At 40.2% G+C, this 144,179-nt stretch overlaps 1 protein-coding gene, 1 non-coding gene and 3 pseudogenes across 2 annotated transcripts; 3 read left to right on the top strand and 2 right to left on the bottom strand.

Annotated features, from left to right (window-relative positions):
* Positions 1-37,584: 37,584 nt before the first annotated feature.
* Positions 37,585-141,460, bottom strand: Dnajc15 (DnaJ heat shock protein family (Hsp40) member C15). The gene is made up of 6 exons (XM_004650994.2): positions 141,016-141,460; positions 93,782-93,833; positions 88,125-88,198; positions 70,752-70,828; positions 61,183-61,253; positions 37,585-37,886 (listed from the first exon to the last, which is right to left on the bottom strand). The coding sequence occupies exons 1-6, from the start codon at positions 141,118-141,120 to the stop codon at positions 37,816-37,818; spliced, it is 450 nt and encodes a 149-aa protein (XP_004651051.1). The 5' UTR covers positions 141,121-141,460; the 3' UTR covers positions 37,585-37,815.
* On the top strand, positions 90,308-90,659 carry LOC105944424 (annotated as a pseudogene).
* Positions 92,518-92,743, top strand: LOC101607774 (annotated as a pseudogene).
* LOC123459691 lies at positions 114,598-114,700 on the bottom strand. The gene has a single exon (XR_006636449.1). It is a non-coding gene; the product is annotated as a U6 spliceosomal RNA (small nuclear RNA).
* On the top strand, positions 125,069-131,748 carry LOC105944425 (annotated as a pseudogene).
* Positions 141,461-144,179: the final 2,719 nt, after the last annotated feature.

The following is a 144,179-nucleotide window of genomic DNA, read 5'->3' as shown; positions in this document are numbered from 1 at the left end:
TCTGCCTCCCAAGTGCTGGGATTAAAGGCATGCCCCACCAGGCCCAGCAGTATATCTGCTTTTTAGATTATGCTAAGTGTGGGTGGTGCTAGTCCATGGTCCAGGGTGCTGGACTGTATGAAAAGGAGCAAGATAGCTGAGTACCAGGAGGTATATCTATCTGCATCCTGACCATGTGGCACTGTGATCAGCTGGTTTCCTGCTCTTCTGCCATGACTTTTGGCCACAATGGACTGTGCCCCCTTACCAGAGTAAACCCTTTCAGCACTAAGAAAGTAACTAATCCATAGAGGTTTTTGTTTGAAAGGGAGCAAAAAGAAGATGCAGGATCTTAGGTATAGATCCAGCTTAGGTGCTTAGGGAGAAGGATCTGCTTTTGACATGACAGCTTCTCTGCTCTGCTGAGGGTGTGGTGGTGATCATGCAGCCACACTCCTCGTTACTATGGCCTGCTCACCAGACCACAGCCCCTCAAAGGGCTTAGAAACTTCTTTTTTTGTAAGAATCTTTATTTATGGATTTAAAAAATATTCTGCTTATTTTTTTTTACTTATTTGAGAGAGGAAAAAAAAGAGAGAGAGAGAGAAAGAGAGAGAATGGGCACACTAGGGCCTTCAGCCACTGCAAATGAACTCCAGATGTATGTGCCACCTTGTGCATCTAGAATATGTGAGTCATCTCTCCCGCCCATATTAATAGATTTTTTTTATTTTTTATTTTTTTAAATTTTTTATTTATTTGAGAGCGACAGACACAGAGAGAAAGACAGATAGAGGGAGAGAGAGAATGGGCGCGCCAGGGCTTCCAGCCTCTGCAAACGAACTCCAGACGCGTGCGCCCCCTTGTGCATCTGGCTAACGTGGGACCTGGGGAACCGAGCCTCGAACCGGGGTCCTTAGGCTTCACAGGCAAGCGCTTAACCACTAAGCCATTTCTCCAGCCCCAGGATTTTTATGCCACCATAATTAACAAGAGATACCTATTTTTTTATTTTTGGAACAATATTTTCTAGAACCTATTTTGGCTTTCTACTAACCAAAAACCTGCTCATTTTAGCAACTGTTTCTGTTTGTGCTCAAACTTGTATACTGTCCACCATGAGGTTAGATAGTCCTTTGCCTCCAGTGTTTTCTTATGTCTACAGGGTAGTGTTAGCAGAGGGAATATCTTCTAATCTTGCCATGCTTTAAATTTGAGCTTTGTAAGGTCTTTTTTTTTTTTTTTTTTCCTCAGTATTACTGAAGAGCTTTAGTTTTTCTCTTAATAATCCTGGAATGTCTCTGGGTCCTATCACATCTTCCATGACATCATACTTTTCTTATAGAAACCAAGGGCCTCTTAGGAAGAAGGCATTACTGTAAAGCTGTGTTTGCATCCAATATTTTTTTTTTCACAAAAAGTAGGCTAGCTAGGTGTGGTGGCACACACCCTTACTCTCAGCACTTGGGAGGCAGAAATAGGAGGATTGCCATGAATTCTAGGCCACCCTACAACTACATAGTGAATTGCAGATCAGTCTGGGCTGGAGAAAGCCCCTACCTAAAGACCCCTCCCCCAAGAAAAAAGTAAGCTATAACATATACCAATAATATTATAAGAAAAACCTATCACATATACTACAATTCAGAAAATAAATATATGATAGAAGACTATTTTGCAATATAGTTTAAAATTATAGGCTAAAAATATTTAAGGAACACAAACAATCAATAAGAGGCAAAGAATAGAGGAACAAAAAACTTCACAAAATGATAAAGAAAGAGAAACATAGATGCAGACAGGGAGATCTGATAAAACAAAAGTAGCCAGTTGTCAAGAGATAGGAAAATGATAGGGATAAAGATGAAGGGGAGGAGAGAGAAATCTCAAACACTTTATCACTCATACTATGCAAGAGATGAAGAAGGAGAGAATGAGATTCAGAACAAAAAAAGGAGTATCACAGGAAGAAATGCAGAAAACAGCAAGACAGAATGGGGAAGGGGAGGAAAACGAGGAATGGATAACTGCTCCCACAGTGCATAAACCACAACATGGGGAATATCTGCAACCTCATTGAGGTATGTCCCCAAGGGGTAGGGACAGGGATGAAGGAAAAGAGGATACCAACACATGATGCATCTATATGAAATATGTTGTTAACAATAATAATAAACATTAAAAAAAAGAGAGAAATCCATTGCAGAAGAGGTGGCAGAAAGAATATAATAGCCAAACGAAGGGTAAGACTCCTTACAATGTGCTTCTCAGACACAAAATGGCCTGGATATCTATGACTTCACAGTGCCTGACACTACCTACACAAGACCATCATAATAGGAAGAAAAGATCATGACATCAAAATAAGAAAGACAGATGGAGAGGGGGAGGGGATATGATGGAGAGTGGAGTTTCAAAGGGGAAAGTGGGGGAGGGAGGGAATTACCATGGGATATTACAATTATGGAAGTTGTCAATAAAAATAAAATAAAGAGAGAGAGAGAGAGAGGAGGCTCTAGGTCTTGAGTCCTCCCAGGAAGCTGACCAAGGATCTCATTAGCTGTTGGAGGCTTGAATCCCAAGGAAGGCAAGGAAGCATCAGAAAAAGAACTGGAGAGGGTCCCTGTTCTGTGAAAATCTGCTTCAAAGGCATCTGCACATATGACAAACCTGGAATTAAAGTACCAAAAAAAAAAAAAAAAATCCTTCTAAATCCCCATGGCTTAAAGCAAGCGTGAAAAGGTAGAGATGGCTGGCAGTGTACCCTGGCTGGGAGCTGGCAGGAGAGACTTGGCCTGGCTGCCCTGTAGGCAGAATGTGGGCTACAGAACCCAGAATCCTGTCCCAGGGCACAAAGCCTTCTCATTCTCACCCACAGGGGTTGAGTGGCTGCCACAGCATGGCAAGAATGCCCAGTCCTGTCCTTTTGCCCTCAGAGTTGCCAGTGCTACTTCGTACCTAGCACTCCTCCTCTGTAAAGATTGTTACATGCTCCTTGCACCTTATCTCATCTGTTCCCCACAAAACCCAGCCGAGGTCTTCTTCCCATTATAAAGGCAGTCTGAGTCTGTCTGCACATATTCCCAACTTCTCTGATAATGGCTAAAAACAATATCTTAGGAATGTGCAAAGAAAAATATTCTCTCCTGTAACCTACTTTTAAATAATTCTATTTATAATAAATATATAACATACCAAATACAGAGCTCTATATTTTGATTCTTTTCATTGTCACACCATTGTCCTCATTAATCATAATTCTTACAGCATTTCCTTCCTTCCCTTGAGCTGGAAGGAAGACATTTGTCATGGAAACTATCTGACCACTGTACATCAGGTGCTTTGGGAATTTTTGTTAGATCCATGCTGTAGCAGACAACTTCAAGTTCGCTGAGATGAACTTCCAGATCAGGCACAGTTATGGAGGAAGGGACTTATTGAAGCTGACAGATCCAGGGGAAGTTCCATAAATGGCAGAAGAAGCTGCCTGCTTTCACAGGACCAAACACACAGAGACAAGCCAAAAGCCACCCTACATAGCACACTTCAGGAACCCTAGCTAGACACACTTTGCATATCTTTGGTTTGGACTTTCACACCCAGCACCACACCTTAGGGTTGGACCCTGAGATCCACCCAGTGACAGTGCCTGCAGCCAGGTGGCTGCAGATCCAAACTGCAAGCAAATAAAACACTGAATATATTGGGGTCCCATGTATCCAAACTACCACATGTGCCAACCCGACAAATGTTTGCTGAATGCTTTGATGGGCCAGTCATAGTGCTAGGCTTTTGCACAAAGCTCCTGCTCCACCTGAAGAGAGAGGCAGGCGAATATAAGGATTTCCTCAGAGCCTGGTTTGAATACCTTCTAAAACTTCTGTGGAAAACCCATCCCCAAACTCATGTGTTGATGATATTTAGAAATGGTACCTTGGGAAGTAATTGGAATTGGATAAGATCACCAGACACTATAAGAAGAGGGAGAAGCTGGGCATGGTGGCACATGCCACAGGTGGGAGAATTGCCATGAACTCAAGCCCAGCCTGGAGCTACAGAGTGTACAGAGTGTGCTCTATGCCAGCCTGGGCTAGAGTGAGACCATAGCTTAAAAAAAAAAAAAAAAAAAAAAAAAAGAGCCAGGCGTGGTGGCGCACGCCTTTAATCCCAGCACTCAGGAGGCAGAGGTAGGAGGATCACCATGAGTTTAAGGCCACCGTGAGAATCCAGAGTGAATTTCAGGTCAGCCTGGGCTAGAGTGAGACCCTACCTCGAAAAACCAAAACCAAAACAAAACAAAAAGGAGGAAGAAAAAGATTTGGATTAGCAAATGCTTATTCAGTATTACCATGTGATGGCCTCTGCCATTGGATTGTGATCAGAAAGAAGGCTTTCATCAGATGCCAGGCAGATATGGTCCATGCTCTTGAACTTTTAGCCAGTGTTGCAGGCAGGTTCACATTGCTGGTAGAAATCACCCTATTAAGAGCAGCTTGTGGGAAAAAGACGCTTATTTTGGCTTATAGGCTTGAGGAGGAAGCTCCATGATGGCAGGGGGAAACAATGGCATGAGCAGAGGGCAGACATCACCTACTGACCAATGTAAAGTGGACAATAGAAACAGGAGAGTGTGCCAAACACTAGCAAGAGGAAATAGGCTATAACACCCATAAACCTGCCCCCAACAATAGACTGCCTCCAGGAGGTTTCAATTTCTGATTGCCATCAGCTGGGGAACCTAGCATCCAGAACACCTAAGTTTATGGGGGTCACCTAATCAAATCACCACATTCTGCCCCTAGCTCCCATAAACTGATATCCATACAGGATGTAAAATACAATGCATTCAGTCTGACTTTAAAAGTCCCCATAGTTTTTATCAGTTCCAATGATGTTCATACACCCCCATGATCTAAGGTCTTTTTACAGTCATAATACCAAAAAAAAAAAAAAAAACAACCTTAAAAACCCATAATAGCACAGAATAAACATTCACACTACAAAAGATGGCATTGGGCATAGCAAAGAAACATTTAGCCAATACAAGCTTTAAAACAACTAGGAAAAGCATCAAACTTTATAACTTCCAAGTCCAACAACTCTAGCCAGTGACAAATCTTCAAGTCCAATAATTCTAGCCAGCAACAAGTTTCTGACATTCCAGTTCTGCTACTCCAGCTAGGCTACTTACAGTCCTGGAAAGCTTCATCGGAGCCAGCAGCTTTCCTTAGCAGCCATCTCATGGTCCCGGCAGCTCTACTGGGTCTCCACTGCAATCCACGGTTCATTCTCGTGGCCCCATGGGGTCTCCATGCAGGCATCCAGGAAACCTGCTTCACACTGCCCATGGCCATTTCCAAAACACAAGACTGTGTTGCAAACTCAATGACCCCCTTTCCAGCATTTCTTATACTCCACGATACCAGGTAGGGTGCCAATTTGTTGATCCAGGGGGGAATAAAGCAGACTTTGAAGAACAGGACACTCCTTGAGCACCCAGTCCCCTTCAAAAGAGTCTACATTCTTTTGTTGTCTGAGTACAGGTCAGCTAGCCCAGTCTCAAAGGTTGTAATCTCTCAATTGCAGCTGAACAGGCAGCAGTTCACCCAAAGATTTTTCTTTCTGTGCCATATCCCTCTACTCACACCAATTCATTTATATGCAAAGCAACCCTGCATGACTTTTCAGGACATGGGCATAACAGCAAGCCTCACACAAAGTGCTAGCCCAGTCCAAGCAAAGCTCTTTCTTACCCTCATAAGCCAAACCTTACAGTCCATAGTTCTTACTGCATTCAGGTCTTTCAACTCTGACTGGAATAGTCCATCAAGCTGTACTTACAACACTGCAAGGAATCTCTTAAGCCAAGGTTTCAAATCCTTTCACATTCTTCTTGAAAATCCACTGCAAAAGGCCAAAGCCACAGAGTCAGGTGTCTAGCAGCAATCCTACTCCTCGGTACCACTTCACTGTTGCAGTCAGGTTTGCATTGCTGAGAAAAAGAGACACCTAAGTGTATAGGGGACACCTGAATCAAGCCACCACAGCCAGATAACATCTTTTCTTTATAAAATTCTTAGGCTCTCTTATTTGGTTCTAGCAACAGAAAATGGACTAAGATACCCATACACTGAGTGTCTACATTAACTGGGCCTACAGACCCAGAGCTGATGACCATAGTGGTGAGGACTCCATTCATTGTTGCCTTTACTTTTCTTCCCTTAAAGAAGCTAGCCACAGAAATGGGAAAGATATAAGAAGACTCTGTGCCAGGATTTTTTTGGGCTTACCATGCCTCTGCCTTTTCGTTCAGGCACATCCAGTGTGTAGTAATCCTTACCGATGGTTTAGAATTAAGATCTACTAGAAGACAGGAGGGTAGGACTGCTGACTGTGCTTCTGCACTCCTGGCTCTGTCAGCTACTGCAAGCTCTGGCTAATCCCCACAAAGCAGCAATTCCACCACTCTGCCTGAAGTTTCAAGGTTCTAGGAACAAAGATGGAAATGTTCTTCTACATCCATACTTGCAAAATTATAGCCATGGGACATGGGCAGATATATCAGTGGGTGCCTTGTGTGGTGGTTTGAATGTAAAATGTCCTCTGTAGCCTCATGCATTTGTGATTAAGTCTCATACCTAGACCCCAGCTGGTGGATACTTTGGGAGGTAGAGCCTTTCTGGAGGAGTTGTGTTGTGGAGGGCACGCTTTAGAATTTTGTAGTCTATTCCCCACTTTGGCAGTGCTAGGAGCTCACTCTTGCTGCTGCTTCCTCCCTGTTGATGTGACAAGATGTGATGCCTATCTATCTATCTATCTAGCTATCTACTCATGCCAAGCCTTCTGTACCATGATGAAACTTCCCCTTGAAACTGCCAAAATAAAGCTTTTCCTTCCATAAGCTACTTCTGGTCAGGTAATTTTTCCCAGCAACAAGAAGACACAAAAATGCCAACACATGAACATGTATACACACAATGCATCAAACACACACATACACACACACACGTTAGATGCATGTAGCTATTATGGCCAGTATACCTAGGAAATTATTTTTAAACTATAAAATTATCTTTAATGTTAACTAAATTAAATATCCACCTCCGACCACTGGCTTCTATATTGGATAGCATGACTTCAGACTTTGTATTCCAAAAGGGCCAGATCTAAGACATGTTTCTTTTTCTAAGCCTATATTACAGGGCTTCTGTCTCTGCCTCCTAGGGACTCTGTGGGCAAGCCTGGCTTGTGTCCCTACATATTTATGCATCCTTGGTTTTCACAGCAGTTTGACTTTCCTATGCCCTGTATGTAGAAGAGTGGTAAGCAGAGGGGAAAAAGCTGAATGCACCAGGCACATTCTCTTCTGCCAATGGTGCAAACTCAAGCTGATTTAAGCAGAAAATGAACTCATTAGAAGGCTATTGAGAGATAGATGCTATTGAGAGATAGATCCTTTTTATGAGAAACCATGGGAGATTTTGGTCTCAGTTCTCAGTAACTAGAAGCACTGTGTCTCACCTAACCAAGTAGGAACAGTGTGAATCAAGGAAGCAACAGACGGGCATTGTCTTCAGGAAGCTGCTAGGCTAAAAGCTGCCATCCACCTGAAGGCCAGGAGACCCCAGAGTATATTTCACACTTAAACACTGTGTATTTTCTTGCTTTTCCTTTTGTAGGTGCCAGGGGTCAAAGCTAGGACCTCACACATACAAAGCAGACACTTTACTTCTGTAGTAGACAGATTTAGGTTTGCTGAGATGAACTTTAAGACCAGGCGCAGTTATGGAGAAAGGGAGTTATTGAAACTTACAGATCCAGGGGAAGTTCCATAAATGTCAGGAGGAGCTGGCTTGCCTTCACAGGTCCAAGCAGAGAGAGAAGCACAAGCCAAAAGCCAGAAGCCACACAACACAGCACACTTTGCATATCTTTAGATTGAAATCTCAAACCCACCACCACATCTTAAGATCTACCAAGAAACTGCCTCTATCCAGGTGGCTACAGATGCAAACTACAAGGTAATAAAACACTGAATATATTGGGGGCCATCCAAACTACCACAGCTACTGAGCTACATCTCCAGCTTTCCTTAACTTTTTTAACCCCTAAATTCTTTTGACTTGAGTTTGTCGCCCAGTTTAATGTATGTGGGTGCTATGTTTGAATGTAAAATGTCCCTCATAGGCTCATGTGTATGAATACTTGGTCCCCAGCTGGTGGCATTCTTTGGGAAGGTGGTAGAACCTTCTAGAGGTAGAGCTTTTGGAGGAAATGGGTCACTAGGAATAGGCCTGGAAGTTTTTATATATTTGATCCACTTCCTATTCATTCTCTGCTTCCTGATTATGGCTGCAATTTGACTCGCCGACCTCCTGCTCCTGCTGCCATGTCTTCCCCATCATGATTGACTGTATCCATCCCATAGGAAAGGTAAGCATGAATATACCTTTCCTTCCTTAAGTTGTTTCTGGTCAGATATTTGTTCACAGAGTAAGAAAGTAATAAGTGAGTTATTTTACCTTTTATTTATATATTTGTGATCTACCTTACCTCCTTTTGGGGCCAGGTCAAAATAAAAATATATAATAATATGGACCCATAATTGTGCCAAGAGATTATTCTAATATGCCAAGGATACAAGGAAGACAGTGTCTTTGCCCAGTAGTGGCCAGCCAGGCAGAGCTGTTGATAGATCCTTCAAAGGTCAGTGAAGGGATTTTCCATTTGTGGGCAGGTCAAGGCAAGGATGACTCTTCCAGGAGGCTTAAGCAAGATCAATATTTGGTTTTTATCCCCCTTTATCTCTCCCTCTCTCTCTCTCTCTCTCTCTCTCTCTCTCTCTTGTTTGTTTTCTTGAGGTAGGGTAGCCCAACCTGACCTGGAATTTACTGTGTAGTCTCAGGTTGGCCTCAAACTCACAGAAATCCCCCTACCTCTGCCTCCCGAGAGCTGGGATTAAAAGCATGTGCCACCACACCTGGCAGTTTTCAGCTCTTGCTCTAAATTCATTGCCACAGTCTAGAGGTGAGTCTGATGCACAGGTTCCTGGATGGCTTCCTTTGTGCCTTCCAGGCAGAAGGGCAAGGACTCTGGAGCTAGATTAAGGGGCTCTCTGCTGGGCCTGCTCTCATTGCTTGTGCTGCTTCGACTCTGTCTCAACAGGTGGGCCTGGCAAGGTGTCTCAGGCCTTAAAGTTCATTGTGGGTTCGAAGGTCTATTTATTCACTTTGAAAAGAAATACCATAAACCCACCTTGTTCACTGTATTTAGTCGGTAAAGTAGCTTTCTGGAGAGCAAATGGTGCCAGACCAGTTTCATTTCCTTGTTTGATGGAAAGGAAGAGTGCACAGATAAGGAAATAAGCAATAGATGCAATCTGCTGGACTGCAGGGCAGCTTTCCTCGCTGCTCCGCTGACGGCCTCATCAGCCGAGCAGAATGACAGGTCAGAGTGGAGTGAAATATGAAGAGGGTCAAGTGGTCCTCCTTGGTCTCAGTGCTGAGAACTAAGTGGAGCCCAGGCTCTGTGGCCAAGAATTGAGCGAGATTCTTTCAAAGATTCTGCTGAATCTGGAAGGTTTTACATTTAAGGATTTTCTTATCTTTCCGTGGGCCCAAACAGGGTGCAGAGAAACCTCTCAGATGAGAGGCTAGTGTGGTGGCAGGAACCCTTCTTTGGGTGGTAGGCTGCAGAGTGGAGACTCTTGTTCTCTGGGCCTAGCCCTGTCAGTAGAAGGTAGTACTTTCTGCTTTAAAGAGCCCAGCTTTGAGTTTTATGGATGTGACAGATACCTGGATTTAAATGCCAGTTTCAATCTTTCTAGTTTGGGTGAGCTCAGGAAATTCACTTACTTTGGTTTTATAGGCACAACTATATTTACTTTCATACTGAGCATTAAGAAGGCAAAATGAATGTAACATGCACAAGACCTGGTACTCAGTGGGCACTCAAATGCCATTGATTTTCCTTCCCAACCCCAGGATTTCCAGTGTTTCATAAATTGAGTATAACACAAGGATACTTGGTGCATTAGTCCAGATATACCACTGAAAAGAGCATGAAGGAAAACAAGTACCTGAGGTCACTCAGACATACTCAAACAAAAAGTAAAACATACAAAAAAAGAAAGAAAGGAAAAAAGCAAGAGCTGGAGAGATGACTTAGCTGTTAAGATGCTCACCTACAAAGCCAAAGGACCTAGGTTTGATTCCCCAGGACGTACATAAAGCCAAATGCACAAGGTGGTGCATGCATCTGGAGTTCACTTACAGCAGCTGGAGGTTCTGTTGCACCCATTCTCTCTCAAATAAGTAAATAAAAAAAATAAAAAATAAATAAAAAAAAAGTAAATAAAAAAAATAAGTAAATAAAAAATAATAAAAAAACAAATAAGTAAATAAAAAAAATTAAATTAAATTTAAAAAAAAACAATAGAAAGCAAGACCACAGGTAAACTTAGCCAGCTAGACTTTGTATTAGTCAGTGATCTTCAGAGAGTTAAAATCAATAGGATGTGAGGATATAGAGAGAAGGGGGCTATTATTTTAAGGATTTCCTTATAGAATTATGGAGCCTGGCAAATCCAAGCTCTGCAAAGTGTCTGGAAGTCAGAGTTAAAGCTTGAAGGCAGACTCTTGGCAGAATTCCCTCTTTCTTAGAGACAAGACTCAGTTCTAGTAATGTCTTCAACTGATTGAATGTGGCCCATTCACATGATAGATGGCAATCTACACTATTTAAAATGCTAGAAGCTGGATGTGGTGGCACACTCCTGTGCTCCGAGTGCATGGGAGGCTGAGTGAAGAGTAGCATCATAGGTTTGAGGCCATCCTCCAGCATACAGTGATTTCAAGATGAGCTTGGGCTATGTAGAGAGATCCTGTCCCCATAAATCAAATAACTAACTACATAAATAAGATAATCTCATCAAACAAATAAGCAAACAATGACAACATAAACCACTGTCAAGAAGCCAGGCATGGTGACACATGCCTTTAATTCCAACACTCAGGAGGCAGAGGTAGGAGGATCGTAGTAAGTTCAAGGCTACCCTGAGACTCTATAGTAAATTCCAGGTCAGCCTGGGTTAGCGCGAGACCCTACCTTGGGAAAGATAAACAAACTGTCATGGATGCAGACATGGCTCAATGATTAAACACATTGCTTACTAAGCCTGGTAGTTGGAGTTTGATTCCTCAGAAACCATGTGAAACCAGATACATAAAGTGACACATGCATCTGGAATTCATTTACAGTGCCAAGAGGCCTTGGTGTGTCCATTCTTTCTCTCTCTTCTTGCAAGTAAATAAAAATATATTTTTAAAAACATCACTGTCAGAGTTACTCAACAGTGGACACTGCAAGCCTTAAATTTGGCCAGCCAGGCCAAATGAGCCAACAGGTGCAACAGTGGCATGTTTGTTATGAGGTAAATCAACCACTCTATAATTTGACTGCAGGCCCGCTCCATGGGAGGGAATACCTCCTTGATACTGAAAACCTATAACAGAAGTCATGAGCCCTAGGGGTGTAATGTCTGCTGGTATCTGCCTAAGTGTATATACTATGTTCACCCAACTTCCCAATAAGCATTTCTCTTAATGTTCATACCCATATATTAATGTTACTCTCACATTTTGTTAGAGAAGCTTCTCTTTACATATGGCAGTGACTTTGGGATGACTCAGAAGGCACCATGGTGCTGAGAAGTGACAGAGGAGTGCTCAGCACTGCAATATCTCTTGTCATATATTCCAAGGCTCAGGGTCCATTGTGAAAGAGGTTGTAGAAAGAATGTAGGAGCCAAAATATGGGTAGGACTCTTTACATCATGCTCCTCCAGACAGAAAATGGCCTGGATATCTATGACTTCACAATGCTTGACACTACCTACACAAGACCATCATAATAGAAGGAAAAGAACATGTCATCAAAACAAAAGTGAGACTGATTGAGAGGGGAAGGGGATATGATGGAGAGTGGAGTTTCAAAGGGGAAAGTGAGGGGAGGGAGGGAATTACCATGGGATATTGTTTACAATTATGGAAGCTATCAATAAAAATTTTTCTAACCCACTGTCACAGGATCATCTAGAATATTTGATCAAAGATCTTAGCACTGTAGCCCAAATTAACTGCCAGGACTTTACACTATATCCAAGTGTTCAAGCAACCTTTATTCTACTTGCTACCTCCTGTCTTGGGCTAAGGTCTATCTTCTGTGCTCCCAGGGGACACAGGGTCTTCTGGGAAGCAGAGATTATGACTAACCCAGCTGAGTACCCTAGTCACTGTTGTAGGGGCTGCCAGACATACAAGTATTTAATACATGCTGTAATAGGTGAGAACTGAGAGACTATAGATGCTCAGTGATTCTGCATTCACCTCTTGAACTAGGTATATTCAGATCCATACATGGTTAGGTGGATGTCAAATGTCAGTTCCCTCAGTAATAACTATGGAATTCTTGACATATTCCTAGGGCTAGGGTATAGCTCAGTGGTAGAGTACTATTTCAGCTTATATGGATCCCTAAGCTGGATCCCAGCACTGCTAAATACTGGACAGCTTCCTTTCCTGCTATGGCTATGCAAGCATTCAAACAACTCTCATTCAATAAAACCAGAATTAACTCAGAAATGCCTGCAGAAAAGGTCATTAATTACACATTGTACATTATGTCCCACCTCCCACCCTTAAGAAAGCCTAGACGACCCTTTGGTCTTAGCTCAGACAAGGCAAGGTCTGACGATGTAGAGGACAATCAGGACATTGCTCTTGAATCTCAGCCAAGTTTCAGGCACATCTGATCCACCATTTAATCATCATAACCACTTACAAGGCAGAGAGAGAGTTCTTATGTTTTTTGATGCTGAGTCTATTGATCCTTTTTCAGAATAATGTTTTCAAATGAATACTCAAAATAACAATAATTATAAAGGAAACCAATTAGTTTAAAAAACAATTTTCATAAAATTAAAAAACCTTCATGTGCCTCATTATTAATGCATTAAATATCAAGGCCTAGCAGTGAGTCTAGAACTGAGTGTAATTTTGAAGCAGATGAATACAAATGATACTTGGAGTTCTCTGCAACAATTGTAATATGTTTGTGAGTTTTCTGGGTGACAAAGTCACAGGCTGCCAACAAATGTTGCTTATGTTCACAATCAAGTAAGATGCTAAATTTCAGTTAGACTAGTGAAAATAAAAACAAATGATTCTTTTTCTTTCTCTCTATTCCATCCACAATGTCCTTTGGAGGCCCATTATCAACATAAATCTTTTTGTCTTTAAGTTACAGTTGAGGAAGTATTCAGAGAGGTTAAATAATCTTTCAAAGATCACACAGTGACAGGGCAGGGTTGAGACTCAGAAGCACCGTTTGCACACTCGGCTTGCTCTACTTTCACATTCACACTGCTTACCTTCTGTTGTTGTTGTTTTCAAATGAACATGCCAATCTCTTGGAAATATGTTATAGTGCATAAGCCAGGCACTCAGTAGGCATTTGGTAGGTGTGTGGCTCTGAATTTCTGACCAGTGTAAGGGTCCGAGAATTGCTGAAGAAAGACCCCAGACTCAAATAGCATGTAAAAGCAAAGAGCGTTTATTCTGCGGAGTCAGCCAGCATGCGGGGGTTGACCATTCATGCAAAATGGTGACCCTGAGAGGAGCTCGCAGGCTCCCTTTAAGCACAGATAGAGGAATTTTGGTGAGCTTAGGTAATTTTAAAAAAAAAAAATTTGGCTAGGGAAGCAGTAATTACAGTTGTGCATTTCTGATTGGTTGGGGCAGGAGGGTTGCAAAAAGGCATGAAAGGGACATGTCTCCAGGAACTGACTCAGCCCCTGGGTGCTTATCTTTTTGGCCACAGGATCACAGTTTATTAGCAGCCCGCCCTTTCTCAGAAGTCTTGATTGCCTCTAAGGGAAGCTGGAACTTAGGCCTAGGTAGGGTGGCACCTTACTGGAGCCTGTCATGCTGTCAGTTTGGTCCCTTCATTTGCCCCTTGAGTATGGTGCCATGTCAAATCCTTGAGATGTATCTAAAGGTTGGTGTTGTTTCAGAACCACTAGTTGTACTGTGGCTGTGCAGTCCTTAACAAATTTGACCAAAGCATTAATGATACAAGGTCCACAGGTGAGGGCAAGCAGTAAATGGATGAGGGAACAGGTTAGGGCAGAAATTAAAGTCATTAACCAGAGGGACCAATTGAACATGGACTCATACCATCCTTGAGATTGTTCTTTTTCTAGTTTTCTTTCATGTAGTATTTTCCTAAGTATGGCCATGGATTCTTTTATAACACCAGAGTGGTTAACAAAGAAACAACATTCTTCCTTTAAGGCAGCGCAGAGACCACCTTGTTGGAGGAATAGGAGGTCTAGTCCCTGTCTATTCTGCAGTACTACCTCAGCTAGGGAGGAGAGAGAGGCCTGTAAGTGGGTGATTGATTTTTCTAATTGTTCTAAATCTGCATCAATGACTGACCTTAGGTATTTATAGTTTTTGTCTGGAAGCACCAGAGCGAAGGTGCCAGTGCCTATTGCCCCAGCTAAACCAAGGCCTAGAAGAGAAGACAATAAAACAGCAGTAGGGCTGGAGAGATATCTTAGTGGTTAAGCATTTGCCTGTGAAGCCTAAGGACCTTGGTTTGAGGCTCCATTTCCCAGGACCCACGTTAGCCAGATGCACAAGGGGGCACATGCGTCTGGAGTTCGTTTGCAGTGGCTGGAGGCCCTGGCACACCCATTCTTTCTCTCCCTCTGTCCCTCTCTCTCTCTCTGTCTGTTGCTCTCAAATAAATAAATAAACAAATAAAACAGCAGTAACAATTTCTTGTTTTTCTTGTCTCCTTGGCTCTAATTGTGAAGGAACGTCTTGGTCGGGGTAGTAGACTATCCTGAGGATCAGCTCTACTAACACACAGAAGTTGTTTGTGTGGTTGAGGACCTGGGCATGGACACAGAGAGTTAATCCTGCAGTAGAAGCCCACCATCTATCTTCTGGGGGAATTAAGTACCTGGAGGCAGATGGAAATTGGGTTTGGTTACATAGATGAGAGTAGGCTTGGGGAATCTGATCTCCAGTGCAGAGTCCCTTTCCTGTCACTGACTTGAAGGTTATTTTTCCTTTCCCTGATTGTTGCTAATGGTAGGCCATTGGGTCTGCAGCCATGGAATAATTTTCTGGTATTGCTATGCCTTCATAGCAAGCAGGTTGTGGGTTGAGACACAACCATCAAGCTTAGTAAGTTCAGGCCTAGAGGAGTTGAGGACCTTATAAGTTGCCTCCAATAGTTCCAGTGGCCCAGTGTTGAGTAGAGGGATGACAAGAGTCACTGGCTCAGTGTTGGGGGGTGGGGATGGGGATCTTGAAGTTTGAGTGATTAGGGAGGGGCCTGTGGTTCTTTGAGGTGGCCTTTGAGGCAGAGCCAACACTTTGTTGGGCCTTAGGAGTTGGGGGCACCCATTAGATCAACTTGCAGTCTAATAGTGAATAGAGCACCAGGATCTGTCCCCATTATGTTTAGTTTGAGTCCCCATGTCCTACCATAGGTCCAATTTCAAGTCCTTTTTCCTTTCTCTGTAAATCTGATGGTTAGGGGGCTGCATTGTTTTTTCTAACATGCCCCGTTTATAAGGTGTTCTCCTGTATTCTTCCCCCCTGTGGCCCTCTGTAGTGTCATTAAATCTGTGACTTTGTTGGCAGATGCCCATGTAAAGGTGCCAGTTGTTTCACATCCCCAGGAGGCACAGTAGTACTGCCTAGGGCCCTGCATATTGGTTTTTGTTCCCTTGTCAGGCTATGCCTGGGACAAACATCGATAGTTAAGGCTTGATTTTGTTTTCTCCTAGCCGGGTAAGTGCACCCAAAAGGGGGAAAGGGTTGTTGGTCACTGGGTTCTCACTCCCCTTCAAAAATATCACATAAGTCTATCGTGAGTTCTAGCCATCAGGTATATGGTGGGGCCAGCCAGGAGATAGAGTTAAGAATAGTCCCAGTGGTGGGGTTAGAGATTATACAGGAGAGATTATAAGGCTCAGGTGGGTTGTGGTGATGGGGGAGGGGGTTGAGGGAGGGCAAGGTATATGGGGGATGCCCAAAGTTCTGAACAGCAAGCAAGCATAGTAAGAAACATAACCATAAACATCCCTAGCATCATTGTTGAGTCTCTAGCTTATGAATCCCCAGTTTGAGGAAATCCTGTGGGTGTGCAATGGCTCGCCACAGTCTTGGCTTTTCTTTAAGTGCATAGTCATCTGATGCATGTGTGGGTCAACAGGCTTCACATGGGAGTAATGTATCTAAGCCAGGATGCCATCCACCTTAACAGCAATTGGGGTGGTCAGAATCACGGTGATGGGTCCCTTTCAACCAGGTTCGAGAGTCAATTTTTGGTGTCTTTTTTATGAGCACTGGGTCTCCCGGCCTGTATTCATGGGGTGTAGGTGGAGATGCCTTCTCATAGATGGCCGACAGCTTAGGCCAGGGATATTCTTGCACCTGAAATAAAGCTTGTAGGGAGGAGAGGAATCTTTAGTCATCAGATTCAGTTAACATTTCTGCTTTTATATTGGGCAGCATGGGGGCCTTACATACATGATTTTAAAAGGGGTTAGCCCCATGATATATGGGGAGTTTCAAACTCAGAAGAAGGCAAAGGGAAAGAGAGACACCCAGTCACCACCAGTTTCAAGCGTTAATTAGTTAGAGTTTCCTTTAGGGTCCGATTCATCCTTTCTACCTGTCCTGAACTCTGAGGATGATACACACAATGAAGTTTTCAATTTGTCCCCACAATTTTAACTATAGCCTGGGTTACCTGTGAGATGAAGGCTGATCACTGACCCCAAAAGAACAGGTAAACCATACCTTGGAATGATGTCATCTAACAGATTCTTGCCCACAGCTGTGGCAGTCTCATTCTTAGTTGGAAAAGCCTCAGTCCATCCTGAAAAAGTGTCTATAAATACTAGTAAATACCTGTATCCATATAAACCAGGTTTTATCTCTGTAAAGTCAATTTACCAATTTACTCCTGGTTGGGTTTCTCTTTCCCCAATTCCTGCCTGAGAAACTCTGCTTTTTGCATTTACCAGGCAGCAGGCATGGCATCGAGCTATGGCTTTTGCTGCCTTTTGCCTCAAGTCAAAAACTTTAAGGTGGGCCCATCTAAGTAAGTCCTCAATCTTCTGTTGTCCTAGATGAGTACTCTGGTGTATTTGTCTGATGAGCTGGCTAGTAAAGTCCTTTGGGAGGATGATCCTTCCATCAGGAGTCTTATACCATCCTTGTTCCTTATAGGCTGCCGTGCAGGTCTTAATCCTCCATAGTTCTGAATCAGTGTAGTTTGGTGTCTCTGGCAAGGTTGGTGCCACCATTGGAGGCAATTTTGCCTTCAGGGTAGTAACAACCTGGAGGGCTGCCTCTTGTGTCACCTTGTCAGCCCTGTTGTTCTCTTTAGAAATAAGATCCTCCCCTTTCTGGTGACCAGGGCAGTGCACAATTGCTATCTCTTTGGGGAGCCATACAGCCTGCAGGAGCCAGAAATTTCTGTTTATTTTTAATGGTTTTTTTCCTTCTGCTGTCAATAGTACCCTTTCTTTATAAATGGCTCCATGAACATGTACCATTGCAAAAGCATAACAGCTATCCATCTAGATATTTATTTATTTATTATTAATTAGTTTTGTACTCAGCGAATACAGTCAATTTGGTACCATTGTTAGGCTCATCCATGACCTACCCCCTCCCCCTGGCCCCTCTTTGTTGAGGTATATGGGTTATGCATTGTGAAGTTAGCCCACAGTTATGGATAAGATAAATGTCTCTGCATATCATGACCCAACATCTGGCTCTGACATTCTTTCTGCACCCTCTTCCACAAAATTTCTCTGAGCCATGTTGGATTCATTTTTTGTCTGCTTCAGTGATGAGGTGTTGGGGGCCTCTGGGGCTCTGGCTCTCTGATTTGGTAGGAGTTGATTTTTCTCTGTGTTGATCTCCTTCACCCTTGTGCTGGTACCCAGTTCTCCAAGAAAACAGCACCCTTGCTTGTTTCACCAATTATTCTTAGTTTTAGCCAGGGCCCTTTTGAGGTATGATGGGGTGGCTCTCTCCTTAGGATCTACATCTATCTGCAAAAGAGAAGCAGATTCTCCCATGGATAGACAAATGAGATAACCCTTACTTTTTAATAGAGAATTAAATAAGTGTAGGCCCTCTTGTAGCCCACAATTGGTGGTAGCTTGATAATGGAGATTGGGCTTAATTTGGATATGGTTCTGACTTGTTTCCCAGCTCCAGCAATGGGTCCCATAGTGCTGAAGGGATCAGTTAGCCGAATCAAGAGCAGTTGGTTTCCACCATGTGTGCCAGTATTGCATTTGTGAGAGCATCATGACAGGTTATTTGCTGCTAAGTAGGTTAGCCCATGAGTTGCTTGGACAGATATTGGTCATTTTCCTCCAGTTGCCCATGTAGCACTTTCTGGCACTAGATGCACTGACTGTCTGGGGACTGACTCTCCCAGCTTCCAGCCATGCCATTTCATTTCACGTGTCAACTGCATAAGGTGTCTTCAGCAGTAGAGTCTTACCAGTAACCTTTGGTGGGTCATCAAGTATTCTGACCGAAATCTGTCTTTCTTTTAGGAAACCTTGTAGGTGTCTCTGATCTAAAGCTCATTGAGGATGATAGCCACATGCTGGTACCGGGAGTTACAGGCCAGTGCCCAATAAGAAAAAGAAGAAAAAGATAACTAATATACAAGAGTTTGAGAGAAGATAGAGAGAGAGAAGCTGTAGAAAATCAAGGTCAGTCTTCATCATACCCTCTCCAGTGTCTTGTGGCTCAGGTGTTCCCTCCAAGGGCCTGGTGAAGATTCAGCCATTTGGCCTGCCTTTTAGGATGAAGAATTTTATGATACCGTTGCTGTTTGGGTCTAGATTTCTTTTAAGTCTCTTTCCTTGGCCTAGTTGCAAGGCCTTGGTCAGGGCTATCAATTCAGCTTTCTGGGCAGACATATCTGGAGGGAGGGCTTCTGACCATACAGTTGTCTCTTCTGTTGTCACTGTAGCTCCTGCATACCAGAAACCATCCATAAGGAAGCTGCTTCCATCTGTATAGCAGGTCAGCTCTGCTGCTTTAAGGGGAACGTCCTTAAGATCTGGTCCGGACAAGTCAGAACCATATCCAAACATAAGCCCATTCTCTAATATCAAGCTACCACCAATCATGGGCTACAAGAGGGTCTACACCTATTAAATTCTCTATTAAAAAAAAAGTAAGGGTTATCTCATTTGTCCTGGTGCTAACCTACTCTCCATTGGAGAATCTGCTTCTCTTTTTCAGATAGATGTAGATCCTAATGAGAGAGCCACCCCATCATATCTCAATAGGGCCCCGGCTGAAACTAAGAAAAATTGGCGAAACAAGCAAGAACGCTGTTTTCCTGATGAACCAGATGCCAACACAAGGGTGAAGGAGATCAACACAGAGAAAAATCAATTGCTACCAAATCAGAGAGCCAGAACCCCAGAGGCCCCCAACACCTCATCACTGAAGCAGACCAAAAATGAACCCAATGTGGCTCAGGAAAATTTTATGGAAAAGAGGGCAGAAAGAATGTCAGAGCCACATGTTCGGTCATGATATGCAGAGACATTTATCTTACTCATAACTGTGGGATAACTTCAACAAGGAGGGGCCAAGAGAAGGAGGTAGGTCACAGATGAGCCTAATAATGATACCAAACTGACTGTATTTACTGAATACAAAACTATTTAATTTAAAAAAAAAAAAAGATCTGGTCTGGTGCTCAAGATCTCTGAGAAGTCATGTATGGGACTGTCTAGATCTGGATCAGATAGCAGCGTTGTGGGATTAAGGGCCTAACTGGTGGCAAATTGAACCTGTGGGGAATTGAGATGAGCCTGATAATGAGTCAGTCTGGCATTGGTCAGCCACCTGTCAGGGCACTGTTTTAGCACTCCTTCAATGGCCTGAGGAGTAGTCACTCTCAAGATTTGGCCCAAAGTCAGTTTCTCTGAGTCTTTGACCAATAAGGTGGTGGCTGCTATTATTCGGAGACATGGGGGTCATCCCATTGCCACTGGGTCTAACTTCTTTGATAGGTAAGCAATTGTCCTCTTCCAAGGGACTAAAGTTTGAGTCAGCACCCCTTTAGCTGTGCCTTTGTTTTCATCAACGTAAAGGTGGAAAGGTTTGTGGATGTCTGACAGAGCTAATGCTGGGGCTTCAAGGTGGGCCTTTTTCAAATGGAGGAAGGCCTTTTCCCCTTCTGGGGTCCATTCAAGGGAATTTTCCTGTCCCCTCGTGGCCTCATAGAGAGGCTTAGCAATCTTTGTGAATCTGGGTATCCAGAGTCTACAAAACCCAGCTGATCCCAAGAACTCATGTACCTGTTGCCAGGTTCTGAGGTGGGGAGTGTTGAGCATTGTCTCTTTGTGGGCTTGAAACAACAGGCATTGACCCCCCTGAGTAGGTATGCAAGGTCCGTTACTTCCCTCTGGCAGAGCTGTGCCTTTCTGGCTGAAACTCGGTAACCCAATTGGTCCAGTTCTCTCAGCACGGCCTCTGTGGCTGAGCAGCAGGCTTTTTCATCTGAGGCTGCTATAAGAAGTTCATCTACATACTCCAGGAGGGTTATTTGGGGATGGGCCTGGTGGTACTCAACCAGATCCTCATGGAGTGCCTCATCAAAGATGGTGGGTGAGTTTTTAAATCCTTGCAGCAGTCTGGTCCAAGTCAACTGTCCGTTGAATCCATGTTCTGGTTCTCTCCATTCAAAGGCAAACAGAGGTAGACTGGCTGGGGCCAGTGGCAGACTGAAGCATGCATCCTTGAGGTCCAGCACCATGTACACATTGCGCTCAGGTGACAGAGTGCTTAGCCAAGTGTCTGGGTTCAGCACTGTGGGTGGATGTCTTCCACCCATTTATTAATTTCCCTCAGATCCTACACAGGCCAGTAGTCATTGGAGTGGGTCTTCTTTACTGGCAGGAGAGGAGTATTCCAGGGAGACTGACAAGGGAAAAATATTCCTTGTTCCCAAAGTTGGTTTATGTGAGGTGTTATTCTCAGTTTGGGCTCTTGAGGCATAGGGTATTGGCAGACTTGGATTGGGCTGGCATTAGCCCTCATTTGAACCATGATCAGGGCCCAATGCTTAGCCAGCCCAGTCTGATTTCTGGCACATACACCTGGAATCCTTTCCTATAGTTCCTTCAGATATGGGCTTTCAGGGGTGGCTTGGGAGAGAGAGATACAGAGCTTATATTCTAACTCCAGTGACACAGTTAACACGTGTACAGGACCATTCTGATTGAGAACCTGTACTCCCTTGGGGCTGAAATGGATTTGTGCCCCCATTTTAGTCAAGAGTTCTTGCCCCAAGAGTGGATATGGGCACCCAGGGATGACCGTGAACGAGTGGGTTACCCATCCCATTCCTAAGTCCACTTCTATTTGGGTAGTTCATGAATATTGATTTGTCCTAGTGTCGACTAGAAAGTCTACTGGTTTCCCCTCTGCCTTCAAGGTTACCCAGGGCTCATGGAGGGGACATGAGCTCTGACGCCCTCAGTCACTAAGTTCTCCTATCTCCAGGATTTTAGGATTTTTGTACCTTTGTCTTTGTGGGCATTCATTTTTCCAGTGTCCCATCTCTTTGCAATAAGCACATTGGTCTTTTGGAGATGGGGCCAGTGTTGTCTTTCTCCTCTCAATTGTGGGTTTATTTGCCCCTGTTTCTCCAATAAGCCAAGTTTTTTTATTCCCTTGGGTCAGATTTTCCTGTGACAGCCAGTAGTATTTTGGCCAGGCCTCTAAGTTTATCTTCTGGAGTCTCTCTATTATTTTAAACTCTTTCTGCTATTGCTACAAGTTCTGACATCTGCTTACCCACAAAACCATCCAGTTGTTGGAGTTTTCTGTGGATGTCTGATGCTGTCTGGTTGACAAAAGCCATGTTCACGGCAGACTGGTTTTCTCTTGCTTCCAGGTCCAGAGGTGTATAGGTCCTGTTGGCTTCTAGTAGCCTCTCTAAAAAGGCCCCTGGACTTTCCTCCTTACCTTGTATAACCTGCCCTACCTTAGATAAATTTGTGGGCTTCTTAGCAGCCCCTTGGGGACCTCCCATCAGAATCTGGCAGTAGGCTTTGAGTCTGTCCTTACCTTCAGGGCTGTTGGGATCCAAGTCAGGGCGGGCTAAGGGGCTGAGTCAGTTTTTGGAAACGTGTCCCTTTTGCACCATGACAACCTGTACAATCATGGGTTGGCCATTAGGTCCAGGTACTAGCTTAAAGGTGTGGCTAGAATCTGTTCCCTTTCCTTTGTTGTAAAGAGAACCTGCAAAAGCTGCAGACAGTCATCCCAAGTGGGCTGGTGAGTTATCATTATAGAATCTAACAAGTCTAGGAGGGCTGAGGGTTTTTCTGAAAACCTTGGATTCTGCATTTTCCAATTATACAAGTCATGAGTGGAGAAAGGGATATGGGCCATTAACTGTTGGCCATCCTGATCAGGAGGGCCTGTTGCTCACAAGGGCAATGCAACTGCAGTGGGGTCTGCCTGTCTCACAGTCCGAGCTCGTGTATGTAAGGACTGATCATTTTCCTCCCTGTTCCCTGGGGCCCTGTTCTGCAGCTACTGCTTGTGGTACAGGTTCTGGTGCAGGAACAGGTACGTAGGGAGATGGGTGGAATTGGTTGTCCGACCCATAGTACCTTTCAGTAAAACTTTCAAGAAACCAGAAAAGGACAAACAATATGCAGACACACAGACATGAAAACAAATTTCCTGGGAAGTGAAAAAGAAACCAAAACACTGAAGACGACAGCCTATCTTGTTACTGGGCTCTGTCAGATGGACAAGACCCATCAGTGTTTACCAAAACCAGAGTCAGACTGGAGCTCTCTGGCTCCAACAAATTGGAGCCTTCTGGCCCCACCAGATGATGCCCTATCCTGTGAATGTGCTCTGCCAATTTGGAACACCAGATGGGGGTCCAGAGTGTCCTTGGAACCCCCTGGCTCCTAGGTAATTACTGGCTTTTCAGCCTTACCACCATGGGCCTCCAGATTGCGCCCAGATGCCAGATTTACCAAAAAGGAAATAAAGAACAGAGCAGACCAAAGACACATAGTACAGAGGGGTGCCCTGACTCATCGATTGGTGGAGAACCAAAAGCTCTCCTGGAAACACTCCACTATTGAATTGGGGGGGGGCAGCAATACCAGATGAGCCCCCAAATGTAAGGGTCTGAGAATTACTTTAAAAAGGCCCCAGACTCAAATAGTATGTAAAAGCAAAGAGCATTTATTCTGCAGTCAGCCAGCATGGTGGGAGGGTCAACCATTCATGCAAAATGGTGACCCTGAAAGGAGCTTCCAGGCTCCCTTTAAACACAACTAGAGGAATTTTGGTGGCCATAGGTAATTTTTAAAATGATTGGCTAGGCAAGCAGTCTTTGTTGTGCATTTCTGATTGGTTGGAGCAGGAGGGTTGCAAAAAGATGCAAAAGGGACATGTTTCCAAGAACTGACTCAGCCCCTGGGCAGTTATCTTTTCAGCCACATTTTAGGATCACTGCTGATTAACAGCCCACCCTTTCTTAGAAGTATTGTTTGCCTCTCCAGGAAACTGGAACTTAGGCCTAGTTAGAGCGGCACCTTACTGAAGCCTGTCATGGCGTTAGTTTGATCCCTTCAATCAGCTCTCTAGTGATCCTGTGCTTCTGGGCAGGGGTCACACACCTTCTCCCTAGAATAATGTGGGGAGCCTGCATTCAAGCCAATGAGCCCTCTAGTCCCTCTCTCTTGCTCACTTTGGGCACATTGTACTGAGTCAGGCTGTCTTCATGGACTGACCTAACCTATGCTAACCTACAGCTGCTGGCTGCTTCTTTCCTTCTCTTCTGGATGCCTCTTCCTTCCCTTCTTTACCTAATAGTATTTTAGGCTGGTCTTACTTGGCAGAAAGACTGCAATGGGAGCAGGGGTGAGGTGGCCTGGGGATGCTCAGATTTTCAGGCTCAGGTGACAGCCTTGCTCACAGTTGCTGGATAAAGCCTCAGCTTCCTCCCACCCTCTTCAACTCCAAGTCCAGTTACCTTCAAATCTGTCTAGTCCAGGGGTGCTTGACTTTGGCTGGAAGGAAATGATAAAGGAGCTTTGAGCGATATTGTTCCACTCAAGAAAGCTGGACAGTCTGCCTGGGCATCAGGATGTAAGAAAGCAAAGTAGAGACTCAGTCTTTAGTGAGGGAGAGGCCGCTGTACCTACGGCTGAGTGCCCTGCAGGCCACAGTGCAGGACTGGCTTCATCAGTACAGCAGTGCTGAGCAGAGCATCTTATCCCTTCTTTACAGATAAGAAAGCCAAGCTCACAGAGGCTAAGAAACGTGTTCAAAACCTCAGGACAAGCAATGCATGACCCAGAATTTAAATCTACAGTAGTCTGGCTCTAAAGCCCAAAGTCTTAGAATTGTGCCATTTCTCAAAAAAGATGACATTGAAGTAGCAGTATTCCTTTGCCCTGAGATCTGATATTTTTCTTTAAAATTTATAGTGTTAATCATCTGTGAGGTGATCAAGTGCTTAAAAAATGCCATGGGCCAGGAAAGGCACTGTCCATGCTTATATAAAGCTTGAAGATCCATACAGCCTTTTCCAGTTCTAGCCCAGGTTTCCTGTCATAAAGGTGTCCACTGTTTGTCTCACTGGATGCCTATTCTGGTGTCGTAAATGTAACATGATAGGTGAAAAATGCTATGAGCATTAAGAAGGTGCTTGAGCTGTGATCATGTTAGAATGAATGACTACCCCATGGAGGCTTAATAAATTACTCAGTATCCAATTTACCCTGCGAGCCAAGTTTTCAGAAATTTGGCTAAAAATGATAGGGGCAAATTTGGTTCTTACCTGTGTGGTGGTTAACATGACTTGTCACTCATGGCTACATATGTTTTGAATAATTGGTTCACAGCTAGTGGCAAGTTGGGAGAGTTGTGGGGCCTTTGGGAGGTCGCGCTTGGCTGTGTATTGTTAGGGGAAGTCTTTGGTGTGTTATAGCTTAGCCCGCTCGTGCCAGTGCCAACTACCTTCAGTTTCTGTGGCGAGATGTGGTGTTGTCCTTGCTCTACCATAATGAAGCCCCCCTCAGAACTGTAAGCCTGAAATAAGCCCGTTCCTTTTTTTAATAAAAAAAAATATTTTTCACAAAGAGAGACGGGCAGAAAGAGGGAGGGAGGGAGAGACAGAGAGAGAGAGAACAGGCACATCAGGGCCTCTTGACATTGCAGATGAATTCCAGACACATGTACCTTTGTATGTGTATCTGGCTTTATGTGGGTACTGGGGAATTTAGTCTGGGCCATCAGGGTTTGCAAGGAAGGCCTTTTAACCACTGAGTCATCTCTTGAGACCCAATACCATTTTGTTATAAGCCATTCTTATTTGGTTGTTTTGTCCCAGCAATGAGAAGGTAACTATAACACCCTGGGAAACAGAGAGAGACTTGGGTTTGATGATCAGGGAACAGATCCCACCCTCCCCATTCTGCTTGTTTGGTTTTGTGAAACATAGTTGGACTCTTGAGCCCCATTTCACGTAAAGTGGAGATTTAAGATAGCTCACTGGCTTGTTAGGATAAAAGATGTAATATAATCCGGGTGTGGTGGCACATGCCTTTAATCCCAGACTTGGGAGGCAGTTAGGAGGACCGCTGTGAGTTCAAGGCCACCCTGAAAATAGAGTGAATTCCAGGTCAGCCTGGGCTAGAGTGAGACCCTACCTCAGAAAATTAAAAAAAAAAAAAAACCCAAGAAGGATAAAGTAGAAGAATGACACCAACATTAGGCACTCAATGACTATCAGCTGTGAAAATCACCTTATCTTACTCTCTTATAAATCTGCTCTTGGTTTTTAGCTGTTAAACAGGCATTACCACTTTGGCCACAGAGCTGGTGATCATTGAAGATGTTTATTTTATTGTAGTGTCATTATAACATATGATGAGAGTCTAGCTTCAGATCTGCCTATTTGTCTAAAGGGAAATAGAACCCAATATGAAAATGCTTTGGAAGCTCCCTCAGAAAAATAAGAAAATATTTGGGGAAAGAATGTTGAAATTATTGACAATTTATTATTGTTTAAAAAATCTACTTACTGGTGTTGTATTATTTGAACAGTAACTGAAATTTTAAAACCAAACAAAAACAAACAAACAAACAAAATGAGCCAAGTATGGTGGCACATAGGAGTGCAGAGTTAGGAAGATTGCTGGGAATTCCAGGCCAGCCTGAGAATACATAGTGAATTCCAAGTCAGCCTGCGCTAGAGTGAGACCCTACCTCAAAAAAACCAAACCAACCAGACAAAAACCAATGAAATCAGAAAGATCAGTAGTAAATGGAAATGTTTTTGGAAAAGTTACAATGTAGAGCACTGAGCAGGCACCTCGGCTGGAACTCTCTAAACACTGAGAAATATACTATTACGTCAGGGATCCAAAATATACTTCCCAAAGACTGCTATTAATATAGAGTGGATTAGAGATTCAAACATAGGTCCATGTGACTCAGAAAAAGGTGCTTCATCTAAAGCTTGTCTGCTAGTGAGCACCTAATTCAAAAGGCTCAAAGAAGGCTGTCTCCTGCCCAAAGTTACATACCACATCAGCTGCAGAGGCAGGCGACCAGAATCCAAGTCATCAGTACTTGATTTTATAGGGGCTCAGGTATATTCTTTGAGAAAAACTACCATTTTCACATTATTTAAAAACTGAAACATGGGCTGGAGTGATGGCTTGGTGGTTAAAGTGTTTGCCTGTGAATCCTAACGACTCCTGTTCACCTCTCCAGGTCCCATGTAAGCCAGATGCCCAGTGATGGAAGCAAGGTCACACATGCGCACAAGGGTGCGCCGTGTCTGTCTGACAGCAGTAGCTGGAGGCCCTGATATGCCAATTCTCTCTCTCTGCATTAAAAAAAAAAAGGCCAGGGCTAGAGAGATGGCTTAGCGGTTAAGCGCTTGCCTGTGAAGCCTAAGGACCCGGGTTTGAGGCTCGGTTCCCCAGGTCCCATGTTAGCCAGATGCACAAGGGGGCGCACGTGTCTGGAGTTCGTTTGCAGAGGCTGGAAGCCCTGGCACGCCCATTCTCTCTCTCTCTCTTCCTCTATCTGTCTTCTCTCTGTGTCTGTCGCTCTCAAATAAATAAATAAATAAATAAATAAATAAATAAATAAAAAGGCCAGCCTGGGCCTGGAGATATGGCTTAGCAGTTAAGTGCTTGCTTGTGAAGGCTAAGGACCAGTTTGAAACTCAATTCCCCAGCACCCATGTAAGCAGATGCACAGGTGGTGCATGCATCTGGAGTTCATTTGCAGTGGGTGGAGGCCCTGGTGCGCCCATTCTTTCTCTCTCTCTGTCGCTCTCAAATAAATAAGTAAATAATTTAATTAATTAAATTAAAGACCAGTCTTTTGGGCTTGCCTCAAAGTAAATAAATAAAACACAAAATCTTTTTTGGGTAGTGTGTGTGTGTGTGTATGCACATAGTGGTGTGGTATGTGTGATGCATTCAATTGTATGTGCTGATGCAGTGCCCCATGAACTCACTTGTAGCACCCCATGGGCTTACATGCAGCAGGTAGGGGAGAACATGGAGGTAGCCCCCTTATCACTCATTGCTTTTGGAACTTACTGTTTGCAAGTTCCAGTAATTCTCCAGTCTCCCCTTCCCACAGCACCAGACTGGTGTGGCCATGCCCAGCTGTTTGCATGGCTTCTGGAAATTTGAGAGAGAGTGAGAGTGAGAGAGAATGAGAATTAGCATGCCAGGGTCTCATCCACTGCAATTGAACTAGTGTTCGTGTGACCTTGCACTTACTTGCATCACCTTTGTGTATCTATCTTAGGTGGAATGTGGAGAGAGAGAGAGAACCTGGGTCCTTAGGCTTTGTAGGCAAGGAACTTAACCACTAAGACATCTCTCCAGCCCCACCTCAGGCTTTCATGTTTGCTTAGTTAGTGTACTTACGTAACTGCTGAGCTATCTCTTCAGCTTTGTTAGGTAGTTTAAGTTAGACACACAATATTAATCAGAAAATGCCTGAACACTAATACATAACGATCTCTTGCCACTCTCCCTTCTTTCACAAAACACTTTGGATGGGTGAGCAGTTTCCCAAAGGATGTTTTCATGAATATTAGCATTATGAACAGCAAGACTAGATACCATCCTCCCTGAGGGGATCAGATGGGTGGCATTAAGGGCATGTCTGCCTCACAGAGTGTGGGGTGAACAAGAACAAAGACGACTATCAATTGAGAAGCATCCCATAGAGCTGAACATGTGCAGATGCCACCAGAGTAACCCATATCACCTGCAGATGTTACCTGGCAGCTTCCACCAGGTTCTCCAAAACATGCTAATTGGCTTTGATCTGATTGGCTGAGTTGCAAAGAAAAAATTCATTCCACCTGTATGGAAGCTTTATAGTATGCAGCCAACAGACAGCATTCTTTGCATCACCGCAAACATATTTGATATGGCCAAACTCTTATAAGGAGCTCCAAGTAAAAAAAGTGATGTGGTATTAGCCAGAGTGGATTTAACCAAACAGATTTCTCAGCCACCAGCAAAATAGAGCAAAGATTCAAGCCTGGAGCTAGAAATAAAAAGCAGAACTAAACTAAACCTGATAAAAAAAAAACCAAACAGGAGGCTGGGAGTGAAGTCAGTTCAGGAGGTCTTGCACGGTGGGGTGTGCCTGTAATGCCAGTACTCAAGAAGCTGAGGCAGAAAGATCAAGTTCACAGCCAGTTTAGGCTACAGTTCCATACACAGCAAGAGTGTGAGAGATAGAATGGTTCTACATTAGTGACTGAAAATGCAGATATTTGTCAGCTGAAACATCACTTCTGCTATGCCTCATAAAGATATAAACAGTACCTTGAACAAACACCCTCTTCTAGGGATCTAGAATATGCCCCACACCATGACTCCTTGCTCCCCATACCTTCCTTGCTGGTCTCTGCTTCACTCTGAGCAGAGGTGGGTGGTATTCCAGGAGACGAGACAAGGCAGCTTGAGAAGCTGGGCTGACAGGAAACATCACCCTCCCACCCACGTATGCTGTGGGTATCTAGCTTACACACCCACAGGTGCCATGGGTATCTAGTTTCCACTGGTATAATTGATAAACAGGATAAAAGGCCACAAGGAGAGGACAGAGATAGAGGGCTTCTTAGGGAGAAAGTTTCTGCCCAGGTGGATTTATTATGGGCAAGACCACGCACATACCTCCTTACAGTAAGTAGCCCCGGGATGAGAAATGGCTGCCGCTGGGGTTGGGAGACACAAAAGCTAAGGAAAGTAAAAGCTTTGCATTGCATCATTTAGTCCAGAAAGTCAGAACCCTTGTCAGTAACCAGAACACTAAACATCATTAAACCTCTTTTGGCTGATCAATTTGTCCCCTGAAGCCAATTTATGCCCCAGCAATTCCCATCGCTGCTGGTGAATGAGGCAGGGACAATTACCACCTGACCTGCAGCTGACCTCCACTAACTAGGTGTTCACAGGGCTTGATATTTCGGGTCAATTTAGACCTGGGGCAAATTTGTCAGCCAAATTGTGCTTCTTTCTCCAGGAGTAACTGCCCACCAGGCTGTGAAGGAAAATCTCCTGCTCCCATGACATTGTTAACTACAAGAGGCCCTTGGACCTGCTGACACCAGAGACTACTCAGAGCCCTAGAATATAAAAAATGCTGGAATGAGACAAGAGCTGAGCTTCACACCAGGCTCGAGGACATGTCCTCTAGCAATTTTTGCCATATTAAAAAAAAAAAAAAAACACTCCAGAATGAAGACAGTACCACATTAAAACATTTCCGGTCCAGTTCTACAGTGTTTGCAGGGAATAGTTGCTTCACATATATTTTGAGCAAAGACCAATTTTGCCAGTTGTATCTGTTTTCAAATTTTCTCTGATTTTCATGAAATTTCTTAACATTTAATGTCCAGCACATTCTTGCATGATTTCATATCATGGTAACGTACCCAATTATGTCTGCACAGAAAACTGATGTTCTTTACATAAATCCCCAAACAGAGTCAAATCCAACATGCTCACAGCTTGGTTCTGTATTTTGTTCTTAATTCACCAGACTGCTGTTGAATTCAAACTCCCATTTCACGGCAAGTAGACCGTCTGTCACGTTAGCCCAACAATGCCAGGAAGGATTCCTCTCCTATGGATTTGAACACACATTGCACGATGGCACACCCTGATACTGTGCCCGCTGAGTGTCTATCTGGCTGAGGTAGCTAGATTTGTTAAAATGTGTTTCGCGGGGGCAAGCTATGCACATATGCATGTTTCCATTAATATGTGGAAATAGATTCCTATGTCTACTTTTTTTGTTGAGAACTGAGCAGTGGTCTTATTCTTCCCTTCTTGTTATTATGAAATCCAGGTTCTTGTGTAGACACCTTCATGAATACATTCCAAGGTGACAGCTCAGTTGGGTCAGCATTTATGTTACCACAAACCCTGTGTGCGAAATTCTTTATGCACTAAAAAATGCTGATGGGAAGCAATTGATATGAAGATACCTGGGGCAACAAATAAGTAAACAGACCAAGGAATCAGGCACATTTCTTTGGCTGTATTACAAGATAGTTGGGAAACTCAGTTGTTAAAGCGTCGTTGGACTAGCTTCTATTTTTCCTCTTATTTTCATATGAAAAGTAAAAACCCAAGTTTCAATAATGGCTTCTGAGGAAACTTATATGTTTATGATGTGGGGATTTCTTTTTAATAGCCTAGCTATGTAGCTCAGACTCCCCATCTTCTTGTCTCAGTCTCAGTGTGGGAATTACAGGAGTACAACATCATGCCTGGCTTTAGCAGAAAGGAAAATGCTGCCTTTAGGAATGAAGTCAGTCAATATTTTGTCCTAAGGGACTACTACTATAAGCATCTCATGAAGAAATACAGGGTGGTTAAAGTAGATAAAAGACTCACAAAGCCTTTTAATAAAGAACTCACAATATAGATGAAATTATATAATACACAAGGTATTCTTCAGAGTTCTACAACAGGAAAATCTAATGTAAATTAAATTTTGGCAAGTCAGAATTCATTTTAACTGTATTGGGAAAACTATATAGATAGATGCATCTTATAGTTTATTCTGTATGATTTTAAAGCACAGCAAACACAAGAGCATCTCATTTCTTCAAAGTTTAATATAGTAACATTTTCACATATTAGCTTGAAAAAGATAATCCACATTGATATGAAAAAAAAAATCCCAAACAGGAATATAGTATTTAAATGAGTACAGAGTATAGAGCAGAATTGAACAGCAAATGCAGGGAAGCCAAGGAACAAGCACAATTCAGATCCAAGTGGGGCTAATTAGGAAAGCTATGTATGTGTGTACACGCTGCTCTCTCTGCAACAGTGCACTGCACAGCATCCTGGGACAGCCCAAGAGAAGCCGACTATGCTAACAGAGGCTGCCACCTTACCCCAGAGGACAAGCAGTATTAGGCCATCTCATTCTACTCCACAGACACGAAGACCAAAGCACCGCTTCCAAATTCATCCCTCAGACATCCTCATGTTCAGAATTAATGGGCAAAGGCACCAATAACCCTGGAGTAACTGACAAGGTCACCAAAGTGATTTTAGAATACACCTCTTTTTAACTGTAGGTATAGCTAATGTTCAAGGAGCTCACTGCCTGCCATGGATGGTAATGTGGAGTCAGAAACCTTTTCACCATCTGATTACAACTGCAGGAAAGCATTAAGTGATTCTCTTCATGGCACATTCTTAATCAGTGGCTCAAATTCTACTGTTTCCACTGGACAACCTTATAGCTGTGCAAATACAGTTCTGAATTTGGAATTAAAGAATGACATGAACAAATGACCTGATTCATTTTACAATGAATTCACAATTGGTACTGGAAAATATTTTTTATGACTGTGCTTTATCGGAGCTGTGTGTAATGTTACTCTAGGATGTTTTCTTTCCAGATGATGATGGGGAAGCTTAAAAAAACAAAAACAAAGCCGGGCGTAGTGGTGCACGCCTTTAATCCCAACACTCGGGATCCCTATGAGTTCCAGGCCACCCTGAGACTCCATAGTGAATTCCAGGTCAACCTGGGCTAGCGTGAGACAGTACCTCGAAAAACCAAAAAAATAAAAATAAAAATAAAATAAATAAATAACTGGTGCCAGGTACCATAACAGTAACAGAACTTGGCTGTTTTCTGGGGTTTTGTTTTTTACATTTTTTTTTTTTAATAAGCATGCCAGATGACTCTACAGTTTTGTCAGACAACTGCAGAACCTGGAAAAGGTGTTGCTGCTATTGACACATAACATACTGCTATTATTGGTCTTTTTACATAAATATAAATATATATACATATATATAATTTGAATTTTTGGAAACTTTAGCTGTGCTGTCAACTTTGGAAAAAAAATCCCTGCTTACCATGTTGAGTTGTACAGAAATTAACAGCCATATTGGTCTAGAAATGATAAACTTTATTTTTTCCCATTTGTACAGGAGTAACACACAATATTAAATATATAAGGTCTTATCTACGTGGGTTTGGTTACAGAAGCTAATAAAGTAGTCTCCAAATAAAAATATTTTTAAATCATTTTTGTTTTGCTTTTTGTAGTGCTAGGGATTAAACTCAAAACCTTGCACATGGTAGGATTCTACTACTGAGCTACATGCTCAGCTGGATACAACTTTTTAAAATGCTACAAAAGCAATGCAACTCCTTTTCAGTTGCTGCATGCGGTCTTCTCTTGTTTCAGTTGTCAGTTCTGAACCCATTTTTCTCACTGTCTCTCCACTCTTTGACTAAATTCAGTCTGCTTGTTCTCATTACTACTATTCATTTCTCACCAAATGAGTGATTTTCTAGATGTTGCTTAGACATCCTCCTTGAATGCTCTTACCACAAATATTTCAAATGAAATCTTATCTGACCTTCCTCTAGTCCCTTTGGGTCAGAGAAATCCACACTGTTAAACTGTACAGCTGGGATTGTGCTATGAGCAATTAGACGCACACGACAAGCCATCAGGGCAGAATGAAAGGCATTAGTTGCCTGTTGTTCAGATGCACAATGACACTGTCACATGTAAGTCTACTTTCATCCTCATGATCCAAGGTCACCAGTAACACAGAATGAGCCAGAAGTCTTTCAAAGTCCTTCATTCCACTGCTTCCCACATACTTGGCAAAATAAAATACAAGCTACAGAGCACATGCTTCATAGTCAAGTGAATTTGGATCCTCCTCTTTTTTTGTTCTTTCAAGGTAGGGTCTCGCTCTAGCCCAGGCTGACCTGGAATTCACTATGTAGTCTCAGGCTGGCCTCAAACTCAGAGCAATCCTTCTACCTTTGCCGCCCAAGCGCTGGGATTAAAGGTGTGCATCACCACTCCTGGCTTCCCTCTATTTTAAAAAAAGTTGTGATCTTGGAAGCTTCTAAACTCCTCTCAGCCAGTTTCTTCACCTGCAAAATAGGAACAACTATCCTATCTTTTTAAAAGAGCTATGAAAAAGAAAAGATAATAATGAGTAGAGTATTAACTATAATTAAAATGTTTGGTTTATGGAAATTAACCAATTTCCTGGCCTTTAGCACACTATAGGCTAGTAGATGTCTGCTCAGAATGTTAACCAGTGCTCAGCGCTGTTGAAGAGACCAGAGAGGAAGGGGTTATGCCAGGAAAAGAACTGAACACTACTTAATGAACATGCATTTCAACTGAGCAGGATTTTTAATAATAATAAAAAAAAGCTTTCTATAAATTCTTCAGCTCAGCAACAATAAGAGGAAGGAAGCACTCAGCTATGAACAATAGCTACTCAGCTCATAAAAATCATTAGAAGGAACATTTTCTTTGTCTGTCATGCCTAGCAATTTTGCTGGTGGGCAACGATCCAGATCACTTAGATTCCACCTATGAAAATGAGTCCAGAGAACCTTCTCAACTTTTCAGCTAATAAATTATACTCACAAAACTCTTAATTTCCTAATGTGCGTAACTCCACCATAAATAGAATTTTGGCTCATAATTCAGGAACTGTTTTTGACAGGTAGATTATATTGACCCAGTGTTATAGGATGTGCTCCTTGGGCTGCTTTTCCATTAGAAGCAAGGGAGGATGCTGCTACACATTTAATCACTCACACCAAATCCTCTGGTGACCAGAGGTGTGTGCAGAAGCAGTAGCTGGAAGGTGGGTGCGGAGTCTGTGGACAATGGCTCCCGCTGTGCAGAAGCAGCAGGCCTCGCTGGAAATACTTCCAGAGAGCTGAAGCTTCTGTAGCTCAGCCTAAGTCAACTGAGTCAGAGAAACTTATTTTTGGCATTAGGGGTCTGGTTGATTCATCCTCTCCCACAAATGTCATTAAGCCATCTAAAGCTAATTGTGAAATGTGTTGAAGAGAACTCATAAAAGCTCTGCTCTGCAGCCAAGATTCCCCATGACAACCAGTTTCTGCACACAGATGAAATTTTATCTTTAATGGCCTTGATAATCATAAGTAATAGGATTCCTAACTTTTCTTGTTAAACTAAAAATGTATGAGGTAAAAAAGTGACCATGCTTAAAATGATTTTTTTTTTTTAAATTTAGTTAGAACACATTCTACATTTTAAGAATGACTATAGTTTACTGCCTTAGTAGGTGGTCACCATATCTGGAACGACTAAAATGTCCTTGAACAAAATGAAGTCAAGGCTCTGGAGAGTAGGAGCCCTCTATTCATTCTTCACTTCTAAACTTCTTTGTTCTAAACCGCCTCATGTTCCGCTTTAGCTGTTCATCAGACCTGCCCTTTCTCTGTGAAGTAACTGTGGTTTTCTATTCTGTCTGACTATCTAAGGTCTGTGAGTAAACACAAACTGCCATATCAACAAAGCACTTAATTAAGCAGAATATGCAATGACAGCAAATATGTAAAAGCAGTCTTTACTGAAGATACGTAACCATTCAAAAACAAGCTCTTTACAGATGAGCTGAGGGTAGGCAGCTGGTCAAAATCCAATTTTGCAGCTACACTGCTATTTAGAGAATTACAACCAGTTAATGTCTACTTATAACAGTAGTCATGTCATCTGAAGCTTTATACTCCAAGTGGTGTAAACTGCACTTGACTGATTTTTGCAATACTGGACACTGGACCCAGTACACAAGTGCTCTTACTACTGACTTACATCCCAATCTTTGAGGAAAGATCTTGTTAAATTTCCCAGCCTAGCTTGCCTGCCTAAGCCACACAGGTATCTGGAACTATAGGTGGGTACCACATGCACCATACTGCATGAGATGTTTTTATTTTAAATAATCCCTTAAGATGATTTGATTACGGGGGGTGAATTCTCCCAACTCTGCCCTGCTACATATTAGAGGACTACTGATTCTTTTACACTCCTTTGTGTAAATACAAACGGAGAAGCCTTTGTAACTTTTAGATCAGCTGAGTATGCAAAAGGGTGTCCTAACAGTTTCCAAGCTCACAATGAATCGGGCAACATCCATTAGCTGTTTCTTGGACAGTTATCTCCCATAACTCATCTGTTTATGGGTGAGATAGATGCTCCGGCAAACCCAGGGAAAAGCCTACAATAAAAGGACAAGGGCTCCCAGCCAACAATCTGCTCCAACCTGCAGCCATGTGAAGCTGTTCCTCAGGCCTCAGTTGCTGCATGGAAAAGAGTTAAATGTCTCCACCCTATCCTACCCAAACTGCAGTTTCAAGAATAAATAAATGAGAACATGTCATAGACCTTTATCCAAAATATTGTTGTGGTGGTTTCATCCAGGTGTCCCCCATAAACTTAGGTGTTCTGAATGCTAGGTTCCCAGCTCATGGAGATGTGGGAATTAATACCTCCTGGAGGCGGTGTATTGTTGGGGGTGGGCCTGTGGGTGTCATAGCCAGTTTTCCCATGCCAGTGTTTGGCACACTCTCCTGTTCCTGTTGTCCACCTTATGTGGGCCAGGGGGTGATGTCTACCTTCTGCTCATGCCATCGTTTTCCTCTGCCACTGTGGAAATTCCCCTCGAGTGTGTAGATCAAAATAAACCTCTTTTGCCTGTGGGTTGGGTGATTTCTACCAGCACTGTGAACCTGACTGCAACAATTGTAAAAGATAAAATTAATTATATGGGCAGCAAAATATTTTATTTTTTGAACATTTGCTGTGACAATAAATACATCTTCATTCCTTACCACCACCTTGAGACAGGATTATTTTCTCTGTTTTATAAATGGAGGTACAGACTTACAAATTAAATAACTGCCCAAGATCACATGATGAGAAGATAGTATTCAAAATAAGATCTGACTCCAAGGCAAATGCTTAGTAGGAAAACAGAAATGAAGGAGACTTCAAACTAATGTTGTGGTGACTCAAATGCTGTCCTTTTCATGAGCACTCTGTCCATACTTTGCTTTTAAGAAACCCTGCACTTGACCACACTGCCTGATAAAATTTATTTCTGCTAAATCTGACCTCAGGAGAAACAACACTGGCTCACCAAGCACGGAGATCCTTTCCAAGCTCAGTGGTAAGTCACTTGTTTCATGAAGACCCTCTCCATTTACTGATATTTAAAGCACTCTTTTTCTGAACCTTTTAAACATTTCATCTGCACCTCTCTAATAGTATGCATTTCATATGTGATTTAACTTTTTTCTCTATATAACTTTGTGGGGTCAGGATCCATGAGTAGTTCATATTTGTAACTCTCACAAGACTCACTATTTTGCTTTGTACATCATAGGTGGGTCAAGAAGTATTTGTGGAATGAATAATTGAATAAATAGACAAGACAGGAAGTCTAACAGAAACTCTTTAGATTTCTCCCAACTCTTTTCAGTCTCTCCTCATAGGGCTCATTTTGTAAATCTTTAATCATTTTAGTGGCTCTCTAAGTACTCATACCTCAGCTATAGCGTTTCAAAAAGCAGACTTCCTTGATAAGTTCCAAGTACTCTTTACAAATCACCATTTAGTATATTATGTTCATTTTAGATCACTTCCCCATGAGGCAGCAGACCACTGTTTGGCCTTAAAATATTTAACTCACCTTGCATAGACAGAGTCCCATATCCCTCTAAAAAAGCAAGGGGCATTGAGAATGTACATCTAAACATTAAGAAGAAAAGTTCAGGGATGGAGAGATGGCTTAGTGGTTAAGACGCTTGCCTGCAAAGACAAAGGACCTAGGTTCAACTCCCCAGGACCCAAGTAAGCGAGATGTTCAGGGTAGCACATGCATCTGGAATTCATTTGCAGAGGGTGGAGACCCATTCTCTCTCTCTCTCTTTGTTTCTCTCAAATTAAAAAAAAAAGAAAGAAAAAGAAAAAGGAAACATTTTTTAAAAGAAAAGCTTAACCGTGCCCAAGAATCCCAACGCTGTTCATGCTTTTCTGTGTGTTTTGTGGATAGAGCTAGACTAACAGAACAAAATTTTTGAATCTCACAGATAAAATAATGAGAAAAAAGCATCAGCTTATAAGGTTCTTTATGAGGAATTTATAAGGTTCCTTTAAAGGAAATAAAATGCATGGCTATTCATCTTTTATTGTTACATAGTTTACTGATAAAAGAAAAGATTTACACTAGTTTTTAGGATTCTAAATCTTGGATTTTTTTTCTCCTTCAGTGTGGTCCTTCAGCATCCATTAATGCTTGGGGGCTGCCTCCAGTAAGTCTTCACTGTGGTCCTTGAGTGTCCATTAATGATTGGTGGTTGCCTCCAGTAAGTCTTTTGCTTCATTTATTTTGGTTGCTAAGTAAGGAGATCCTCCTGGAAGGACAAAGAAAAATAAATGGATTAAGACATATATCATTCAATATAGAAAAATTATACTCCTGATAACAGAATAAAGGCAGCACAAATTAAATGTGTTTGGTGAAGTACAACATAGATATAATAATTAAAATACAATTTCTGGGAAAAATGAGTTATGATCTAAATTAATATGAAAACACTTAAAATACTCTACTGGTCAGCATTTAGTCACCATTCAGACATACATTTTCTGAAATGTAGTGTTTGGTTAAGTAAACAAAACAATCTTTCCCATGTCTGTTTAAAAGCAATGAATATTCATTACCTTTAAGAAGGAGGTAAATCCATCCAAAGTTTTTAAAATTTTAATTTGCATATATTTTAATTATATATAATGATGGGTTTCATTATGACATATACATATGATGTATTTTGATCATCATATTCATTCCCCATAACCCTGTCTCCCACTCTATCAATTCCCTTTCTCTCCCCTACCAGTCCTCCTTCATTGTTGTATCTCTCTCTCTCTTTTTCTTATTTAGTGGCCTAATGAGTTTGGAGGTTGCTTACAGGCACATAGGTGAGGGGGTGTTTAAAGGAGCATGGGCTCCTTACTAGTGGCTGTACTCCTGAAGAAAATCTCTCTCGCTCCTAGGCAACCATGAACTGCCTATAGCTCCTTGGGGAGTAGAGGCTTGTGTGCTCTTCCCCCTTCCATGATGGAATGTTGACAGGCGCAATCTTGTGCAGGTCAGGTACTAATACTCACAGCTGCTATGAGTTCAAGAGTGTAATGGCCATGTCATGGTTGGAATGAAATGTTCCACAACATTCCATCCCTTCCTCCAGTTCTTACATTCTTTCTGGTCCCTCCTTGTAATGTGCTCTGAACCTTGAAGGGAGCAGTCTGGATGACTTCTTTGGGTTTGAGCACTCAACAATCCCTTAGTCTCAGCATTCTGAAAATTTATGAGTCTAGGCACTAATTGCAGCCCACTGTGAATAGAAACCTCTCTGACTGAAGCTGATGGCAATACTAATCTATGGGTATAAACACAAATATTTGGAAGGCAATTTAACTAGTGCAGTATGTTGAGTTAGTAAAACAATAAATAACCCCTAGGGCCTATGACCTCCCCAGCTACATAAGTCCCCTCTTGTGGAGAAGGTCTCAAATCTGTTCAAAAAAAAAAAAAAAATCTGGTTGGCTACACTATAGTAGACTTGCCACTATTGTACAAGTTGATACATCTTGCCCAGCCATTTGAGAGTATAGCATGCAGGATCTTGGCTAAGTGAGCTTATTGATAAAGGATAGCCAAAAGGCAAGAAACTTCCAGCTTAGTTCTAGCTTCATTTTCTCAATGTCCTGTAACCAAGGCATGTGGTGTCTTCAGCAATAGCATCTAGTTTTAGTGGGCCAACAACAGTGGCAACAGCCAATTGTGGTAGTTTGAATGGATGGCCCCCATTATGTTCAGTGCTTTATGAGTTTGTACTTTGGATCTGGGGTCACCAGGCTGGAGGAGGTGTCGCTGTGCAGATCTTAGCGTCCAGCCCTAAGGTGGTGGATTTGCAATTCCAGTCTAAAGATATGTAAAGTGCCTGGAGTTCCTGAAGTGTACTTGTTTGTGCCGTGGTTTTGAAGTTTTGGCTTGTGGCTCATATTTCTCTCTGCTTGGTTTTAAGAGGAATCCAAGTTCTGCCATTATGGAACTTCCCCTGCCTCCATAATTGTGCGTAGTCTGGAAGTTCATCTCAGCGACCTGAAGCTGTCTACTACACCTATATATTCTTTTTTTCTGGGGAGGATGGGATCTCTCAAAAGATCGTTTAATTGATTTTTTATCATGATTTAACAAAATAAAATACAATGAAAGGTAACTATGTAAAACTATGTAAAAAAAGGTAATTATGTGCTAAGAATCATACTTAACTTAGACAGGTGAATTAAATAATAAATTAGTAATAATAAAAATGCTCGAAGAAATTCTTCCTGTACTCTGAAATGATACTATTAGAATATTTACACTATCTTCTTAGATTTATATTGCCCTACAATAAAATTAAATCAGTTCTGTTTCAGAGTTAAAGTCTTGCTAATGCAAACAGCAAAAGAAAACCTAAGGTGAATTTCAAATGCAGTATTCACTACAAATCACACAGTACCTTTCTGACACACAGTAATACTAGCCCCAAACCATGATATTAAGCTATTTAAATATCATATTCTTTCTACCTTCTAGTCCCGAATCCTGCCATGGCTTAATGCTTGAGCTAACAATGATATTACAGTTCACCAGTCTCTTTGTTTTTATCTTGTATTTTTCCCTTAAGTACAAACCATCCATGGATGTTTAAAATATGATATCATGAGACCTTTGTAGCTTATAACAATATAGGTATAAGTTGACTTTATTTAGGCCTTTATTGATATCATACCACCCAACTTGTGAAGGAAAAAGCAGAGAAACAAATCAACAAACATGAGGCTGTGGTAGAAAGGGCAATGCTGAAGAAGCTATATTTAGCTTTGTGCCTCTGAGGATTCCACTGACATTTTCATATCAAGATATGCTGTAAACACTTAAGGACTATATCATACAGTGTCCTTGAATACATGATAAAAATTACAAGAGAGTTCATAACCCCTATGGTTATGAAATAAGTTGGTTTTATGATTACTTCTAAAAACAACCTTGGAATACACAGTGTTCATCTTAGTCAGCTGCTTAAACTTTTACAGTCACCAAGGAGATGTCATACATTTTGTGGGTCTTCACAAATGTTAAATATTAAGTGAATTTAGATATCACTTTTAACTGATCGATATACATTCTGGGGATTTAAATCACAGGGCATACTCAGTTCATTTAACAGAAAAATATCAAAGACATAAGATGAAAGTCTTATTTCAATAATACAGTGTATTTATGGGTGGCAATGTCAGAGGGAAAATGTCAGAGTTTATTCAGAAAAATGTCATTACCTACAGTAGAGGAACTCTGGACTTGTGATTTACATAGAAAATTTAGATTGGTCCTCATGCCTCCCATTCCACTTCTTTAATACTGTAAAAAGTTCCTAAGCTAGAAACTATATTTCTGACATCCCCTTCATGGTGTTTCATTCAAATTAATTTCCATCAAGGGTAGTCCTCCTATGAGACTTGCACTGCTGGGACTCTTTATTCTTGTTACTGGCACACAGCAGTGTGGTGCCGTGGTGGCAGCAACTGTTTATTGGGTGACTATAGTGCTGGTCTGTGAAGCAGACGTTCCTTGACCAGTATCTCTGCAGCTTGTGGAGTCCTTGTAGGGCAAGAGTAGAATTTGCTCCTTCAGAGCTTCCAACTTTTTTTTTCAATTATTAAATGTTTTGCTCCTTAAAATAACCAGTTTCTTATCTTAAATCCTATGGATAACACAATGTAGGATATATAACCTATACTTAATGAAAGAAAAATATGCTCTTGAAATTTTTAATCCCTTTCAGTTTTCTTTATTTTTGGTTGAGGACCACTGGATTCCATCTAACCACAGTACTCAACTACCCCTCCCACCACTACCTATAGCTTACTCTACTTCTGGCTATCATGTTTAAGATCAACCTTTCCCCTGACACCAACTAGGAGAGCTGAATAAAGTATAAACACATGAATATAAAAGAACTGAAAGGCTACTAAATGATCCAGTTCTTCATTCATTCCAGATACTGGAAATAAGAGAAGCCCACTGCTCTGCTCTTTCTCTACAGAAACTAGGTAACAAATATACAAATCCATTTATATGGAATTCTAGACAAGACATGTGACAGTGATAGAAACCAGAACAGCTGCCAAAGCCATGGAATAGGTAGGAGCACCAAGGAACCATTGGAGTAAATGCCAATGGTCTATGACTTATGTTACATGGTAGAGACATTTGCCTAAACTCACCCAACTGTTTTTAAATGAGTGTATTTATTCTATATCAGCTATCTGAATATACTTGATTCATAAAAAAATTAACAAACCACATGTTGGTTATAGGATACTCTTTGTTTTCAAATAATAGAAAGATACACACTAATGAAATTAAAGTTGGCATTGCTATCACGATTATCAGATCAATTCTTTCTTTTTTCTTTTTCTTTTTTTTGTTTTTGTTTTGTTTTCAAGGCAGGGTCTCTCTGTAGTCCAGGCTGACCTGGAATTCACTCTGTAGTCTCAGAGTGGCCTTGAACTCATGGTGATTCTCCTACCTCTGTCTCCCAAATGCTTGGATTAAGGGTATGTAGCATCATGCCCAGCAAAAAGAGTTTTTAAAAAGTAGTGGTGGATGGGTCTGGGGAGATGGCTCAGTAGTTAAAGGTGCTTGCTTGCAACGCTTGCCAGCCTCGGTTCAATTCCCCAGTCACTCACATGAAGCCAGATAGGCATTGGATTACAGTGGCAAGAGACTCTGACACACTCATATATACAGACACAAACATGCAAATTAGCAGAGAGAAACTGAAAGATAGATGAAAAAGAAAGGTAGTGGTGGTATGGTTCCATTTCTTTGTGTGTATGTGCACACACAGGCATGTTTATGAGCATGCACATATGTGTACACACATGTAAAAGCCAAAAGAGTACCTGGGTGTTGTGAAGCACCATCTGTCCACCTTTTCTGAGACAGAGTCTCTCACTGTCTTGGAATTCACCAAGAAGGCAAGAATGGCTTACCAGACAGAGAGCCCCAGGGATCACCTTGTGTGTACCTCCTCAGACCTGGGATTACAAGCATGTGCCACCACACCTGACTTTAATAAATATGGGTTCTGGGTCAGTTTCTCATGCTTGCATGGCAAGCACTTGACTGATTGTGCTATCTCAAAGTCCTGGTTCTATTTCTTAATCTTGGCATTAGACACCCAAGCATGTGCAATTTGTGACAATCTGTTGACTGGCATACTTTCATGACTGTAATATTGCATCTTCTTAAAATTTGTGTGTGCACATGTGTTTACAGGAAAATGTGACCACCTTGGGTGTCATCGTCAAGTATGTCATACATCTCCTTTGAGACAGGGTCTCTCCTTAACTTGAGGCTAACCGATCAGGCTAGACAGGCAGGCCAATGAGCCCCAAGGACTCTCCTGTCTCCATCTCCCTAGCACTAGGATTACAGGTGAATGCAATCTATATTTGTCAACTGAGCCACCTACTTATCCCCTATTTAAACTCTTAAGGTCTATTAAAAACAGTGGAATTACATTTTATGACACTTCAGAATTCCATAATGTGTAGTAAACTAGATCAAGACCATGATGAAGGTGGCCATTACTGGGGCATTGTTTAATGTACTGTGTCACTTAATTCTTTAATTCTTTCAGCCACATTTGTATTGGTTAAGTTCTTACTTTCATTATATAAATAGAGAATGAAAAAGTTGAACTACCCACTATAAACCAAAGATCCAATCAGGTCTCCTGAGCCTGCACTCATCTTGAGCAAATAGCACAACACTTCTCAGGATTTTACTGTTTTACAGGTACACATGTGTGTGGTGTTTGTGTGTGTGGATGTGTGTATGCCTGTTTGTACGTGTATGAGGATATGTGTGGGTGGGTGAGTGTGTACTTGCATGTGGTTGATGTCTGGTGTCTTCCTCAGTCACTATATCATTTTTGACACAAGGTCACTCACCAGAGCGCAGGCCCTGGGCAGTCTCCTTTCTCCACCTCCCTAGTGCTGGTATTACAAGCATCGGCCGCCACTTTGGAAAGTTTACATGAGTGCTGAGGAGCTAAACTTGGATCCTTAAGCTTATGTAGTAAGCACTTCACCCACCAAGCCATTTTCACAGCCCCACTTTGCATGTTGTTATGCTGTCCACAGGATTTCTTGCCTATTAAATTCCAGCCATATTAAATATATTAAACATTAAACCCTCTCCTATTTTTTTCAAACTCCTAATCCAATCCTAGGTCTTTGTTATTTCTTATGGAGAGGACCTGAAATCATTTCTTTGTGATTTGAAATTAATTTTTTTTATTTATGTAAACATGTGTGTGTATCAGCATACCAGGGCTTCTTGTCACTACAAATGAACTGGCAGACATAAGCCAGGTGTGGTAGTGCATGCCTTTAATCTCAGCACTCAGAAGGCAGAAGTACGAGGATCACCACAAGTTTGGGGCTACCCTAAGACTACATAGTGAATTCCAAGTCAGCCTGAGCTAGAGTGAAACCCTACCTCGAAAAACCAATAATAAGAAATGACAGACACTTTGTGCCACTTTTTGAATTTAGCTTTACATAGGTGGCTGGGGAATTAAAGCCAGAGTGGTAGACTTTGCAAACAAGCACCTTTAACCACTAAACCATCTCCCCAGCCCCATGATTTGTATTCTAAAGCTTATGTCTGTCTACCATTTGATAATAAATTTCTTGAAAAGCAACCAGGTCTTACTTAGGTCTCTTTGGACATGCACATGAAAATCAACACACAAACTTTGGCATCAAAATACTGTTTCACAGAAGCACTTCCTCCATAGGTACAGAAAGCAGGTAAGTAAGAATGGTATTGGTGGGTGCTTTAAAACTAACACCCTTTCATGAAAAAAAGCACTTAGCAAAGTAGAAACTGAAGGAAGTGGATAGTTTAGTATGCATCCCCGTCTAAGCTGTATAGTAATGTGAACACCTTATCTCAATAATAAGGTTTTTTTGTTTTGTTTTAAATCATGAGGTACAGGAGGATCTGAAAAGTAGCTTAAGGCTAATTCAGTTTATCAGAAGAGGGAATTATGGAAATCTAGGCAGAAGAGTCTTTCTCAGAAGCGAGCACTTCCTATAGTATCCTTAGGAAGTTGTTCTCTAGGAGTCTTTAATGTCATATTATTTCTACTGCCTCTTCCTGAGTATCACTTTTCCATTGCTGTAGCTCCAGAGCCTGGAACAACATTCTTCTATGGTTCCCAGTAGGCATCAATAAACCTGAGATAGATGACTGAGGTGAGGAGGAGGAGTCGCTAGAACAGTCTTCTGGGTGGGGGTGGGGGGGGTCAAATCTGCACTGTTTATACCTGTATCTTCTTTTCAGTGGAAAGATGTCACATATACATGCTACATTTTATTGATATTGCACAGATCCCCTCTAAGTTCCTCATTACAACAAGTTCTTGTTCCGTTAACTTACTTCTGACCCATTAGTGTTTATGTCTTGCTCTTTTAAGTTCATTCTGAATTAGATAGATGTCTCTCTCTTTATTTTAAATTGTCTTAGCTGTGAACAACCTTAGTTTAAACCAGTATCATTCTCTTGAATTACTACACTTTTTCTCGAAGAAATACTTGACTCCTATTTTCTGCATAGTTTCCAAAGTAACCACCCACAATACCATAAGCCAATAATGTCATTTTCTTGGTGCTTAGAAATAAAACTCAAAGTTCCTAGTATGGCTTTGAAGGAGGCTAGGAGAAAGCTAGCTCCTTTTGGGTAGTTTCAGTTAGAAACTGAGGCCCAGAGAGAACCAGATGACACCTCACCTGACACAAGAACAAAACACTTGGCAGAAATGGAACTTGTGTTTGATGGAGATTGATCTACAGTGGCCCCCCGCACCCACAGTCCAGCATGCTACCTAGATAGAAGGCCCAGGTGGGCTAGCTTTGGGATATGCTCTCCAAATCTACAAACCAGTCAGGTCTTCCCCTTGCATATAAAGACTCTCATCTTCTTCCTGTCTTGCCTTTTTCCTCTTTGCAGATCTCTCTCTGGATTCCTTCTCATCTCTACTTGGATACATGTGGGTCTAGCTTCACACTCATCCATCCTGGCTGCGGTAGGGGAGAGCATTACACTGTTTCTTGGTCTAGGGGAACTTTCTGCTTGTCTCTACTTTATAGTTTGGGGTACCTTCTCACTTTGATCATATTCATGATTTTCCTTTGGCCTATGAATCTACCACGTGTGTATTTCCCTTACACTCTAGACCTACCACATGGGTGCTCTCACCAACTCCAAGCCCACACCCTGTGTAACTTCCTTGAACTCAGGGTAACCATGGGTGTAACTCTTCATTATTCATTTCTCCTTTGTATTTCTTCATTTCTGCTTTGGTATTTTCTCTCTTAATTTTCCTTGAAAGCCTCAGTTTATCTCCTTTCCATGTACTGGTGGCTCTACCTCAGTCTTTCTTTGAAACCCTCAATTTTTCTTAAAAGGAACTGTATAAACTATGTAGTGTTTTCCACATGACAGTGTGTGTCCTACTTTTAATATTTATGACTCTGCCCCAGCCTTCCTTCCTAGATCCCAATCTCCCTTAAAATAAACCTCACAATTTGTGATTTCTCCCTAAATAAACTTAATAATTCATAATTTATCCCTCTTGGATCCATCTTTATCAATTTTTTTGTTGAAGGTAGGATGGAACCCAAACTTGGGGGTTCATAAATTTGGGGGACTCCCTCCTGAACCCCCAAATTCTGCATCAGCTTGAAAACCACTCCATTAGCTTGCTAGGCTCCCAGTGGCGTATCTCTGTAATTCTATAAACATACATTATGCTCTTATTTCAGGTCATACACACTGGGTGTTCTTTCTGTTTGAAATAACCTTTCCTCAATTTTGCAGGATATCCTCCCTTTTCTCTCTCCACAGAATTTCTATGATGGCCTCAAGTAAAACTGTGGCTGTCTTCCCTTCACCTGCCCTTCTCTACCTGCTTTGCTCTGCTTCATTTGTTTTTAAAGCACACATCTATAGCATTGTTGCACATTATCTGTATCGGCCTTTTCTACAGAAGACAATCCCTAGCAGTGGCTCAAAGCAACAATGTAATTTCTTTTCATTACTACATGGAGGACAGGTCCAATCATTTAGTGCTGGCTGGTCCAGGATGGCCTCATGAGGGCATTTGCTGGGTGGCATGTCTCACTCCTCAGTCCTGCATCCTTTGGGAGCCAGGTATTCATCACATGGTGTTTTCAAGGCTCTAACAGAGGGAGAGCTGGTACTGCAGTGCTTTTGAGGCCTAGTCACAGGACCCATGCCATGTCACTTCTGCTATATTTTATTAGCCAAAGTGAATGACCAACATTGGACAAGGTGAATATGAATGCAGAAGGAGAGGAAACAGAGCTCCTTTTGGTGAGGAACTATGAAAAATTTGTGACCATTTCAACCTACAAATTATCTACTATTTTGTCTTTCCAAGTAGAATATAAAATTCATGAAAACTAAGTCTTCCATGATCTTGTTCAATGTCTAACTACACTATCTGACTTACATAAAGTACTGCATATTATCTTCCTGTGATTGGGTGAGTTCACTGAGAATGATCTGTTCCAGGTTCGACCATTTTTCTTCAAATTTCATGTGTCATTTTTCCTTACTACTGCCGCAGCGTCTCACTCATCTATAGCTCCTAACCTGAATCTAACCTACTTGCCGACATACTTAAAAGCATCTCAAGGACCAGACAATATGGAGGATGGGGAGAGAGGGGAGGGCAAGGGAAGGAGTAGGGGACACAAAACTAGACCCAAATGGCAATGGCACCATAAAACTCTACATCTTAAAAGACAGACCAAATGTTTGAACCTTCACCAGGCCCTTAGAGGGAACACCAGATTCACAAGGCCCTGGAGAGGTTATGACAAAAACTGACCTTTATCTCCTCCTGTTTCTGTTTTTTTTTTTCCTCTCTCTCTCTCTCTCTCTCTCTTTTTTTTTTTTTTTTGAGGTACAGTCTCACTCTAGCCCAGGCTGACCTGGAATTAACTCTATATTCTCAGGGTAGCCTTGAACTCACAGAAATCCTCCAGTTCTGCCTCCTGAGAGTGCTGGGATCAAAGGCGTGCTCCATCACACACAGCTTTGCTTCTCTTTTACAGATTGACACAGATCCTAAGGACTGAACCACTCATCATACCTCAAAAGGGCCCCAGATGAAACTAAGAATAATTGGAGAAACATACAAGAATGCTGTTTTCTTGGCGAACCAGGAACCATCACAAAAGTGAAGGAGATGGACACAGAGAACAATCAACCCCTACCAACTCAGATATCCAGAGACACAGAGGCTCCCAAGATCTCAACACTGAAACAGACCTAAAATGAAGTCAACATGGCTCAGGGAAATTTGCAGAAGAGGGGACAGAAAAAATGTCAGAGTCACACGTTGGGTCATGACACACAGAGACATTTCCTCCTACCCAAAACTGAAGGCTAAACCCACAATACGCGACCCATATACCCCAACAAGGAGGGTCCCTGTGGAGAGAGAACAGGGAGAAGGCTAACAATGGTACCAACTTGACTGTATTCACTGACTGCAAGAAAGAATAAATAAAATGAAATAAAAATAAAGTAGTGCATAAATATTTGTTGGGTGAATAAATGATTAAATTGTATAACATTGTTTTCATACTCTTCCTAATCTTGTTTGCTTTTCTTTGGCTATTACTTGCTAGTGTCCTTTAAATTATGGCATCCAGAAACCAACCCAGGGTTCCAGATCAGGTATAATTTCCTCAGTATTGTTGAGAAACCAATGTGAATTGATGAATGAAGGGCAAGCACAGAAGATTATGATAACATTTTGTCATTAAAAAGATAAATACTGTGCTTAGTGTGGTGATACATGCCATGAATCCCAGCACTTGGGAGGGACAGGTAGAGGATGGCTGTGAATTTAAGGCCAGCCTGGAAGTACTTAACTACTTAGTAAGTTCTAGGTCAGCCTGGGCTACAGTGAGACCCTACCTCAAAGAAACAACAACAAATACACACACACACACACACACACACACACACACACACACACACACAATTACTGTGTATTCTTTGATGCAAATTTGACCGGATAAACTTTTTCTGAAGCTTTTGTATTATTGAGTCTTATCAGCTTTGAGATCAAGTACATACTCATGGCTCTTTTTCATATGAAACTCTACCAAATTTCTGTTCTATAAATATATAACTGACTCAGGAACCTACATTACACTTATGTTGAATTTAAGTATAATCTCTTCTAAAACATCAATCTCCCTAGTTGATCACTTTCACCAACAGAAATCCGCTCAAAATTATTCAACATGCTTCTCAATTTAAAAAGTAAAAAGCAAAGGAAAACAAAAACATTTTCCTTAATGTTGCAATTTCTTGTAGCATAATCTATTTCTCTCCTCTTTTCCCTCACAAAGCTTCTAAAAAATGTTGTCTATGGCAGGTAACTCAATCTCCTCACCTTTTCATTCTAAACCAGTGCCACATGAATCTGTCTAAGCTCTTCCGATGTTGTCAAAGTACTATGACCCATCTCTCCACCTGCATTTTCAGGATCCTCACAGTAGTAGTCAGCTTTCTTCATACAAATAACATGACTGTAGGCTTCAAATGCTCCATTGTCTCCTAAATGTTTTCCTTTTATTTCTTTCGCTGATTTTCCCTTTTTTAAAAAATGATCTATAAATGTTTGAATTTCTTAAATCTGGACTCTGTTCTTTTACTCCCTCATTTATATATGTGGTGGTTCGATTCAGGTGTCCCCCATAAACTTAGGGGTTCTGGAGGTCAGGTTCCCCAGCTGATGGCAAAAGGAAATTAAAGCCTCCTGGAGGCGGTGTATTGTTGGGAGCGGGCTTATGGACGTTAGAGCCAGTTTCCCCATGCCAGTGTTTGGCACACTGTTGTTCCTGTTGTCCACTTATGTGGGCCAGGGGGTGATGTCCACCCTCTGCTCATGCCATTGTTTCCCCCTGCCATCATGGAGCTTCCACCTAGAGCATGTAAGCCAAAATAAACCTTTTTCTTCCCCACAAGCTGCTATTGAATGGGTAATTTCTTGCGGGGGGGTGGGGTGCAAGGTAGGTCTCACTTTGGCCCAGACTGACCTGAAATTAACTATGTAGTCTCAGGGTGGCCTCAAACTCATGGCAATCCTTCTACCTCTGCCTCCCAAGTGCTGGGATTAAAGGTGTGTACCACCACGCCCAGCTCTTGGATGGGTGATTTCTACAGCAATGTGAACCTGACTGCAACTATACATACACACACACACAGGCACACAGACACACACACACAAGTGTGTGTGTACACATACACACATATAGCTTCTCTTGATATTTTTTCTTCCTTTCTCCCATCTCTTCCTTCCTTTCCCCCTTCTCTTTCCTTTTCTTTTCCTTCCCTTTTTCCATGTCATACTGAAACTATCCCTCCTACCCTCCCTTTCTTTGGTACTAGGGATTAAACTAACAGGTTTTGTGCATAAAGCAAGAGCTTTACCATTGAGCTTTAGGCTCCAATTTTGTTTTTCATAATTTTGAGAGAGGTTCTTGCTTTGAACTGGCTCTGTAGCCAAGGCAAACCTGGAACTCAAATACCTCTTGTCTTAGCCACTAGAGGAACTGAAATTATAAGCCTTTGCCACTAATCCTGGCTTCCATTACTTATTAAGATTAGTTCTGGGGGCTGGAGAGATGGCTTAGTGGGTAAGGCACATGCCTGCAAAACCTAAGGACCCAAGTTTGATTCTCCAGGCCCCACTTAAGCCAGATGCACATGGTGGCACATGCATCTGGAGTTCATTTGCAGTGGCTAGAGGCCCCGGTGTGTCCATTTTCCTCCCTTTCCTCCCTCTCTGTCTCTAACAATAATAATAAAAGATTGATTTTAACACCATCTTAAGTTGGTAAGTCTTCAAATTACTAAGCCTAGGCCCCTCTTCTGTATTCCTGATTCATCTATTCAATACCCTACTCTCCCTTTCCACCAGACTGGCTCCTGAGAGCTTCATGTAGCATTAAGTCAACATGCTTTACTTTTCTCCTAGCCCTGTTCAATATCTACCTGTCCTCTCTAAATCATCCTTTTGTCAATTAATTTACTCCACTATCAAACCATTCTTTGCTTCAGAAACTAAGGCAAAATATTTCCCATATCAACCGACAATGAGTTAAGTACTATTTCAAAATATATCTCAATGGAATTTCAAAGGGAGAAGTGTGGCGGGGGAGGGAGGGAATTACCATGAGATGTTTTTTATAATCATGGAAAATGTTAATAAAAATTAAAAAAATATATATCTCACATTTGTTTCTCTTAAAGATTACTAAACCACCTCTTTTCTTGTTGTTGTTGTTTTTGTTTTCGTTTTTCAAGGTAGGGTCTGGAATTCGAGGTAGGACATGGAATTCACAATGTAGTCTCGGGATGGCCTAGAACTCACAGCAAACCTCCTTCCTCAGCCTCCCAAGTGCTAGGATTAAAGACATATGACACATCGCTGGCCTAAACTACACTTTTAAACAATCTACAATAATAAAAAGACAAAACTAAAAAAAACAAAAACAAAAAAAACCCTTCCCCCCAAAATAATTATTCTTTCCCTTCCTAACTACGTATTTGCTTTATATATTTAACCAAAATAACCTCTCATAAGAGAATGAATGTGCAAACTAACATGAAAATCCAGCTAAGTTTACTAAGCCAGATAAAATAATTTCCCATCACAATTTGGACTGGAGAGATGGGTCAACATATATTACAATTTTTAAAAATTTGGGAAAAATGCTATGTGTATAAGGATTGTCATATCAGAATATGACATGTTTCATGTTTGATATTACTATATATGTATCTGTGTGCATGTTTGTATGTGGGTGCTTAATGGAGTCCATAAGATAAACTTGAGTATTGTTCCCCTTGGGGATCTTCCATCGTTTTTTGAGGCTGGGTCTCTCATTGGCCTAGAGCTCACAAATTAGGCTAGACTGGGTGCTAAATAAGCCCCAGAGATCCCCCTGTCTCTGGGTAACTAACTATTCTTGGATTGGACATGAAGCCTGCTTAGTGGGACAGAACTCATACCTTGTGTTGGGAACCAAGTTATAATCCCATGTATAGGAAAGTTATAGACTACAGAGAGAAGCTTCAACTGCCTTTTTGCTAAGAAGAGTAAGTTTACATATCAAAAAGTCTCTTAAACAACTATGCTTATCTCCTTTAATCCATGCTGCTTTCACCTGTGAATGGAGAATCTGTTTTATTTTATAAATAGAAGAGAATACTGGGGAGATGCAAGATTCACCAATAACCAATACAATAACAAAACAGAGCTGAATGCCTACCACAAGATGTGTCATCTTTACCATAGCTGTGCCATTCTCTATCACATCTGCCAGGAGGCAGTGCAAAGGAAGCCACTACATGAGTACTGCTCTCACTGCCAGCCTGACAACCAGTTCCAGTGGGATGGTAACAGACACTATGGTTGCTAAAAACTTATCAAAGCAGAAATCCAGAGACAACAGAGGGCACAACACTAAATCAGATCTCTAACATGCCCACCAAGGCTCAGAGAACAGCAGAAGACAAGGAGGAAAGACTTAAGAGCCACAGGGTGAGTAGATATATCCTAAGAAAAGTCTCATCTCCACCAAAGACTAAGGCCATCACGACCCCACAGTGAACACCAATAACCCCACAGAGGAGGGCCCTCAGTGGAATGAGGGGGGGAATGAGGGAGAGGGACTATAAAAATATAACCTTTTTTAAAAAGTAGATTATAAAAAATTAGTATATAATAAAACAAAATTATGGCTTGCTTAAAAGCCAATTAACCCAAAGTCTTACAACTAAATAGAATATTAAAATGAAGACAAAATGATAAAAGCCCTCTGAAAACTAATCCACTACATTTATAAATAAAAGAGCCGGGCGTGGGCACACACCTTTAATCTCAGCACTTAGGAGGCAGAGGTAGAAGGACTGCCATGAGTTTGAAGCCACCCTGAGAATATTGAGTGAATTCCAAGTCAGCTTGGGCTAGAATAAGACCCTACCTTGAAAAACCAAAAAAGAATAATCAGATAATTAGTAATGTCTTTTCTCTAGTGATCACATCTTTATATTTCTTTTTTAAAAATATTTTATTTAAGGAGTGCTGTGAACTGACAGGTTTCAGATTCATAATAACCATTTCAGTAAATGTGACACAAACACACACCTACATTGACTATGTGTAAAGAGAACACTATGGAGTTTTATTACAGATGGTGGAAGAGGTGATGCATGTAGGTTGGGAACCAAGTTAAGAAGAAATAGTAAATGAGTTAAGAAGAAATAGTAAATGGCATTTTTCATTGTAGAGAAATTGTATGTGTTGGGGAGGCTCTGTGTACCCCTGTTCTCAGGTTACAAACAGATAAATCATAACATGGACCTTCTTGGAATAGCCCCCCCCAAATAAATATTTTATTTATTTATTTGAGAGAGAGAAAAAAAGAGAGAGAGAGAGAGAGAGAGAGAATGGGCACAAGAGGGCCTCCAGCCACTGCAAATGAATACAAGATGCATGTGCCACCTTGTGCATCTGGCTTATGTGGGACCCAAAGAATTGAACCAGGATCCTTTGGCTTTGCAGGCAAACACCTTAACTGCTAAGCCATCTCTCCAGCCCCCACCATGTTTATATTTCTAAATATTTATAATATATGCTTTAAATGTAAAATATGATAACAAGTTATATTTGTCCCAAGATCTCATGTAAAAAAAAATGGATTCTTTTACAAGGGGTATAATTAATTAAACTCCATTAAAAATATAATGAGTTGTGGGGGGGGGAGAGAATTAACATGGGATTTTTTTTATAATCATGGAAAATGCTAATAAAAATTAAATATATATATAATGAGGGTTGGGCTGGAGAGATGGCTTAGCAGTTAAGGCATTTGTCTGCAAAGACAAAGGATACCAGTTTGATTCTCCAGGACCCATATAAGCCAGATGCACAAGGGGTGACATTTGTTTGCAGTGGCTGGAGGCCTTGGTGTGCCCATTCTCCCTCTTCCTCTGCCTCTTTCTCTCTCATAAATAAGTAAGTAAGTAAGTAAGTAAATAAATAAATAAATAAATTTAAATTAAAAGAATATAATGAGGGGCTGGAGAGATGGCTCAGCAGTTATGGCACTTACCTGTAAAGCCTAATGGGTCCAGGTTTAATTTTCCAGTACCCATAAAAAGCCAGATGCACAAACTGGCACATGCATTTGGAGTTTGTTCGCAGCAGCTAGAGACCCTGACATGCCCATTATTACACACACACACACACACACACACACACACACACACACACACATACACACACAGTGATTCTGGGGCTGGAGAGATGGCTTAGTGGTTCAGGTGCTTGCCTGTGTTAGGTGCTAGTCTAAGGACCCATATTTGATTCCCCAGACCTAGGTAAACCAGATGTACATAGTGGCGTATCCATCTGGAGTTTGTTGGCAGTGGCTAGAGGCCCTGATGTCATCATTCTCTCTTTCTCATAAATAAACAAACAAATATTTTTTAAAAAAATAATGACTGTGGAGCTAGAAAGATTGCCCAGTGGTTAAAGGCACTTGCTTGCAAAACCTGAACGCCTAGGTTCAATTCTCCCATACCTGGGTAAAGCCAGATGCACTAAGTGGTATATGGTAGTTTGAATGTTTGTCCCCCAGAGACTCAGGTGTTTTATTAAAGCTTGTCTCCAGCCACTTGGATAGAAGAGGTGTCACTGGGGCTGGATATCAGGGTCCACCCCTAAGGTGTGTTGGAGGTGGATCTGACTTTCAGGCCAAAGGTTTGCTGAGAAGTCTGCTTTGGCGAAGTTCCTGCTGTTTGCTTCTTGTTGCTTTTGGTGTTTGCTGGCTAGTGATAGTTTCTCTGTGCTTGGATATGTGGAAACAGCTTCTTCTGCCACTGGTGGAATTTCCTCATGATCTGTAAGCTTGAGATAAATCTCTTCCTCCCATAAACTGTACCTTGTTTAGATGTTCGTCTCAACAACGTGAAGCTGACTACAACATGACACGTGTCTGGAATTCATTTGCAGAAGCAGGAGGCCCTGGTGAACCCATGCTCACTCTCTCTGTCTTGCCTCTTTCTTTTTCTCTCTCATATAATAAATAAATAAAATACTTAAAAAACATAATGACTCTGACTTGCTTTTAATACAATTATTTAATTTTGATCCAAGCACTATTAAAGAAGGAGAAGAATGCTAAGTCTGTATTGAAAGGGATATAAATGGAAAAAGACTGAGAATTTGTCCAGTGCAGAGAAAAAGATTTGGATGAAAAAGATTTCATCCAAATGTGAAAAAGAGCTTTGTAGTACATGGAGCTGTCTACCTACCAGTAGGATGGACTGTCTTTCACTATGCCTCTATAATAATATAACCTTTTATTTTATTTATTTGAAAGAGAGAAAAATGGAGAGAAAGAGAGAGACTCTAGACACATGAACTACCTTGTGCATCTGACTTTATGTGGGTACTGGGGAACTGAACCAGGGTCCTTAGGCTTCACAGGAAGACACCTTAACCACTAAGCAATCTCTGCAGCCCAAGACTATAACCTTTTTTGAAGAAATAAAATTTGGTAGATAGTAAGACCCTGAAGACTCCACATGCTTAGGCTACAAGGTCACTAAGAAATCAAACTGGAGCTGAGCTGAAAGCCTCCTCCCTGTAGACCAACTGACAAAAAGTTGGACAAAGCTATGCTGCATGCAGCCCTATGGGAGAGAGAAGTCATCAATGGTGGTAAACAACAATAAATACTACAAGCCTTAAGTTTGGTCAAGCAGGCCGAATGTCCCAATGGGTGCAACAGTGGCATATCTGTTATGGAGAAAACCAACCATTTTCTAATTGGAATGCAGGCCTGCTCCATGGGAGGGAATACATGCCTGGTACTGAAAACCTAGTCAAAAACCTAAGGTGGGGGAGGTCATGAGGCTCAGAGGAATAACACCTGCTCTTGTCTAACTAAATGCATATATTACGCACACATTAAACTGCCCTGTACACACTTCTCTTAATGTTCATACCCATTTATTAATGCCACTCGCACTTTTGGTTAGAGAGTTTCTTTTTTCTGATGGCGGTGACCACTGGGATGACTCAAAAGGTTTGATATGGTTGAGAAGAGGTGACAGAAGAGTGTTGAGTACTGAGACATCTATATCACACTTTCCAAGTCTCAAGGTCCATTGCAGAAGAGGTGGCAGAATGAATGTAAGAGCCAAAGGAAGGGTAGAACTGTTTACAATGCATTCTTCCACACACAAAATAGACTGGATATCTATGACCTCATAGTGCCTGGTACTACCTACACATGACCTTTTATATTGATGACATCAAAATAAAAGACTAATTTAAAGGGGAAGAGACTATGAAGGACAGTGGATTTGTGAAGGGCAAAGTGGGGGAGAAGAGGGAATTTTCATGGTTGTCTCTAATTATGGAATTTATCAATTAAAAAAATTAAATAAAGTTTGGGCTAGAAAGATGACTCAGTGGTAGTTCTTTGCAAAATCTGACAGTATGGGTTCAATTCCCCAGTGCCCACATAAAGTGAAAGATGCACAAAGTGGCACATGCCTCTGGAGTTCCTTTATGGTAGCAAAAGGTCCTGGTGCACTCATTCTCTCTCTCCCTCTGTGGTGGTTTGATTCAGGTGTCCCTCAATTAATTAGGTGTTCTGAATGATAGGTTCCCAGCTGATGAAGATTTGGGAATTAATGCCTCCTGGAGGGGTTGTATTGTTGGGGGTGGGCTTTATGGGTATTATAGACAGTTTCCCCATGGCAGTGTTTGGCATACTCTCCTGTCCCTGTTGTCCCCCTTATGTTGGCCAGGGGGTGATGTCTACCCTCTGCTCATGCCATCATTTTTCACTGCCATTGTGGAGCTTCCTCTTGAGTCTATAAGCCAAAATAAACCTTTTTCCCATAAGCTGCTCTTGGTTGGGTTATTTCTACCAGCAATGCAAACCTGACTTCAAACCCTTCCTCTCTGCAAATTAATAAATAAAATATTTTAACAAAATTTTGTTAAAAAATAAAGTTTGTTAAAAATTAATAAATAAAGATGGCTAACTGAGCATTTTCCCAAGATGGAGCAGAACATCTGAATTCAAGAGAAGTACTGATTGATTAGATCTCAAACTGGCGAATCACACTGACTCCCTGGTGACTAGTAGTGAACCCAGGGCCAGAAGCACGCTAGGCAAGCTTTCTTATCACACAGCCCCAGCCACAGCCCAGGACAAGTCCTTTTACATAATACAAAAGCATCACATATTTGACTATCACAGCAATGTTACATAATAATAAAGGGAAGGGAACATTTTTTAATTTTTTTTTTGGAAACATATTTTTGATTTTTGTTTTTAACTTGTTATACACAGGAAAAGTATACTTTGAAACATGGCAGATTAGATAGCCTGTAATAAATCTCCGAAGTCTATAGTTTTTCAAATCCACTCAGTCCTTCCTCTCTACTTCTTATGTGCACTGGGCATTCAGAAGAAAATACTGACTTTGTAACACTAATTTCAGCATTTTTTAAGGCAATAAGCTAAAAGCCCCAAATCCATAGATTAAAATCATGAGACTTAAAAAAATGCATTAATCTAGCTTACTATATTGAAATTTATATTTTACTGAAATATATCTGAATGCTCATTTCAAACTAGATACAAAAAAATTTATTTTCAGGCTGGAGAGATGGCTTAGTGGTTAAGCGCTTGCCTGTGAAGCCTAAAGACCCTGGTTCAAGGCTCAATTCTCCAGGACCCACGTTAGCCAGATGCACAAGGGGGCCACGTGTCTGGAGTTCATTTGCAGTGGCTGGAGGACCTGGTGCACCCATTCTCTCTCCCCCTCTCTCTCTCTCTGCCTCTTTCTCTCTCAAATAAATGAATAAAAATGAACCAAAAAAAATTTTTTTTAAATATTTTCAGTCATTTCTCAGACTTGATTTTCTGGTGTCAGTTTCTTGGTACAACCTGTTAATGAAATGTGTAACAAATTACAGTTGATCACACATTTGCTGTTCCAAATTTATTCTACCAGCTGGTAACAAACAAAACAAACAGAAAAGTTACTTTGGGTGGTGTTGGGAAGCACTGGTAGAGAAATTAAGTGTCACTTACAACACCTAGTGATCATCTAGCCAGAACAAATATGGTGAACAATTAACAAAAAACGGGATACAAAATTGAGTTTTCCATTCCTACACTTTCCCAAATGTTCCTGAAATTTTCTCACCATGGACAATGATGCATTTTTGTTTAAGAATCTGTTATTCTCAAAAGGTAACAATGACATTTATAGGCTATCATTCCAACCCTATTATTCATAGTAGGTCCCACCAATATTCCCAAGTTTACTATCCCTCTGCTTCTTACTAACCGTGAATATATGCATGGGTTTTAGGTCTATGAACTTCTGAAATTTCAACTGCTTTTATTATTATTATTATTATTATTATTATTATTATTATTTATTTGCAAGCAGAGGTATAGAAGACAGACAGAGAAGTACAGAATGTGTACACCAGGACCTCCAGCCACTGCAAGATAACTCCAGATAACCTTTTTCAAGGTTATAAAAATATGCAAAGATCAAGAATATCTTTCTTAGCCAGACGTGGTGGCTCACGCCTTTAATCCCAGCACTTGGGAGGCAAAGGTAGGAGGATCACCATAAATGTAAGGCCAACCTGAGATTACATAGTGAATTCCAGGTCATTCTGAGCTAGAGTGAGACCATACCTTGAGAAACCAAAAATAAAATAAAATACAAAAATAAAAAAAGAATATCAGTCTTAAATCAAAAATGTAACCTATGGCTGGACCTTGTCTGCAAGGCCTAATGACCAAGGATCTATTCCCCAATATCCATGTAAGCCAGATGCACAGGGAGATGCATGCATCTGGAGTGTGTCTGCAGTGGTTGGAGGTCCTGGCATGCCCATTCTCTCTATATATATCTATCTGCCTCTTTCTCTCTGAAATAAGTAAACAAATAAAATTTATAAAAAATGGATCTGGAACTGGAGACATGGCTCAGCAGTTAAGGGACTTGCCTGCAAAGCCTTAACAACTTGAGTATGAAAGCGAGGTGCACAAAGCGTCACGTGCATCTGGAGTCGATTTGCAGTAGCTGGAGAGAGGCCCTGGTGCACCCACCTTCCCTGTAGCTGGACATGGTGGCACATGCCTTTAATCCCAGAACTCAGGAGGCAGAGGCAGGAGGATTGCTGTAAGTTCAAGGCCAGCCTGGGCTACAGCAAGACCCTACATTAAAAAACAAAATAAAATCTAATCTGAATAAAAAATGGGGTACAGTTTCTTCATTAATTGAATGACCATAAAAGATGATTACATTAAATCATATTAACCAAAGGAGTTTTTGTTTGTTTGTTTGTTTTTGTCTTTTGAGGTAGGATCTTACTCTGGCCCAGGCTGACCTGGAATTCACTACGTAGTCTCAGGGTGGCCTCGAACTCATGGCAATTCTCCTACCTCTACCTCCCAAGTGCTGGGATTAAAGGCGTGTGCCACCATGCCCAGCTCAAAAGGAGTTTTTAAGAAATCCTTTTATTCAATAAATGATAAAACTAAGATGTGAAGAGGTTAAGGAACTAAGTAAACAATGCAAGCTAAAGAAACTATTGGCTTCCCACTTGCATGTCTATCCTCTCACACAAAGCCACACAAATTCAGACAGGAAGATACTGGGTAAGCATACTAGAGTCAACAGTCTCACTTCTGATATACTGTCTCCAAATAAATCAGGTAACTTTATAGATACTATTGGCCCATAACAGAAGCAAACAATTTCTTTAATTCTCTTAGGTACATTTCAGAACTTCCTCTCAAGGCAGGCACAATCAACAACTTGTCAACCACCTGAAATACATGAGTGCCTGACACTACTGCAATCAATCATAGCCAAGAGCATTCACTTGACCTGGGAGGGACAGAGGACATTTAGAAGACAGAGGGCTTCAAGGAGTCACTTAAACAGATTTCTTTCTCAGTCAATTACTCTGAAAGCACACAATAAAAAGTAAATTAGTTGAGTGGATACTTTCAGTAACTGCTGATGCTGTTTCGAAATTTAACGCAAACCCTCTTTTCAAAGTTTATTCTCTTGCTTATTCACAGTGAAGAACAGCAAGTGCAAAAACCAATAGAGATGATGTTCTGTGAAAAGAATTTTAATACTAAGTAATTAAGTTGAAGGCTGGAAAAGAATGCCTTATTTTGGTGTCAGGATGAATAGCAACCCAAAATTTGTTTTTAATTTTTTTCAAAATAATTACAAAACTGAAAGTCTGTAAATAATCTAAGAAACTCTTCACTTTTCTCACCGCCTTTGACTTCTAAAATACAGTACAACTTCTACCAGCTGTTATTTTAAAGCTGAACAGTAATGAGCATATGGGCTTTATCTATCAAGCAGCTGTAGTGTAGTTAAAGTTATAATAATTGTCTTTCTGTAAGATAAATTTACATTAAAATCTGGCCAGCTAGAAATAAATAGCTTAACCTTAAAGCCTTCCAAAACAAAATTTAAAAATTCAGAATTGGGCTGGAGAGATGGCTTAGCGGCTAAGGTGTTTGGGGTTGCCTGCAAAGCTGAAGGACCCCAATTCGATTCCCCAGGTCCCACATAAGCCAGATGCACAAGGGGGCACATGCGTCTGGAGTTTGTTTGCAGTGGCTAGAGGCCCTGGTGTACCCATTCTCTCTTTCTCCCTCTTTCTCTGCCAAATAAATAAATAAATAAATATGAACTATTTTTTAAAAATTCAGATTTAGGCCAGGTAAATGTCTTTTATTCCAGCACCTAGGAGGCAGATGTGAACTGCAGGCCAGCCTGGGACTACAGAGTGAGTTAACAGTGAGCCTGTATGTAAAAAAAAAAACAAGCAGGGTGTGGTAGTGCACGCCTTTAATCCCAGCACTTGGGAGGCAGAGGTAGGAGGATAGCCATGCCATCCTGAAACTACAAAGTTGATTCCAGGTCAGCCTGGACCAGAGTGAGACCCTACCTAGGGAAAAAAAAAAAAATCAAAACAAACAAAATTCAGAAGCATGCATGATGTATCAAAAACATGTATAGGAAATCCCTAAGTTTCATACTTTTATGTTTAAGTGTACATAATATGCACGAAGCCTAAATTAGTTTATTCCACATAAAAGTCCAAATTCATGTTTTCCTTCTTGATCAAAATATAGGAGCATCAGATAGGCTCAGGTCCTAATTATTGATAAAAGCCAGCATTTAATTCTTAAAAGCTAATAGTAAGAATCTATGACTTTTTTTTGACTCATTCATCTCCAAATTATAGGCCCATTTATTTGTGAGGAATCTTTTAATACATGTGAGACAGAAACTTCCATTTCAACTACAAATTATTTATAATGAGTTTAAATAAAGTGGAAGAAATTCACAGTATCTTCTGCTATGAAAAGTAGAAAATTGCCTACCTTTATCTGGATGATTCAAAATCATAATTCTCCTATGGGCTGTTCGAATTTTGGCCTTGCCAGCAGATGGGCTGTAAAAAAGAATGAACAGTGCCAAATGCAAATTTTAAATTAATTATATATGTGGGTTTCAAGAAATTAAAAACTAATGAGAATTTCACCATCTTGTGGACAAATACAAAATTGCATCTTTTCACTTAATTCATCATCAAAATAAATTATATTAATTAATCATCAGAATAAATCATGTTTCAATGCTATATTATGTTTCTCTTAAGTCTTTTGTAATGTCAGTCCTTATTCTCAGTTAAAAAAAAAGACAAGAGTTTGAGCTGTAGCTTAGTTGTAGAATACAAACACAAGACCATGGTTCAGCTGCTAGGGTGCTCCCATCTAAATAAAAGTAAAACATAAATATGTCAGGAGAGTCTCACTAAAGTTATTTTGAAGGAAGATAGTAGAGTAATAGTTGTGTTTTAGAACTAGATTCCTGGATTTTAATCCCAATACTGCTATGTAGAATTGAATAATTTTGGTCAAAGTTTTAATCTTTTTTTGTTCAGTTTCCTCACTATAAAACAGGGCTCCTAAGAACATACTCCTCACAGAGCAGTAATGGTTACAATGTACTAGGAAGTGCCTGGAATGTAATGTGTGCTTCCTAACAGTGTGCTTTCACTATCTTTCAACAAGCAATCTCAAAATACCTTACAGCTCAGTTCCCCTACTTTGAAAGAAAACCATGAGAAGAATTTGGCTTGGAGAGCTTATATTGCATAAGAAAATTAGAGGAGAGGCCTGGAGAGATGGCTCAGCAGTTAAGGCGCTTGCCAGCAAAGCCAAAGGACCCAGGTTCAATTTCCCAGTACCCACGTAAAGCCACAAGCACAATGGAGTTACAAACATCTGGAGACTGTTTTACAGTGGCTAGATGCCCTGGTGTGCATATTTTCTCTCTCTCTCTCTCAAACAAATAAGTATTTTTCTTAATTAAAAAAATATTAGAGGGGCTGGAGGGATTGCATAGTGGTTTAGGCACTTGCCTGCATAGCCTAGGGATCCAGGTTCAATTCTCCAGATCCCACATAAGCTAGATGCACATGATGGTGCGTGCATCTGGAATTTGTTTGCAGTGGCTAGAGGCCCTGGAGCACCCATTCTCTCTCTGTCTCTCCTTTTCTCTCTAATAAATAAATAAAAAGTAAAATACTTAAAAAAATTAGAGGACAAAGTAAAATAAAACCCTAAATTATTATGGTAAGACTAACTTATCCAGTTAGAAATGCTTCTCATTAGTAGTTTGTTTTGTTTTGTTTTGGAGGTAGGGTATTGCTCTAGTACAGGCTGACTTGGAATTAACTATGTAGTCTGACAGTGACCTCAAACTCACAACGACCCTCCTACCTCTACCTCCCAAATGATGGGATTAAAGGCATACACCACCATGCTCAGTTCATTAGTACAGTTCTTGAGAATGATTTAAAAAAAAGAAAAAGGAGCACTAACACTAAAACACTGTTGCTACCCAATAGCTATACTATCTTATCTCAGCTAGTTAACCTCAAATGGGGATAATCATGGTACCTAACTTAAAGAATGACTGTGGGGTTGGAGAGATGGCTTAGTGGTTAAGTGCTTGCCTGTGAAGCCTAAGGACCATGGTTCGCGGCTCAATTCCCCAGTACCCACCTAACCCAGATGCACAAGGTGGCACATGCATCTGGAGTTTGCAGTGGCTAGAGGCCCTGATGCGCCCATTCTCATACTCTCTCTGCCTCTTTATCTCTCTGTTGTTCTCAAATAAATAAATATAAATAAGCAACAACAAAAGAATGACTGTAGGATCTAAAAAGCATGCAATTTTAGTTATTAGATATAAGTTCAAAATATTAATTCTACCACTTTTAGCTATGAAATTTGTCTTGGTTAAACTGAATTATAATTTTCTCATATATAAGAAGCACATCTCCTAGGCCTACTTTAATGATTAAAGGATGTTTATGACAATACATTACTTATTATTATGTATTAAGATTCAAATACAGGGCCTGAGGAGATGGCTAAATAGTTAAGATGCTTGCTTGCAAAGCCTATGGACCCTACCTGGATTCCCAGTATCCATGTAAGCCAGATGATTTAAGTGGCACATGGATTTGGAGTTCATTTGCAGTGGCTAAAGGCCCTAGTGTGCCCATTCCCTCCCTCCCTCTCTCCTTCTCTCTCTCATAAATAAATTAATTTTAAAAAGATTCAAGTGGCAGAAAGAATGTAAGAGCCAAAGGAAGGGTAGGACTCCTTGCAACGTGCTCCCACCAGACACAAAATAGCCTGGATATCCATGACCTCACAGTGCCTGACACTACCTACACAAGACCATTGTAATAGGAGGAGGAAAAGATCATGCCATCAAAGTAAAAGAGACTGGTTGAGAGGGGGAGGGGATATGATGGAGAATGCAGTTTCAAAGCGAAAAGTGGGGGAAGGGAGGGCATTACCATGAGATATTTTTTATAATCATGGAAGCTGTTAATAAAATTTTTTTGGGAAAAAAAAGATTCGAATACAATCCATCTTTCTAACATGTTTTGAATGACTAGAAAGCTCATTGTGTCAATTGAATATGCAGAGGTTGGCTTACCCTTCTAAATGAACAGGGAATGATCCACAAGATCTATTTTGAATAATGCCTTCTCCTTGAGATCAATTGTCAATCCTTGATTCAATGCTTACCAGGTTGTTTTTTTTTTTTTTTTTTTTTTTGGTCAGTACACACTACTGGCACCTCCTGCAGGTAAATAACAGATCCTGGCACAGTGACACATGTCTCTATTCCCAGAACTCAGGAGGCTGAGGCAGGAGAATCTTGAATTTAAGGTCTATGACTCAAGAGTTCTCTTATATCCCCCATGAAAGCACTATTAATGAGGAATTAGCATATAAAATATTTCTTCCATAGGTAAATGAACAAGTATTTTTTATACAAATACTTAATAATTTCCCCTTTGATTGTGTACAGTTTTCTGGGGGACCATTTAAAACTTAACTTTTTGGCTGTGTAGGTAGATCAGACAAACACTGTTTAATTACAAAGACTACTAAATTTTAATAAAGTAACAATTATATACTGTACAAGGGCTATGAATACTATATTGTTTAATTGTTTGCGTGGTGGTGCATACTTTTAATCCCAGCACTCGGGAGACAGAGGTAGGAAGATCACAGTGAGTTTAAGGCCACCCTGAGACTACATAGTGAATTCCAGGTCAGCCTCAGCTAGAGTGAGACCTTCCCTCGTAAAAAAAAAAAAAAAAAAAAAAAAATCAGGAGGCAAAAGTAGGAGAATCACCATGAGTTCAAGGCCACCCTGAGACTTCAGGCTGGACTAGAGCAAGACCCTACCTCAAATAAAATAAATAAACAAACAAACAGAAAAAAAGAAAGAAATGAAGAGGGCTGGAAAGATTGCTCAGTGGCTAAGGTACTTGCCCGCAAAACCTAACAACCTGAGTTTGACTCCCCAGAACCCATGTAATGCCAGGTGCATAGAGTGGCGCATGCATCTGGAGTTAAGTATGCAGCAGCTGGAGGCCCGGGTGAGCCCATTCTCTCTGTTTCTCTGCCAGGCATGGTGGTGCATGCCTCTAATCTGAGCATCAGAAGGCAGAGGTAGGAGGATCACTATGAGTTTAAGGCCAGCTTGACAATACATAGTGAATTCCAAGTCAGCATAGACTAGAGTGAGACCCTATCTCAAAAAAGGGAGGGGGGAGTTAGAAACATGGTTCAGCAGTTAAAAGGTTCTTGCTTGCAAAGCCTGCCAGCTTGAGTCTCCAGTACCTCCATAAAGCCAGACAAAGTGGCATATGTGTATGTATTTATAAGAGGCCCAGGCATGCCTCTTATAATTCTCTCTCTCCCTCTCATTGATACATGAAAACAGTCTTTACAAAAGAAATGAAAAGCATATTATTATGAAAAATTCCAGTATTATTAAGTTCCTATGGCCACTCTACATTTATTATTCCCTTGTTGGTGCTTCCTAGCACTTTTTTATTAGTTATGTTTTCTAGTTGTTCTGTATATAGTCAGCATTTCTCCTTCCATAGATTCTGAATTACTTAGGGGCAGACACTGGGATTGTATCTTAAAATACTATCTCAGATTGAATGTGCAATGGGAGCTTAATGTATTTTACAGCACCCTCCAAAAGAATACAACTATAAAAAGGTGGACTCTTTAAAGAACAATGGCTCCATATTAGAAAGTGCTAATATAAAAGATTGTTGTATTATAAAGTTATAAAGTTACACAAGGGAAAACTAGCCTTTATAGTGAGGGAAGGTGCTATGCAGAGTGCAAGGACAGTAATCAACAATCTTAACCGGCTGTGGATGCTGGGCTTCACTACTATTCTAGCAGGCAAGATGTCCCCACTCATAAAATAGTGGTATGACTGTTATAGGAGTAACCCACTGCTTTCTAACTGAGTTTCAGACCCACTTCCCAGGAAAGAATTCATGCCTGAAGTGTAAACCTGGTTAAAAGTGCAAAGCTAGCATGGTCATAGGCACTTGGGGAGAATTTACTACTGGCCATAGGCTAAATGAACAAGTGGTCAAAATTTTTATGTTTACACCTACAGATTAGTGCTACTCTTAGCTTTTATGACAGAAGTGTCTCTTTGTACTGAGTGAAGGTTAATGCAGATGCACACTGCTGGCAAAAGTTAGCTGGGCGTGGTGGCACATGCCTTTAATACCAGCACTTGGGAGGCAGAGGTAGGAGGATCACCATGAGTTTGAGGCCACCCTGAGACTACATAGTGAATTCCAGGTCAGCTTGAGCTAGAGTGAAACCCTACCTCGAAAAACCAGAGAAGTGTACAGAGTGACTATTATGCCCTCGGACTCAAATAAAACATCTGTACCACCTCCTCCAAGACCTCTTCAAAGGCTTAGGGAATGAAGTAAAAGAGGAGGCAGAAAGTAAGTTAACAGCCAAAAGATGGGGAGGAGCTGCTTTCTGGGCATGGCATGGCCATTACCCTCATGAACTCACAACAGAGCCTGTCAACATTCCATCACAAGATCTCACTCCTGCCCTAGGAGCTTCATGGTTTCTGGGGAAGGGGAACTGTTCTTCCACCATGAAGCTTCTGGTAAGTAACTTCCTACCCATGCTCATGTAAGCAACCCTAATGAAGGGTTACACACACACAAATGACATGAAAGTGAAAAAGGGATTAGTTGGGAAGAAGGGGTATGGAAAGGTGGGAGAAAGAATAAAAGAAGGAGTAATAATGAATAAATATGGTCCAAATATATATGTGTATGAGAGTGTAAAGAAATAATTAAAAAAGGGGCTTTAAAAGCCTTACTTCATAAAGCTAATCATTAGATAATGAAGCCATATATATATAGTAACCCCCAAAACTTCCATTGTACATTTTCTGATGATGCATTGAGGTTCTCATTGTGAATAGTAAGTTTCAATTGAACATGAGGTCTGAAAAAAATCACTTCAGTCAAAATCATCCTTGAAAATCAATTATATTGCTTACAAAAAGACAGTTTCACATCTCTACACATAAAATTTTATAAAGTATTATGTCAACTGAGGTCTGCCAACTACCAAACTAGATTAAAATACAAAGCATAAAGAAGAAAGGCTCACTTACATAATCATGATAATTATATTCTTAGTGGTAAACTGAGGATGAAGGATGTAGTCTGTCTTACTTGCAGAGTATAGTCCTGTCATTTTTGGTTTCGCTATACTGTCTCTAGGTCCTTACTAATTTTTAATATATTGGTTTGTTGCTATAAACATTAAAGATAGGAGAATCCTAGCTTTTGAAAAGCATAAAAATTACATGTAGCTGTGATATATCTTCAGTACATAATTTCACTATAAAATTGCAAGTGTAATTTTAAATATCATGCTACCTAGATCACAGATTTCAAACTACTTCCTGGAGTACTTTGTGCTAGGGGGAGAAAGAAGGAATAGGATGTGGGGAACTTAGTAATATTCCCCAATCCTTTAACAAATGGAACAGTTTATTTACCACTGAATGACATTTAACCTAAACATATACATTTTTACAAAGTTTAAAATCATAGATTTGTATCATTTTAGATAATACCAGATATAATAATAGTATTCCTGGGCAGCCCCAGGGCTTTTTGTTGTAGTGGTAAGTCGCAGTACAGAAAGCAATTGTTTTGTAAAGGAAAACCCAATGTTAACTGAAATAAGAATCTTAGCAAATAATCACCAATAAGTGAAATAGGTGAGAATTTACAGAATTTTCCATTAGCACACAGTATTTTTATTTAAGTTGGTATCAACAGGCTCAGCTCCATTTTATCTTCTACCTTATTACATAGTCCCCATAGTTTAGAGACAGTGACCACAGAAAACAAAACCACAGTAATGCATTCACATCTTGCATATCAAAAGAAAGGGCTTGAGGAACTGGAGATGTATGTAGTTCAGTGGTAGAGCACTCGCCTAGTACACAGGAGCCTGTGGGTTCACTCACCAGCTGATGGCAGAAGGGAAGGAGGCCAGAGGGCAGCAGGTCATTTAATTTCATATTTTAATTTACTATGTTAGGGACAAATATTTAGCTTCTGCTGATGTGAAGAGAGAGGAGCCAACATTTATTTTCCATCTGTTAACTAACTGCTAGGCACTTGTTTAAAAAGACTGTCATCATATCATTCTTATGTTAGTGTAAGAGGATAATATATTAACCTCAGTACACAGTGAAAAAAAGGAAAGGCAAAAAGCTAAAACTACCTTGATAAGACCACTCAATGCAGTGGCTAAGTTGGGATTCATTTTGCTAAACTGATATTTATATTTACTGAGTAGTCATCATGTTTGGTTTGTTGTTGTTGTTGTTTGTTTTTTGAGGTAGGGTATTGCTCTAGCCCAGGCTGACCTGGAATTCACTATGTAGTTTCAGGGTGGACTCGAACTCACAGCGATCCTCCTACCTCTGCCTCCCAAGTGCTGTGATTAAAGGTGTGCACCACCACGCCCAATTTTTTGATTTACTGAGGTAGAGTCTCGCTCTAGATCAGGCTGACTTGGAACTCACTATGTAGTCTTAGGCTCCCCTCAAACTCACAGCAATCCTCCTACCTCTACCTCCTGAGAGCTGGGATTAAAGGTATATGTCATCACGCCCGGCTACCACGTGCTATATTTTGTGGTAAAAACAGCTTAATCATACCTAAATTTAATCTTCACAACAAGTCTATGCAAGAGAAACTAACATATTTTCATAGATGACGAAACTAAGGTCAGAAACTTAGTGGGTAGGGACACTGGTACATCCAAGGGCACCTGACTTCATAATCTGTTAACTACTGAATTTTCATAAGAGATAAAAATTTAGGGCTGGCATAGCAGTTAAGGCACTTGCCTGCAAAGCCAAAGCACCCAGGTTCTATTCCCCAGAATCCATGTCAGCCAGAGCACAAGGTGGTGCATAAGCCTAAAGCTCGTTTGCAGCAGCTGGAAGCCCTAGTGTGCCAATTCTCTCCCTTTCTGTATCTGCCTCTCTCTTTCTATCTCTTTCTCACACATACACGTTCTAAATCAATCAAAATAAAAGTTTTAAAAAATAACTATAATCATCATGTATATTAAGAGAACTGGAAAATATTTTTAAATTATTTTTATCTGTCCTAAGAACATTGGTGCACTGGATAATATTAAATGGATGGCTTTAAGAACATTTATGTTAGGTTTTATAATGTGTCTTATACTTTTATCAAGTCTATGAGTGATATATTATGAAAGCCAAAAAGTCTAGGAGTAGTAACAATAACAATCTGAATAATATTAAGCAAGTTACAGTGGGAAGGGTAAGTTCTGTCATTGTGGTCAACTTGTGGTTTCAGGAAGGCTTCCAGGATGGAGAGTTAGAACATCCCCCAGAATGGGTGGCCCTTTTAGAGGTGGACTATATATAAAGAAGTGCCAAAAGAACACAGAAGCTTTGTGGCTGGCTGTCCGTGCTACTTGTTGGTACATGCATTTACCCTGTTGCTGCTGTCCTTGCTGGACATCAGAAATCAAATTCTTCAACTTTCTCACATGGACATAAGGCCAGGGCTACAGGATTCCTCCAGGTCTTCGGTACAAGATTGGGACTGCTGAGGCATCCACCTTGTGGACTGAGAAGCTACTGTGTTCACAGACTCTTCAGCATACAGACACCCATTTTTGGAATGCCCAGCCCACAACCTGTAATTTATTCTAATAAATCCCCTTTATAATATATGTTCTTCATTCTATCAGTTCTGTTTCTCTAGAGGACCTTGACTAATACAAATAGTTAGCTAATTATCTACTATGGCCCCTTTGCTGAACACCTCTTATGTTCTATTCACTGATAAGGAAACTCCTGTTACTTTAATTGAAATAAAAAACCAAGTTAAAATAAGCCCCCACTCCTTTTTTCCTTACCAGGTCATAAAAATCAATAAAACACTTTGGTTTAAAGATTGGGTTGACCTATATGAGATTAAAAGTTTAATCAACTCTTGTGCTTAATAACATTGATTAACTCATCAGGAGATTTACTGTACATGATATACTATAACCAACTTAAAAAATATAAATGCATACACACCTGGAAACCTAGGATTTGGGATGTGGAGGCAGAAAAATCACAAGTTCAAGGCCAGCTTATGTTACACAGTGAGACCCTAACTCAAAAATCCAAGGGCTGGGAATATAGCTCAGTGGTAGACCACCGATCTAGCATGTTAAAGGCCCTGGGTTCAATCCTGAGCACCAGAAACAAATAAGTAAAATGAATAAAGTTTCTGGGACCTCTATGGTAGGAGAAAACATTCCTAACATTAGCTGGTAAATAATAATCATATAGGAATCACAAAGTATCATTAAGTTTTCTACTATACTTTCCAAAATTAGATAACAAATACCAAAATGAAACAAAAAAATGGTATTTACCAAATTGCAAAAAAAAAAGAATTGTGAAACAAAATCTGCATCATAATTAAAATCTGACAGGCATCAAATTATAAACCAGTCAAAGCGAATTCAGTGTCACAATGAGAAATATCTTCATTGATTTACCTAAAACTTAGGTATTCTTCTTAGACCGCAAAGAACATCCTAACTATCACTGATTTACATCTCAAGTTTTAAAAGGCAAAAATATAACCTCTTGGGCTGGAGAGACGCCTTAGCGGTTAAGCGCTTGCCTGAGAAGCCAAAGGACCCCGGTTTGAGACTCGATTCTCCGGGACCCACATTAGCCAGATGCACAAGGGGGCATGTGTGTCTGGAGTTCATTTGCAGTGGCTGGAGGCCCTGGCGTGCCCATTCTCTTTCTCTCTATCTGCCTCTTCTTCTCTGTGTCTGTTGCTCTCAAATAAATAAAAATAACAAAAAAATTTAAAAAAATAACCTCTTTTTTTATTTGTGACTTTAAACATAAACACAAACTTATTGTAATTTTTCTTCCCACTTTTCAACACAATATTAACTCTAAAACAAAATGAATACTTCAGCAGCACACTTACCTTACACCTAAGATAAGACTAGCTTCTCGCCTACTCATTTTCTGTTCAAATCCTCCTTTATAGTAGGATGAAAGGCTCTGCACAGGAAAGAGCAAGAAATAATTAATTCCATGCATGAGGTAGCATGACCTCAACCCCATCACACTGCTGTAGGAAGAGCAATGCCATTTTACTAGAAGTCAACTTGAAATTGCAGGGAGCAAAGGACCACAAGAAGTTTTTTCAAGAAATTCTACCCAAGATGAACATTTGAAGATGTCAACAATTTTTTTTCAGTTTAAGATGCATTAATTTTTCTACACTGAAATACAACTGAAGAAACAGAAGATTAATACAAGCAAAATGCCAGTACTTTTCTAAGTACTGAAGTATGTTTCTCACTGGAAAACCCTGACTGAGTCATTTAACATGGTTACGAAATATATCTTTTTCCGTACTAAAGTGGCCAACAGAGAAAGATGTCAAGATTTCATGTAAGTTAACAGGCAAGCCAGGAGAGGCTGCAAGGGTGTTAGGAGGAGAGGAGGGTTAGAGAGGAATGACTGTGGAGAGCAGAATAGGACAACAATCTAGTAAGAGACAATGGACAAAAGTGGTAGCCTAAAAGGTGTGAAAAGTGGTCAGATTTTACATGTATTTTGAAAGTAAACTTTAGCTAGATTGAGGACTAAATATGAGACAGGAGTGAAAGAAGACACAGGAAACCAATGTAATTAAAATAAGGTGGTCAAAACATAAATAAGGAAATATAACTAATAAAGAAAAACCAGTCAGAAATACTAAGAATGAAGAACATAGTCAGTGAAATAAAAAACTCTAGAAAATCTAACCAACAGAATGGTTGAAGGAGAAGACAGGATATCTAGAAGACCAAGTGGCAGATCTAATATCCAACAAAAAGAAAGACAAACTAATACGAAAGTATGAATGGGAATTTCAAGATATTTGGGACGCTATGAAAAGATCAAATATAAGAATTCAGGGTAGAGTAGAAGAAGAAGAATTTCACTCCAAAAGCACAGTAGGCATTTTTAACAAAGTTATAGAAGAACTTACCCCAAATTGGGAAAGAAATGCCAAAGCAGACACAGTAAGCCTTTAGAACACCAAAACAAACAAACAAATTAAAAAACCCTAGAAAAAAAACCTCTCCTTGCCATATTATAATTAAACTATCAAACATACAAATCAAAGAAAATATATTGAAAGAAGTTAGACAGAAAAACCAAACCACATACAAAGGCAAGCCCATCAGGATCACAGCATTTATTATTTATTTATTTATTTATTATTTATTATTCAACACAAACTTTAAAAGCCAGAAGGGCCTGAAATATATTCCAAGTTCTGAACAATAACAACTGTTAACTAAGGTTACTTTATCCTGGAAAGCTATCCGCTCAAACAGACAGAGAAATAAGGACATTCCACAACAAAAGCAGGCTAAAGGAATATTTGAAAACAACACCAACTCTACAGAAAATAACTGACAGGATCCTCCATGCTGAAGAGAAAGAAAAACACACATACAAGGAACCTGGAAAAAAACAAATAATACTCACATTCTAGTTAACACAAGAGAACAAAGGTAAAACCAGAGGAACTACAAAACAAGAAAAGTAACTAAATACCTTTCAATAATAACTCTTAATATCAACGGCCTCAATACCCCAACCAAAAGACAGGTTTTCAGACTGGGTTAAAAATCAGGATCTGATGGGCATGGTGGGGCACACCTTTAATCAGGAGGCAGAGGTAGGAGTATCAGATCACCTTGAGTTCGAGGCCACCCTGAGACTACATAGTTAATTCCAGGTCAACCTGGACCAGAATGAGACCCTACCTTCAAAAACAAAAACCAAAACCAAACAAACAAAAAAATCAGGAACCTTCAATTTGTTGCCTCCAAGACAGTGATGGACACTATCTTAGGGTGAAAGATTGGAAAACGGTGTTTCAAGCAAATGGGCCTAGAAAACAAGCAGGGGTTGCTATCCTAATATCTGATAAGGTTGACTTCAGCCCAACATTAGTTAGGAAAGATAAGGAAGGTCACTTTATTTTGATTAAAGGAACACTCCAACAGGAAGACATTACAATCCTAAACATATATGCACCTAACATGGGGGCTCCCAACTTCATCAAACAATTACTATTAGAACTAAGGTCACAGATAACACCAAACACAGTTGGGGTAGATGACTTCAACAACCCACTCTCATCAAATGACAGGTCATCCAGGCAAAAAATAAACAGAGATGCATCTGGATTAAAAGAGGTCACAGAACAAATGGGCCTAGCAGATATATACAGGACATTTCATTCAAATGCTACAGAATACTCATTTTCAGCAGCACATGGAACATTCTCTAAAACAGACCATATATTAGGTCACAAAGCAAATCTTAACAAATATAAGAAAACTGAAATAATTCCTTACACTCTATCTATCTGACCACAATGGGCTCAAACTACAAATCAATAGCAAGAAAAGCTATAGAGCATACACAAAATCATGAAAACTAAACAAAACACTGCTAAATGATGAATGGGTCAATGAAAAAATCAAGAAGGAAATCAAAAAAAAATCATAGCCAAATGATAATGAGAACACAACAAACCAAAACCTTAGGGTACAATGAAGACAGTCCTAAGAGAGAAATTTATAGCTTTAAGTGCCTATATTAAGAAATGGAATTTCAAAGGGGAAAGTGTGGGGGGGAGGGAATTTCCATGGGATATTATTTTATAATCACAGAAAATGCTAATAAATTTTTTTTTTAAAAAAGAAAGAAATTGGATGGCGGGATAGGAACCATGCCAAAGCAGCTGATGGGAGAAAAAGCTTTAAAAAAAAAAAAAAACAGCAAGAAATTAGAAAAGTGGCAAGTAAACAACTTAATGCTTCACCTTAAAGCCTTGGAAAGAGAAGAAAAAGGCAAACCGAAAATCAGTAGACAGGAAGAAATAATAAAGATTAATGGAATAGAAACCAAAGAAATAATCCAAACAATCAATTAAACAGAGTTGGTTCTTTGAAAGGATAAACAAGATTGATAAACCCTTAGCCAATCTGACCAAAAGAAAGAAGAGACACAACTTAATAAAATCAGAGAGGAAAAAGGCAACATCACAACAGATACCAGAGAAATTAAAAACTCATAGAGGCATGTTATAAGAACATATACTCCAAGAAGTTTGAAAATTTGAAACAGATGATTTCCTTGATTTATATGACCTACCTAAATTAAACCAAGATGAGATTAACCACTTAAATAGACCTATAACAAGTATGGAGATCCAAGAGTTATCAAAAATCTCCCAACTGCCCCGCGTGGTGGTGCATGCCTTTAATCCAAGCACTCGGGAAGCAGAGGTAGGAGGATCGCTGTGAGTTCAAGGCCACCCTGAGACTGCATAATGAACACCAGGTCAGCCTGAGCTAGAATGAAACCCTACACCAAAAAACAAACAAACAAATCTCCCAACTAAAAAAAGCCCAGGCCCAGATGGATTCACTGCTAAATTTTACCAGACCTTCATGGAAGAACTAACACCAATGTTTCTTAAACTTTTCCATAAAATAGAACAAGAAGCAATCATACCAAACTCTTTCTATGAAGCCCTGATACCAAAACCAGACAAAGATAGAACAAAAAAAGAAAATTAAGGGGCTGGAGAGATGGCTTAGCGGTTAAGTGTTTGCCTGTGAAGCCTAAGGACCCCAGTTCAAGGCTCAGTTCCCCAAGTCCCACGTTAGCCAGATGCACAAGAGGGCGCACGCATCTGGAGTTCGTTTGCAGTGGCTGGAAGCCCTGGCGCGCCCATTCTCTCTTTCTCCCTCTATCTGTCTTTCTCTCTGTCTCTGTTGCTCTCAAATAAAATAAATGAACAAAAAATATTAAAAAAAAAAAGAAAATTAAGGACCAATCTCCCTTATGAACTTAGATGCAAAAATTCTTAGCAAAATATTGGCAAACAGAATATAAGAATGTATTAGAAAGGTAATTTACCCTGACCAAGTAGGCTTTATCCCAGAGATGCAGAAATGGTTCAACATACACAAATCAATAAATGTAATATATTATGTAAATGGACTGAAGGACAAAAATCACATGATCATCTCACTAAATGCAGAGAAAACATTTGACAAAATCCAACATCCCTTCATGAAAAAATCTTACAGAGACTAGGAATAGAAAGAACATGGCTCAACATAATAAAGGCTATTTATGACAAACCTACAGCAAATATAATACTAAGTGGATAAAAACCTGAAGCTTTTCCACTAAAAACAGGAACAAGACAAGGATGTCCACTTTCCCCACTTTTTTATGTTTTGTTTTTTGTTTGTTTGTTTTTCGAGGTAGGGTCTCACTCTAGCCCAGGCTGACCTGCAATTCACTACGGAGTCGCAGGGTAGTCTTGATCCTCCTACCTCTGCCTCCCAAATGCTGGGATTTAAGAAATGCACCACCATGCCCAGCCCCATTTTTATTTAGTATAGTACTCGAAGTCTTAGCCATAGCAATAAGGTAAAAGGCACACATAAAAGGGACACAAGTTGTAAAGGAAAAGATCATGTATTCACTATTTGCAGATGTCATGATTCTATACATAAACGACCCTAAGGACTCTACCAGCAAATTGTTAGAGCTATATACAAGGATACAAAATAAAACACACAAAAATCAGTACCCTTCCTATATGCTAGCAACAAACAAACAGAATGAGATCAACAAATCACTCCCATTCACAATTGCATTAAAAAAAAAGTGCCTTGGAATAAACGTAACTAAGGAAGTGAAGATCTCAATGAAAACTTTAAAACACTCAAGCAAGAAATTGCAGAAGACACTAGGAAATGGAAAGAAATCCCTTGTTCTTGGATTGGAAGAATCAATATTGTGAAAATGGCAATCTTACTGAAAGCACCCTACACATTTAATGCAATCCCCACCAAAATTCTAATGGCACACTCTTCACGAAAATAGAACAAACATTTGGAAACACAAAAAACCCTGTATGTGTAAAACAATCTTGAGCAACAAAAATAAGGCTGGTGGTATCACCATACGTAAATTTAACCTATATTACAGAGCCATAATAACAAAAATAGCATGGTATTGGCACAAAAACAGACATATAGATCAATGGAACAGAACTGAGGACCCGCATATAAGCTATAGCCACCTGATATTCAACAAAAATGCCAAAAACACACATTGGAGAAAAGCCTCGTCAGCAAATCGTCCTCGGAAAACTGGTTATGTATCTGTAGAAGGATAAAAATAGATCCTTATCTATTTCCATGCATAAGACTTAAGTCCAAATGGATCAAAGATCTTAATATTGGGCCTGAAACTCTGAAACTGATAGAGGAAACTCTTCAACATATTGGTCTCGGCAAAGACTTTCTGAATATAACCCCAATTGCTCAGGAAATAAAACCATGTATCAACCACTGGGACCTCATGAAATTACTAAGCTTTTGTACAGCAAAGGACACTGTGAAGAGAGCAAAGAGGCAACCTACAGAATGGGAGAAAATCTTTGCCAGCTATACATCTGGCAGAGGATTAATATGCAAAATATACAAAAAACTCAAAAAATGGAATAAGTAATCAAACAACCCAATTAAAACATGGGTTATGGAAATAGAGAGTTCTCAAAGAAGAAACAGAGATGGCATTTAAACATCTAAAAAAAAGTTCTACATCCTACCCATCAGGGAAATGCAGATTAAACCTACATTGAGGCCAGGTGTGATGGCGCACACCCTTAATCCCAGTAATCGGGAGGCAGAGGTTGGAGGATCACCATGAATTCAAGGCCACCCTGAGACTACATAGTTAATTCCAGGTCAGCCTGGACCAGAGAGAGGCACTACCTTGAAAAACAAAAACTACGTTGAGATTCCATCTTACTCCTGTCACAATGGCTACCATCATGAAGACAAATGGCAATAAATACTGGCAAGGATGAGGAAAAAGAGGAAACCTTCTACACTGCTGATAGGAATGCAATCTGATCGCAGCCCTTGTGGAAATTAGTGTGGAGCTTCCTGAGACAGCTAAAAATAAATTTATCATATAAACCAGCTATAAGACCCCTAGGCATATATCCTACAGACTCATCTTACTCCCTTAGAGATATTTGCTCAACCATGTTTATTGCTGCTCTATTCAATAGCTAGGAAATGGAATCAGCCTAGATATCCCTCAACTGATGAGTGGATAATGAAGGTGCGGCACATTAACACAATGGCGTTCTATTCAGGAATAAAGGAAAAAGAAGTTATGAAATTTTCAGGAGAATGGATGGATCTGGAAAGTATTATACTTAGTGTGGTGATCCAGGCCCAGAAAGCCAAAGGTCACCTGTTCTCTCTCATATGTGGATCCTAGCTACAAATTATTAGAATTCTATGTGAGTAGGAATGAAACTCAGTAGCACAAAGGAGAAAGTGTGTGTGTGGGGGGGGGAGGGAGGAAATTAACAAAAAAAAAAGAAAGAAAAACAAACAAAATGAATTAAATAAATAAATAAAAAAGGTTAAAAAAAAAAAAAAACTCAGTAGCAGAGGCCAGTAAACTAGAAAGGAGATATAAAGGGAATAGAAAGGGAGGGAAGGATAGGGGATTAATAGGATGGTATTGTACATATGTAGTAGAAGAACAGATTAACAGGGGTGAAAAGGCCTATGTGAGGTCAGGGGAAGAGATTGAGTAAAGGAAAGGTAGAGGGAGGTCTAATCAAAATCTAAGAGGATATAAATAGTTCATATGGAAACTTACTTTTTTGGACAATGGAACACTCAGAAGCCACAGACTGTTACTAGAAAATTTTCAGTGCCAGGGATGGGATACCTTCAAGTGAGTTGTTGGTCAGGGAGGTCCCTGATGCCGCTTATACATTACAGGCCATTGTCGAGGCCCTTGGTTTCCCACCAGAAAAAGATGGTAAGACCCTATTGCTGAAGACTCCACATACTTGGACTGCAAGGTCACTGAGAAATCCTGCTAAGGCTGAGCTGAAAACCTCCTCCATGTGGGTCACCTGACAGAAAGCTGGAAAAAGCTACACTGCATGCAGTTCAATGGGAAAGAGAGAAATCACCAGCGGAGATACTAAACAGTAGAAACTGCAAGCCTTAAATTTGGCCAGCCAGGCCAAATAAGTCAATAGTAGCATGTCTGTTATGGGGGAAAGTAACCACTTCTAATTTGACTGGAGGCCTGCTCCATAGGAGGGAATACATCCCTGAAACTGAAAACCTATGACAGGGGAAGTCATGATCCCGTGAGTTGTAATGTGTGCTGTTGTCTGGCTAAATGTATAAACTATGCTCACCAAAGTGCTTAGTAAGCACTTCGGTTAATGTTCATAACCCATATATTAATGATACTCTCTCACTTTTGATTAAAGAAGCTTCTCTTTTCAGATGGCAGTGACCTTGGGATGACTCAGAAGGCACCATGGTGCTGAGAAGAAGTGACAGAGGAGTGTTCAGCATTGAAATATCTCAATCATACCTCCCATGGCTTAGGATCCATTGCGGAAGAGGTGGAGGATAGAATGTAAGAGTCAAAGGAACAGTAGGAATCCTTACTACATGCTCTGCTAGACACAAAATGGCCTGGATATCCATGACCTCACAGTGCCTGACAATACCTACACAAGAGCATCATAATAGGAGGAAAAGATCATGACATCAAAATAAAAGAGAGACTGAGAGAGGAAGGGGATATGATAGACAGTGGTGTTTCAAAGGGGAAAGTGGGGGGGGGAGGGAATTACCATGGGATATTGTTTACAATTATGGAAGCTGTCAATAAAAAAAATGAAGGAAAGGAAAGGAAATTTTTTTTTAAAAAAATCAAACAATTCACTCAAAAACTAGGGTAGGCTGGGTGTTGTGATGCATGCCTTTAATCCCAGCACTCAGGAGGCAGAAGTAGGAGGATCACCATAAGTTTGAGGCTACCCTGAGACTCCATAGTGAATTCCAGGTCATCCTGGGGTAAAGCAAGACCCTACCTTGAAAAAACAAAAGGGGGGGGGGGCGGCAGTGAGCTGATAGGGAATTCTCATACAAAGTATGAAAATCTGAAAGAAATTGATGATTTCCTTGATGTATTTGACCTACCTAAATTAAATCAAAATGAGATTAATCACTTAAATAGACCTACAACAAACATGGAGATCCGAACAGTTATCAATAATCTCCCAACTAAGAAAAGCCCAGGCCCAGATGGATTCACTGCTGAATTTTACCAGACCTTCAAGGAAGAGCTAACACCATTGCTTCTTAAGCTTTTCCAGGAAATAGAAAAGGAAGGAATTCTACCAAATTCCTTCTATGAGGCCAGGATCACCCTGATACCGAAACCAGGCAAAGACAGAACAAAAAAAGAAAATTACAGACCACTCTCCCTCATGAACATAGATGTAAATATTCTCAACAAAATATTGGCAAACAGAATACAAGAGTTTATCAGAAAGATCATTCACCCTGACCAAGTAGGCTTTATCCCAGAGATGCAGGGATGGTTCAATATATGTAAATCTATAAATGTAATACATAATATAAATGGGTTGAAGGACAAAAATCACATGATCACATTAGACGCAGAGAAAGCATTTGACAAAATCCAACATTCCTTCATGATAAAAGTCCTACAGAGACTGGGAATAGAAGGAACATATCTCAATATAATAAAAGCTATTTATGACAAGCCTACAGCCAACATATTACTAAATGGGGAAAAACTGGAAGCTTTTCCACTAAAACCAGGAATAAGACAAGTGTGTCCACTGTCCCCACTTTTATTTAATATAGTTTTGGAAGTCTTAGCCATAGCAATAAGGCAAGAGACACACATAAAAGGGATACAAATTGGACGGGAAGAGATCAAGCTATCATTATTTGCAGATGACATGATTCTATACATAAAGGACCCTAAAGACTCTACTAGCAAACTGTTAGAGCTGATCAAAACCTACAGCCATGTAGCAGGATACAAAATAAATACACAGAAATCAGTAGCCTTCATATATGCTAACAACAAACACAGAGGATGAAATCAGAGAATCACTCCCATTCACAATTGCATCAAAAAAAAAAAAATAATAATAAAGTACCTTGGAATAAACCTAACCAAGGAAGTAAAGAATCTCTACAATGAGTACTTTGAAACACTCAAGCAAGAAATTGCAGAAGACACTAGAAAGTGGAGAAACATCCCTTGCTCCTGGATTGGAAGAATCAATATTGTGAAAATGGCAATCTTACCAAAAGCAATCTACACGTTTAATGCAATCCCTATCAAAATTCCAAAAGCATTCTTCATGGAAAGAGAAAAAACAATCCAAAAAATAATTTGGAATCACGAAAAACCTCGAATATCTAAAATAATACTGAGCATCAAAAATAAGGCTGGTGGTATCACCATACCAGATCTCAACCTTTACTGCAGAGCCATAGTAACAAAAACAGCAGGAACTGGCACAAAAACAGACATGTAGACCAGTGGAACAGAATAGAGGACTCAGATGTAAGTCCAGGTAGCTACAGCCACCTAATATTTGATAAAAATGCCAAAAATACTCATTGGAGAAAAGACAGCCTCCTCAGCAAATGCTGTTGGGAAAACTGGATATATATCTACAGAAGGATGAAAATAGATTCTTCTCTCTTGCCATGCACAAGAATTAAGTCCAAATGGATTAAAGACCTTAACATCAGACCTGAAACTCTGAAACTGCTAGAGCAAAAAGTAGGGGAACCCTCCAACATATTGGTCTTGGCAAAGACTTTCTGAATACAACCCCAATTGTTCAGGCAATAAAACCACAGATTAATCACTGGGACCTCATGAAATTACAAAGATTTGACACTGCAAAGGACACAGTGAAAAAGCAAAGAGGCAACCTACAAAATGGGAAAAAATCTTCGCCAGGTATATATCTGATAGAGGATTAATATCTAGGATATACAAAGAACTCAAAAAGTTAAATAATAAGGAATCAAACAAGCCAACCAAAAAATGGGCTTTGGCCGGGCGTGGTGGCACACGCCTTTAATCCCAGCACTCGGGAGGCAGAGGTAGGAGGATTGCCATGAGTTCAAGGCCACCCTGAGATGACAGAGTTAATTCCAGGTCAGCCTGGACCAGAGTGAGACTCTACCTCGGAAAAAAAAAGAAAGGGCTTTGGAGCTAAATAGAGCATTCTCAAAGGAAGAAATACGAATGGCATATAAGCATCTAAAAAAATGTTCTACGTCACTAGTCATCAGGGAAATGCAGACTAAAACTACATTGAGATTCCATCTCACTCCTGTCAGATTGGCCACCATCATGAAAATAAATGATCATAAAAGTTGGCGGGGATGTGGGAAAAGAGGAACCCTTCTACACTGCTGGTGGGAATGCAATCTGGTCCAGCCATTGTGGAAATCAATGTGGAGGTTCCTAAAACAGCTAAAGATTGATCTACCATATGACCCATCTATAGCACTCCTAGGCATATATCCAAAGGACTCATCTCATTTCCTTAGAAGTACATGCTCAACCATGTTTATTGCTGCTCAATTTATAATAGCTGGGAAATGGAACCAGCCTAGATGTCCCTCAACTGATGAGTGGATAATGAAGATGTGGCACATTTATACAATGGAGTTCTACTCAGCGGTAAAGAAAAATGAAGTTATGAAATTTGCAGAAAAATGGATGGATCTGCAAAGGATTATACTAAGTGAGGTAACCCAGGCCCAGAAAGCCAAGCACCACATGTTCTTCCTCATATGTGGATCCTAGCTACAGATGATTTGGCTTCTGCCTGAGGAGGAAAATACTTAGTAGCAGAGGCCAGTAAGTTAAAAAGGAGATATAAAGGGAAGAGAAAGGAAGGGAGGAGGGTACTTAATAGGTTGGTATTGTATATATGTAAGTATAATGATTGAGATGGGGAGGTAATATGATGGAGAATGGAATGTCAAATGGTAAAGTGTGGCGGGGGAGGGAGGGTATTACCATGGGATTTTTTTTATAATCATGGAAAATGTTAATAAAAATTAAATTAAAAAAAATAAAAATTCAGAATGACTGTGTAACCGAATGGCCATTGTTAAGAGCAGGGGGTATAGCTTAGTAGAAGAGCATTTGACTGCAGAATAGCTACTGTTAAAATCCTACCTGGTAGAATCTAACTGTGGGAACAATTAGAGAATGTAGAGGAAAAATAAATAAATAATAAAGGAGCAGAAAAATGGGATAAAATTTTAAGACATAGAGAACAGACTCAAAAGTCCTAAACCTTTCTAATATTCTAATAGGTATTCTAGAAATTCTGAAGTTAATAGGATGAAATCATTAAGAAAAATCATAAGAAGATATTACAGAAGACAATTTTGAAATAAGTTATAAATCACTAAAAATTCTTGTAGGGACAAATAAGAATGCTTATAAAATTGTATTATATTAACAATAAAGAAAAACTCTAAGAACGTTCAGAACTACAAACAAGTACCAGCAAAAACCTGAAGCCCAACAAAAATAAAGAAAGAAAAGCAAAACAACAGGTTGCCCACCAGAAATCGATGGAAAGACCTTATTGCTGAAGACAGCACATTCTCTGGTTGTAGGACAGTGAGAAATCAGCTGGGGCTGAGCTAGAAACCTCCTCCCTGCAGGCTAGCTGGCACAGTGCTAAAAAGTCCTATGCAGGCTGCTGGGGAACAATCATCAACAGCTAAATCAGCAATGGACCCACCTGGTGTGTTACTGAACCAAACAGCCAGGCAAGATGTGCCCTCTAGTGCAACAGTGGTAAGCCTTATATGGGTAACCAACTGCTCTCTGATTGGATTTTGGGCCCACTTCACAGAAGAGGATTCATGTCTGGTACTGAAAAGTGTGTTGCTGGAAATATCATAGTACCAAGAGGGGAACTAGTACTGTTGTTTGACCAAATGGTATGTTGAGCCCATCAAACTGCCCTATAAAAATTTGTTTATGCTCATAGGTTGGTGCTGCTCTCACCTTCAATCACAGAAGCTTCTTTTTGCAGATGGTGATGACTATTGGGGAGACTCAAAACTCATGTAAGTGCTAAGAGTGACTAATGTATGTTCAGTGAAAATGAAACATCTCTAACACACCCTCTAAGGCTCAGGAATATTGCAGAAGAGGGAGAGGAAAGACTATAACAGCCACAGGGTAGAAAGGGGTATCCTAAAACATAGCCCCTGCCCTCCAACAGAGACTAATGCATTTTACAACCCCACTGGGAAGAGCAGTAAGCCCCCCCCCAAGGCCCTCAGTGGAATGGGGGTGGGGAAGAGGGGATATAAGAGACTAACACAAGGGAACAGGATCAACACATGATTTGTCCACATAGTAAAGTTCCTAATTAATAAAAACTAATTTTAAAAAAGAGAATTAAAGCATGGTGTGGTGGTACATGCCTTTAATCCCAGCACTTGGGAGGCAGAATCACTGTGAGTTCAAGGCTACCTTGAGACTACATAGTGAATTCCAGGTCAGCCTGAGCTAGAGTGAGTGAGTGAGAGAGAGAGAGGGGTGGGGGGAGAGAGAGACAGAAGAGCCAGAGGATGGGGAGGAGTGTTTTAGAATGCTGTCTTCTTAATAAGAAATTGGTGTTGCATTCATGACTGGTGAAGCCAGAAGTGGTGGTGCATGCTTTTAATTTAAGCACTTGGGAAACAGAGACATGTGCATCACTATGAGTTCGAGGCCAGCTTGAGACTACAGAGTTAGTTCCAGGTCAAAATGAGCTATAGTGAGCCGGGCGTGGTGGCGCACACCTTTAATCCCAGCACTCGGGAGGCAGAGGTAGGAGGATTGCCGTGAGTTCAAGGCCACCCTGAGACTCCATAGTGAATTCCAGGTCAGCCTGGACAAGAGTGAGACCCTACCTCGAAAAACCAAAAAAAAAAAAAGAGCTATAGTGAGACCCTACTTCAAAAAAAAAAAAAAATCATAATTATAGTAGTTGTTCTTACCTGTACAAGATCTGCCCAATACTGGGTCCATCAACATTTTAATATGGATTAGGGAGGAGCCCCCCTCCCTCACATCAAAATAAGACTAGTTGAGGGGAAAAAGGGGGTTTAGTGGAAGGGGGATAGAAAAGTGGGCCAACAAAGGTAATGAAAGGGGATTATAATCAAACTATGTTCATGTATGAAAAGTGTCAGTAAAAAATTAAAATTAGGACTGGAAAGATGGTTCAACAGTTAAAGGCATGTGCTTGCAAAGCCTAATGACCCTGGTTCAATTCCCCAATGCTCACATAAAGTGAGATGCAAAGTAATACAAGTGTCTGGAGTTCATCTGCAGTGGCAGGAGGCCCTGGATTGTCCATACTCACTCTCTTCCTGTCTCCTCTTTCTATCTCTCAAATAAATAAATATTATTTATGAAATCATATATTAAATTTATTAAATCATATTACTTATTAAATAATATTATAAAAGAGAAAATGGAAATTGTTTTTTTTAAAAAATTAAAAATAAAAGGGTAGTGTGCATAGTGGCATATCTTTTAATATCAGAACTTGGGAGGCAGTAGTAGTAGGATCTCTCTGTTCAAGGCCAGTCTGGGAGTACATAGTGAATTCCAGGTCAGCCTGAGCTATAGTGAGACCTTGTATCAAAAATAAATAAATAATAAAAATAATTTGTTTGAGGTAGGTTCTCACTCGAGTCCCAGGCTGGCCTTGAACTCACAGTAATCATACCTCAGCCTCCCAAGTGCTGGGATTAAAGGTGTGCACCACCATTCCTGCAAATAAATTTTTTAAAGGCAAAAAAAAAGAAAAAAGGAAAAGAAGAAGGGTTAGAGTGAGACCCTACCTTGAAAAAAAAAAAGAAAGATACCCAGCAAAATATCAGGCTGTAAGTACACAGGAACTCAGGAGAGCAGGCACTGAGGTTTAATCTGTGCATAGAAATCTAAGTTTCAAGCATGGCGTGTTGGTACACACCTTTAGTCCCAGCATTCGGGAGGCAGAGGTAGGACTGCTGTGAGTTTGAGGCTACCCTGAGACTACATTGTTAATTCTAGGTCAGCCTGGACTATAGCAGGACCCTACCTCAGAAAACCAAAAAAAAGGAAATAACAAAAGAAAAAAAAAGTTCATGTTGGCTAGATTTCAACGACCTAGTGGTAAGAACAGCAACAACCAAAACCTGTTTAACTGAGAAAAACATATATTCACCATCCATAGCCAGGTTTTAAACAAAGCACTCTAAGCTGTGCTCCAGAAAGATAAAATATATGAGCTAGAAAAGAATGAGATTTTTTTTTTTTTTGCACGTGGCAGTATTTGGGCTGTGGTATGGTGAGGTGTGTGGGGGGGTGTGAAAAATGTGTAGCTCAGGCTGGCCTCAACTCCTGATCCTCCTACCTTTGTCTCTTCAGCAATATCCTACCAGCGTGCACAGCCACAACCAGCAAGAATGAGATTTAAAAATAAAACATTAGAGCTGGAAGTGGTAGCGCAGGCCTTTAATCCTAGCCCTTGGGAGGCAGAGGTAGGAGGATTGTCATGAGTTCGAGGCCAGTGTGAGACTACATAGTGAATTCCAGGTCAGCCTGGGCCACAGTGAGACCCTACCTCAAAAAACAAAAACAAAAATAATAAATAAATAAAAATAAAATATTAGGGCTGGGGTAGCAGTTAAGGTGTTTGCCTATGAAGCCAAAGGACCCAGGTTCAATTCCCCAGAACCAATGTAAGTCAGATGCACAAGGTGGCACATGCATCTGGAGTTCATTTACAGAGGCTGAAGGCCCTAGCATGCCCATTAAAAAAATAACAAAATAAGGCTGGGCATGGTGGCACACGCCTTTAATCCTAGCACTTGGGAGGAAGAGGTAGGAGGACTGTTGAGAACCGCGAGTTCAGGGCCACCCTGAGACTACATAGTGAATTCCAGGTTGCCCTGAGCTAGCATGAGACCCTACTGCAGAAAACCAAATAATAAGAATAAAATAAAATATTAAAATTTAGATGAAGTAAATGTCAATAATAAATAGAAAACCCAATGGACCTTGGACTGTGCCCTGAGAATTAGATAGTTAACAGTAGATAATTATGACCCCTATTTTTTAGTAACCCCTTAGTCCAAATATTAATATTTACAAAATCAAATCATTGTAAATGCTGTGTTTATAAAGTGTGACATTTGGGATTCATTAGTGTAAAGAGAAAGTATGCACATATTTCAATTTTTAGTTTCCCAGGAGTGATTAATATTTAAAGAATAATTTTTAAAAACCTGTATCTTCACCAAGGGGTAATTATGATAATGAAAATACTGATGATGATGATTAGAATATTCTAAAAATTTTCAACTCAAAACTGTAATCATATTTTGTGGGGGTAAAAAAGGAGAAGCCCCATTTATCAAGCCATGTTCCTCTTGTGAGGCCCGAAAAGAGAGAAAGAAATAGGGGGTGTTATGTCATTTCCTTTTCCTCACAAAATGCAGATTACAGACTCCACATGCCACCCATTACAATCTACCCTGCCTACTCTAAGCCTCTACTTTTTGTTCTCTTCTTACAAATACTAAATAACATAGATATTACACACAGCTTAGGAATTTCTATTTATGGTATACATATATCTAATGAAATTCACAGAAACAGAAGTGATATAATTTCTAAAATAATCTCCATTTATTAGTGATAAATATGGAAAGGCAATGCTAACATTTGCTTAAAGAATTTGGCCACTGTTTCCATTAATCTATCACCAGTCTCCTTTAAGTAGTCCCTTCTCTGGTTCACTCTAATTTATACTCAGAGCAGGTGGGCCCTGCTCGAGAAAAATGTAAAGGCTCTGTCATAGTCTCTTAGATGCTCAGGGATCTGGGTCCCACTTAGTAGTCATCCCTCCACAGACTGTACTAAATTATCTTTGTTGCTCACGTCATTCCTACCTGAGGACCTCTGTAGTGTTTCTACCACAGAGAAAGCTTTCTTCAGAAGTTCACATGACCTGTTTCCACATCTTCTCAGAGGTCTTGTATGGCCTATCCAATTCAATGATTCCTCTCTGCTATTTATTTGTTAGACTCTGACCCTGACTTGATTTGCTTAAAAAGCACTTAACTATTTTAGAAATTACATATCTTAGTTTATTATTGGACTATTACTACTAAGACACAAAATGTAAGTTCTTAGAGGATATCTTTAATATATGAATATGTCCTGCTGCCTATAATGCCTGGCATGTAGTAAGTGTTAATTGAATATTAACTAAATGAACACTCAATGTCTATTAGTGCTTTAGACTACTCAAGTATAAATAGGAAAACAAAGTAAATCTCTACTAAGTATAAATGACATACAATCACACATCTGGAAAATCTCTTACAATTTTTTAACCTAAGTTTAATTATTTGTCAGTATGTCATCCTGTGGGACAACACTGAGAAAACAAGTGATTATTCTCAAATGTTGCAAACCAAGTTGATCTTTTCTAAATCTGCTTCCATTTCCCAGGCATTAATATTGATCCTGCAGGACTTCCGTGAATCTTCTTTGTAGTCTTCTGTGGCCACATAGTAGCCTGTAGGTACCTATTATCTTCCATTCTTCACATACATTAAGTTCAACAGAGTAGCTATAATCCTGGTAGAACTACAGCTCCACAGGATTTCATAGTTGGAATCTTATAAATTGATGTTTGAGATTATCAGGAGTGGTGGTACAAGGAAACTAATTTCAAATTTGAAGATAAACTCTATGAACACTGGAACTCTGGCTCTGTTATTTTACCAACTGTTCCAACTCCTGACACAAGGACCAGTAAATGGTTAGTACTCACTAAATGTTCATTGAATAAATGAGAAATATGTAGAAAGGGAAAACTGGATCAGGTGGGGTGGTACATGCCTGTAATCCCAGCAATGAGGATATGAAGTGGATGACTGAGGGAGTTCAAAGTCAGCCTGTACTGTATACTGAGGTATGGTGGCAAATGCTGTAATCCCAGCACTAGGAAGGTGGAAGTAGGAGGATTAAGAGTTCAAGCCCATAAGAAAACCTGTCTCAAAAAAGCAAAACAAAAAAAGATAGAAAACAATTTGTCTAAAAGTTAATGTAATACCACTAATTATATTACAGTTATCAAAAACAGGAATAAGGTTTACATACCAGAATAAAATGACTATGAAACTTAAATGAAATCAGTAAATTAGAGAAACTCCTAAAGGATATAATGAGAGGAATGAGCTTCTACAAAGGCTGGAAAATGTAAGACATGTTCTAAGTTACTTTTAAATATGACAAACAAAAACAGAAGCAAAGTTTCTAAATATAGCCACATTTAACTTACAGGAGATGAAATCTTTCTTGCTGTTTCTGTTATTACTTGTTCTAAAGGTTTCCAGATCTGAAATGCATAGCGCCCTAAATAGTGAAAAAAATAAATGCAAATATACTTTCAATAATCAATGTCAGTCGGTTTTTGAAAAATAATTATTTATTTATTTGAAAGACCTGGAAAAAGCAAACTTTCTCTAATTTAAAATTTAATATTTCAATTTATAATTATGCCTACTTTATGTCAATGTTAAAACTGTTTTATTTATGACAATTTTACCAGAATTTATTTTAAAATATTGCATTCTTCTCATTAAAAACTCTCAAATTCGGGGCTGGAGAGAAGGCTTAGTGGTTAAGGCACTTGCCTATGAAGCCTAAGGACCCAGGTTCAATTCCCCAGTACCCATGTAAGCCAAATGTGCTCTATCTTCTTCTTTCTCAAATAAATAAGTAAACAAATAATTTTTTTTAAATTTTTTTTTATTTATTTGAGAGCGACAGACACAGAGAGAAAGACAGATAGAGGGAGAGAGAGAATGGGCGCGCCAGGGCTTCCAGCCTCTGCAAACGAACTCCAGACGCGTGCGCCCCCTTGTGCATCTGGCTAACGTGGGACCTGGGGAACCGAGCCTCGAACCGGGGTCCTTAGGCTTCAGAGGCAAGCGCTTAACCGCCAAGCCATCTCTCCAGCCCAACAAATAATTTTTTAAAAGAAAAAAACAAAACAAAATTTGAAAGGGCCATGAGGGAAGGAGTAGAAAGAAAGGTTTAAGGGGAGAGCATAGCAGATATGTAAGAAGAGCAGATATATAAAGGATACTAGGGATGGACTGGTCTAAGTGGGGTCAGGGAAGGGACGGAGAAGAGGGGTGAGAGGAGGGTTAATAAAAATTAAAGATGGGGGCTGGAGAGATGGCTTAGTGGTTAAGCACTTGCCTATGAAGCCTAAGGACCCCGGTTCGAGGCTCAATCCCCCAGAACCCACATAAGCCAGATGCACAAGGTGGTGCATGCATCTGGAGTTCGTTTGCAGTGGCTGGAGGCCCTGGTGCACCCATTCTTTCTCTCTGTCTCTCTCTCTCTGCTTCTTTCTCTTCTCTGTCTCTCTCAAATAAGTAAATAAAAATAAACAAAATTTAAAAAAAGAAATTAAAGATGTTATGGATAAGCCATATGGAAACCTACTACTTTGCTAACTTAAATAATATATATTTTTAAAAAGTAGGACTAGAGGGATGGCTTAACAGTTAAGGTGTTTGCCTGCAAATCTAAAGGACTCAGGTTCAATTCCCTAGGACCCATGTTAATCAGATGCACAAGAGGGTGCTTGCATCTGGAGTTCATTTGCAGTGGTTGGAGGCCATTTTCCTCTTTCTCTTTCAAATAAATAAACATATAAAATTAAATATAAACCTTTAATCCCAGCACTAGGGAGGCAGAGATAGGAGGATCACCGTGAGTTCAAGGTTACCCTGAGACTACATAGTGAATTTCAGGTCAGCCTGGGCTAGAGTGAGACCCTGCCTCAAATAAATAAATAGGTAAATAAATGAATAAATAAATAAACAAAATATATTTTAAAAAGTAAACTGTTTGGGCAGAAGTACCCTGTGGGGGTAGATTAATGCCATACCTAGAAATCACATATTAATATACAAGAAAATTTCAGTACCAGGGGTTAGAAAGCTTCCAGTGAGGTATTGGGTCAGGGGAGCCCTTGATGTCCCAAAAACATTCTAAGCTATTGCCAAGGCTCTTGGTTACCCACCAGAACTAAACAGTAAGACCCTACTGCTGAAGACTACATGCTTGGGCTGCAGGACATAAGAAAATAAGCAGAAACTAAACTGGAAACTTCTTCCTTACTGATTAGCTGTTATGATGCTGAAAAAAAGCTATGCACTCTGTCGAGGGAGAAAAGCCACTAGCAGTGTTAACTAGTAGTGGACCTTGCAAACTTTACAATTGGCTAGCCAGGCCAAATGTGACAACTGGCCAATATTATAGGGAATACCAACTTCTCTGTGATCAGATTTGAGGCCTATGCCATGGTAGGGAATTCATGCCTTAGTATAGAAAATCTAATCAAAAGACTATGGCTGGCTTTCTGACAAAGCTTTATTGTTGGTAGCCATGGGCTGGAGCTAGAATGACCCACAACCATGATAGGGACAGTGGAGCTGAGCCAGAGCTATGGCCACTACAGTGGTCATGGTCAGACTGACCATAGCTACTGCAGTATATGCAGGTCAGTATGTTTTATAAGCCATGAAGCACATGGAGCCTCAAGTGAACAAGGTTTATTAAAGTCTATCAAAGCCTTCAGTGGAGGCTGTTACAGAGGTTTTGGGTCTGAACCCAAAATGACAAAATAGGAAGCAGCATTACTAGTAGGTATGTATAAGTCCTACTGCCAATAAAGGAAAAAATAAGAGATGCTCATCAACATCACCTGGATAAAGGTGGATCCTCTCATACAGTAGCCAAAACCAATGAAGCTAAAATTCACCAGAAAGTCAAGCTAAAAGTTGAACTAAATCTATGATGAATTTTAAGTTCATATCAGATTACGTATATGAGCACAAACTTTTTTTGTAATTAAAAGCCTCAAAGCTACAATTTATTTTAAAATAAAAAGCCAGGCATGGTGGCACACACCTTTAATCGCAACACTCAGGAGGCTAAGGTAAGAGGATCACTTGAGTATGAGGCCAACCTAAGACTACAAAGTGAATTCGAGGTCAGCCTGGGCTACAGTGAAACCCTAATTTGAAAAAAATAAAAAAGGCAAAAAACCAAAAACCTGTGGCTGGGGAGGTCAGAAGTCCTAGAGAAGAAACTACTACTACGCTCACCAAACTGTCATCTAAATACTGATGCTTATGCCATATGTTAATCCTCACTTTTGGTTACAGAAGCCTCTTTTTAAAATCTCATTTTTTTGTTTATTTTTATTTATTTATTTATTTGAGAGAGATAGACAGAAAAAGAGAGAGGCAGAGAGAGAGAGAATGGGCGTACCAGGGCCTCCAGCCACTGCAAGAGAACTCCAGATGTGTGCGCCCCCTTGTGCATCTGGCTAACATGGGTCCTGGGGAATTGAGCCTCGAACAGGGATCTTTAGGCTTCACAGGAAAGCACTTAACCACTAAGCCATCTCTCCAGCCCAAGAAGCCTCTTTTTAGATGGTTGTGGCAACTGAGGAGACTCAAAACTGACAGTGGTTCAAAGCTTGGTTCAGAGGCCACTGCAGAAGAGGTGGCAGAAAGATTATGAGTCAAAAGAAAAAGAGAGTCCTTTGCAATACTGTCTTCTAGACACAAAGTGGCCTCGACACTCATGACCTCACAGGAGCTGACACTACCTACACAAGAGCTGAATAACAGGAGAGGAAAAAGACTGACATCAAAATAGAAGAGCTACTAATTGTGAAGAAGGAATTCAGTGGATGGGGGATAGGTGAGGGGGAAAATGAAGGGTGGTGAGAGGGGATTATGATCACGTATATTGTCTGTATATATGGTGGTTGTCAATAAAAAGTTAAAAAAATAACAACTCAGAATTAACTAATTATAGTTACAAGTGGCATAAGATCCTGCTAGAAAAAAGAATCAATAAGGTCTGAATCACTGGTCATGATTTTAAAATTCTGATTATTGTGTTTTAAATGAGAATTGTGAAATTAAATATCATATAGAAGAAAATCCAACCTTGTCCTTTTCCATTAGGACTTACCTCCACATAACTACAGTGGAGCATAGCTGTAACTAAAAAATAACATGCACATATTACAAGATTAACATTTAATCAGGGAATTGCTATGCAACTTAAAATTTTAACAAATTAGTAATTTTGACATTTAAAACTACTTTTTAACTAAGATAATGGTGACAGTGAATGAAATTCACCTTGGTGTGTGTATGTATATATATATATATATATATATATATATATATATATATATATATATATATATATATATATATATGTGAAGACACTTTCCCAATACGTTAAAAGATGAAGTAACAAAAAGGGAACTACATCGGAAAGAAAAAACAGTTTTACATGTGAAAGTCCATTTGAAAAAAAAAGGGGGGGCGTCCTAGGACAATGCTTGCTATGACGCAGTCGGAAATCGACCCAGCCACTTCCTCACGCCCCAATCCGGCTGGGGCCGACCAGTGGGCCGCTTCTGGTGTGGTGAATGAAATCCTCTCAGAAGTGTACTGTACAACTAAAGACAACAACCACGGGGTCATCGGAGATTGTTTGGCCTACTGCTAAGCCCAGGAAAAGATTAGAGATCACTACTCAAGCAGAAGATAGATGATGTTTTAAGTCCCAGAATTACAAGTGGTTTTATGTATACCCATTCTCCCCAGTTTCCTAAGAATGTCACAAAGATGTTTGACATAAAGGCGTGGGCTGAGTATGTCGTGGAATAGGCTGCAAAAGACCCATATGGTTTCCTTACAACAGTCATTCTGGCCCTCACTCCACTCTTTCTAGCAAGCGCTGTCCTGTCCTGGAAATTGGCCAAGATGATTGAGGCCAAGGAAAAAGAGCAAAAGAAGCAAAAACGTCAAGAAAATATTGCTTGCAAAAGCTAAACGACGAAAAAAAGATTAAAGGAATGGAGAGGTTGTGCAACTGGAGAAAAACCATTTGGAAAAAAAAAATGTAGCTGGGCATGATAGCGCACACCTTTAATCCCAACACTCAGGAGGCAGGAGGATCCCTGTGAATTCTAGGCTAGCCTGAGAATGTACAGAGTGAGTTCCAGGTCAGCCTGTACTAGAGTGAGACCTTGCCTTGGGGAAAAAAAAAAAAAAAAAAAGAAAAATTAAAAGTAAAAAATAGGCCTGGAGGAATGGCTTAGCAGTTAAGGCGTTTGCCTGCGAAGCCAAGGGATACAGGGTTTGATTCCCCCAGGACCCATGTTAGCCAGATGCACAAAGGAAGACATGCATCTGGAGTTTGTTTGTAGTGGTTGGAGGCCCTGGCACGCCCATTCTCTCTCTCTCCCTCTTTCTCTATCAAATAGATAAATCAATAAAAATAAAATATTTTTAAAAAATTCAAGGTAAGCCTGGGATACCTTGAAAAAAAATTTTTTTAAATATGTGAGAACATAAAAGGGGCCCCTCTTACTTGGATTATATTATATTAAAGATGTCTTATTATACTATAAATCAATATTTAACCTTTATTTATTTATTTATTTATTTGAGAGAGAGAGAGAGAGAGAACACACCATGCCCTCTAGCCACTGCAAACAAACTCCAGATACATACACTACCTCGTGTATCTGGCTTATGTGGGTACTGGGGAATCAAACCTGGATCCTTAGGCTTTGCAGGCAAGTGCCTTAGCCTCTAAGCCATCTCTCCAGCCCCAAATCAAAAAAAAATTTAATGTCAGGAATATCAACTATTCTGCAGCTAGTTTGCTTGGCTCAGTGAACAATAATTGTCTTTACTATAAATTTACTATAGATCTTGCTCTACTGATTATTGTTCAGTAACTGTAAATAGTTGGATAGGAAAGTATAACATCTGAAAAACTAACACCCTAGGATACAAAGGAATTACTCATAAATTACTACAGCAGCTGTTTGGAAGTATTCTGATTACACATACTGATACTGTATTTCTTTATGTGTCTTACCTGCAAATGCAAAAGCTGCAATACCTAGTCCTACAGTTATCAACCTTCTTGCCTGTGGATAAAAGAAACATTATTACTTACGTACTCACACACACAAGGTTGTGAAAATAAGTATTTTTATAATGAGGATAATTTCATAAATATATTTTCTCAAGCTCTACCATGAAGAATAGAACTTTAAATCCACAATGTCTATGGGAACATATATGCTGCTTGCTTTATCAGCTAATTTTCAGCCAACTAAAATAATTTTAAGTACTTTCATTTATTTATTTATTTGACAGAGAAAAAGGGAGAGAGAGAATGAGCACACCAGGGTCAGCCACTGCAGACGAACTCCAGACGCATACACCCCCTTGTGCTAACGTGGATCCTTGGGAATCGAACATGGGTGCTTTGGCTTCGCAGGCAAATGCCTTCACCGTTAAGCCACCCCTCCAGCCCCAACTAAAGTAATTTTAGGCTTTCACTTAATTTCTATGTTTGAATCCATTCTAACCAGAACTTTCATAATACCTATTGTTAACCAATGTTTCCTGTAGACTATTCTCAGTAGACTTAATATATTTATCTTCCATAAAGATAAGAAGCATATATTTCCCCTTCAATTTTCTATATTTGCAATGTTCAATTCTATTTGTTATTCTTAAATTCTTTTCTGGGGGTGGGAAGGCTGAGTTGGACGAAGTGGGATGGGGGATGGGATTGTGGGGGATATAATAGGAATATTGGTAGCAGTGTTAAGGAACAGGAAGGTATCTGAAAGCTGTGATTGAAGGGATAAGATTATTTGAGGTCAGATGGAGGGGAGGAGAATATTTGAATAGATTGGGGGAAACTGAGTGGCACAAGGGAGGGGACTGGGGAAACATCAGGATGGGGTTAGTTTGGGACAACCAAAAAGAGACATGGAGAAATAGAATTTTAGAAGCTATGGGAATTACAAATGATGTTGAAAAAAAAAAAATAAGGCACAAAGTTTGGAGGAATTTAAGAAGACAAGCAGGGTGGTGGGGGGGCACATAGGAATAAAGGACAAATAGTTGTAGTGTGTACGAAAAGGCCGAATTGAACTGGAATGAGGGGATACAGAACTATATACCTTTGTAAATAAAAAACTATACTGGTGCTGAAGAGATGATTTAGCAGTCAAGGTGCACGCCCATAAAACCTAAGAACCCAGGTTTGATTCTCCAGGTGCACATTCTGCCAGATGCACATGTGTCTGGAGTTAGTTTCCAGTGGCTAGAGGCCCTGGTATGCCCATTCTCCCTCTCTCTCTCTAATAATAATAAATAAATAAAAATAAAATTTTTAAAAAATTACGTTGGATTAAATTACTAGAGAAAAGAGACATTTATTTTAAAAATTGTATTGAGAAGGAAAGAAGGTAGGAGAGAGGGAGGGAAAGAAGGAAGAAAAGGAGGGAGGGGAGGGAAAGGGAAGAGAGAAGAAGGGAGGGAGGGAGGGAGGGAGGGAGAAAGGAAGGAAGGAAGGAAGGAAGGAAGGAAGGAAGGAAGGAAGGAAGGAGGGAGGGAGGGAAGGAAGGAGGGAAGAGGGAAGTAGAAGGAGGGAGGAAAATGAAAGGAAGGAAGAAAGGGAGGGAGGGAAGGAAGAAGAGAGGGAAAGAGTAGAAAGGAAGGAAGGAGGAAAAGGGAAGGGGTAGCCGGGCGTGGTGGCGCACGCCTTTAATCCCAGCACTCGGGAGGCAGAGGTAGGAGGATCACTATGAGTTCGAGGCCACCCTGAGACTCCATAGTGAATTCCAGGAGAGCCTGAGCTAGAGTGAAAACCCTACCTTGAAAAAAAAGAAAGAAAAAGAAAAAAAAAATGAAAAAAGAAGAAAAAGAAAAAAAATGGAAGGGGTAAGAGGAAGGAGGGAGGAACGAAAGCCTGGTGCTGTGGTGCATGCCTTTAATACCAGTACTTGGGAGGCTGAGGTAGGTGGATTGTGGTTAATTTGAGGCCAGCATGAGACTACATAGTATATTCCAGGTCAGCCTGGGCTAGAGGGAGACCGTACCTTGAAAAACCAGAGGGGGGGGGAGCGGAGGGAGAGAGGGAGTGTGTGTGTGTGTGTGTGTGTGTGTGTGTGTGTGTGTGTGTCTAAGAGGCTGAATTGTAGGGTAGAAGGATCAAGAGTGGAATAGAGGGGAGACAATCCTTACAACAGGTCAAAAGGGCCTTGAAATGCTGGTGAATCAGAAGGAGGAGGGGCTGGCCACTTTCAGATGCAGGATGGACACTCAAAGCCCACTGTACCCAACCCAACCAACTTCCAGCAAAAATTTATTTACTTTTCTACCTTTTAAAAGACCAGGTAAGAATGTTCAAAATAAGAGTTAACACATTCAGAATGTCACAATGTAAAATACGCTAATTGTGATTTAAAACTATTTAAAATTGTTATATACTCATGCTATTTTAAGCTTTTATTTTATTTATTTATTTATTTTTTGGAGGAAGGGTCCAGCTCTAGCCCAGGATGATCTGGAATTCACTACATAGTCTCAGGCTGGCCTTGAACTCAGTGATCCTTTGACCTGCTAGAAAAAAAGGAATGTGCCATCATGCTTGGCCTCCATTTTAAGGTTTTTCCCTTACACATCCTGAAAAAGTAATTTGGTCACAGGAGAGAGAGGCTTGTGGCAGAGATCAATGGTCATTTGCCAGTATCTTTATTCCTCATCTTCTACTGAGCCAGGGTTTTCTAATTTTAGTCAGATATTTATTCCAACACTACTTTAAATTTCTTTTCTTTTTCTTTTTTTGAGGTAAGGTCTCACTCTAACCCAGGCTGACCTGGAACTCACTAGGACTATAGTCTCAGTGTGGCCTCATACTCAAAATAATTTCTTACCTCTTACCTCTGCCTCATGAGAGCTGGGATTAAAGGCATGTGCCACCACACCCAACTACCTCCCTTATATTTTTTGATACCTAAAATTGGACTACAGGACATAAGCAGAATGGTATGAACAACTTTTAAGAAGTTAGGGGACTTCCAGGTAAGATGGAGACAGAGGAGCCATGCCAAACCAGCCTAGGGAGGGAAATAAGCAAAAACATAGCAAAATACACTCTTCTGTCGAAAAGTGAAGGAGTATAAGTTATTATCAACCATAGCAGAAAAGCAGGAGAGACTAAGATCTTCCAGAAAGAAGGAAACCAGCCAAGATCCTGCTGAGGCGCCACAGGCCTCTATCCAAGCACCTGCCCACCCAGCATGTCCCTAGCTGCAGGAGCAGAAACCAAGTGAGGGGATTTTCCACTCATAGCAGACTCCTCACAAAGTCAAGAAACCTGAAGGGGAAGATAGCAGGGGCCAGCTGAGCAGCTGCTGAAGGAGAACACAAACAGAACCAGCTGAGCAGATCAGGTACAACCCCAGGCATCCTGCATTCTCCCATCCCCCAAACATCAGTGCCACAGTGAACCACCAGAGAACTCATTCAACCCCTGGCTGCAGAGCATGCAGTACAGCTGATGAGAACACCAGATCCACAGCGCAACACAGAGTGATCAAGGTGGGTTCTCAGCATTGGTGAGATTAGAAGTCATCCCAAAAGGTAAAGGCCTGACTGACAAAAAAGCAGGTACATAGGCCTGCACTAGAAGTGCTAATCTCTCTTTCCATGTCAGGGCAGGTTATGGGTTACATATCCTTGGTTGGCTTTACCATTCTCAAATAGCTATATTTTGGGGTTGACTATTGTTGCCTCTAATGCTTTTAGATTCACAGGGCCTTTTTTCTTTTTCTTCTGTCATTATTGGGAACAGGGTCTGATTCAGAACTGAAACTCATTTCAGAACAGAAATCTCAACCTTCCAGTTGACAGAATTAAGGGTACAGCAACTCACACCCTTGGGAACTTTGCTTTATAAGGTTATCTATTTTAATCCCCACTCTTGGATAAGTACTTTATGCTGGTTTTTGTTGAATGTGTATTGCTCAGTTGGGTTCTAGAATTCAGGATCCTACAAAAGACTACAATCTTTCTGTTATCCCAATGTCAGTGGTTGTAATCTCTCATGCAATTGCAGCTGAACAGGCAGAAGTTTCAGGCCAAAGATTTCTTTTTGTGCCATATCCCTCTGCTCATACCAGTCCATTTCTATGCAGTTCAACCCTGCACAAATTCTCAGGACATGGGCATAACAGCAAGCCACACACACAAACTGCTTCTAGCCCAGTCCAGGTAAAAGCTCTTTCTCACCCTCATAAACCAAACCTCACAGCCCATAGTTCTTACTGCATTCCAGTCGTTTAAGTCTGACAAGAACAGTCCATCAAGCTGTTCTTTCAGCACTGCAAATCATCTCTCAGAACAAGGTTTCAAATTTATCCACATTCCTCCTGCAAAGCAGCTCCAAAAGGTCAAAGCCAAACAGGTTTCAAGCACAACAATTCCACTCCTCTGGTACCAACTTTACTGCTGTAGTCAGGCTCGCATTACTGGCAGAAAACACATGACCAAGACCAGCTTTTGAAAAAAAAAAAAAAAGATTTTGGCTTTCAGAAATGAGGGGAAGCTTCATGATGAAAGGGGGAAAGGATGGCATGAGCAGAGAGTGGACATCACCTCCTGGGCAACAACAGATGGACACCAGCAACAGGAAGAGTGTGTCAAACACTGGCAAGGGGAAGCTGGCAGTAAAACCCGTAAGCCTCTAGGTGGCTTTAATTCCAAATTGCCATCAGTGGAGGACCTAACATTCAGAACATCTAAGTTTATGGGGGACATCTGAATCAAACCACCACAGTCACTTTATATTGATTAGAAGACAACTCCAACAGGTCATTATAATCTTACATATATATGCACCTAGTACTGGGGCTCCAAATTTCATAAAACAAATACTATTAGAATGAAGATCACAGATAACACCAAAAAAAATTGTAGTAGGCGACTTCATTATCCAGTTTTCCCAGTAACATTTGTTGAAGAGGATGTCTTTTCTTCAATGAGTATTTCTGGAAATTTTCTCAAAGATCAGGTAGCTGTAGCTGCTGGTACTTACATCTGGGTCATCTATTCTATTCCATTGATCTACATGACTGTTTCTGTGCTAGTACCATGCTGTTTTTGTTACTATGGCTCTATAGTATAGGTTAAAATCAGGTATGGTGATACCTCTAGCCTTATTATTGTTGCTCAATGTTACTATGGCTCTATAATATAGGTTAAAATCAGGTATGGTGATACCTCCAGCCTTATTATTGTTGCTCAAAATTGTTTTAGATATTCAAGGCTTTTGGGTTTCCAAATGAATTTTAGGGATTTTTTCCCATTTCTGTGAAGAATGGCATTGGAATTTTTATGGGAATTGCATGAAATATGTAGATTGCTTTTGGTAAGATTGCCATTTTGACAGTATTGATTCTTCCAATACAAGAACATGGAATGTCTTTCTATTTCCTAGTATCTTGTGCAATTTCTGTCTTGAGTATTTTAAAGTTTTCATTGTAGAGACCCTTTACTCCCTTGGTTAGGTTTATTCCAAGGTACTTTATTTATTTTTTTGATATAATTGTGAATGGGCGTGATTCTATGATTTCATCCTCAGCATGTTTTTGTTAGCATAAAGAAAGGCTACTGATTTCTGTGTGTTTTCTACACTGCTATACTGATAAAAGTGTTTATCAGCTCTAACATTTTGCTGGTAGTCTCTTCTCTCTTTCTCCTGGTCAGATGTACTAAGAGTTTATCAATCTTGTTTATTTTTTCAAAGAACCAACTCTTTGTTTCATTGATTCTATTTTTTTTTTTTTTGGTTGCTATTTCATTAATTTCTGCCCTGATTTTTATTAACTTTTCTCATCTTCAGCTTTTTGGTTTGCCTTGTTCTTCTTTTTCCAAAGCCTTAATGTGAAGCATTAATTTGTACACTTGTGACCTTTCTAATTTCTTAATATAAGCACTTAAATCTATAAATTTCCCTCTAAGGACAGCCTTCATTGTGTCCCAAAGATTTTGGTATGTTGTGTTCTCATTATCATTTGATTATATGAATTTTTTTGATTTTCTCCTTTACTTCTTCAATGACCCATTCTTCACTTAGTAGTGCCATTGTTTACTTTCCATGATTTTGTGTACACTCTATAACTATTCTTGCTTTTGAATTGTACATTAATCCCATTGCAATCAGATAGAGTGCAAGAACTTATTAGAGGTCCAATCTTAGACTTCCGGTTAAGATGGTGGGGTAGGAACTATGCCAAAGCAGCCTACAGGAGGAAAAGCTCCCCCCCCCAAAAAAAAAGAACAGCAAAATACAGTATTCTACTAAAAAGTGAGGTGTGTAAGAAACTATCAACTATAGCAGAGAAATAGGAGAGCTCCAGAGCATCTAGAGCCCACAGAAGCAGGAAGAAGCAGCTCCGGCAACAGCAGACCCAGGTCGGCATAGCCACAGCCACCAGGCCCTGCTTGAACTGCAGGAAAAGCCAGGGGAGGGGATTCTCCATTCACAACAGTCTGCTCGCAAACTCAAGAAACATGAAGGGAGGATGGCAGGGACCATCGGAGGAGCTGCTTGTAAGAGAGAGGATCACGTGGACCAGCTAGAGAAAGAACTAGAACCATCATCCACAACATCCTCTCCCCCACCACCAGCCCAAGCACCACCAAGTACCAGAGACTTGGGGAAGGGAGTGCAACTACATAGCACCCAGCACCAGCAACCAGAGCAGCAATCCAGCCACCCAGCCAGCCTACCTGAGCTCACGGAGCAGCAAAACTGAGACCAAAACAATACCAAAAGATAACTGGGATTACACCATGGAAGGGTCTCACTTTGAACAAAGCAGACTTGGAACCCTCAACAGACCAGAAATCTTAGCCTCCTAGTTGATAGGATTAAGGGTGTGGGGCAACACACATCCGAAAGGACTATGACTTTGTTAAAGGATCTGGTTGTCATAACACCTACTCTTGCATAAATACTCTGTGCTGTTTCTCATTGAATGTATAAATTGTTTAGTTAAACTTTAGAATCTGCCTGTATTTTGCTCCACTCAGCCTACTTGAATATTCTCACAGCAGGCAAACCCAATACCTGGGGTCACTTTTGTAGATACTCTGAAAGTCTTAAGAGCCCCATCTTGCATCTTAAGCTCCTACCCTGAAGATATATAACATCAGATTAATTGATAGATTTAATAATATTGCAAATAATTAGAAAATCCAAGCATTAAATTAATCTAAGATACAAAAAATATACATTATAACACAAGAAACATAAAAAATAACGACAATACAAATCCACCAAAAAGTATTAAAGCATCAGAAATGACCTCTAGTGAGACTGATTTAGAGGAAATGCCTGAGAAAGATTTCATAAGAATGACTATATGCTCAAAGAAATCAAAGAGGAAATCAAAGAAATGAAAGAAAACAAAGGAAACCAATTTAATTAAATAAGGAGGTCAATACAGACACAAATAAGGAAATAAAAATAAGAAAACAGAGTCAGAAATACTAGCAATGAAGGACACAGTCAATTAAATAAACTCTGTAGAAAATCATAGAGTGGATGAAGAAGAGAATTAGAATATCTAAAGTAGAAGACCAGTTGGCAGATCTAAAACAGTCCAACAAAGAGTAAGACAAACTAATAGGAAAGCATGAATGAGAATTTCAAGATATTTGGGACACTATGAAAAGATCAAACATAAGAATTTAGGATGCAAGGATGCGGAAAAAGAGGAACCCTTCTACACTGTTGGTGGGAATGCAATCTAGTCCAGCAATTGTGGAAATCAATGTGTAGAGGTTCCTGAGAGAGCTAAACATAAATACAACACCAAGTAAAGTCTGGGAAGAGATTGAGTAAAGGAAAGGAGGAGAGAGGGCTAATAAAAAGCTAAGAGGATATAAATAAATCATATGGACACCTAAGTTATTGGAGAATGGAATACTCAGGAACTATATAGATGGTTGCTAGAAAAGTTTCAGTGCCAGGGATGGGATACCTTCCAGTGAGTTGTTAGCCAGGGAGGTCCCTGATGCCCCCAAAACATTATAGGCCATTGCCAAGGCCCTTGGTTTTCCACTAGGAATAGATGGGAAGACCCTATTGCTGAAGACTCCACATACTTGAGCTGTATTGAGAAATCCTCCTGGAATTGAGCTGATAACCACCTCCATGTAGTCCAGCTGACAGAAAGCTGGAAGAAGCCATGCTGCATGCAGTTCAATGGGAGAGAAAGAAAATACCAGTGAAGATACTCAACAGTGGACACTGCATGTCTTAAATTTGGCCAGCCAGGCCAAACGAGCCAATGGGTGTAGTAGTGGCACATCTGTCATGGAGGAAACCAACTGCCCTATAATTGGGCTGGAGGCCTACTCCATGGGAGGGAATACATCCCGGATACTGAAAACTTACAACAGGGGTAGTCATGAGCCCTTAGGGGTGTAACTTCTGCTGCTGTCTGGCTGAATGTATATACTGTGCTTATCAAACTGCCCAGTAAGCACTTCTCTTAATGTTCATACCCTTATAATAATGCTAATCTCACTTTTGGTAGAGAATCTTCTCTTTTCAGATGGCAGTGACCTTGGGATGCCTCAGAAGGTATCACAGTGTTGGTAAGAAGTGACTGGAGTACTGAGTAACATCTCGATCACACCTTCCAAGGCTCAAGGTCCATTGCAGAATAGGTGGCGGAAAGAATGTAAGAGCCAAAGGAAGGGTAGGACTCCTTACAAAGTGCTCCCTCCAGACATAAAATGGCCTGGATATCCATGACCTCATAGTGCCTGACACTACCTACACAAGACCATCATAAGAGGAGGAAAAGATCATGACATCAAAATAAAAGAGAGACTGATTGAGATTGGGAGGGGATATGATGTAGAATGGAATTTCAAAGGGGAAAGGGGGGCAGGGAGGGTATTACCATGGGCTACTTTTTATAATCATGGAAAATATTAGTAAAAATTGAGAAAAAATAAAGAAAAAAAATTTTGATCCATGCCATTTGCAATGACACGTGGGTATATGAAGGAGAATGGAGTTTCAAAGGGGAAAGTGGGGGGAGGGAGGGTATTATCATGGAATATTTGTTATAATCATGAAAGTTGTTAATAAAAATTTGAAAAAAAAAAAAAAAGAATGTAAGAGCCAAAGGAAGGGAAGGACTTCTTACAATGTGCTTCTCCAGACACAAAATGGGCTGGATATCCATGATCTCACATTACCTACACAAGACCATCATAATAGGAGGAAAAGATCATGATATCAAAATAAAAGACTGATTGGGAGGGGGAGGGGATATGATGGAGAGTGGAGTTTCAAAGGGGAAAGTGAGGGAAGGAGGGAGTTACCATGGGATATTGTTTACAATTATGGAAGTTGTCAATAAAAAATAATATTAAATAAATAAATTAATTAAAAAGAAATTATTTATATTTTCCTGTCTTTGTTAAGATTTGCTTTGTGTCCAAATATAGGGCCTCTTTAGTGAATGTTCCATGTGATGCTGAAAAGATTGCATATTCTGCAGCATTTGGATGAAATGTTCTATAGAAATCTGCTAGGTCCATTTGTTCTACAACATCACTTAATCTAATGGTAAAGCCCAACAAGAATATATCATCCAAATGTAATACATAACCTTTCCTGACATGGAAAGAGAGAATAGCACTTCCAGTGCAGGCCTGTGTATCTGACTTTGTGCAAGGTGACCTTTTGGAATGGCTTCCAATCTCACCAATTCTGAGTACCCACCTTGATCCCTCTGGGTGCTGGGCAGCCAGGGGCAAATGAGTTCTCTGGAGGTTCATGGCTCTGACTTTGGGGGATGGGAGGCTATGGATGGTACCTGGAGTTGTACTAGAGCTGCTCAGCTGGTCCCATTTATATTCTCAATCAGCAGCTGCTCAGTTGCCCCCTGTTGTCTTCTCTTCCAAGTTTCTTGACTTTGTGAGGAGGCTGTTGTGAGTGGAAAATTCCTTCACCTTGTTTCTGCTCCTGCAGCTGTGCCAGCCAAGCGGCTGTGTGGATTGGGGCCACAGGTGCCTCAGCAGAATTCTGGCCAGTTTCCTCCCTTCTGGAAGATCTTGGTCTCTCCTGCTTTTCTGCTTTGATTGATATTAACTTATACACCTTCATTTTTTAGGAGAAGAGTGTATTTTGCTGTGTTGTCCTTATTTCCCTACCTAGGCTGCTTTGTTGTGGCTAGTATACCACCATCTTACCTGGAAGCCTATAAAGGGTATTTATGACAAACCTACAGTCAAAATGATACTATGTGGAAGAAACTTAAAGCTTTTCCATTAATATCAGGAACACAAGGGTGTCCACTATCCCCGTTTTTATTTAATATAGTACTGGAAGTCTTAGCTATAACAATAAGGCAAGAGACACACAAGAAAGGAATACAGGGCTGGAGAGATGGCTTAGCGGTTTAAGCACTTGCCTGTGAAAGCCTTAGGACCCCGATTCGAGGCTCAGTTCCCCAGGTTCCACGTTAGCCAGATGCACAAGGGGGCACATGCGTCTGGAGTTCATTTGCAGAGGCTGGAAGCCCTGGCACGCCCATTCTCTCTCTCCCTCTATCTGTCTTTCTCTCTGTGTCTGTTGCTCTCAAATAAATAAATAAATATTTTTTTAAAAAAAGAAAAGAATACAAATTGAATAAGAAGAGATCAAATTATCATTATTTGCAGATGACATGATGCTATACATAAAGAATGCTAAAGACTCTACCAACAAACTGTTAGAGCTGATAAACGCTTTTAGCAACATAGCAAGATACAAAATAAACACATAGAAATCAGTAGCCTTCCTATATACTAATAACAAACATGCAGAAGATGAAATCAGGGAAACACTGCCTATCACAAATGCCTCAAAAAAAAAAAATACTTTGGAATAAACTTAACCAAGGAAGTAAAGGATCTCTACAATAAAAACTTTAAAATATTCAAGGCAGAAATTGCAGAAAACACTAGGAAATGGAAAGACATTCCATGTTCTAGGATTAGAAGAATCAATACTATAAAAATGGCAATCTTACCAAAAGCAATCTACACATTTCATGCAATCCTCATCAAAATTCCAATGTCATTCTTTATGTGAGTAGAGAAAACAATTCTAAAATATATTTGGAAGCACAAAAAGCTGTGAATATCCTAAATAATTTTGAATAACAAAAATAAGGCAGGCAGTATCACCATTTCTGATTCTAATCTATATCACAGAGCCATAGTTAAAAAAAAAAAAAAAACAGCACGGTACTGGCACAAAGACAGACACATGGAATAAGAGAACAGAAGAGAGGATGCAGATTGTAAATCTGGGAAGGTATAGCCATCTGATTTTTGATGAAAATACCAAAAATATTTGTTTGAAAAAAGACAGCCTCTTTAAAAAATGGTATTAGGAAAACTGACTATCTATATGCAGAAGGATAAAAATAGATCCTTATCTCTCTATGTACAATAATAAAGTCCAAATGGATCAAAGACCTTAATATCAGACCTTCAACTCTGAAACTGCTAAAGGAAAATGGGAAACCCTTCATCTTATTGGCATAGACAACGACTTTTTGAATATACTCATCATCCTCTGGGACCTCATGAAATTTAAAATCTTTTGTATAGCAAAGGACACTGTGAATACAGCAAAGAGGCATCATATAGAAAGGGAGAAAATCTTTGCCATCTATGTAAACATCTGACAGAGGACTAATATCCAGGATACACAAAGAACTCAAAAAACTACATAATATAAAATCAAACAACCATTTTAAAAATGAGCTATGCAGATACACAAGGGGGCACATGGGTCTGGAGTCCTTTGCAGTGGCTAGAAGCCCTGGCGTGTCCATTCTCTGTTTTTTCTCTCTCTCAAATAAATAAATAAAATATTTTTTAAAATGGGCTATGGGATGGTATTATATATATGTAAGTAGAAGAATAGATTAATGGGAGTGAAAAGGCCCAAGTGTGGTCAAGGGAAGAGACTGAGTAAAGGAAAGGTGGAGGGAGGGCTAATCAAAATCTAAGAGTAGCCAGGTGTGGTGGCGCACACCTTCAATCCCACCACTCGGGAGGCAGAGGTAGAAGGATCACTGTGAGTTCGAGGCCACCCTGAGACTACATAGTGAATTCCAGTTCAGCCTGAGCCAGAGTGAGACCCTACCTAGAAAAATAAAAAAATGAAATAAAATAAAAAATCTAAGAGGATATAAATAAATTATATGGAAACCTACTTTTTTGGACAATGGAACACTCAGAAGCCGTAGACTGTTGCTAGAAGATTCTCAGTGCACAGGATGGGATACCTTCTAGTGAGTTGTTGGCCAGGGAGGTCCCTGATGCCCCCAAACCATTATAGGCCATTGCCAAGGCCCTTGGCTTCCCAACAGGAACAGATGGTAAGACCCTATTGCTGAAGACTCCACATACTTGGGCTGCAAGGTCACTGAGAAATCCTGCTGGAGCTGAGCTAAAAATCTCCTCCATGTGGATCAGCTGACAGAAAGCTGGAAAAAGCTTCACTGCATGCAATTCAATGGGAGAGAGAGAAAACACCAGTGAAGATACTCTACAGTGGACACTGCAAGCCTTCTATTTTGCCAGCCAGGCCAAATGAGTCAATGGGTGCAACAGTGGCATGTCTGTCATGGTGGAAACCAACTGCCCTCTAATTGGGCTGGAGGCCCGCTCCATGGGAGGGAATACACCCCTGATACTGAAAACTTAAAACAGGGGTGTCGGGTTGGTAGCACATGCCTTTAAACCCAGCACAAGGGAGGCAGAAGTTAGGAGGATTGCCGTTGAGTTCAGGCCACCCTGAGACTCCATAGTGAATTCCAGGTCAGCTTGGGCTAGAGTGAGACCCTACCTTGAAAAACAAAAACAAACAAAACACCAGGGGTAGTCATGAACCCTAGGGGTGTAACGTCTGCTGCTGTCTGGCTAAATATATATACTATGCTTATCAAATTGCCCAGTAAGTACTTCTCTTAATGTTCATACCTTTACATTAATGCTACTCTCACTTTTGGTAGAGAATCTTCTCTTTTCAGATGGCAGTAACCTTGAGATATCTCAGAAGGCATCATGGTGCTGGAAAGAAGTGACAAGAGTGCTCAGCACTGCAATATCTCTATCACACCAAGGCTCAGGGTCTATTGCAAAAGAGGTGGTGGAAAGAATGTAAGAGCCAAAGGAAGGGTGGGACTCCTTACAATGTGCTTTCCCCAGATGCAAATGGCCCGTATATCAATGGCTTCACAGTGCCTAACACTACCTACAAAAGACCATCATAATAGGAGGGGAAAAAAAGGTTATGACATCAAAATAAAAGAGACTGAGAAGGTATCATAGTGCTGGAAAGAAGTGACTGGAGTGCTGAATAACATCTCGATCACACCTTCCAAGGCTCAGGGTCCAATGCAGAAGAGGTGGCAGAAAGAATGTAAGAGCCAAAGGAAGGGTAGGACTCCTTACAAAGTGCTCCCTCCAGACATAAAATGGCCTGGATATCCATGACCTCATACTGCCTAACACTACCTACACAAGACCATCATAAGAAGAGGAAAAGATCATGACATCAAAATAAAAGACTGAGATGGGGAGGGGATATGATAGAGAATGGAATTTCAAAGGGGAAAATGGGGGAAGGGAGAGTATTACCATGGGATATTTTTTATAATCATGGAAAATGTTAATAAAAATTGAGAATAAAGAAAAATAAAATAAAAGAGACTGAGTGAGAGGGGTAGGGGATATGTTGGAGAATGGAGTTTCAAAGGGGAAGGTGGGGGGAGGGAGGGTATTACCATGGGATATTGTTTATAATCCTGGAAGTTGTTAATTAAAAAAAAAATTGAAAAGAAAAAAGACTGAAAACAAACAAAAAAAAGTGGGCTATCGAACTAAATAGAGAGTTCTCAAGGGAAAAAATATAGATGGCTATAAACATCTAAAAAATGTTCTCTATCTTTAGCCTTTAGGGAAATGCAAATTAAAACTATGTTCAGATTCCATCTCACTTCTGTCAGAATGGCTATTAACAAGAAAACAAATGAAGCCAGGTGTGGTGGAGCACGCCTTTAATCCCACCACTCAGGAGACAGAGGTAGGAGGATCGCTGAGAATTCAAGGCCACACTGAGACTACATAGTAAATTCTAGGTTAGCCTAGGCCAGAATGAGACCCTACCTCAAAAAAAAAAAAAAAAAAGAAAGAAAAGAAAAGAAAAAAAAAGGAAGGAAGGGAGGCAGGGAGGGAAGGAAGAAAGGACAATAATTATTGGTGATGATGTGGAAAAAAAGAAACCCTTCTACACTTTTGGTTGGAATGTAATCTGGTACAGCCATTGTGGAAATCAGTGTGGAGGTTCCTGAGACAGCTAAAAATAGATTTACCCTATGACCCAGCCATACCACTCCTAGGCATATGTATCCTAAGGATTCTTCTCCCTACCTTAGCAATACTTGCATATTCATATTTATTGCTGCTCTATTCATAATACCTAGGAAATGTAATCAGTCTAGATGACCCTCAACTGATGAGTGGATAATGAAGATGTGTACATTTCTATAATGGAGTTATATTCAGCAGAAAAGAAAAATGGAAAAATTATGAAATTTGCAGGTAAATGGTTGGATCTGGAAAGGATTATACTAAGCGAGATAACTTAGGCCCAGAAAGCCAATTGCCACATGTTCTTTCTCATATGTGAATCCTAGCTATAAATGTTTAGACTTATATTGAGCTGAGGTAAAAATCAGTAGCAGAGGTCAGTAAGCTAGAAAGAAGGGAAGAGAGGGGAGGATATAAGGGGATGGTATTGTGTATAGGTAAATAGATGAACAGATTACTGGAGATAGAATGGCTTAAGTGAAGTCAGGGGAAGAGATTAAATAAAGTAAATCAAAATTTAAGAGGGTATTGGGGCTAGAGAGATAGGTTAGCAGTTAAGCCACTTGCCTGTGAGGCCTAAGGACCCAGGTTTGATTCCCAAGTACTAACGTAAGCCAGACGCACAAGGTGGTTGCATCTGGAGTCTGGAGGCCCTGGCACCCACATTCTCTCTCTCTCTCTCTCTCTCTCTCTCTCTCTCTCTCTCTCCCTCTCTCAAATAAATTAAACATAAATATAAATATATATATACACATATATATATGTATGTATGTGTATGTGTGTGTGTGTATGTGTATATATATATATATGTATATATATATATATATATGTATGTATGTATGTATAGATTGAAGAGGTTATGAATAATCTATATGGAAGCCTACTTTTTTAGATAATGGTGTACCCAGAAGCCATAGATTGTTACTAGAAAAATTTCAGTGCCAAGGATGGGATACCTTCCAGTGAGCTGTTGTCCAGAATGTCCCCTGGTGCCCCCAAAACATTATAGGCCACTTCCAAGGCTATTGGCTTCCAACAAGAATTAGAAGGTAAAACTCTATTGATGAAGACTCCACATGTTTGGGCTACAAGGTCACTGAGAAATCAAGCTAGAGCTAAGCTGAAAACCACCTCCTAGTTGACCAGCTGACAGAAAGCTGGAAAAAGCTTCACTGCATGCAGCTCCATAGGAGAGAAAGAAGTCAGCAGTAGAGATAAACAGAGTAGACATTGCAACCCTTAAGTTTGGCCAGCCAGGCCAAATGACCCAATGGGGGCAATGGTGGCATGTCTGTTATGGAGGAAACCAACTGCTCACTAATTGAAATGGAGGCTCAATTCATGGAAGGAAATATGTGTCTGGTACTAAAAATCAATGACAGGGCAGGTCATGTGAGCTAGAGGTACAACACCTGCTGATATCTGGCTAAATTCATATATTATCTTCACCAAACTGCCCAGTAAGCACTTCTCTTAATGTTCATACTCATATATTAACACTACTCCCACTTTTTGATTAGAGAAGCTTCTCTTTTCAGATGGCAGTGACTTTTGGGATGACTCAAAAGGCACCACAGTGTTGAGAAGAGGTGACAGAGGAGAGTGCTCAGCACTGAAACATCTCTATCACACCTCTCAAGGCTCAGAGTCTATTGCAGATGAGGTGATGGAAAGAATTTAAGAGCCAAAGGAAGGGTAGGAGTGCTCATATTGCACTCCTCCAGACACAAAATGGCCTGGATACCCATGCCCTCACAATGTCTGGTAACAAGAAGACATCCAAATAAAAGGGAGGCTAATTGAGAAGGGCCAGAGATATGATGAAGAATAGGTCTGTGAAGCAGAAAGTGGGGGAGCAGAGGGAAATATATTGGCTTATTGTCTACAATTATGGAAGTTGTCAATTAAAAGAAGTTTAAAAAAAGATGAAAGTATAGTAATATATCTGTCTGATTTATGGTAGTAATAATGAATAATGTGTGAATAATAAATTCATAAAATATAAACTCAGCAAAGATTTTCTTTTCATTCACTTTTATTTATCTTTATTTTTTTTATTTGCAAGTTGAGAGGGAGAGAAGAGAGGGAAGGAGGGATGGATGGAGGGAGGGAGGGAGAATAGACATACCAGGGCCTCTAGCTGCTGTAAATGAACTCCAGATGCACTGCACCACTGCATGCAGACATGTTAGGAAGAAGGATGAAACACATGAAGTGTTAAATCAAAAAAGCTTTTACATCTATCATGCTTCAGGTTCTGGGACTAAAGACACACCCAACCCTGAGAAATCAAAACCTAGGCATAATAAGGACTCTATTGAGAATCATCAGGTCAGAAAGGGCTGCTTCAGTGCTAAGAAGACACTAACGTTCTCGTCCAGTAACTCACTGAGAAAGCTAGAGCTCTTATGAAGCAAGTTCCTCCCTCATGGCCTAAGGCTCTAAGACACAATTTCACCAGGACACGATACTAGTAAAGAAATAGGAACAGCCCAGAAAGGATAGTAGTCTTGACTACTGCTGTCAGGTCATCTAGCCTTATTACTGATGACCAAGGGAGTTCAATATTGACCTCAAGAAGGTGATGCTTTCTAGAGCTTCCCTAGTGTTATGTATTATGAACTGCCCATATCTTATCTTCTTATGTATGTATCATAAATTGTCTATTTTGTCCACTGTATCGTTTTAAAGAACCTCAGAATTTTTTTGTTTGCTTTTCAAGGTAGGGTCTCACTCTAGTTCAGGCTGACCTGGAATTCACTATGTAGTCTTAGAGTGGCCACAAACTCACAACGATCCTCCTACCTCTGCCTCCCAAGTGCTGGGATTAAAGGTGTGCCCCACCATGCCAGGCTAAGAACCACAGATTTTTATTCCCTTGTAACATTTAGCATCTCATATATCTAGAAACGTTCATTTTTGCTTCCCGAGTCCTTCCTGTTCTTAATACTGCAGAGTGAATTTGTCACCACATGGCAGAAGTCATTTATAACCACAACAATGGGCACCTCCAAATCCAGGATGAATCCCTTCAAATTATTAACAAAAGGGGGAGTCCTGGAGAGATAGCTCAGCAATTAAGGTGCTTGCCTGCAATGCCTAAGGACCAGGTTGAATCCCCAGTACCCAAGTAAAGCCATGTGTACAAAGTGGTGCATGCATCTGGAGTTCATTTGCAATGGCTGGAGGCCCTGGCATGCCCATTCTTTCTCTATCTGCCTCTTTCTTGATCTTACTCTCTCTCAAATAAATAAATAAATATATTTTTTAAATTTATTTATTTGAGAGCGACAGACACAGAGAGAAAGACAGATAGAGGGAGAGAGAGAGAGAGTGGGCGCGCCAGGGCTTCCAGCCTCTGCAAATGAACTCCAGATGCGTGCGCCCCCTTGTGCATCTGGCTAACGTGGGACCTGGGGAACCGAGCCTCGAACCGGGGTCCTTAGGCTTCACAGGCAAGCGCTTAACCGCTAAGCCATCTCTCCAGCCCTAAATAAATATTTTTAAAAACAACAGACAATTCAATAATAGCTGGCAGAATACTGGGCCATGATTTCTTTTTTTTTTTAATTGGAGCTAAGGGCTGAGCTCAGTGATGAGTACATACACACATGCAAGCGCGCCACCTGGTGGGGTGAGGGTGTCTAAAGTCATAAAACTCAACCTCAAGAGTAACCAGAGAATGCTTGCAACAACAAAAAAAAAAATGGTAAAATATTCTTATCAGATGTAAAGGTCTGAGCCACTTGTAGGACTTATTTTGCCCACTGATATATCTCAAACACCTAGCGATATTATTTGCACCTCATGAAGTTATTTTGAGGACAGAATATAAGAAAATACATAAAGGATGTAGCACAATGACCTGGCACCTGCTAAGCAGTCAATAACGTTATTTATTTATTTATTTATTTATTTATTTATTTATTTATTTGAGAGTGGCAGAGAGAGAGAGAAAGAGGTACAAGAATGGACGTGCCAGGGCCTCCAGCCACTGCAAACGAACTCCAAACACGTGCTCCCCCTTGTGCATCTGGCTAATGTGGGTCCTGGGGAATCGAGCCTCGAACTGGGGTCCTTAGGTTTCACAGGTAAGTGTTTAAACGCTAAGCCATTTCTCCAGTCCTTAATTGTTTTTAATATTATCAATAAAAATAACTATCCACTATCAAATATAAGTAGTATAATAGAATTACAAGGGATGGAAAGATGGCTCAGCAATTAAAAGTACTTACCTAGAAAGCCTAACAACTCAGGTTCAGTTCCCCAGTACCCACATAAAACCAGATGCATAAAGTGACACATGCATCTTGGAGTTCAATGGCAGTGGCTAGAGACCCTGACATGCACATTCTCTCTATCTCAAGCTCTGTCTGTATCTTTGCTTGTAAACAAATAAATAAAAAAAGAATTATAAGCAAAATTCTACATACCTTAAATTTATCTGATCTTCCCCTCAGTTAAATATATCAACATTTCACATTTTAAAAATTCATATTTTTAAAATGCATGATGTCCTAGAGGCTAGAAGGATGGCTTAGCAGTTAAGGCATTTGCCTGCAAAGCCAAAGGACTGAAGTTTGATTCCCCAGGACCCACGTAAGCCAGATGCACCAAGTGGCGCATGTGTCTGGAGTTTGTTTGCAGTGGCTAGAGGCCCTGGTGCACACATTCTCTCTCTCTCTCTTTCTCTATCAAATAAATAAATAAAAATATTACATATATTTGAGTTGGGATAAGTTACTATACTAGGAGTCATGGAACAGGGACAATGACCAAGCCCCTAATTAAACCATCCCCTCCTCATTTTACTCTTTTTGTTTGTTTGTTTGCTTGTTTGCTTTGGTTTTTTGAGGGAGGGTGTCACTCTAGCTCAGGCTGGCCTGGAATTCACTATTGAGTCTCAGGGTGGCCTCGAACTCACGGCGATCCTCCTACCTCTGCCTCCTGAGTGCTGGGATTAAAGGTATGCACCACCACACCCAGCCTCATTTTACTCTTAATGCCCATTCCTCTTATCCAACCAAAAAAGGGAGAGTAAGTAGGTCTAGAGAGAGAGCTCAGTGGTAAAAGGCACTTGCTTGCAAAGCTTGCAAGTCCAGTTTTGATTCCCTAGTATCCACATAAAGCCAAATGCACAAAGTGGTACATGTGTGTGGAGTTCATTTGCAGTAGCAAGAGGCCCTAGTATGCTCATGCACATTTTCATTCTGTCTCTGCTTGCAAATAAATATATTTTAAGCATATTTTATTGTGCTTTCCCAGGTTTTCAAAGTCACTGCCAGCCACAAAACATGAGTGTGTGTGTGCATTCCACTAAGACCCCTACTAGCTGACCAAGTTATACTCTTCCACAAGTGTTTAAAACTGAGTAGTAAATAAATTATAGGAGTAGAGTATATAGCTCAGTAACAGGGTGCTTTGGTAGCATGTACAATGGCCTGAGTTCTATGCCCAGCACTAAAAATAAAATGAAATAAAGTCTAGGATACATTTTGTTGCTGGTATACATTATTAGGTTAGTACATACTTCTATATGTAGAATAAGCTCGTCTGTCTATATATATGGACACACATATACTTGGAAAACTGAGCTACAAATTCATCAAAAATGTCTTTTACAAGTCATCCAGACTGGTTCTTAGGAACAGTGGCCTACATAAGAAAAACAGCCCAGATTTCTATATATGCCAAATTAAGAAATTCATCTTTTCACAATCTTATTATGGTCACCATGGAAAAGAAAGATGCTATGTATACATAAAATATGTCCGTTATTCAGTAGTAGTTAAGTTTTTTAAATTTAAGCCTCCAAATGATTATTTGCCAAAAATATAAATCAGCACAATTTCCTCTCTATTCCCTGTGATCATATACAATGCATGAATATTTTTATTTAAAACTTTCCAGGCATATGTACAGTAACACTGCAGAAATAACAGATGGGAAATTGTCAATGAAATCATTTATTGGCATGAAAATGGTGGAGAAGTTAACCACAGAGAACCCTTTTCCTAGACTATTAGGCCCAGCTGGAGAAAAGTCATATATTCATACTAAATAGCAATGTGGTGGTTTGAATCAGATGTCCTCCATACAGTCATGTGTTTTGAAATCTTTGTCCGTAGCTGATGGCAATTTGGGAGGCACAGCCTTGCTGGAGGAGGTGTGTTATTGAGGGTGAGCTTAGGGGTGTTACAGAGAACTCTCCCCTGCCATAGTTCTGCTCACTCTCTTGCTGCAGTTTTCCATCTGCTGTGGCAGAGGTGATGTCCAGCCATTGCTCAGGCCATGTGGTCCCCTGCCATGGTGAAGCTCCCATTGACTGTAAGCCAAAATAAACTTTCCTCCCATGTGCTGCTTTTGGTCAGGTGCTTTGCATCATCAACAAGAAGGTAACTGCAACAAGCTTGTTACAGACTATGATTTCTTTTAAATGTAGAATGCTTCACAAATTTGCATGTCATCCTTGTGCAGGGGCCATGCTAACTCTGCATCATTCCAATTTTAGTATATGTGCCACCAAAGTGAGCACATACACACTATGATTTCTGATGTTTACTAGTCCTTCAACCTTGCTCAGAATCATCTTTTTCATCCTAAATTACTATTATTTGCCATTCCTCTTGGATCTTTTAATTTACCTTTTAATATATATGGGGAAACATCCTATAGAAAGTCTATGTGTTTCAGAGTTTCAAAAGGTCTGGATCCAATTTCAGCTTCACCAGTTTTGTGACTTTAAGCTATTCTGTCTGAAGCCATTTCATCTTCTATAAGTTGGAGGTATAAAGATATCTCAAGATGGCGTTCATCAAGACTTGGGACAAGGTAATGGAAACGACATGACACTGTAAACATGGCAGAAATCTGACAGTTCTCTTCTTGAATTCCGCATCTCCCTCCTGCTCCTGTTCTGTGTTCGTTCTATTCCTGCCAGAGTGACGGATCAAACAACTTCAAGGTCATCTTCTCAGTAAAGCTTCCCTACTTACTGCTTTTCCTCCAGCTAAACTATTCTGGGCTCCCAAGTACTCAATAGATCTCACTATTACAATGGGTAATGTAGTGCCTTGTTCAATAGTGGCTTCCTGGTCTATTCTGAATCCCTCCAACATGCAGGCTTCGGGAGATAGTGACTGTGTTCTCACTGGATTTCCAAAATTCTACCAAAGAACATGACAATCCACTTTTCAAAAAAGGTTCATACATATCTCAACATAAAAAAGGCTATTTATGACAGGCCTAAAGCCAACATATTACTAAATGGGGGAAAACTGGAAGCTTTTCCACTAAAATCAGGAATAAGACAAGGGTGTCCACTGTACCCACTTTTATTTAATATAGTACTTGAAGTCTTAGCCATAGCAATAAGGCAAGAGATGCACATTTTCAAAGAGATACAAACTGGAAAGGAAGAATATAATTATTTGCAGATGACATGATTTTATACATAAAGGACCCTAAAGACTCTACCAGCAAATTGCTCTCTACCAAAAGTTTGAATAGCATGAATATATGGGTATGAACATTAAGAGAAGTGCTTACTGAGCAGTTTGATAAGCATAGTGTATACATTTAGCCAGACAGCAGCAGACGTTACACGTTTGGTAGAGCTGATAAACACTTATAGCCATATAGAAGGATACAAAATAAATACACAGAAATCAGTAGCTTTCCTACATGCTAACAACACATACACAAAGGATGAAATCAGAGAATCACTCCCATTCACAACTGCGTCAAAAAAAAAATAAAGAGTACCTTGGAATAATCCTAACCAAAGAAGTAAAGAATCTCTACAATGAAAACTTTAAAACACTCAAGCAAAACTACAGAAGACACTAGGAAATGGAAAAACATCCCTTGTTCCTGGATTGGAAGAATCAATACTGTGAAAATGGCAATGCTACCAAAAGCAATCTACACACAATGCAATCCCCAACAAAATTCCAATGGCATTCTTCATGGAAATAGAAAATACAATCCAAAAATTCATTTGGAATCACAAAAAAATCTCGAATATCTAAAACAATACTGAGCAACAAAAATAAGGTTGGTGGTATCACCACACCTGATTTTAACCTATACTACAGAGCCATAGTAACAAAAACAGCGTGGTACTGGCACAACAGCAGACATGTAGATCAATGGAACAGAATAGAGGACCCAGATGTAAGTCCAGGGTCCAGGTAGCTACAGCCACCTGATATTCGATAAAAATGCCAAAAACACTCATTGGAGAAAAGACAGCCTCTTCAGCAAATGGTGCTGGGAAAACAGGATATGTATCTTTAGAAGGATGAAAATAGATTCTTCTCTCTCCCCATGCACAAGAATTAAGTCCAAATGGATTAAAGACCTGAAATTCTGAAACTGCTATAGGAAAAAGTAAGGGAAACGTTTCAACACGCTGGTCTTGGCAAAGACTTTCTGAATACAACCCCAATTGCTCAGGCAATAAAACCACAGATTAACCATTAGGACCTCATGAAATTACAAAGATTTTGTATGGCAAAGGACACTGTGAATAAACAAACAGGCAACGGACAGAATGGGAAAAAATCCTTGCCAGTTATACATGTGATAGGGGACTGATACTTAGGATATACAAAGAACTCAAAAAATTAGATAATAAGAAATCAAACAAGCCAATTAAAAAATGGGCTATGAAACTAAATAGAGAGTTCTTAAAAGAAGAAATACGGATGGCATATAAGCATCTAAAAAAAATTCTACATCCCTAGTCATCAGGGAAATGCAGATTAAAACTACGTTGAGATTCCATCTCATTCCTGTCAGACTGGCTACCATCATGAAAACAAATAACTGTAAATGCTGGCAAGGATGTGAAAAAAGAAGAACCCTTCTACACTGTTGGTGAGATTACAATCTGGTCCAGCCATTATGGAAATCAGTGTGGAGGTTCCTAAGACAGCTAAAAATAGATTTACCATATGACCCAGCTATAGCACTCCTAGGCATATATCCTAAGGAGTTATCTCATTACTTTAGAGATACTTGCTCAACCATGTTTACTGCTGCTCAATTCACAATAGCTGGGAAATGGGACCAGCCTAGATGTCCCTCAACTGATAAGTGAATAATGAAGATATGGCACCTTTATACAATGGAGTTCTACTCAGCAGAAAAGAAAAATGAAGTTATGAAATTTGCAGGAAAGTGGATGGACATGGAAAGGATTATACTAAGTGAGGTAACCCAGGCCCAGAAAGCCAAGCATTACATGTTCCCTCTCATATGTGGCTCCTAGCTACAGATGATTGGACTTCTGTGTGAGTAGGAAGAAAACTCAGCAGCAAAGGCCAATAAGCTAGAAAAGAGATATAAAGGGAAAAGAAAGGAAGGGGGGGTACTTAATAGGATGGTATTATACATAAGTAAGTAGAATAGATTAATAGGTGTGAAAAGGCCCAAGTGAGGTCAGAGGAAGAGATTGAGTAAAGGAAAGGTGGAGGGAGGGCTAATCAAAATCTAAGATGATATAAATAAATCAAATGAAAACCTACTTCTTTGGACAATGGAACACTCAGGAGCCATAGATTGTGGCTAGAAAATGTTCAGTGCCTGGGATGGGATACCTTCCAGTGAGTTGTTGGCCAGGGAGGTCCCTGATGCCCCCAAAACATTATAGGCCATTGCCAAGGCCCTTGGTTTCCCAACAGGAACAGATGGTAAGACCCTATTGCTGAAGACTCCACATACTTGAGCTGCAAGGTCACTGAGAAAGCCTCTTGGAATTGAGCTGATAACCTCCTCCATGTAGACCAGCTGACAGAAAGCTGGAAGAAGCCATTCTGCATATAGTTCAAAGGGAGAGAGAGAAAACACCAGCAAAGATACTCAACAGTGGACACTACAAGTCTTAAATTTGGCCAGCCAGGCCAAATGAGCCAACGGGTGCAATAGTGGCACATCTGTCATGGTGGAAACCAACTGCCATCCAATTGGACTGGAAGCCCACTCCATGGGAGGGAATACATCCCTGATACTGAAAACTTAAAACAGGGGTAGTCATGAGCCCTAGGGGTATAACGTCTGCTGCTGTCTGGCCAAATGTATATACTATGCTTATCAAACTGCCTAGTAAGCAATTCTCTTAATGTTCATACCCATTTATTCATGCTACTCTCACTTTTGGTAGAGAATCTTCTGTTTTCAGATGGCAGTGACCTTGGGATGACTCAGAAGGTATCATAGTGCTGGAAGGAAGTAACTGGAGTGCTTAGTACTGTAATATCTCTATCACAAATTCCAAGACTCAAGGTCTAATGTGGAAGAGGTGGTAGAAAGAATGTAAGAGCCAAAGGAAGGGAGAGACTCTTTACAATGTGCTCCCCTCAGACACAAAATAGCCTGGAAAGCCATGACCTCATAGTGCCTGACTTCCTACACAAGACTATCATAATAGGTGGAAAAGATCATGACATCAAAATAAAAGAGACTGATCAAGATGGGAAGGGGATATGATGGAGGATGGAATTTCAAAGGGAAAAGTGGGGGGAGGGAGGGTATTATCATGGGAAACTTTTTATAATCATGGAAGTTGTTAAAAAAATTAGAAAAGAAAAAAATGGTTTATACAACAGGATGAGAGGAATCTTCAGAAACTCACTCACTATCCAGATACATGTACAGGTTGTAATATACAATTTGGATAGCTGAAAGTACAATTAAAAACATAAAAATAACTGACCATGTTAGTGAAGTTTTATTAATAAGCTACCATGTCATGTATTCATATCTAAATATATCCTAGACCAGGCAAATATATCCAAAAGTATCACAGATAACAAAGAAAATGAAGGTCCTACATTAAGCAACTTTTCTTATAGAGTGAAATGAAGATAATCAACTCATCATGCTACAAAAAAGGAAGGAATGTCTGGTTAAACACACACTGCAAAAAAAAAAAAAGCTCAATAAAAAGGTTAGGTACTACCACTGCCTCAAGCTGGCATGGTGGTGCATGTCTTACTCCCAGCAGAGGAAGGAGAATCACCATGAATTCAAGGCCACCCTTTAACTACATAGTGAATTCCCATCAACCTGGGCTACAGTGAAACCCTACCTTGACAAACAATAAATAAACCAATAAATAAGGTCATTTATCAATTAGCCATCTGAAGGCTTCCTCACATCTTTGACTAGTTGATGATTGTTTCTTTATAGCACTTTCAAATGATTTTTTTTTTGTTTTCCTTCTCCCCCTTCCTCCTTCTCCCCTTGTCTTCCCTCTATGACTTAGCTTCTTTTCTGCTTTGATGATTAATTATTACATTCTTCAAAAACTGTTGAAAGAACATTTAGGTTATACCAGCTATGACTCTAAATCCTGTGGACCTATCAGACATAGGTCTTTGTGGTGACAATAGACAACCAAAATACGAGGAGAAAAAAAAGTTTGCACAGTGATGTGTGCACTGAAAAAAATTAAGCAGGTAAAGAAAATATATGTTTGTATGTTGAGATGACAAACTTACACAAAGTGAGTACAGAAGTGCTGTGGTTAACTTTCAGTTGCTGGATATACACCCAACTAGAAGCAGCTTGTGGAAGGAAGAAGTTTATTTTGGCTTAGACTCAAGGAGAAGCTCCATGATAGCTGGGGAAAATGTAGCATGAACATAAGCTGGACATCACTGCCTGGCCAACATCAGATGGGCAACAGCAGGAGTGTGCCAAACACTGGCAAGGGGAGGCTGACTATAACACCCAATAAGCCCACCCCCGTCAACATACCTTCTGCAGGAGGCTCCAGTTTCCAAATTGCTAGCAGTTAGGGACCTAGCATTCAGAACACATGAGTAATTGGTGACATGTAATTCAAACCACCAGAGAAAGCTTTGCTGAAAAAGTGACTTCTAAAAAATTTTAAAAGTATAGAAAATGGAGAAGCTATGCCAACATTTAAGAAAAGATCACTATAAACAAAAGGAACAAATCTGAGTTATGGAGGGGTAGTAACAGGGAGGGCAGATATTATAAGGCTTGAAGAATAAACAGGCCAGTTCACAGGGAAGAAAAGAAAGCAGAAACGAATAAAGAATTAGGTCAGAGATTATAGAGAGCAGATCATGTAAGGTCTTATAGGTCAACATTAGGACTTCAGCTTTCCTCTGAGTGATACAGACATCATGATTTTGAGCTTATCTTAGAATTCTTCTTTCCTTGCTCTCTCCCTGCTCCCTCCTTCTTTCCCACCCCCTACTCCTTCTCCTGTCCTTTTTTTTTTGAGTCAGGGTCTCACTCTAGCCCAGGCTTGCTTGGAACTCAAGGTGATCCTCCTTAGCTTCCCAAATGAGCAACCACATCCTGCCTAGCGCTTTTATTCTGTTATGTTTTTTGCTTTCTTGTTTTGAAAAAATAATCCTTGTTGGATCACTCTAAGTGCCACATTAAAAAATAATAATGAAAGACTGTATAGGAACAAAAGCAGGGGCATGGAAATGAATTAGAAATCCATTACACTGGTAAGCTGGACCAAGGTGATTGATTAATGATGGAAATAGAGAAAGCAGTGTGACTCTAGATGCCTGTATTTCAAATATAAAACCAACAAGATTTTCTTAAATTGTATATGGTATATAAGATAAAAATTCAAGTTGTTGCTGGGCATGATGGTACATGACTTTAATCCCCATACTCAGGAGACAGAGGTAGAAGGCCACCCTGAGACTACACAGTAAATTCCAGGTCAGTCTGGGCTAAAAAAAATAAAAAAAAAAAGTTGTCAAAGTTATTCTCTTAACAAATGAAATTGCCTTTTGCTGAGACAAAAGGCTAAAACAGCAGAAGAAGGCAATGCCATGAATTCTCTTTTGGATTTGTTTTTCTAAAAACATGCTATGATGAATATGATCAAAAAGGATACGCAAAGTTATATGGGAATTCATAACCCCTGGTGTAGGGAGGGAATGCTCATCTACTAAAGGATGAAAAGAATGAACAGGACCACTCAAAAATGGTCTTTCTATGTTACTGTGCAGAAATTCAATTCTCAAGGGTTAATAACAAGCAAATTATTTTTTGCTAAACTCAGTGTATCATGTTGTCTTATTATTGGCTCGATTTCCACAAAGAAAGCTCTCTGAATTTAAATAACAAAAGGAAAAGTAAAGAGAGAAACAAAAATGGCTACTGACAAATCAGCAGAATTTGGAAAGAGGGGTATTACCTAAGAACTTTAAACTATGAAACAAGTGTAGCTCAGTGAAATAAAGCTTACCTTCCATGCATGAGGCCCTCTGGGTTTAATCTTTAGCTTGTGCTCAAACATAAAAAAGGAGGAGAGGGGAATTTATATCTAAGAACAACTGTCAGACATGATAAAATGGTATTAGTAAGAAAAATATTATAATCAGCCGTGTATGGTGGTGCACACGTTTAATCTCAGTACTTGGGAGGTGGAGGTAGGAGGATAGCCGTGAGTTCAAGGACACAGTGAGAACTACATTGTGAATTCTAGGTCAGTCTGGGTGAGAGTGAGACCCTACCTCAAAAATATATATATACACACATACATACATACATAAATACATACACACACACACACACACACACACACACACACATATAGATAGATATATACATATATATATATATGCAACCTACCCAAACTCTTCAAGCTGGAATAAACTTCAGATTTAAGTTTGGCCAATCTGCATGAATCTAGTCAGCCTTACTGCTCCATTGCCAAAACCAAATATACTTGAACTTCTCTCCCAGGAAAACCTCACATGAAATAAAAAGGACAGGCAAAGCTAGCTCCATTTCTATTTCTGCTGCTTTTAATCCACTTATTTCCTTTAAACCACAGGCAAGCATTAATTTCTGCATTAAGGATAATGAATAAAGAAAAGAGAAAACAATAGAGAAAAATCAAGAGCCAAACATGAGAAGCAACACTCAGGCTTACCCTGAATGAGTATAATTCCACTTGGTATAATCAACTGTAATTCCCCAAACTCAAACATTCAATACATACTGATTTCTTAGGAATAACATTTTAAATACTATCTTGGTTTTATTCAAAATAATCTTGTATCTCGTTTTCACTTTCTCCTAATAACAGACAGTTCTTTGCTCACATTAAATTGTTATGTGAAAACCAGGCGTGGTGGTGCATGTCTTTAATCCCAGCACTTGGGAGGCCGAGGTAGGAGTGCTGTAAGTTCAAGGCCACCCTGGGACTACATAGTGAATTCCAGGTCAGGCTAAGCTGTGCTGAAACCCTAACTTGAAAAACCAATAAATAAATAAATAATTATGTAAACATGTGTCTACTAAGAAAATTTTGCCTCAATACAACCCAGTCCTGGATGCCTTAAGGAGAAACAGAACCGCTGACCTACAAAGTTTTCCAAACCAAGCTGTACAGTTGGTTTCAAGTTCTTAAATCCACATATTCTGTGATGGTTAATTTTATGTATCAACTGCCCTAGACCATAATACCCATGTAGTCAATTAAACCCTGATCTAGGGGTTGCTGAAAAGGTATTTTGTAGATGTGGCTAGCATAGATTGTAAGTAAAATTTAAGGCAAAGAGTATCTGACAAGCTATAGAGGCTTCAAGTAATCAACTGAAAGGCCTTAGAAAACGAAGGATTTCTATTGTAAGAACTAGCTCTGAGGTAGTGAGGCAGGAGAATCTCAGATTAGAGGTCAGCTTGGACTACATAGAAGAAATATGTCAGAGAGAGAAGAATGGAGAGAAGGAGGAGAATGGGAAGGTAGAAGAGATGAAGGGAGAGACAGGAAACATGAATTACGAGAGAATAAGGTTATGCTAGGCAAGTGCTCTGCCACCAAGCTACATCCGCAATACCTCCAAAATTATTCATGACTCACAAATTAATTCAGTACTGGAACAATCCTGTTGGCGATTATAGCAGACCAAGCATGGTATTAGGTATACTTTTAAATGTTACAAATTAGCAGGTGTGGTGGTAAACACCTTTAATCCCAGTACTTAGGAGGCAGAGGTAGGGAGTATCACTATGAATTTGAGGCCAGCCTTCAACTACAGAGTGAGTGCCAGGTAAGCCTGGGCTGCCATGAGATGCTACACCACAAAAAATAAAATAAAGCCAGGCATGGCGGTGCACGCCTTTAATCCCAGCACTGGGAGGCAGAGGTAGGAGGATCGCCATGAGTTCGAGGCCACCCTGAGACTCCATAGTGAATTCCAGGTCAGGCTGGGCCAGGGTGAGACCCTACCTTGAAAAACCAAAAAACAAACAAAAAAATAAATAAAATAAAAGTTATAAATAGATTCTCATCTTCAAAATCAAAGATATGTCCTTCAAAAGATACTGGTGTGTTTTTACTATCTTTGTCTCTCCATAAATATGCCTGACTCCTTCTTGAATTTCCTAAATCTTTAGCTAGGAATATATCTGAGAATAATGAAAGGTAATACTAATTGTTAATGATTCTAAAAGTCTATGTATCTGATACTTCCTATTCTTAAGTCCGATCTTAAATCAGATTTTGGACTGAGTATAGATAAAAAAAAATTTGAGCTGACAGAAAGCTGTAAGAAGCCATTCTACATGTAGTTCAATGGAAGAAAGAGATACCACCAGTGAAGATACTCAACAGTGGACACTACAAGCCTTATAATTGGCCAGCCAGGCCAAATGAGCCAACGGGTGCAATAGTGGCACATCTGTCATGGTAGAAACCAAATGCCCTCCAATTGGACTGGAGGCCCACTCCGTGGGGGGAACCACATCCCTGATACTGAAAACTTAAAACAGGGGTAGTCATGAGCCCTAGGGGTGTAACATCTGCTGATGTCTGGAAAAATGTATATAGTATGTTTATCAAACTGCCCAGTAAGCACTTCTCTTAATATTTATACCCTTATATTAATGCTACTCTCACTTTGGGTAGAGAATCTTCTCTTTTCAGATGACAGTGACCTTGGGATGACTCAGAAGGTATCATAGTGCTGGAAAGAAGTGGCTGGAGTATTGAGTAACATCTCAATCACACCTTCCAAGGCTCAGGGTCTAATGCGGAAGAAGTAGTGGAAAGAATGTAAGAGCCAAAGGAAGGGTAGGACTCCTTGCAACGTGCTCCCTCCAGACATAAAATGGCCTCGATATCCATGACCTCATAGTGCCTGGCACTACCAACACAAGACCATCATAAGAGGAGGAAAAGATCATGACATCAAAATAAAAGAGAGACTTATTGAGATGGGGAGGGGATATGATGTAGAATGGAATTTCAAAGAGGAAAGGGGGGGAGGGAGGGTATTACCATGGGATACTTTTTATAATCATGTAAAATGTTAATAAAAATTGAGAAAAAAAATTTTTTTTGATCCAGGCCATTTGCAATGATACATGGGTGTAACCCCATTCCCTGTCTTTTTTAAAAATATTATCTCATGTTGCTACATCAACATATCAATGTATAGTACAAATTCAATCCTAAGTGTATAAAATTATAATAATTATTTCAAAGAACTTTTAAGCTTTCACATTAACTTGTACATACATGGCAAAGGTGAGAGTTTACTAAAAGATGATTTTTTTTTTACATATTTTCTCCACAATCTATCTCTACTTGATATAGTACAACAAAACTTTTTATCAAACTCTTATCCAGGTTTGCTGGCACACACCTATAATCTCAGTACTCAGAAGGCAGAGGTATGAGGATCGCTGTCAGTTCAAAGCCACCCTGAAACTACACAGTGAATTTCAGGGCAGCCTGAGCTACAGCGAGACCCTACCTCCAAAAACCAAAATTAAAATTAAAAAGTAAACTTTCTTTTCTCTAAGTCTACTGGTTCTCTAAGTCTGCTGGGAATTTAAAACCCAGGTATTACTGAGGCAGAAGAAAAAGATGGTGAAAACATAAGGGAACATGGAAAAAGAGGAGACCCTCATCCCCATGGAGCTTTTTGATAAGAGTAAGATTCTGACCAGACTGCTCACACATAGATAGGACAGGTAGGGTGACTAGGATGGGTGAGGAGCCATTCTTAGGCTCAAGGCATGTGTTTTCATCATCTGGTGTGACCTATGTTTAGAAAGAATTTTTCAGATATTTTTTGATCCATTTATTTTTAAGTCTTAACAGCATACCTTTTCCATTTGTAATCCTGTACAATGTCCCTCCATTGCTGTATTATTAATGAAATTTCTTTGATAAGAAAATAAATGCCAGGGCTGGAGAGATGATTCAGTGGTTAAGGCACTTGTCTGCAAAAACTTAACAACCTGGATTTGATTCCCCAATACCCATGTAAGCCAGATACACAAAGTATCATATGCATCTGGAGTTCATTTGCAGTGGCTACAGAGGTCCTGGCGTGCCCATCCTCTCTCCCCAGTCTCTCTTTCACTACCTCTGCTTGAAAATAAATAAAGAAAATATTTTTTAAAGAAAATGAATGTAGGAGCACATTTTTACTTAATCTTTTAACTATAATTATCCCCTTTGAACAAATATAATTTGAAAACTACATACATAACTACTACTAAGGCACTTGAATACATTCTTCTCTTAATGCCTATACTTTTTTTACTTAATAAATTCCAATTTTGTTTCATATTCACATGAACTCATCCTGAAATTCTTTTGTTGTTGTTGTTATTTTTGTTTGGTTTCAAGGTAGGGTCTCATTCTAGCCCAGGCTGACCTGGACTTCACTATGTAGTCTCCGGCTGGCTTTGAACTCAGAGTGATCCTATCTCAGGGCTTGTGGCATTAAAATTCTTTTCTACAATGTAAGTCAACAGCCTTATGCATATGAATGGAGGCAGATGAGGGGAATTCCTCACTGTACAGACAGCAGTGTTGAGTTCATTTCTGCTGCCAGTTATGTTCCCACTCCTACTTGTTGACTCTTTTACACATTCCTGTCCTGTTCTATTCTACCTCCCTATGAAGATAACATGATTCACCTCTGGGTACAAGGTATATATGGACTGTTAGGATAGGAGTTGGTTGGTTATTTGGAGACAGGTTCACATGTAGTTCAGGCTACATGTGATTGAACTTGCCATGTAGCAGAGGATGACACTGAACTTCTGATCCTCTTACTACCAATATGCCCAGTTTTATGCAGTACTGGGAATGGAAACCCAGGGCTTTCTACATGCTAGGTCAACAACTCTACCAACTGAGCTCCACTCCAGCCAGATTCTCAGCTACCCAACTAGAATAAAACCAAAGCTATAATAACTGACCTATCTTACTCTGTTTTGTTTCCCACTCCATGTCATCTCTTTTCTTTCTGAGCTCTCCTGTGAGCCTGGGAATAACAGGTTGATAGATAAACACCTTAAGACAAAGGACTGAATGTACCATATGAGTAACAGAGACCTTCTTAGCACAAAATAAAGCTTTACATGGCCCTCCTGAAAGAAGAGTCCAAGGTAATGATCACACAGATCACAGACAGACCAAGATGGCCTGAACTGCCACCAGGAAAATCCCCAAACCTTGCCTTTCTTTTTTCTTCCTACAGTGACTGCTGTAAGCACTCTGAAAACAGATTCTAATTGTTAGACCTCTGTTCTTCCTAGTGTGATCCCACAGTCACCTCTGCTCTAGAAAGCAAGAAGCATACTTAATCCATTTTTGTATTTTCACTATATAACACAAACTAATAGCTAAAGGAATGAATGAATGTCATGAGACCTTTGAGTGTTTTGATTCTGAGTCAGAATGCTCCAGTGAAAAGTAGAAATAAAACTGAAGGATGGGGTCATGATTAGGCCAAACAGTGGGGGAAAGGAAGGTATAGGAAAGAACAAAGATTATATAAACTGAGAAACCTGAATTTTGGTTCACATTTTGCTTTCAACTCACTATTTTCTTTGGTCATGACAATTTTAGTGTATGCATATGTTGAGGGAAGGGCAGAATGATCTATAAAATATGCTAAATACTTGAGTATGTTAAAAACAGATTATCTATGGGATACTTTAAGAATAGATTAGATGAAACACAAAATATAAAGTTAATTTTTCTTTACTTAACATTATAAATCATCAACATAATATCACAAGCAGACCAGTCAAGACAGGATACCTTTCAAAACTATTTTTTTTCCTTTTTTGGTTTTTTGAGGTAAGGTCTCACTCTACCTCAGGCTGACCTGGATTTCACTACGTAATCTCAGGGTAGTCTCAAACTCACAGAGATCCTCCTGCCTCTGCCTCCCGAGTGCTGGGATTAAAGACATGCACCACCACACCCGGCTCAAAACTAATTTCTAATAATAAAAATATGTTAGAATAATGAAAAAATGTGATTTCACTATTTAAAGAAATGTATTAGTTAGAAAGTAGGCTCTGCTTCTTTGCTTTATGGCTGTGAATGGCCAAGGTCCTATGTTAAGTTCATCAAAAATCCTTTGGCCATGGATATCCATGACCTCACAGTGACTGACACTACCTACACAAGACCATCATAAAAGGAGAAAAAGATCATGACATCAAAATAAAAGAGAGACTGATTGAGATAGGGAGGACATATGATATAGAATAGAGTTTCAAAGGGGAAAGTAGGGGGAGAGAGGGTTTTACCATGGGATATTTTTTATAGTCATGGAAGTTGTTAATAAAAATTTGAAGAAAAAAAAAATCCTTTGGCCAAGGGCTGGAGAGATGGCTTAGTGGTTAAGGCGTTTGCCTGCAAAGCCAAAGGACCTCGGTTCGATTCCCCAGGTCCCATGTAAGCCAGATGCACAAGGGGGCGTTTGCAGTGGCTGGAGGCCCTGGCGTGCCCACCCTCTTTCTCTTTCTCTTCCCTGGCCCCCTCTGCCCCTCTGCTTTTTTCTCTCTCATTCTCTCAAATAAATAAAAAAGAATTAAAGAAAAAACAATCCTTAGGCTTGAAGCTTCAGATATAGCTGCATCATAGGCTATCTTACAGGCACTTCTAATTTTGTTTAGGTCTAGAAGTTAGTTTCTTTAGCTTGCTCATTACTGCCATTTAATTTACTGACCCTAATTTTCCTCTTTCAAGCCTGAAAAATATCTTTCTAAAATTTGAAGGGCCTTCTTTATCACACCATTTTCTATTATTATTTTATTATATTGACTTTTACTATGCTTTTTATCCAGTGACTTCCTGAATTAAGAAATCTAAACTATTCATGAATTAAGTTCTAAATTATTTTGCTACTGTTATGGCTTGAATCTGAAAAGTCCCTGACAAGCTCATGTTTTGAATTCTTGGTCCCTGGTTGCTCACACAATTTTTTAAGTTGTGAAAACTTTACAAAATAGGGCCTAGCTGGAAGAAGTAGATCACTAGGAATAGGTTCTTGAAGATATATATTTTTGTCTCCCTGTCTGCTTTCTGGCCAGTCATTGAACAGCTCTCCACCTAGCACATGCTCCTGCCACCATGATGTTATGCCCTAGCACACAGGGCCAAGGTACCATGAGTTAAAATAAATTCTTCTTCCTTTGTTTCTATCATCACATCCCATTCTCCTAACACTCAACCATGCATGCCTCCCATCAATAAATTTGTTGTCCTTTTCTAAAATTTTCCATTTTTATGTATTTTGAACATTGTAAGCAAGCATATGTGGAGATATGCTTCTGTCTCATATTCAGTAGTTTTTGATGTCTAATATTTTATTGACATTGCTGACCGTACTAATACCTAAGTCAGTATCACAGTATCTTAGAGTGGGAAGAAAGAGAAAATCTAGCCAAAACCCACATTTCAATGGAAGACACTGAAGGCTAAAAGGTCATGTCTTACAACCTACAGCTCTGGCTACACTAGGATTAGAGCTCAAGTATCCTAAATCTGGCCAGTACTCCTGCCCTAGCATTCCTTAAAGCAACAAAGCAAACTCAGTAGGTTATAAAAATTCCTACTTTTCAGGTTGGGGATATAACTCTATTGGTAGATTGCTTGCCTAGTATCCATGAAGCCCTAGGTTAGATTCCTAGCACCACATAAACCAAGCACGGTGGCATACACCTATAGTCCCAGCACTAGAGATGGAGGTAGAAGAATAATGACTTCAAAAAGTCATCCTTGGGCTGGAGAGATGGCTTAGCAGTTAAGGCACATGCCTGCCAAGCCTAAAAACCTAGGTTCAATCCTCCAAGTCCCACGAAAGCCAAATGCACATGGTAGCACATGCGTTTGGAGTTCCTTTGCATTGGCTAGAGACCCTGGCGCACCCAGATTTTCTCTCTGACTCTCTCTCTCTCTCTCTCTCTCTCTCTCTCTCTCTCTGTCGGTCTCTAATAAATAAGAATAAATAAATAAAAATTTATTAAGAAAAAAAGCCAAGTAGTGACACATGACTTAAAAAAAAAAGTCATCCTTGGCTATACAGGGTCAAAGCCAGTCTGGTTTACATGAGACCCCACCTAAAAAGATGAGCAAATTACTACTTTTCTAGTATGAGGTCACAATGAAACACCCCTATCTGACTTCAGTGTCCATTTTCAAAGATGTTATAAAGTGTTGTACAACTTCTCACGAAGACATTTATAAACTTCCTAGAAAATACACAAACTATCTACAAAGTAAATTAGATACAAGCACTGGTCCTTGGTGTCCCTTACACTTTAAAATTCTTCTCAAAATTTCATTTTGTCTCTCCCTCCCCAAAGTTGTATTTCAATACTATTATATTTAAGAGAAAAATCTAGGAGGAGGATCAGCGGCTGGGGCGGCTTTGGCGACAGCTCTGGGGTTTCTGCTGCTGCTGCTGGGGCCTGGTATGGACAGGTGGCTGGTTAGGATTCTTAGCACCATTTTCTCTTTCTGCGACCATGTGATGCCCCATGCATGGGCCTTGTTGAAGAGGCGGTGCTCGAACAGGAGGTAATAAATCTCCAAATGGAGTAGGTGACTATCCAAAGATCAGAGTGACAGTAACCCGAGATCAGCTGTGGAGCCCTACCTTCTTTTGGGTTGGCATTGAAATCAGAAGGATATAATAGAATGCGGCGAGCCCCCTGACCCGCAGGAAAAGCACGACCAGCAAACAAGGATCCTTCTCGATCACACTTTATTGGAGAGCCTCTTGGTTAACAAAAAGGTTGATGGCGAGGGGCCGGGGCGCAGGAGTGTAGCTGCTTTTATAGGGTGTAATACTACTAGACACCTACAGATTGGCTGTTACCTGCTCCCCCATCACCCAGGGCCACGGGATAGGCCCAGGATGCATTACATCATGTGCACGCGCAGCATCAAGCAAGACTGTCGCCAGGATATGACCAAGTAGGGGGTTGTTCGTCACCACTCTCAGCAGGAAGTCAGCGCCATCTTGTAATGGCGTCTGTAGCCGCTCCCTGCAATAGAAGACCGACTGGTCGCTGCCATAGCAGAAGCAATCCAGAGTTCTTTAACATGGAAACCTCAGGAGCACAGAAATGCATAAATGATTAGTGATAAGTGTGACAACAGTGTGAGGCATCCCCACTGTACTGTGGTAGAGGGTGTTCAAAAAGAGGAAAAAGAGAAGTACCAAAGGTTACTGGAGCAACTTAAAGAAGGTGGCCATGGAAACGCTTTCTCTCCTGTAGCTTCACATCATCACAGAAGTCAAATGGACCCACTAAAGAATCATAGAGTCAGAACAAATCATTTTCTCCCAAAACAATACAGAGTTGTTGAAACAAGAGGACCTCTCTCTGTTCAATGATAAGTGAAAAGAGATGTTCAGAGGGGAGAGTTTCTGATAGAGAGAAGATGGCTGAATTCAGACTTGAAAATGAAGGTAGATGGGGACACCAGCGGGAGCCTGAGCAGTCAGAAGAACTGTCAGCTGGGCTTCGCCTGGGCAGTGGAAGCAATGGCTTCCTCAGGAGGAGAGCATCAATTATTGAGGCAAAGGAAAAGCATTTCTCAGGCAAAGAGAAGGACAGAAGAACACATGATCTTCTTGAACTTATGGAGGACGGAGTAGTGGAAAAGGAGATAAATAATGCCCTAGGCCATGGCCTCCTACATGAAATCCTAAGCCGTGCTTTCAAATTGCAAATTACTTGAGGAAATGTCCTGACCTTAAAGAACTGTCACTGGCTCAATGATGAGGTCATTAATTTTTATATGAATCTTCCAGTGGAAAGAAATAAGAAGGAAGGCTATCCAGCACTTCATGCATTCAGTACTTTCTTCTATCCTAAATTAAAGTCTGGAGGTTACCAAGAAGTGAAAAGATGGACCAAAGGGTTAACTCTCTTTGAACAAGAACTTGTTCTGGTGTCTATTCATTGGAACGTATACTGGAGCCTGGTGGTGATGGACCTAAGAAAAAGTGTCTTAAATATCTGGATTCTATGGGACAAAAAGACCACAGGATATGTGAACTTCAGTATTTATAAGATGAAAGTAAAACCAAAAGGAATATTGACTTGAATCTCTTAGAGTAGACCCACTACAGCATGAAGCCCCATGAGATTCCTCGACAGTTGAATGGGAGTGATTGTGGGATGTTTACTTGTAAATTTGCAGATTACATTTCTAGGGACAAACCTATCACTTTTACTCAGCACCAGATGCCTCTCTTCCGGAAGATGGTGTGGGAAATCCTTCATCAGCAGTTGCTGTGACAGTGCCCCACCTGATCCTTCAGGCTGCTGGTGGTTCTTTCATGGGTGTTTCCATATACCTCATGTATTGTGGGTTAAAGAGTCCCCGCATCATTTCTGTTCTCTCATAGGTACTGAGCTGTCAAAAGTGCATGAAGGCCTCTTTCTGCACCATGGTCCTGACCTGAGGTGTGTGCTTACAACCTTGTTAAAGCAATGCCTGCTCAGAGCCCTGAACTGCTCAACCCACTCAAGAACAAATGCTAATTAATATTTTTTGTTTAAATATTATTTCCATATGAATGTGGGAAATGCAGGATTTATTCTATGAATTGTATTGTTTTCTGTGTTTGTTCATATGCATTCATTCACTATTTGCAAATATTGAGCAGTGACCTTTTTCCACTGCTCTTTTATAATTAACTCTAAATGACCTGAGTTATTTATTTCTGAATGGGATGTTAACCAGACTGCCACTCCCTGATGGAGACCCAGAGGAGTATCAGCAAGAAAGAAAAGGCAGTGTCTGTGAGCATCTCTGGCTTGAAGTTAGGGTTCTCCTCCTCTTTTGAGGCTTGGCCTGACAGTGCTGTGTTGCCTTTCCATGGAAGTGTGACAGTATATCAGCATTGTCCCAATGTCATGGAAATGTGATCTAGAGACATTGGCTGTCCATGCATCCTCATAAACTGGATTCCAAGTAACCAGAAGTAAATGTTCATTTTCGTCCAGGTCTGTTTGAGTAAAAACTTCAGAACTGCAAACTTCAGAACTGCAGGGCTGGCCTGAGCTGTTTATTTTAAAAGATGCTCCTCAATTTAAAGCTAGTTTCCCTCAAAGTTTTTTTTTTTATTTATTAAGCTGATATTAAATTTTTACTCATTAACATGTCTTCAACCCACTCACACAGACATCAGTGGAGGAAGATTTAGTACTTGGCTCTGAGGTTGCCAGTTTTACAATAATCTATTTTGCATATAAAAGTTTATATTTAACTTTTGTTCATTAAAATGTAACAGATGTGAAAAAATAAATAAAAATCAAAGTTTGAAAGCAAGGCATGGTGGTGCACACCTTTAATCCCAGCACTTGGGAGGCAGAGGTAGGAGGATCACTGTTAGTTCAAGGTCAGCCTGAGACTACATAGTGAATTCCAGGTCAGCCTGATATAGAGTGAGACCCAACGTCAAAATTTTTAAAAAATCAAAGTGTGATAGTCATAAAAGTGGCATTACATTCCCCCTTCAACTCTTCTTTTGGATACCATCATGTAGTAATGTATATATCTCTAGCATAGAACCTGCTTATAAAGACAGGCATAAATTTTAGGCAACAATGCAAAGTATGACAGGTTGTCGAGAGATTAGTCCAATAAACAAACTCGTAATGCAGAAGAATTCAAATTGGGACAATGTGTCTTTTGTGTTTTTTTAAAAATTTTTTTAATTTATTTGAGAGCGACAGAGAGAGACAGAAAGATGGGATTGGGGGGAGAGAGAGAGACTGGGCGTGCCAGGGCTTCCAGCCACTGCAAATGAACTCCAGACGCGTGCGCCTGCCTGTGCATCTGGCTAACGTGGGTCCTGGGGAATCGAGCTTCGAACTGGGGTCCTTAGGCTTCACAGGCAAGCGCTTAACCACTAAGCCATCTCTCCAGCCCTTGGGACAATGTGTCTTAAGAGTAACTTCATCATAAGAACCAATAACCTTAAATATATTCATGTCTTTGGTTTCAGTAACTATGACTCAAAATTTCTCCTAAGAAAATAATCAGAAAGGCACATAAGACATATAAGAATATTCAATGTGACCAGGCATGGTGGACCACACATTTAATCCCAGCATTGGGGAGACTAAGGTAGGAGGATCACCATAAGTTCAAGGCCAGTTTGGGCTATAGAGTGATTTCTAGGTCAGCCTAGGCTAGAGTGAGACCCCCCACCCCGCACCTACAAAAAAAAAAGAAAAAGAAAAAGAAAAAGAAAGGAATTTTGAATGTTACTTATTATTAAAAAACTTTAAATAATTTGAATCCTCAACAATGGATAAAATTAAGGAATATCTTAGATATTATTGAGGAATATTGAAAGATATATGCTAAACAGAGAATATAAGCAAGACCATAGAAAGCAAAAAATGACATACCATATATACATATGAAAACAAACAAAACCAGACCAGAAAAGGGCTGGGGAGATGGCTCAGAGGTTAAGGTGCTTACCTACAAAAGCCTACTGACCTGAGTTCAACTTTCCAGGTTAAGTCAGATGCACAAAGTGGTGCATGCATCTGATGTTCCTTTACAGCATCTGGAGGTGCATGTCTTTTATCTCAGCACTAGGGAGGCAGAGGTAGGAGGATCACTGTGAATTCAAGGTCAGCCTGAGACTACATAGTGAATTCCAGGTCAGCCCAGGCTAGAGCAAGACCCTCCCTCAAAAAAAATTAAAAAAAGAAAGAAAAAATTGCCAGGCATGGTGGCATACACCTTTAATCCCAGCACTTGGGAGACAGAGGTAGATGGATCATTATGAGTTCAAGGCTAGCCTGGAACTACAAAGTAAGCTCCAGGTCAGCCTGGGGTAGAGTGAAACTCTGCCTTGAAAAACAATAAATAAATCAGTAGAGGAAATAAAGTTTACTAAAAATGAAAAAATCTTAGATCCCACTTGGTCAGAAGGATTTAACATTTTACTTCTTAAGTCAGAAATTGTACCTTAAGCTCCAAAAGTCATATTCTTCAATAAAATCAAGTGCAATGATCTCTGTTATCTTCACCTAAAAATTTGTCCCTGATCATAAGAATGATGCTGCCATATCACCTGCTAGCGTCCTTTCTATGAAATACTCCTTTAAACTTTTGTTACTGCCTTTGAAGTCTCTGGCAAGAACTGCTGAAAACACTTGTCCTTGGTTTTTGTCAGATGTGCATTTTACCTAGATATTTTATTTTGTAGCTTTTCTTACTTCTCACTTAGGAACTCATCTCCTTTTCAGATAATTAATTTGACTCCCTTACAGTTATCCATTTTACTTTAAGACAAAATTTCTCAGGCTTATAGCTTACTCATAGCTTAAATTTTCATTACACATTATTCATTCCTTCTTCAATTCAACTCTCTGCTTTACGAATTTCTAAATATAATGTAAGAAAAAAGTAAGGAGAGAGGAGCTTTTCAATACTCTCTTCCAGACACAAAGTGACCTCACAGTAGCTGAAGCCACCTACAAAAGACCTACATAAAAGGAGGGGAAATGACATCAAAATAGAAAAGAGAGGGTGATGGGAGGGGATTATGATCATGTTATATTGTCTGTCAATAAAAAGTTTTTAAAAATATACATATGTTGAAACATTTTAAGACCCTGAAAATTATTGCAAAAGCAAAGAAAGCAAATCATTTTTTAGTTTAGGATGACTAACCCCTGAAAGTGAAAAGCAGGACTGACCTTGAGTCTACCTTTGCAGTCTCTACTTTGCCAGAGATCAAAGAAGGATCTAGCCTCTCCATATCTCTTTCCTAAAGGAGTTCCCTAGATCTGTTTTTCCATAAACAACCTGAGCCCCCTCACTGGGAAGTTCTCTTTTCCTAGTATTAAGATGCCTGGTAGGTTTAAATCCAATCCTGGCACTGTGACTGGTTAAACTCAGCCCCAGAACTTGGCTGGTAAATTCAGCCCCCATTCAGAACCTGTAAATGGCCCCAGTTTAGGTAATAGGATAGGCTTTACCTTCCATGTGGCAGGAGATGTCTATACATTCTTCTCTTAATCTAATAAAGCCTCTTTAAACTTAACCCTATGGTCTGTGGATTTCAATTCTTTGAATTCATGAAATATGAATCACTGGTGTATGTTGGTATATTGGCAAGGAACTCCAAAACTCATCAATTCCTACCATCTAAATGATCAAACAACAATATAGTACAGTAAAAACGTCAAGGACCGTAGGCATGGTGGCGCACGCCTTTAATCCCAGCACTCGGGAGGCAGAGGAAGGAGGACTGCCATGAGTTCGAGGCCACCCTGAGACTACATAGTGAATTCCAGTTCAGCCTGAGCTAGAGTGAAACCCTACCTTGGAAAAAAAATAAATAAATAAAGTAATTTTGGAGTCAAAACTGGTTGCCTTTTCTAGTCCTGCTGCCCACTATCAGTATGACTATCAGTAGGACAGTTAACTAACATAATTATCATCAGTAAGCCTCAAGTTTCTTATTTAAAAATGGAGAAAAGTAGCCCAGAACTCCATAACATGATTATGAGAATAGAGAAAATATCACTCCAGTGCCTGGGAATAGCATTCACTAAATGTTAATTTACTTTCCCCTTCACTATTATTCCCACATAATGAACTCAATACGTGTGTGTATCATAGTTTTATATTTTCAATGACTGAGAACAGAAATAACACTCACTAGTATGAGAGCAGGGGATAAAAATGAAAATTTTCAGCCAGGTGTGGTGGCGCATGCCTTTAATCCCAGCACTCGAGAGGCAGAGGTAGGAAGATCATTATGTTTGAGGCCACACTGAGACTACATAGTGAATTCTACGTCAGCCTGAGCTAGAGTGAAACCCTACCTTGGGGAAAAAAAAAATCATAGTAAAAAAAAAATCCTCAAATAGAGATTAGCATTACCATTAGAAGTAAATCTGTCGAAGGTCTTAGTGGTTCAAGCCTTAATCCCAGCCACAGGGAGGCTGAGGCAAAAGGGTCACTGTGTTTGATGCCATCCTAGGCTACAAAGTGAATTCCAGGTCAGCCTGAGCTAAAATGAAACCCTGCCTCAAAAACCAAAAAGAAAAAAGAAAAGAAATGTCTGTTGCAACTTAAAAATGAAAATGTAAATAATTCTAAACTGCATGATATTCTAATTGATTTTAAATAGCAGAAAACTGCAAGTTTTCCACAATAGAAGGCTTAGATGGATTAGCCAATTAACTGATTTTTCTCTCTCATTCACTCATTTTTATCAAATTCTTTGATTCTCCAGACTAAGCAATGAGTATGAACTCAAGCATGTACACATCTCTTACAATGTATTATGGCTTAGTCCTGTACTAACTCAGTTTTGAAATGACACTAAGAATCTACCACTGGACTGGAGAGATGGCTTAGCAGTTAAGGCACTTGCCTGTGAAGCCTAAGGACCCAGGTTTGACTCCCAGTACCCAGGTAAAGCCAGATGCACAGGAGGCACATGAATATGGAGTTGGTCTGTAGTGGCCAGAGGCTCTGGCACATCAATTCCCCCCCTCCCTTCTTTCTCTCTTTGTAAAAGAAATAAATAAAATATTTTAGAAAGCAATCTATAACCTACTCTATGGTGTGCTTTACTCTAGGGATGCTTACTAAAGTTATTCAGACAAGATCTAAGGACAAAATCCTTGTTTAATTTGTCTTTGTATCTACTCCAGCACTTACCCTTAACATCTTACCAAAGAAAGTAGGACACCATAAATATGTATTAAATGAGTGAAAAATACAACAGCACTTATCAGAGTATATCTTTAATGGGCTATTTGAAATTGATACATATTTGCCTTTTAGAAGCATTTCTTTTTATAAATAAATATGATTATAACAGGAGTTCAAACAAAGGCTATGCTTTGCAAAGCCCAAGATATTTACTACCTAACCCTTTACAAAATAGGTTTGCTGTCCTCTGTCCTTGGGGATAACAATATTGGTCTATTCATATTCTTCACACCTACACCAAGTTTATATCATCTACATATGACCTTCCCATGACAATCTATTAAACCAAAATGAATAAATTTCAAACACAGAACCTATATCTACGTTGGAGAGTACCTGCATTACTAGAGACTATAGAAACAAGCAATAAAATAACCAAAACTGGGAAAAGTGGATTGAAAGAAGTCACAGTATTATGTGTACTTTGATTACACATAACATTTATTACATGCTTGTATTTTAGGTCTCTTGACCATTAAAACAAATGAAGAATTGATATAGTCTCTTTCATCTTATTCCTTTTTTTTTTTTGTATTCCTTAAGACTATAGTTCATCATTTTATAAAACATTTTCCTAGTCCTTTCATTTATTGTTCATGTACTCATTCAACAAAGGTTAAGAGATAACCTGTGCCTGTTACTATTTTTGGAAATGAGAAGGAAAAGATTCTTAAAACTTGGTCCCTGTCTATAAACATTTAACTATAGTTATAAGTTCAAACAGAGAAGAAAGACCATTTAAGTGATGTCAGCAAATCGGCATGTAGGCTGTCAGGAACCTGTTACCACCATCTACCTTCAAATATTTGCAAGAAAATAAAATCCAAAGAAAAATTATATTAAATGTTCTACTTTCATGAATCAAAAATACTTCAGAAAACTGGGAAAACAGCCCATTCCATCACAGCTGCTACTGCTGAATACTTTCTTTTTTTAAAAAAAAAAGGACATCAAAATTGTTCTAAAATTCCCTATGGCATTTTATTTTCGCAAACAGTATAAGCAGTAAATAACTTCCATCTAGATAAACAACAATTGCCTGAAAGTGTTATAAAATGCTAAAGTATCTATCCTGAGACTGCAGTACTTGAATTCAAGATAAACAATAGCTGTGCCAGAGGGAAATTAAGAAGATACAACATTCTGCTCAGAGGTGGTAGTTAGGAAGGAGAAAGGGAAGTTGGAAACCAGTCATTACACAAATGTTTAATTGGCATAGAATATAAATATGGCAGGCCTTGTGTAAAGTTTGCAAGAAAGAATAGAAGGCAAGACAGACTCACCTTTTTAAAAAACTTAGTATTTTTAATTTATTTTATTTATTTGAAAGTGAGCGAGAAAGAGGCAGAGAGGGAGAATGTGTGTGTCTGTCGCTCTCAAATGAACAAATAAATAAATTTTTAAAAAAAGAAATGGAAAATGGCCAGGTGTGGTGGCACACACCTTTAATCTCAGCACTTGGGGGCAGAGGTAGGAGGATTGCCATGAGTTCAAGGCCACCCTAAATCTACCAAGTGAATTCCAGGTCAGTCTGGGCTAGAGTGAGACCCTACCTTGAACAATCAAAAAAGAAAACGAAACGGAAAAAGTACCTGAAATAAGCCATTTAGGGGTCAGGAAATAAAGAGCCCTGTACACTACCTGCATAAAGTTTGTACCTTGGTAACTTCACAGTTTGGTAAAAGGAATAGTCCCAGTAATAATCTGTATTATAGAAAAATAACTAGTAGCAATGTATTGTTTGGAGAGGATAAAGTACCATTAGCAAAGAAACCTGTTTTGTTTGTTTGTTTCTGTTTTGGGCGGGGGGTGGGGGGGTTGTGGTAGGGTCTCACTCTAGCCCAGGCTGACATGGAATTCATTATGTAGTCTCAGGGTGGCCTTGGACTCATGGCAATCCTCCTACCTCTGCCTACTCAATGCTGGACTACATAAGGTGTGTGCCACCTTGCCCGGAAAGACCTGTTTTTAAATGCTATTTTAAGGTATTACAAGAGGCCAGAGGATAAATAAAAAGACTAACAATCAAAAGAGAGAGAAAGAAATTAGACAACAATCTAAGTGACAATAGTGGAGTTAAAGGAGAAAACATAGTCAATGGTGGAACTACTCGGGGCATATTTGGTGATAAACTGTAAGAGGAGCACATTTTAGATAAGCAAAATTCTTGTATTTCAGTTTATTAGAGTCATAGGTAGGCAACTGGAAATTCTTATTGACCCCTTTGATTGAAAACTCATTCTTCCCATTCTAAAACAACATTTATCCACTCAAGTTTCTGTTTTCAGTACTTACACGTATGGGTGGGGGGCAAGTAAATGCTATAAATGCACATCAGAGAGAAAATAAAGTCCCACTCATGAAGTATCCATTCTAGCCTCCTCTCATAGTAAAGCAAGGAAAGAATGAGTTAAAATATGCATGTACAAAATAGAAACCATGTGATTGTCAAGAGGTGTCAAAGCATGTTGAAACATGTTTTAGGACATATTATAATAAAAATAGAAGTTCTCCAGTATTTTTTATAACAATGGCCCTTTTGGTATTTGAAATGTTAATATGTGATAAAGCCAACCAGGCACCTGGGAGGCTAAGGTAGGTGGATCCCTATGAATTCAAGGCCAGCCTGGTCTACCTCATGAGTTCAGGGAAGCTTGGGCTACAGAGACAGTATTTAAAACAAAAAAAAAAGTCGGGCATGGTGGCACACGCCTTTAATCCCAGCACTTGGGAGGAGGGTAGGAAGATCACCATGAGTTTGAGTCAGCCTGATAAGAGATCCCACCTTGAAAGAAACAAAACAAAACAAAAAGACCAGAGAGACTAAGACAAAGTTTGAAGTCAGCCTATGTCCTTTTAAAAATAAATAAATAAACAAACAAAAAACTGAAGCAAGGTTTGGTGGCACATGCCTTTAATCCCAGCACTTGGGAGGGTTTGATAGTATGGATCTGTAACTGTCACATATACAGTATTTTCTAGACTGGTGCAATATGCAAGCAACATGATTACTTCATTATGTCTTCTAATGTCATCATGTCTGAACATTTACAAATCTATATAGCCACATGTTTTCTAAATAACAAAATATTTCACTTTTATGTTTCATTTAGAATATCATATTTAGCTCTTAAAACTAATCTCATTTCAGGATTTCATAATTTCAGGATGTCACATAAAACTTTAGAAAATATTTGTTGTAAAAGGGGTACTGGGATAGACTGAGAATCACACACAATTTCGCCTTCGGATATCATAAATTCTATACATTCACTCCTCTCCCAAGTAAAATACCTCCAAGGTAAAATTCACAAATATGTTTTACCTCAAAATTTAAGAGCAGGGGTGGTAGTCACGTCTTTAATCCTAGCAGAGGCAGGAGGATCACTGAGAGTTCCAAGCCACCCTGAAACTAGTACTCCAGGTCAGCCTGGGCTAGAAGACCCTACCTAGAAAAATCAAAAACAAGCCAGACATGGCGGCCCACGCCTTTATTCCCAGCACTGGGGAGGCCGAGGTAAGAGGACCACCATGAATTCGAGGCCACCCTGAGAGGATTACATAGTGAATTCCAGGTCAGCCTGGGTTAGAGTGAGACCCTACCCCGAAAAGCAAACAACAACAACAAAAATACAAACGCAAAAGTCATTCATGTTGTGACTCTTCTGGCCGCTCTCCCCCTACTCCACATTCCCGCCCAAATAAAGGAGTCCTGGGCCTCGGGACTGGCGAGTCCCTCCTCTCGCTCCCGGCCTCCGACCCCTCGGCCTGCGCCCGCCCGAAGCTCTCCGCGGGGCCGCACTCACCCCTCGGTGGTCCACGTCGGCGTCGGGCCGCTGGGCTGAGGGAGGCAGGTATTCGGCGTAGCGCAGGCCCTCGCTGGAGGAAGCCAGGCCCCCGCGGGCCGCCATGGCGATGCGGACTCACAGGACGCCGGGCTCCGTCTACGAAGCGGCCGCTGGGACAAACTAGTGAAGTCGGGTTCCTGCCCCTGCCTGCGGAGGAAAGACCCGGCCGCCCGCAGAGCTTGTTCCTACACTGCTGGGGTCAGTTTGCCCTTGAGACGAACTTTATTCCCCAGTTCTCGGAGGTGGCAGGGGTGAAGCAAGGACTGTTTTGTCCTAAAGCTAATGCTGGATCTCTTGGGGCCGCCGCATGGCCTTGAGATAGGCGCTGTGGGCTACCATGACTTTCTTCAGATCCCGGGTTTGGAGGGACTCATGGAGTGCAGCTCCAGTGCCTGAGGGTGACGGCCTGTCTAAGGCTTCCTGGACCACTCCCTAGCTTTCCGAGCAGCCAGAAATTAATAGTTAATGGGTAAAGTGAAAATACAGAAAATAAACTTATGAGCAAGCAAATATCACTCACCACAAATTATTTCGCCCTCATTTGGCTATTGAAATCTTCTTATTAGTACTTTTTAGGTCGAGCATTTTGCAACAAAAATTGAAGGTAGGATGCTATCCAACTCTTTTGCCATTTATACCCATTACAAAATCAGCTTCCAAGAAGTTTCATTTATTTTTTTTTCTATCCCTGAGTTAAAAGTTTTAAGGCTCTAGTAGTTTATTCATGTATTATCAATTAATAGCATGCATAGGGCCTGGAGGAATTTACAATCCAGAGGAGAACATTGAATGGTGCTAATAATACATGCCAGAAAAACAAACAAGTGCACTGGCAGTGTAAAGAGAATTTGAGAAGTAAAAAGAAAGAAGTGTCAGTACTAGTGTGTGGGGGCTCGTTTTCTGGCTTATATTCCCGGCTGTGCCCATCCTCCCTCCACTTATCTATCTGTAGAAGGGAAATTAACATTTTGTCCAAATTCTGACTCAGAGGACTTGTAAGGATGAAATGTAAAAAACAAAAAAAAAGGAATTGAAAATAAACAATAAAAAAAAAAAAAACACAGTTTAGGAGTTTACAGAACGGAATGGCCACTTTCAAAAGTAGTTATCAGGGCTGGAGAGATGGCTTAGTGGTGAAGCGCTTGCCTGTGAAGCCTAAGGACCCTGGTTCGAGGCTTGACTCCCCAGGACCTACGTTAGCCCGATGCACAAGGGGGAGCACGTATCTGGAGTTCGTTTGCAGTGGTTGGAGGCCCTGGCACACCCATTCTCTCTCCCTCTGTCTATCTGCCTCTTTTTCTCTCCCTCTCTCTCTCTCTCTCTCTCTCTCTCTCTCTCTCTCTGTCACTCTCAAAAAAATAAATAAAAATAACAAAAAATTTTTAAAACAAAAGTAGTTATCAAAGGTTTACTGGAAGCTCAGCCATTGAGGTGATCAGTAAGAGTAATTTTTTTAAGATTTATTTTTATTTATTAGACACAAAGTGAGAGAACGGGCATGCCAGGGCCTCTAGCCCCTGCAAAGGAATTCCAGATGCATGTGCCACCTTGTGCATCTGGCTTACATGGGACCTGGAGAATGGAACCTGGATCCTTAGGCTTCATAGGCAAGCACCTTAACTGCTAAGCCATTTCTCCAGCCCCAAAGAGGGTAATTTGTGTGTGTGTGTGTGTGTATATTTTGGGTTTGTTTGTTTGGTTGGTTGGTTGGTTTGGGGTTTTTTTGTTGTTGTTGTTATTGTTTTGTTTTTTGAGGTAGAGTGTCACTACTGCCCAGGCGGACCTGGAACTCACTCTGTAATCTCAGGCTGGCCTCAAACTCATAGCAATCCTTTTACCTCTGCCTCACACATGCTGAGATTAAAGGTGTGTGCCACACATTTTAAAAAAAATTTTATTTGATTTATTTGCAAACAGGAGAAAGATAGAGAGAAGAGAGACAAAAAGGATTGGCATGCCAGAGTCTCCAGCCACTGCAAACTAACTCCCAATGCATGCACCACTTTGTGTAACTGGCTTTACATGGGTACTGGAGAATTGAACCCCGGTCTGGGCTTTGCAGGCAAACACTTAAACCTCTGAGCCATCTCTCCAGTACCTCCCCCCCCCTTTTTTTAAAGTTGAAAGAAGGGTCAGAAATGTCAGCCTGAAACAAACACAGAGACCTAAGAAAGAGATGGTATATAGGATTGGGATAAAAATTCTCTTGGACTCTTTAAAAATGTGATCATATTTATGCAGGATTAGGGGATTCAAGAGGTATCCCTCAAATTTGTGAATCCAGATTTTGGGTCCTTACCCTGTTTAACAAAGAATTGATAAAATGGACTCAAGAAAGCTAAATTATGAACTATTGAGTTTATTTAGGGAGAAATCATAATTCATGAGGTTTATTTAGGGGAAATGTATCTAGGAAAAGGCTGAGGGAGTTACACACATGTGGGAGATTGAATGTAGAAGCTTCTTCAAATAATAGTCCAGAGAGGATTAAATAGTGAAGAAGGGCTGGAGGGATGGCTTAGTAGTTAAGGCATTTGCCTGCAAATCCAAAAGACCGAAATTCGATTCCCCAGGACCCACATTAGCCAGATGCACAAGGGGTGCAGGAGTCTGGAGTTCGTTTGCAGTGGCTGAAGGCCCTGGCATGCCCATTCTCTCTCCCTCCCCCCCTTCCTCTTTCTCTGTCAAATGAATAAATAAATAAAAATAAAAAAGAAATAGTGAAGGACTCAGAGATCAAAGATAAATCACATATAATCAAAGTGAAAGGGTTGCTCCAAAGCATGACACAGATGCAAGGCAAAAAGAAAAATACCCAAGCCAATGTGTTTCTCCCCTTCCCAGCCAAGATGGTACCAGCTAGGCTGTGAAGGAGGGATGACTCATGTTGAGGAATCAGGTAGTTTTGTTAGGCAGTTGGGTGACCCCTGAAAATAAAAAGGCAGGAAGGTTGGTCCTAGCAATCTGTACTCCCTAGAGATCAAAGAATGGATGATCTAACTTCTTATCTCTTGCCTAGTTCCCTAAACCTGTGTCCATATCTGAGACCCTCCCTAGGAAGAAGGTCACTTTTTCTTTCTCTCTCTCTCTTTCTTTTTCTCTCTCTTTCTTTCCTTCTTTTT

Source organism: Jaculus jaculus, chromosome 3 (assembly GCF_020740685.1).
Source record: "Jaculus jaculus isolate mJacJac1 chromosome 3, mJacJac1.mat.Y.cur, whole genome shotgun sequence".
NCBI lineage: Eukaryota > Metazoa > Chordata > Mammalia > Rodentia > Dipodidae > Jaculus > Jaculus jaculus.
The sequence above is the reverse complement of the archived record's forward strand: the minus strand, read 5'-3'. Positions and strand labels throughout refer to the sequence as shown.

What these genes read in the sequence shown, in the direction of transcription:
- Dnajc15 (XM_004650994.2), bottom strand. Translation starts at nt 141,120, where the DNA reads ATGGCGGCCCGCGGGGGCCTGGCTTCCTCCAGCGAGGGCCTGCGCTAC. An exon ending in AGTCTTATCTTAGGTGTAAG is followed by an intron (nt 61,254 to 70,751) that starts GTAAGTGTGCTG and finishes TCTTTTTTACAG; the next exon opens with CCCATCTGCTGGCAAGGCCA. An exon ending in TTTGAATCATCCAGATAAAG is followed by an intron (nt 37,887 to 61,182) that starts GTAGGCAATTTT and finishes TTGTCCTTCCAG; the next exon opens with GAGGATCTCCTTACTTAGCA.